The sequence below is a fragment of the Salminus brasiliensis genome, chromosome 6 (genome assembly GCF_030463535.1).
Source record: "Salminus brasiliensis chromosome 6, fSalBra1.hap2, whole genome shotgun sequence".
NCBI classification, from domain to species: domain Eukaryota; kingdom Metazoa; phylum Chordata; class Actinopteri; order Characiformes; family Bryconidae; genus Salminus; species Salminus brasiliensis.
In genome coordinates, this window is record NC_132883.1 from 15,652,221 (window position 1) to 15,796,399 (window position 144,179).

Sequence of the window (144,179 nt, forward strand, 5' to 3'; positions counted from 1 at the left end):
ACTAATACCAACCAACATGCAACATACTCTAAGGATAGCACTGGATGCTCTAAAGCTGGGCCTAGCAGATGCTTTTGCCAACCAGCTCCACACTGAACTTGTGGGGATAGAGAGCCATCTATCCCCCCTGGAGATAGCAAGTTTGATAACCTCAAATGTGTAACTCTTTTTTTTTATGTTATTATTATGTATAATGTTAATGCATTGCTATCAGCCTAGTAATTATGCTCTTATTAGAAGTGAAAAATGGGCATTTCATTTCCCCTTGTTCATTTACTGTACTGCAGCTCGCTTTATGCATCTTCCTGCAGGATTTTATGGCTACACTGAGGAGGCGAGAGGTATTGGCAGCTCTGCAGCCCACTAAAGATGATTTATGTTTTTTTCCTGTTGTGGAATTGAACCAGGAAACGGTTTAGCTTGATGTATGATGCATTTCATCTTTGTCATCTTTGAACTGTTCATGGTCACCACCAATCACAGCCCGAATGTAAGAACTGAGCAAAAATTTTTAAGTAAAGTATAGTCTGCTGCAAAGAATTCATGCACACTCACAAACACACACACACACACACACACACACACACACACACACCTACAAACACAGGCTTCTTAGTTCTTCTCAGGAATCACACATACACAACAAAACTATTCACTTGTATGGTTCTACTCACTAACCTCTCATTATATCTTAAAATCAAACCTGATCATTTGTTACCACACATTGAAGATTATTATTGATTATTAATTTAAATGCACTCATTTTTGTGATATTATTCAAAGACAAGAATATATATATATATATATATTCTTCATTAACAACATTTCATTAACAACATTTAACCACATGATAATGATCCAAAACATTCCCCACATTGATCCACATTGAAATACCTGAAAGGACTGAAAAACTGCAGCTTTGTGAATGGCCCTTACAGTCATGCACTCTGTTGCTTGGCTGTGTGAGTGCACAATTCTGTTTAAAGAATGCTTCCCTGGACAGCCTCATTCGACCCAGGAATGTTTGGAGTGGACAGGCTCACAGATCTCCAGGTGGACATCGCAAGGCATGAGTCTTATTTGTGCTTATTTGAGTTTCTTTTTTTTTTAAACCCTTAAGGTTCTTCACCTTGCTGGCTGGATACATGACCGCCAGCTTATTCTCCCTGACTTGCCCTCTCTCACCCCCTTCTGCTGTGGCATGTCCAGCACAGACCCCTACCTGCACACCACAAGGCAGCGTTCAGCCCTAATGCATATAAGCAGCAGTGAGTCAGCAAACCAGCCAGCCGTTACCCTGATCCAGTCATAAACGCAGCATGTGGTGCGCTCTAACACAACAAGCAATGCCAAAGATATTGACTGCCTTTCACCGATGATTGCTTTCACTGAGAGACGGTGGAGCTGTGTGGGTGTGGTCTGTTTGGTCTGGGTGTAGCTGGATCATATGGAAAAGAAGTAGCTTGGCAGCATTTCCCCAGAAACACACGCACCACCTCAATGTGAGGACAACTGTGAATGTGTGAGGGAAATGAAAGTAACACTATTTCTTGTTCTCAGACTCGAGAGGCAGATTCAGTGCCACCTTGGTTGGTTAAGGATGTTAAGCATTTTCAGCCATAATGTGTTGTAAGGCTCATTTATTTGTAATAACATTCCATTTGAAATAGCTCAATTTTGGGAGGAGGAACATGCCTGAAGCCTTTACTCCCAACCTAACGCCCTAGAAATAACATCCCTCCTCCATCCCGTCTCCTCCCTTTAGCTGCGATATCTCCCATTCCTGTCTCCACATATCAGAGTTGGACACTGGCTTCCAACCACCAAGCAGAGGCCACCTTGAACTCCAGCCCAAAGTTCTCGGAGTTCTTGTCCCTCTCTTACTGTCTCCTTCAAGTCATCCTACTGAAGGCATGGTCCGAACTAGCAAGTCTAAGATCAGATCAAATTGAAGCACTGCTGTAATTTGGAACGACCAATAATGGATGGATCACAAGCAAAAGGCAATTCTTAGCCAAAGCACCTTCAGCATTTCACATCAAGCTCACAAAAGGGCTGTTTACATGTGCAGCAAAGATCAGAACAATCTGAAGAGACTGAGGTGAAAGATACGCTCACTCATTCATTGGCCATCTTCTTGGCTCTGGTTAGGGCCATTGTGAGTCCGGTGCCCACCTGAAAAAAAAAAACACTGGCAGGAATACACCCTGTACAGGACATCAGTCCGTCGCAGGGCAACACACGCATGCTCACACCAAGCATAGCCAATCCACCCACCAGCATGTTTTTGGAAGCTGGGAGGAGTACCTGGAAGATACCCACACAGACACTGTGAGAACCAAACGCTTCACACCAAACTCTTAACCAACAGTGAGTGGAGGGAGGATCGAGCTGTGTGGTACACCCATTACCTGTGTGGCACCAGCATGCCGGCCTGGAAGATTTATTCCTTTAGGATATTGTCCCTATGTGTAAGGTCACAGCCTGGTACCCATTATCTGCTGGTTACTTCCAGCATGATAACGTACCATGTCACAAAGCACGAGTCGTCTCAAACTGACAGGACAATAATTTCACTGGATCAGAATCCAATACTGTAGTGTTTGGGATGTGGTAGAACGAGACATTCACAGCATTAAAATGTGCCTGAACTCTGTGATGCAATCATCTCCACATGGACCAAAACCTCAAAGGATTTGTTTCCAGCATCTTGTGGAAACTGAGTCTGGGTTGAGAGCAAAGGGAGGCCCTACCCAGTGCTCAGGGAGCAAATACGCATGTACTAGTGGTGTACAACCTCCTGTCCAACCTCTGCCTGCATCACTCTAAGCTGATTCCTATTCACCCTGTGTGTGTGTGTGTGTGTGTGTGTGTGCTCATGACTACACTGTTTATGCCTCATGCCTGTGCTCCCTCTATGCGCCAGGAGAGGGCGCGCCGCGCAGATGCCATTAGAGCGCTGTCACATGGTAACGTCTCCCAAGCAAGAGCGAGACACCGGGCAGGGGAAGCGAGAAGGAGGAGCGGTCAGTGGAGGGGCGGCTGGCACGAATCCGCACGATTCTACAGTAACGTGGAGCAGCTCGAGCAGTCCGTCCTCAGTCGTCTCCGCTTTGCCCCGAAAAGCCTAACACAATGGGAACGCGCCGAGCCCGTGATGTCAAATGGCACGCCGCGCGCGCGTTCCCCGCCACGCACGATCCCGAGCCCGTCGCGGACAACTGATGGTGATGGTGACGGAGGGCCACGGGGAACCAGAGCGATTTTCAGCCACAGAGATAGAAAGAGCGAAAGAGAGAGAGAGAGAGAGAGAGGGGCCAGCAGGGCGGACACCCCCACCAGTCTCTAACCTGAGTGAGTACATATGCGTGAATGTAAGCGGAGCGCGCGCGTTCGAGGACGCCTCTTTCCCTTTCCCCTCATTGCCACCTGCACAATACGGCTCGGAATAATCAATTCAGCGGTGTTTTGCAGACCAGTATACTGATGCACCCCCAAAGCAGCGCCTAAATGAACGTAATGCATTAGCAACACTGAGCCCAGTCGCTGCCTTAAAGCCAAACGACACGTGTGCAGCAGCCGTATGGATCTGCATTGCCCTTTGTGGTTGCACGAGCAGTGAAACGGTTTCCCCCCAAGGACCCGTAGTGTCAAATCCAAGGTAGAGGCGTTTTTCCCCCCCTCTTGCCATACCGGCGTTATCATTTAGCCCAGCAGCGATAGAGCTGATTCACTCAGCCACTCATCCTCTAGCTACCTTGGTATGCTTTTGTTGCCAGTTATTTCTTTTTTCTGTTGCGGCGGTTGCAGGCGCTGCTTTGCTTATTTCAGCTGGGCGCGTCGTGATTGGTGGGGCTGAAGCCGAGCGAGCGAGGAATGGCGCGCGCCGCAGAAACGCCACATAGTCCAAGGCGTGAGAAGACAATGGTGTGGAGCTTGGGCTCTCCTGCACTGATGCATGCTCTGCTCTGGCGTTTATCAGCATTCTGGCAGGCAGACATTCTGGCTGCTGCTGCTAGTGGTAGTGCATCCACAGAGCATGCAGGGGTTTGGCTGCTGTGCTCACACGCCGCCCTGCTTTAGCCATTAACCTGTTGGTGGGTGTAGGTGACAGGAAGCACTGCAGTCCATATAGTCTGCCAGAGCTGATGCTGGTGTGGAAGGTCCAGAGGAAGGCCAGAGCTGAAAATAAGACACAGCTGCTGGTGGTGTGAATGGCTCTGTGCACACACAGACATGCCGTACGCTCTTTTCTTTTGACTGTGGTATTACAGTAGGTAACTAACTACTGCTTCATACATTAAGAGGGTATTTTTTTATGGTAATATCTTTCTGCGGTGGCTTTTAGAGGCCAGCAGCTGGTCCCTACCTCCACTTCCTCGATAAATTGTAACTTGGGCAGTGTTCCGTATCTACAATTGTATACAATCTTTTTTTATAACCTTCACATTTGTTTCAGGACCAACAGCAATCCCTCAGCTATGCCAAAATGTCAGTCTTGGCAAATTTGGACCCTGCTAAGAGATAACACCTTGGCCATACACATACACACTCGCTCACCGTGAGCTCTGAGGGTGTGTTTGAAATGACTCAGACTCAGGGGCCAGGCTGCTCAATCATATAACCTTCCGGTTGACTGGTGGGGACAGAAGGAAACATGCTACCTCTGTCCATGAGTAAAAGAGATCACAAGGGGAGTAGCTCGACCTGGACAACGGGAGAGTTTTTTTCTTTTTGCACTTGAATGTATTTCAGTGCGAGGTCAAAAGTCAGATGCTCACACCGAGGAAAACGAGTCACCCTTCTCAGGTTCTAGAAAGCTTCAACAAACTCTTTGCTAATAGTAAACATGCCTAGAAGAAGGGGTTTCTTGAGGAAGCTAAAAGCTAAAACAAACAGCCCCTATTATGTGAAAGGGTACGGAAAATGATGACCTCAGCTAGATCAGGTGCTTGAGTAAGAGAAATACGAGCAGGTTGGTAAACTAGCATATGTTTACAGTTAATATAAGCAAGCCCAAAGTTGCGTCCATGAATGTGTTCTTTTGCAGCGACCGTTGTGAGGTTATATATGCTTCACAAGGTTAGACTAAAGGGAAGCTGTAGGGAGTGCATGACTGTTTTTTTTAACATTAATATGGCAAATGTGTTGTGTTTTCCAGCCTGACTGGATTTGATTAGCTACAACAACACAGTGGAACAGTGGAAAAATTAAAGTTATATCGTGAACCTAAACTCCAATCTAAATTCATTAGGTTGAATGGGATTTCTGGCTATGAAAGAATGTGTGTTGACTACAATTTATTCTTGGTTAATTTTAACTATATGAACATTCTGTATGTACTATTAGTGTACTATTTTTATTTTGTATGTGTATAATGATTAATAAAATTCATCATTTTATTCAGTATGATAGAGTTTCAATACACTTCTCAGTACAGCAAATACGAGGAGTGGCTGAAAATTATTTTATATTTTCGGTTAATTTGGAAATGCACAGAAGCTGTGCTTTATAGTGTCCTGATCTAATGCTCTACTCGCAAGCTGTTATATTAGCCTTAAGCTAACACGCAAGTCACAAAACAGTGATGCAATACAATACAAATTGATATAATGCGATATTCATAGCACTCATACATTGTTCTACTGTCTCCCAGAGGGGAAACCAGCAGCTTTCCTTTTTTCTGCTTATTCAGGGGTATTCCCACATTCCCAAATTCATGAATGGACTCTTGCTTTCAGCACTGGAAGTCAGTTTAACGCCAGGTTAAGGCAGGTAGCTCTCGCTCCTTATGATGCAACTGTGGTTAGCAACAGTCAAGGCGTCGAAAAACCCTGGCCATTTGAGCCATGTAAAAATTCCACATATGGGAGCAGCCAAGCATGTACACATCATAAGAGAGTCATAAGAGAGTACCTGCAAGGCTCATTGGAGGCAGGGGAACACGTTTAATCTTTCTGGGCTGCAATATATAAAAGGAAGAAATCTCCCTGCACTGCAGTGCCGCTGACCTGTTGCCATATCAGTGATGCACTAATGTGTAAATATGAGCGCCTGATCTTACCATGAGATTGGAGAGAGCCTGTGTATGCCTGTACCTGGGTGATAAGCAGCGAGGCCCACTTCGGTCATACAGGCAATTCTACACTGGTGAAATTGGTTTCTAATAGAACAGAACAAATGCTTTCTGTAAGAGTCCCTTCATATTTACAGGGATACTCCAGCTTTCTCTGAACCTAATATCTATGTCTTTTGATCTGTATCATGTGGCCGATTACTCCAGACAATAGTTTTGTTGTTTTCCTGGATGTGGAGAAGAACAAAAAATGTTGACTCAACCCACACACATAATGGGAGCCAATAGGCAATTCCTTCAACTGCTATGATGCAGACAAACATAGCGCAAGTGCCGGTCACGGTGCCGACCACACTGCGCCATAACAGTTCTTCTATGCCAAGTATGGATTTGTCTGCCTTGCAGACACAGCTGCATCTTGAATCCAAGTTTGCCATTTGATGTAACATTTTATGTCTTCTTAACTATTTTCTTTCTGTGCTTGTTTTGGTCGGGTTTTCTGGACTCTGGACTATTAGAGAGAAAGAGAGAGAGAGAGAGAGAGAGAGAGAGAGAGAGAATCAAAGGCAATGACTTGTTTTGAAGTTCTGGTTTGCAAGCAGTATTAGAGGCTTTATGTAAGACTATGTGTGTGTGTATATGTGTGTGTCTGTTGTAGACAGAGATGTTCCACAAATCTGACAGCCATTACAGGAAGGTCAGTGCTCCCCGACTGCCATGTGTTTAGGTCAGTGTTAAAGGGCACGGAAAGAGGACTCTCTGAGGAATCCATCCTGCATAAACACAGATTTTCACTGCTGCCCACACGTGTCCCTGACGCTTGGTGTTCATTTCATAGTCCAGACACGTCCACCAAGCTTCTTAGGTTGGACGTCTATAACATTTGCACAGTATACACATATATTTATATACAGTAATCTAGGAATGGCCCAATCCAATCCAGTGAATCAGGATCAGGGCCGATCCAGGTTTTTTTAATATTGGATCAGGTATCGGCTTTTAAAGTTCCGACCCAGTTCCGATTCTTAGTTGGGTTGTAGCAGTGTGCCATCTGGCGTCAAGGCGCCATTAACAGACATGATTGTCAGCTTCTACAGTGAGGAACAAAACAAAAAAAGAGTTTTTTGACTGATGAGTGTCGTAACATTACCAGTTAGCAGCCAAAGCAAGGCTGAAGTTGGCTTTCAATTCTGACTCTCCATTCCACCTTAAATAGTACTGCAGTTACATTGTGTACATCTCAACAGCAGAACATAACTGCTGCAGCGTTTAAGGTGGACCAGAAAGTTCAAATAAGAGGATAGTTGCTAGTTAATATGTAAGGAAAGGGTGATTTATATCACTCTTTCATCAAATATTTGTCTATTTTGCAATGAAAAAGATAGTCTACTCCATTTTATTCATTGAACTACGCCTGGTTAGGAATGAAACTACTGTGGAAACGCTCTGTTCTACCAGTAGAGTGTAGTATAGATAAAAGTGTCAACACTCAAATATTAGAGATACATACTCAGAATGGTTTTTGAGTCTGGTTACGATGTACAGTATTATCCCACAAATCAAAGCAAAACAGACAGGGAGCAGCTACTCACTTCTGGAAGCCTTAGGAAAGCAGGAAATGGGCTGTTATGCGACTGACTGTACAAAACTAAACGTGCCTTACAATAGTCAAAAACCATCTTAAGGCCATTCACTCGACTTGAGAGGTTTTATCCTCTAAACGTGTTTGATTTGAGCCTTAGAAGTAGCCCTAGAAGTTCCTGGCTACATATTGATGTACATGGGCCATTAGTTTGTTGGTAATTTGGTTGGATGGCTCCAAAAAACCAACTGCCTTTAACTTAAGCAAACAGAGTTGTTTCACTGTCAGTTTGGCCGTTTTCCCTAATAAACGCAGCCATGTTGCAGAATGGTTTGCGTCTCAGTCCAACTAAAGGGGGCGTGTTCCAGCAGAAATGTGAGGTCAATAAATACCCTCTATTGACTGAAAATAAAGTGATTTTACTAATGTTTACTGGTGTTTATTAACAGTACATTTTAGTTGTGGGTCTGTATTAATTACAGAAACACAAGGATCGGATCAATATCAAACAGCAGTCAGCTTTAAGGTATGCGGATCAAATCAGGGGTACATCCCTACAGTAATGTGGAACCGTGGAGACTAGTGCTTTACGCCATAGGCAGAAATACCATATTGTGATTATTTTGCCACATATTTCAGATGTTCTGTGTGAAAGATGGATAAAGAGAGGCCTACATAAAGTTTTTATATGAAACTCATGTAAAATATCTGAGGTAGGTGAGGATGTTTACTGTAGGAATGTGCAGGGGTACTTGAGTGTTTAAGGTTCCATTATTAGAAACATATTTATTACATTTAATCACAGGAAGAAGATATGCATGCTAACAATTCAGTAAAATGACACAGTTTTATATTCATCCATTGAAGACAAACAAATATGTGACCACATCCCAATAGCTAAGATAGACCATATACTAAGCTTCATAGTGCGGGTTTAACAGGTTAGTATGAGAGAATATTACTGTACTTATTGCACTGTGGGATAATAATGTCCATTGTGCACATGCATCTAGAATATCTTAGTATACTAAACCTTGACACTTATATCTATATTACATACTACATGCTTAAAAGCTAGTAAGTGTTACTAATTAGTACACAATTGGGACACACCACGTGATGGGTTTCTGCTTTCTAGTGATTGAATGAGGTCTGCAGGGTCCTGTGACCTCACATAGAGCTGCTGGAACTTTCAAAATCATATGATCTGACCAGCTCTCAGGATCGGCTAAATTATTGTACGATCGCTGGTTGCATATTAGGGCTGAAAATCAGATTGATCACTTCTGTCTCCACAAAATACATTTCACTGACAAACGAACACACTGGCACATTTGTCCACTGAGGCTAAAAGACATTGTTTAGAGAACAAGAAGTCTCATTTATCCTGATCAGCCTAGTTTTAGCTTATTAGTTAATCTGAAGTGGCAGCCTCCATTACTTAACATGAAAACCTGTCAATATCCCTTGACAGTGGGCTGTATTTTTTGTGTAATATTGAAACATGGACTTTAGCTTACATCATTACTTTTTTGCACCCTTAACCACAGTTAACAAAACATCCATTCACTTAAAGACACTCAAATATCAAAATGAGTCATGCATATTGTAACCACCTGCAGTATCGATGTAAAGGCCATTAATGCGATAATATGATAATATGATTTCCAAGAAATAGATTTTGCATGACTAATTTAACTAGAAAAAAAAGAAAGTAAAGCTAAGAAACCCAGTTATGACTCTGGAGTTTTTAGATGTCTCAGAAAATGTTATTAGGCATATCAATGAAAATATAACTGGAGCGAGAACTGTGCAAAATAATCAGTAAATCCTATGGAACCCCTTATCTCCAGAAGAGCTGTCCACATAGCAGATAATGCCTTTACGATTTTTGTCCTAAAAGATCTGTCAGATCTACTGGATGACTGTTCTCTGTCACTGCGATTCATCACAGCGCAATACAAAGATTCGAACAGTCCGTTATTAATGTCATGCAGCGAGGGCAGCACAAGCATGACGAGCCAGGCTTGGACATGGTTGACCCCGACCAAGGACAGCCACAACGCCGGCATGTCAGACTTGCTGCCATCGTCTCAGCACAGGAATAGCGTTCTTTATTCGGGAGCTAAATTACCCTGCTTCTGTTGTTTTGCTTTCGCTTGCGCTCAGAAATCAAGATCATCGAGCCAGTTTTGCACTGCTCTGTGGTTCACTCAATTTGGTCCTGACTGTTACAGTGGGATGCAAAGGGCATGGGCACCCCTGGTTTAACTCTGTTGCTGTGAATAGCTGAGGAAGTAAAAGATGACCTGATTTACAAAAGGCATTAAGTTCGTTTTTGTTCTTTGCATATTGCATCTAGTTCTGAGGTTCTGCGAGGCTCTGTTCACATGACATTAACACCCAGTCCTGGGCGATCCACATTATTCTTGAAGTGTAAATGCCAAAGCATCTTAATGCATATCTGACAGCAAAGCCCTGCCCGCGTCAGACCACGTCACTGCCCCAGACGGAACATACACATTAACCACATGACCACACCGTCCGCTGAACACAGAAGTAAGCTGACGATGCTGCAATAACTAACTAACTAACTAACTAACTTACCATGCTCCTCCAAAATGATGCAAAGATGAAATGATGTGAGAATTCTGATAACAAGCTGTCACAGGAGATGCATTTAAAATGCCAGGTGTGAATGCTATGTGTTTTGGCATTCATTTGTGATTGATTACGTGAGGTGCATGTTAATACCAGTTAAATGGGGTTTGAGATTCCTGGGTCGTTCTGCATGCACTGTTCTTTTCTATCCACAGATTTTTGATGATGTTTAAGTGGGATGACTGTGAGGTCCCCCTGAAATAGCTTTAACGTTACACCTCTTGAGGCAGTCCATTGTTGGTTTGAGGTGTAAGGGTCATTACCTTTGCTGATATCGCCGATATCCTCCTGTCACCTAGGCCTAGTACCATCACAACATGAATGTTTTTGGAACTGTTTTGTTGCCCTGAAAAGACACAGAAACCAGAAACAGAGCACAGATCTGCACCAGCCCTGTTAAATCACTGCCCTCCTAGAAGTTCATGCTGAAGTAAACTGAGTTTTACCACCTCCTTTAACCAGCAGATCCTTTGTAAGCACCTGCTTTGGAGTTGTGTTGAGGGCTCAGACCCACTGCTGTCTGTTTTAATTAAGTTTTTTCGTCCATTATGGCTGCTTACTTATTCTTTTTGTTTCCCTTCAGATGAAAGAGAAATCTGTGTCCCCCCACTCGTTGCCTCTGATGCTGGAGGGACTCATTCAGAGAGTGGGAGAGTGGAAGAAGGGGAACGAAAAAGAGAGAGGCTGAGAGAAATAGAGAGGAAAAAGGGGGAGAGGAAAGAGAGAGAGAGAGAGAGAGCGAGAGAGAGCAAGGGGAGAAAGTCGTGTCTCGGGGGTTTGGGGGGGCGTGCCAGTTTCTTTCTTTCTCTCTCTGAAATCTAGGGCTTCACAGTAATTAAAACATGCCGTTGCCCCAACTCTCTCTCCCTCGCTCCCTCTCCCTCCCCCTCCCTCTCATTCTCTCTCAGTACGTGTCTCTCTGTCTAGGGCAGTAATTGGCAGGGAAACGGTAGCTGGTGTCTGACTCTGGGATGAAGCTTCTGCCATTGTTACGTGATCTGATTTTTCACTCTCGAAAAAGGATTCGAAGCGGAGACAAATCAGCGGCCAAATGAGCAACATTATTCATGCGCTAGTGACCTTATTTGCGGAAGTTTGGACGTGTTGATGGTCCTGGGAGGTTTGTGTGTGGGGCTCATTTGATGTTTTGATGTTTGATGGCTGTGCAGTTTCAGGCAACGACCAACAGGGAGCAGCGTTTTTGCAGCGCCGCATTAGGAAAATCGGAAGCCAGGCAGATCCATCAGAGATCAATTAGCCTAAAAGCAGGAAAGTAGTGGCTTAGAGTTCATTCTTTGCGAAGGAAGGAGATTACGATGATTTCAAAGCATCTTCCCTTCAATTATGAAGATCCTAATGACAGTCTGTCGAAATACAACCACTCCTTTATGACTGTGAGTCATTAGTGCAGCGTTTGCATGTGTTTTATGCTCACAGTTGTGTTTCAGTCTAATGTGTTATTTGTGTTTTTTTATTATACGCAATGCTTTCTCATTTGCCTCTAAGGCAGTGGCGCTTCTTCACAGGATCTGAATCAGCTGTCTCCAGTTATGCCGCGTCATCACATGAATTAAACATAACGTGATTATAATTTGAGAGGAATGCTCTGTGTTGCTTAAATAATTGCTCATATTTTGCTGTTTTTTTTACTAATTAAACATGAAAATGTCCTGTCTCGCTTGAATGCGTGAGTCCCTCCTTTTTTTTGTTTTTAGAACTGCAAATGAAGCCTGAAAGTGAAGACGGAGACAGCACAGCGGGGACAAGACTCTAGTCCGTTCCCCAACCGTGACCATGCAATTAAGCTGTAGGAGGAGGTGGCTATTTGCTGGTTAATTAGGCTATCAGGCAGTACAGTGGGCCTACTCCAGTCAGCTTCCAGAAGGGAACTGAGGAACTAATGAAGTTCCACCTGCCAACGGCTGATGATCTGGTGACCACAGGCACCAAGCCTGACCTTCCTTTGCATTCTTTATCCTCATCTCCAAGGGCGTATTTGAACCCCGTTCTGATATAGTGGAAGTGTGAGCTGGAGGATTAGAGCATTATAACAGAGCCTCAGGTATATATGTGGTATGGCTGCTGAAAGAGGCTCTGTTAGTGCTGTTAGGGGAGGACAGTGGGGTAGGTGTGTGTGAGTGTGTGTATGGAGGTGTTATCACAGTTCTATGCACACTGCGTAAGATTGGCAGGCTTTAAAGCGATACACCCTGGGCCTGGAGATTGCACTGCTGTGCCAAGGTGTCACTCCTATTAGAGAAGGAAAGAGAAAGTGAGAGAGAATGAGTGAGAGTCCTAGGGTTAGAGACGGACTAAGCGAGGGAGCAGGAACGGCAAAGGAATAGGAGGAATTGGTCAGGTGGGGGGCAAGAGAGGCAGTCTGGCAATTTTGTCTGCCTGAGCGAAAGAGTGAGAGCCAGAGATTATAGGGATTGGCAGGGCTATAGAGGAGGTGGCAATTGGATACATCTGCACTTGCGGCCGACTTCCACAGCCTGCTCGAGCACCACTCCGAAAGCTGTCTCTGACTGACATTTTAAGAAGTATGTAGCGGCACCTTTACCCTGTCCCTTGCCGACTGAAGCTCAGTAGACGTTCCACCGTTGGAATTCGAAATAACTGGCCACACGTGTCAAGTGGCCAGCTGATGAGCTCTATTCACCTTTCCAAGCTCAGTCCACAAATGCACAGATGTGGTTTTCTGATTCAGCTGTTTTCTGTCTTTGCCTTGCTTTTTATTTGTCCAAACATGAAGCCACATCTCGCTGGTTATAGCAATGCTTACTCCTGTGACAGCTTTACAGTAATGCTAGCACATGAAGCAGCCAACTGCATCTTCTGGAACTGCTGCACATGCAAAGTCATTGGACAACTGAGTGGGCTTGTAGGAGAATGGGAACTATCATTTCAGGTTACAACGCTATCAGACTACCACGTTAGCTTTGCAAATGTGCATGGCCATCTTAACCACCCATGGCATCACTGGGATCACCTCCTGATGACATAATGACTGAATAAAGAACAAAGAACATCTGTAGATGCTTTTAGGATCAAGGTTGCAAGGTTATTAATATTACAGAAGTGGGTCAATATAGTGTTAGGAGTCTTGCCTAAGGACTGTTATTGATATTGATGCAGTGCAGCGTAGTCACCCAGACTGGGAATCGAACCCCCATCTCCCACATGGTGTAATAGCTTACTGGCAGGTAGTGGTGTTATCTGTTGCACCACACCAACCATTTTAGATGCACGCGGGCGATTTTTTTCGCTACTTTGTGATGCATCGACGCACGTTATGCAAATCAGCGTAATTTTGTAATCGGTTAGGTTGATTATGCCAACACAGCGCCCCAGCCCTACAAGTGATGCTGTGGTGTTTGAAGCCATTCAGCTCAATCTAGCTGAGAGATGACCAAGAGCCCTACGATGTGTGAAACCTGAGGGTGTGAGGATGAGCTCATTAGCATGGCCATTTTCATTGCAGTTACTGGGGTAACTGAGGACGTTTTTTAATAGGAAAAAAAATGTTTCTGGGCAACTTCTTGGCTCTGGTTTTAAATTTCTGCCATTTTGCAATAAGTTGACTGGAATTTTTGCTGATAGTGTGATCAACCTCTCAACACTTGCTGTGAAAGAATGCATTTATGGGGAAAGCATTAGTAGGCCAATTGGAGAAGAAAGTTAAGAACTACAGTTACATCTAATGGGACTGATTTAATTCTGAGGCCTTTTGTATTTATTGAAGCTGAGGAAATGTTTGCCCTTGGAGAACAGTTGTTTTTATGCCATATTTCTAGCAAACTGTACTCACAGACATCCTGCAAATCTCTATCTTTCCCAAAATATTAAACATCTGACATTTTCAGAGTCAGACTGTGTCCTTACACACAACACTCTGGCTTTCAAATGGGTGCCACTTCCTAGCAAATGTTCTGCCAAAGTAGAACACCTAACAGAGAGGGAGGCTGGTCATTGCTCGCTCTGTAACTGTTTGAGGTTGATGCATCAGCTTTTCTTAAAATGTAATCCTGACCTTAATTCTCTGAACTAAGACATACTACCACTGCCCTGAAGACATGGCTTAAGGCGTCCCACACCTGCTGTAATCTTACAGAATGTTTACATTCTGCGTCCTAGATCCATTAACAGAGCGTTTGCAGTTTAGGTTCAGTGCTGGAATTGCCTAGGCTGCATGGCCAAAAGCGGAACACAAAGCAGCAGTGATGGTTTGCAGAAATTGGATTCCTGTCTACAAAAACTGACTTCAGCTTCCATCTGATCAAGCTAATGGCATAGTGGAGTGTCTCCTAATGGAGCTCATGAGCACACTTGTAGACATACACACATTCACAAGATCTTGTGATCTCATTCATTTTCTATGTGTGGTTCGATGTGTTCGGTGCTCTAGAATGGAAAACTGTATTTTTTGGCATAGTTGAATAATTGAAGTTTGGTATGTGGAAGTGACATACCGTGACCCTCAATCACTGCTTAAATGTTTACTTAATAAAATCTAATTTGATAGCTTTTGACACTCATATGTGGGCAATCAAAAGGGTTCAATTCACAGTTGTTGCCTAGGCCCAGTTAAAACCATGCACTAGAATCAAAAATTGTATTTTTGCTATTCTTGACATACCGTGGGCTGTAAAATGGGGCATTTCCAAAACCCCAAAAATGTTTATATGTTAATAGTCTTTACTTGTCCCCGAATTTAACACCCATCCAGTCAACTAGCAAAAGCCCTGCTAGCCCTAGTAAAATTTGCCCACTTTGGGAGAATATGATGCTTATGATCATTTTACTCAGTTTTCTGAGACTGAAAATGCACATTACTGGCTGATCATGCTAGAAAATGAATTGCTTAAGCCAGGGTAGTGAGGGAGTACTGTGCTAAAAGTTAGTGCTAGGCTAAAAGCCAGCCACACATCAGAAGCATCAGAATGTTGTGTGAGCCATTACTGTGTAAGGCTAAAAGCTACCACTGGCTGACCAGCTTTAATCTCTTGTGCAACACTATATGGTAAGACTCTGGAAGAATTCGGTGAGCCATGACAGTGCCATGAACCAGCCAGTGAAAGCAGAGAAAGAATTGCATGTATGATTAAAGGTAAAATAACAGCATTGTATATGGATGTATAAAAACACATCAGCCAAAGTTACATATTTAAAATACTCCATAAATGCATTCTATGCCACCTTTAACGTTAAGTTCAACGCTCAAAAGAGTGTTCACTGTGATGCACATTTGGCCATTTAGGAATCATCTTTGTGCTATCGGTGAAAACCCAGCCCCACTTAGATCACTGTAGCCAGTATGTTCTGCAATGGCTTGTATTCAGCCAGACCTTACAGCTTAACCTGCTGCTGCACAGCAATAGTATCCGAAATGGGAATATCCAGCCACTCCTTATCCACTACTGTGTCATCTAGAGGGGTGTAAAGTCCCCAAGAAAAGGGTTGTGGAGCAGTGGAACTGTGTTCTATGAGTGATGGAGTGTAATGGAACCATTGTTTGTAATGGAGGCACGCACAGTCGCGCCGGCACAGTGCATCAACGCTCACAGGTGCTTCATGCCTCCAGGCACTTTTCGGACCAAGGAAAGCCACAGTAGATCACATGTAGCTAAACAAACAAATGCTAAGGCCAGGTTGCCTCAGCTAACGTTACTATCCTAGACCGGTACAGCTCGTATCTTCCAGCGTGAAAATGGCCAGTTCACAGTTGGTGAAAGATGCTGTATGTATAAATGCACTCTAATTTCACTGTATTTCATCTCTAATGGGGGGAGGGGTCATTCTGCTGCCACTAATAATCCTAAAAACGCAATGCAGAACAAATCTTCTAACATCAGTACCTGACTTCACTGATGCTCTTATGGCTTAATGCAATCAAATCCCCACAGCAGTGTTCTATGATCTAGTGTAACGCCATTCCCAGAAGAGAATAGGCTGAGACTGCTGCAAACTCCTGTTAACACCTTGATTTCAGAAGAAACGTTAGATAAACTGATGTCTGCAGGTTTTTAAAGTTGTATACACAGAATTCTGGATCAGTGAGAGTGTATTGCTCACCCATAAGAGCACATCTTAAGATCTACTGGACGAGTTAGTCAGAGAGAGATTTTTCATGTGTTCCTGATAGTGGAACCACTTAGCCTCAGTGGAAATGCAACAACACTATAGTAGAACGTAAAAGATAGGAAGCGTTAAACGACTGCATGGTGTGGATTGAAGGACCCTGAAAAGGAGTGGGAGAGTGTTTCATGCTTGTGAGAGAAACACAGGTGGCAGGAGGCATTTGGGTGATATTTACGACAGCAGGTCCAGGATCACAGTGCACAGTAAATTGTGGCGAGATTTCAAGGCAGCGGCCTGTTCTTGTGAGGTGTTTTCTGGCTTTTTTTTATAACGCATGTGGACCGAAGCTGAATGTTGAATGAATCAGCATTCATTCTGTCCTCTGGCTGTACCTATTTTTTATACTTTTTTGTGGCCTGCGCGATTTATCGGCCTCTGTCTACCTCATTTGTCACTGGACAGTTCCTAACCACTGGACAGACCATCATTGACCATAATTTATTTGGGTTGTTATTAACAATACAGTAGTGACACTGGCATGATTGTTCCATGGTGCCATGTGTGTGTGTGTAGTGCTGGCACTACTATATCCGCCACTACAAGACCTGTGCCACCAAGTCCCTAAAATACACTTTCAAGAGACATTAAAGACTGATAGTCAGGGACATAAGTATTTGGACAGTGGCTTAGTTTTTGTAATTGTGCCTCTGTACTGTCTTTTTCCCTGTGTCTGTGTGGGCTTTCTCTGGGTACTGTCCCACCTCCCAAAATACTCATGATTTGACCATACTGAATTGTCATCTAGATGCGAATGGGTGTATGTGGTACCCTGTGATGGACTGGCGCTGTGTCCAGAGGGCATTGCTGGGTATTTCCTTGCATCCAGTAATTCCAGGTAAGCTATGGGCCCACTGGGACCTAAGTGAATGAGATGCTGAATGAATATCGTAGGCCTGTCACAATACATTTTTTGGATGATACTATTGTTCTAGAAATAATTACGATAACCGATACTATTGAAAACTATGAATAGTTTGACAGATGTATTTTTGGCTGTCAAACTATTTAACTGTGCTGTTTTTTAACTGTGTTTAATAGCAGCACCTCTTTGGATATATAGCGAGCTTATCTCCCACTGGTTTTAAATAAAGTCGACATACTGGCCCATTGCGCGTACTGCACTCTTTTCCTACACTTTAGATGTTCACAGACTCATCCTCGCCAATGACAAAGGAACGCAGATGTTCATTCTAATGTAAACAAACACGCAAGTAAACACAATGAGCAATATCATAGACAGCAAAAATGATCGAGGTCATGTCCATGTATTGTAAGACTTATTGTGTAAATCATGTAGAATATGTAGAATATCTAGAATTTTGTGTGCGTATTGATGAGTAACAAAATCTCATTTCAGAGCTTAGTTTTGTTTGTTTTTCAACCCTCAAGGTTAGCATTCAAGAGACACACCTATTTGTCCATAGGAGAACAGGCCACTGGTCCACTGAGGATCAGTGTGTTAACAATCTGGTGTGTTGAAGCTCCGATTTAAATTCTTTCAGAGTTTAGCGGTAGGTGCCGACGGCGCCTGCAGCGTTTGAGATGGAATCCAAGTCTTGGGTGTGTTTACTCGCCTGCGAAAACCACATCAAACTAACAAGGGCTTCTTTTCCCCCCGAGAACCAGGGAGAGACAAAAAGAGGCTGCCGAGGGAGGGAGCACTACAACGTTTCCTTGCATCCCCTCTCTTTCCCGCCACGTTTTTCTGACATCTAGCTGTGCCGGAGCTTGCCTGTACGCCAACATATTTTTAGCCTTTGTCATGACTCACGGCTCCCTTTGATACTACGCCGATCATGAGCCAAATGATTAAAACGCGCTCGTTTTTGATTTCGCCATCCATGCGCTGCCAAATTAGACCATGATGAATAAACAAACAAGCAGACAGAGACACAAAGCACCCCCCCCCCCCCGTTCCTCCCACACACACAGATACACACACTCCATATCATTCTCAGGAAAGGGCTGTCATATGATGTTTCCTAATGCTCATATTACTATTACTGCTCCTTCCACTGAGGGCAATGTGGAGGTTCTGAATAAAAAGCCAGCCTGTACATGGAAGTGGGAAGCAAATGACCCATTCAGGGCTGGAATCTCATTCAGAAGTGTTCATTCACATCTCCCGCTGGCATGTGAAGGACAGGGAATGCTCTGTAGGCTAACAGGAGAAAAGGAGGACAGCAGTGCTTACAGTGATCGGGCAACAGTACACTAGACATTTGTTCCTATGTGAGCTTATTTCAGTGAGCCTCTCTTTATCCTGTCAGCGGCCCTGCGATGTCCCCTATTGAGAAGGTGGTTCTTGTGGAGTCAGGGAGTGGTCATGGGGGCAGAGGCGGGGGTCTGGATGGGAGGAGGGGGGGTGGTATTGTGGGTGGAGAGATGGGGGTTGCGTGTCTGGGTCACAGCTACCCCAGAGGCATTGGAGTCTACACAACTGTAAATGAGGGGAAAGGAGGGGGAGGAAGGGGCACTATGAGTGGATTGCACATCTTTTTCACAGATAGAGGCAACATCCCAGTCTTTCACATATTCACATGGTTTTTCTGTATGTGTGCTGAATAACTGTGTCTCACAGGGTTTGTTTAGGAAAGTACTCTTGTATGATTTATTCATTTTGATGGTCTTAAAAATTGATATGTAATAATGTAGAAACACTCACTGGTACTGTTGCCAGGCAATGTAGGTGAGCCGTTTATCCATTCCTAGTCCCTGCCTCTTCCTGCTCACCTGGCTGTTTAGCTTTTATCATTAATGTTTTATGTTAAAGCTGTTTTAAATGTTTTTTATTAATCATTACTTTAATTCAATTTTTAACGCATCCCTGAAAACATTTTAAGTATGCATACAAATGGCAACAAATGACTATTTTAATATTTGAATAATTTATTGATGATTGAAATGAATAGTTGATTAAGTAGATTATGAATTGCTCAGTTATCAAATAACTCTAATGTTGCTGTCAGCTTTTAAAATTTAGCTTGAGGTTGTTTTATACGTTAGCATGACAGTGATCCACATCCATTGTGAAAAGCGCGATATAAATAAAATTTGAAGACAATAAAGATGAATTATGTATTTACAAAATTATTTAGAAGTTTTAATGAACTTTCCTGCAAATATATTAAAGATAAATACTTTACAAATAGAAAACAACTTTTTGTTGTAAAATTTCTTTTTAAAAAAAGGGTAAACATCAATGTGCAACAGTAATGTTAGCTTCCATTCTGAAAGTGTTTCCTGTTACGTTTGTATTGGTTGGCTTTTTTTGACAAAGGGTGGGGCTTATGACTTCAATGCTCGTTTTTATGTCTCTTTCTCTCACTGTTCTCACCTTTGGATTTAAAAATGCTGAAAGTGTTTTGCTGAAATTCAGGCTTTTAGCATCTTATTTTGATGCATGAAATTAAGGATGGAAAAGGGTAATGTTTCTGCATTGTAGGGTGTGTGTGGGGGGAACACTGAACATACTAACGTTTACACTTACTGCTTAATAAACACACTACAGGCTGTGTCTTCTTTTTATTTATTTATTTATTTATTTCCCATGTGGTACCATGCTCCTGCCGAACTGTGAGGTCCAAACCGTAGTGTGAACTGAACCGGGACTTTTGCGTACCATTACACTTCTGTTGCTTACTTCATGTTGAATCACCCAAGCCTTGTATAGGGGGATGACATGAATGACATGAATGGTCCCAGTGGCCCCATTGTCCTATGAATGACATGAATGGTCTCAGTACTGTAACCATTCAGCCTGCCTGAATTAGCAAAGACTTTACAGTATCAGGTTCTGATCTTCCCTAGCAACAATAATTCCTCTGTTATGCTACCCAAGGAACGGGCTCAGTGTATGATCTGAAAAAAATGCATTTAGGCGTGCATGCCACTGCCTTTGCTCAATCCCAGCAGGAGAAGCACTTCTAGCTATGGCCAGGTTTAGTGCCTGATGCTTGTGAATCTGTCAGCGTGAAAAGATCAAAAATGCCCCCCGAACGGAGGCAGCCGAGGATAATAGTGCGAGTCGGGGGCTGAGTGACAGTCAATGGGGCGAAAATGACAGAGGGAAAGTGAGAGAAATGGAGATAGATGGAGCTGGGGCTTCCTCTTCTCTCATACGCTCTTGCGTTTCATTCACACAGCGCAACACAGGGCTTCAGGGAACAAGAGTGTGAGTAAGGCAGAGAGAGAAAGGGAAGGAGAGAGAGAGGCCCGCAGGGAATCTTCATTTATTCGTGTGTGAGTTGACATTTGGCCTAACTCACTCTCAGCAAAAAGGGTTCTAGCCAACTGTTTTTGGTACTATACTATTTGAGACAAGGTTTTGTGAAAGTGCTACATTTAAAAAGTTCTCCATGATGAAGTATTGGGACACCTACTCATTGTTTTTTTCCCCTAACATCAAGGGTATTAAAAAGGTAATCCTACTTTTGTTGGTGTAACTGTCTTTACTGTTCAGGGAAGGCGTTGTACTAGATTTTGGAGCATTGCTTTGAGGATTTGATTTCATTTAGTGACAAAAGTATGTTCAGGATGTTGGATGATCATCATCCCACACCATCCCCAACTTATACCAAAAGTATTGGATGGAGCACCATCATTCCAGAGAACACAGTTTCACTGCTTCACAGTGTGTCAGGACCAGTGAAGGTTAAATGAGTCCTAGTCAGAGATGCTGTTCTTTTATCCTTACTGGATTGTTATCTTTACACAAGTATTCACAAGGTCTAACCAGCCAATCCAAAGTGCCCACATGTTGCAACCCCCCGAACTGATCTCCTCTCGGATCTCCTCCATATGAGGTATTATGTAAACCGTCTTAAGGTGGGGGTTAGACAGAGCATAAAGGCAGGATGCATTAGGTGCCAATAGGGTTATGTTTATCTGCTTCAGAGAGTCCTATTCTATTGGCAGTACTTCTCTATTTCTCTTTAATGAATTGATTAATAATGAAGCATTTAACTGCTTAAAGAATGCAATCATTAGAAAGGGTGTCCACAAACATTTAGTGTATCAAGGCAGATCATTCCAAACGAGCTCTCCCATTGATAAGGACATCAGGAGACTAACAGACTACTAGAAAACCAAACCCAAATAATAAGAATTGCAATAATAATTGATACAAAGCAGTATTTAATAACTGACTCTCATACCATTAACTGTAACCTTTCTCCACTTTCTGTCCTTCAGATCCTGTGGAGAGTGTGTTTTAAAGTGTGTGTGTGTGTGAGAGAGAGATAGCCGGTGGGAGTGAACGAGCCAGCGTATGTGAACACTCTCACATGGCCTCGATGCAGGACGGGGTAAACTTCACTGCTCCCCCCTACGGCAAGGTGTTGCTGCTCGGGGCCATCGCCGCCGCCTCGGCTTTTGTTGTCACCATCCTCATCGTTGTGCTGTGTGTGGGCTGCCAGAGGTGAGTGGAAGTTCTTAACACACGGAACTCCTACGGATTCAGACCGACACCGGAACAGACACTCTCCCACAGACCATAAACACTGACACACTTAGTAGTGCTACAGTACTCTGTAGCTGTAGTAGGGATCCTTAAACACCTATATTTTGTAAATATGAGTCTCGTGTCTTTCAGCCGTCACCAGTGTGGGATACAGAGAAATATATTGCATAGCAATATCAAGGGTTTCGTCTCAGAACCTGTTAGCATGATATGTGGGGAAAAAAGATACTTCTCCAGTAATATTTTTGAGCCCTCAGTGATCGTTTTTCCCTCTCTTTCGGAAGTAAACCTGTAATGATATCTACTCATTTAAAGTACAGTGAAGTAGATCATAAAGCTGCTTCTCTATACGTTGAGGTATAATGTTTGAACACAGCACAACTTCTGGAGTTCATCAAACTGTACCATCAAATGAAATATGAATGTGTATGTGTGCCCACAGTCAGTCGTCTGAGCAGAGGAGTCTTTTCATGTCTAGACTTTAAAATCTGGAGCTTTCTCTGCACGTCCCGCGGTCTTATCTAATCAGTGCGGGGGAACTCAGAGGTGACAGCTGACTGATGTTTTTCCGATGAGAGTAAACACAGTTCTGCTCAAAGACACTAAAAAAAAGTACTTCACCACAACACAGTAGGCAAAAAAACGAAGCTCCGCAAAGTTCCGGAGAGTATGAGGAAAAGGTGGGTGGGCAGTTAGCATGAGGGCAGAGCATGAGTCCGTTTTCTGAGCTGCTGGAATTCCCATGATGACATGAGGCGCTTTTCACTTGTCTGAATGAGCCTTGCCCTGGTGTACTGAATATAATCTGTAATTGCTTTCAAATAATCATGACATATTAGCTCTCTTCGCTAATGGCCTTGCTGAAGCCGATTCGATTACGCTACGTGATTGAGCAGAAGACTTGGCCCAGATCCCGTTTTTGTCTAGGGAGTCAGAGGCCTCATGATCCTCCTTGCTAATATATCCACCCTCTAAAAGCCTGCAGCCATCTCAGACATCAGCCTATTTGTTTGGGGACTGATAATATTGGATGGGTGCTCTGAGTGATTAGTGTATTTTGTGCTCAACAGGAAGGGGAAGAGTCACAATGGTTCGGGTGAAGAGAGAAAGCACAGACTCATGGACATGGTGACCATCTCTTTCATTCTTTCACGTTATATTGAAGCTTGTTGGCTTTTGTTGTTTGTCTTTAGACTGGGAAAATTGCTGTCTGGACACTGTATGAAGAAAAGCTGCAGTCAAGCAGATAGTCCACTAACAAATTGAAAAAAAGTTCCATGTTTTGACTCTTTTGGAATTGTATGTTCTTTAACAGTGCCAAAATGGGTTCTTTGGAGTGACCGTATAGGAGAACCACTTCTGGCTCGTAAAAAAAACCTTAACATTGATGGCTTTGAAAAGCACCATTTGTCAAAATGAAGCACATAATGTAAACGTTCTTTACCAACTAAATGTTTTTTTCTTAGAAATGTATATCTGAAAAAATTACCATTCAGGAACCTTGACTTTTAGGAAGAGAAGTTTTCTTTCTTGTCAGGTACCTCCCATTTAAACCTACCGTGAACATGTGTGCCAAAATGTGGTCCTGCATCTCAGTTAGGGCTATACAATAAATCACTTTTTTTTTTTATCAAATACTGTTACTTAGTGATTAAGTTATCTTCTAATTACAACATCCATGCATGTGCTCCTTGAAGGAAGGATTTGAACCCCAGTATATTGCATGGAGATCCTTCTACATCTTGTAAAAATATATGATGACTATTTTCATCAAGAGCTGTGTGTTTTCTTAAGTCTACTCTAAAAAAACATATTCGAGCATCTGCATTTTCATATCATGCAGCCCTAACATCAGTCATCAGCTAATTGCATTGTTGTATTGCAAATGTATTTTGGTTTGTTTAATAGCTTAACACAATTTTTACCTAAATCCTGTAGTAAGAATACCTTCTACTTTCTCATTATAATCATGTACCCCAATACTGCATACTGTAACACGTTTTCACAAGTATTAGACCAGAAACCGACTTAATGCAAGTACAGAAACGCTACACTGTGTCACTATGCAATTCATAATGCAACATAAGCACAAGCTGTATCCTGAGACTTCGTCCACATGTATCCAGATGTTTCCCGAAATTCCACACAGAACACAAAAAGGCCCTAAAACACTGACATGAGAATGGAGGGGGGCGTTAACATGCAACAACAACCATACACAAATTTACTACATGATGTTAGCATTGCATTTTGCCAGTCCGCACGAAAACACTGAAAAACAGTCTCTGATTAAGTGCTTTTGTGGACGGGAGGCCAAAACCCAGAGAAAAAGCTACCTTTAAAAATACAGTGATACATGTGGATAGGGCCTCAGTGTAGTTTAATGACTTGTCTATCTTGTACCGCCAGTGTGTTTTTTTTTCCGGTCAGTTGTCATGACAGACCAGTAGTTTGTCCTGTATCCACCATAGAAACACAAGCGCATACTTGCACTGAGTGCCTTAAACTGTGTAATCAGTACATTATACTGATACTGCTCTCTGTCTTTTTAGAGTATATTGCGGCAGTCCAAGCTGCGCTCCATCAGTAAGTCAGACACCAAGCTCCATGAGATGAACAGACTCAACTGCAATGGCAAAAGTATGTACATTCATTTCTTGCACTGCTTGATAGCGTTACTGAGGTCGCCAAGCTGCCTTGAATTCGGATGTAGAGTCTGGGCATGCTGGGGATGGGATAAGATTCACTTTCTCCATTCTTCTGGAGTAGGGCCACCCGTAGATGTCCCACTGTGTGAGGGTTGGCGCTGTCTGTGCCGCCTTTGCCTCTGCAGTTTAGCCCACAATATTTTGTCCTTTTTTTTTAAATACTATATATTCAAAACCCTGCTTGCTCTGGTATAGGTATTAAATCTGTGTCCTCTCTTCAGAATCTTCTAAGAAGAACCGTCCCGCCAGCATGGACCTACTCCTCCTTCCCAGCCGCCGCTCGAACTCGGACCTTCGCTCACAGGGCCGCCAGCTGCCCCAGATACCATCTGGGGAAGACGGGGAACACACATATGCGGAGGTGGGCCGCCGCTCCTCCCCCACACGATGTCCCGAAGACTCACTAAGAGGTCGAGCGGGGGAGACAGACACGCCCGCACCCCCGGCCGTCCCTGCTAACACCCCGGCCCCACCTGACCCAGATGGCGAAGGTTTAGAAGGCGGCATCCCAGAACCAGAGACCCTCCCCCAGGTGGTGAACCAGCCTCCGCAGCCTCAGGAGACGGCAGAGTATGCATGCATCAGGAAAGTCCGCAAAGTGGACAAAGCTGCCCAGAAGAGGGACAACGGGACGGAGACGGAGGAGGGCCTTGGGCAGCAGCAGCGGCACAGCAGTGGGGAGCTTCGACATGCCCCGCCTTCTCATCCAGCCCCGCCCCCACCACATCCACATAGCCAGAAGATTCCACGCAAAAATGTGGAGGCCTTTAACCTGCCATCCTTCCCTAAGGTAGGTGGCGGAGAGTTAGCACAAGAACCACAACCAGCAACAATATGACCTTTGAGTGAACTTGAAGATTATCTCTTGATTATTTGAAAATTTGTAAAGTGGCAATATGTAAAAGTATGTGAAATGGATGTGCATATTTATTATTAAGGATGTCCCAATCCGAATCTGGATTGGGGCCGGATACAGGCATTTTTTACAGGCATAAATTTCCAATCCTTGGTTTTGTTGTGGCACAAGGTTCTGTAGGTATCACTAACATACATGATTCTCAGCTGCCTACTGCCAGAGCGAGGAACTCGAAAACTAGCCTAACAGTGTTCATTTCGGACCTTTTTTCAGTGAACAAAACAAAAATTAGCTTTATTTGAACTGATGTTACCAGTTAGTGGGCAAAACAAGGATGAAGTTGTTCTTTTACTCAAACTTTCCAGTCCACCTTAAATAATGCAGCAGTTATGTTCTGCTGTTGAAATGTACACAATGTAACTACTCCACTATTTAAGGTGGAACAGAGGGTTAGAAGTAGAACTTCAGCCTTGTTTTGGCTAACTACGTAAAGTAACCTCAATGATCAGTTAAAATAAAGCTCTTTTTTGTTTTGTTCATCGAAAAAAGGTCACTAATGAACAGCACACGGCAAGATGGAGCTGAAAGTTCGGGTAAGACTTCAGCTTAGTTTAGTTTAGCCTCATTGTAAACGTAACGCAGTAACAACAGACAGTACACAGTTAAAAGTGTTTGTTAGTTATTGTGTCAGAAAAGGATGACTTAAACCACTGTTCTGAAAAATGTTTGTCTATTTTCTGCTGTTTTTGTCATTTAATGCACACACACTAGCTCATTCATTCTTACACATGAGTAATTAAAAAACAGCAACCGCTGAGTGCAAAAATAGGTTGACAATCACTGATTGAAGGAACTAATTTGGAAATGTTAGTGGTGGGGCACTACAGATCCACTTGTAGTTATACTGAGTTAGATGAGCTAGAATGAACCAAAATAGCCATTTTTGCTAAGTTTGATTGGCTGAGAACTGCAATGTGAATGGGCGTGGCTGAACTGCAGTAGGTAGATACATAAATACACATACAAAAATATAAGGCATAACATTATGTCAGGTACAGATAAGTCCTAGCACTCAATTATAAAAGAGGCGGGGTTACGCTGCAGTAGGCAGAGATATGTAAATACACATACAGAAACATAAGGCACAGCATGTATGTCAATTACATACTGCCTTGCATGCATTATGCATGACACATAAGGCTACATTGGCCATTCCTCTGAATGGGAAGCACAAGAGCAGAGGGAATGGAAAGTGTGTCACACAAATGCTCCCTAATTATGTGCTTCTGTGAGAAAACAATTCCAAATCCTGACACTAGCAAGAGTTCTGTCCACTTAGCATTTCTACTGAGGCATACCCAGCAGCCCTCTGCCATCAGGATGACGCAACAAACAGAAACTCGCAGCCCGAGTGAAATACCTGCATACCCATCAGTCAAACGCAAGTCGTAGGCACACAGGCGTTCAGCGTGGAGACAAGCGAAATGCGTCGTAGATGAAAGCCACTATGCCTCAACACTGAACACTGCCTTAAATGGTCAGACCAGGGTTCTATGCAGTAAACTGCAGCTTTTCACATTTGAGCCCTTTACGTTGCTTACCAGTAAAAGATGGCAGAGGGGAAATAGCAGTATAGCGAAATCTGAATTATGAAAATGATCTTAGAAGAAAATGCACACCCTTGTGCTCAGATTCCCTTTTCCCTGCGTGGGAATGAGCAGAAACTGCATCGCAAGCAGAAGGCTATTGTTCCCTCCCCACTGGCAGGTGGAGAGAAGGCATTAGGCTTCATGTCATTAGATCCACTGAGCGGTTATAGATGAGCTAGTCAATCAGCAGTGCAAAAACCACCTGCATTACGCTGACCTTAATGCTCCATTAGAGGACACGCTTTGCAAACCACTGGCTTCTAGGTCTTGAATCAGGACTGTTTAATAAATCATTTTCATTGTGTTAAACTTAATTGTGGTCTGGTTGAATTTAAATGGAAATTGATCATGTTTAAATTGGAGATTAATCTTTTCACGACCCTTAATCACCAGTAGAGAAGAAAGGGCTTTTTGCTTGCTTGGGTAAAAGACACACGCTCAAATCTACACCTGTCTTGGTTTTTATGAGACGTGACGATGACTCCCGCATTGCCTTTCCACTAACGTTCCGCTAAAGGCTAAACAGCCTTTGTTTTTCAATGACAGCAAGACTATATATCTTACACATCAAATCACCACCAGTAGAACATTCTGACCATACAATGATTTTAACAGCCTTATTTGTGGTTACTGAGGTTATTTGAGGATACTGAAAAAATGGTGCCTTGGAGTCACATGATTCAAAAGTGTCACCTAGTCACACATTAATGTCATGTGTTACATCAACACAATTCTTGCCAAAACAAGTCAACGTAAAGGGTTTTATTTGTGTGTAATTTGAATCGATTTCAGCAACTGAGGAAGAGCAACAGTCTAACACTGACTTGCGCAGCCCTTGTTTTTATTGTTGTTCACCTTTGTCCATGGGGGTGGAATCTATTTGCTACTACAGGTTCGGCCAGGCACAATTTATTCTAACATTTCTAAGCAGCTCTCTTGACTTTAGAAAGTCAAACAAGTATCCACAAGTAAAGAAAAACACGTTACTGGTCGAGGAAAAAATGCAGACTGGCTTTACAACATCCAGTGCACGTGACTTAGATGCACAGATGATGGCATGTCAGAATTCTGGACCAGCACTATAAAGGGGGCACAAGAGAGAGTCTTTCCATGTACTCCCTCAAGATTTTCTATCCTCAGTTTTGGATATGTTCATCCTGAACATTTCAGCTTACACCATAACAAATAGCTAGGTTAGATCTCCCAAATATATCTGATCTCCCAAATCTGACAATTAGAGGGTTTCTGTTGACCCATTCATCACAACATTTGGTAACAATGCAATTGCAATTGCAATTGCTCCTAATTTCACATCAAATCTGACCCACAGTCTGCTGTCATGTTGTCAGCTGTGGGTTTCCCCAGTGTTTGAGTAGTTTGAGTGTGATAGTCTACTTGTAATGCTCAGCCTTAGTCACTTTCTTCAGGTAAAAACAGTGTATTAGGTCAGTGTCGGCTGATGCTAAACGTTTCGATATTGTTAACGTTCCAAAATCAAGGTAGTTGAGTCATCAAATCAGTATCAGTAAATCAATTTTATACCCTGCATACTCTCTGTCTAAATTCCTGTAATAATACAATGATGTGTAATCGTTTCTCTTCATGTAATAACTATGTATCACGGGTGTATAAAAATCATCACGCTGCAGTGTACATTGTAATTCAGCCTGGCTGCACTCTTAGAAGCTTTGTCCCGCCTGTTTCTTGTCTTTGCCCATATTTGGGAAAAGGCATTGATGGAGACCTTTTAGTGAGCATGACTGCATCGTTTTGATCCATGTGTTGGAAATCAGAAACATACTGTACATTTATGAAGCTGCCTGAAAGCATATTTAGACAGCTTGTTCTTTGTATCGCTTAATCAGGAGGCGGTGTTTATTGGAAACGGAGAAGAGTACATATGGAAGCCCCCGGAAGACGATGACATCATGTTCCAGCACAAGCACATAGGCCCTCTGAGCCCTCATATGGGAGACAGCATGGCTGCTTCTGCGGCTGGGGTGCGTGAGTTTTTCTAATTTCAGTCTTTCTCCCCCTAAAAAAAATCTCTTTAATGATCCATCACAGATCACAATGTTGCTCAATTGCTTTTACTCAGCATGCCAATGTAACATGGATATTGATAATAGGGGTGTTACAATACACAACATTTGATTCGATACAGAAGGTGTCTTGACACGGTACATTTTTTAATACCTTGGAAAAAAGCAGTGCTTCAATGTGTGTCTAGTATTCATGTGTTAATTTGAATATGGTATGTAGTCTTCATATTTAAAGCATGCATGTGCACTAGGGGCACAATAATGCACATATGTCCAATTCTAAATGCTAATGAATGCAGCACATTAGCTACTCCCCATTCCTGCCCATTTTATTTTGATAGGCTGACTAATCTAGGCTAAATCATTGCAACTGGTTTCCAAAAGACCATCTGAAGGGGCTGAGGGGTATAGTGAGATGCAGTTAAAATGTTTTCAAGACATACTGAAATCGTTTTAGTTTTCATTGTGTACAGTAGATAGCGTGTACAAATTTTAGGGTTGTATCTTCATTGGATTGTGAAATATACAGGGTTTAGCATATGATGTATGATAAAAAAAAAGGTATGCTACATGAAAAAAATATTTTAAAATGTACAAGAATCTTACAATGTGTTCTTGAATGTAAATAATCTAACTTAAATGAATAGTTCAGTGAAAAATCAAATGAGTATGATTGATACACCACTCCACATGCAGGCAATCAGCCAAGACATGTTTGGTTTCTGAAGTTTGTTTCTTTGGTTTAAAAAAGGAGATGCTAGGCTATCATTGCTAACAAACACTGGACTTGGACTGTCACTAATCTCACAGCCCCAAAAATATTCCTTGGCCCACTCAAAACTTCATTCTTGGGCTTCATTTGTTTGGTGCAGACAAAGGTATGTGGTCTCAAACACAGTATGACTTACTTTAGTGTATGAAACAAAACAGAACCTCTCTGCATAGCTGAACGATGGGGAAACCATATTGATAAACCAGGATCACTTTTATCTCAACGCAATATATGGTATCACTCTGTGCATTGCGGTTAATTTTAAAAGCAAAAAAGATTAAATTATTGACAGTTTGCTAGAATGTATGTTCCACGCTCAAAACTCAGAGGGCTTTGGGGCGGAGGTTCAGTGCATCTCCCTTTCTAAACTAAAGCTTTGGGTACACTACATGGCTTTGAAAGTCGTAGCAGATTTTCAAAAACATGCATGCCTACCAAACAAAAGGAAGGTTAGAAAGACAGGGTCCGCAGGGTCTGTACAGACTGCAGAGGCAGTTGGATGCAAGTAGCACAGCACATATTGGAGGCTGCTCTACTTCCAAGGCAGGTGTTGGCTTCTTATGCAAATTTTTGTTCCACCTGAAATGATGCTGCATTATCAAAAGACTATCACCAGAATGTAGCTTCTACATCATTTAAGATGGAATGTAAAATTTACATAAGTTTTCATTGGCTGTTGACAGGACCCGTTCAAAAAAATAAAAACGTTTGATATGCTGTCCTGGTCTGAAAGGTGATCAGTAGGCCAAAACTCTGAGTGTGTGCCCCTTACACACTACTTGATTCGCTCTCCAGTTGACAATAGAGCCAACCAAAATCAAGGTAAAAATCACATAGTGTAAAGAAACATACATCATTATACATCAATATGGCTAATTGACTGTGTCTGGGGTTAGTGATGAATCATGTTTTTCACCGAACCATTCCTAAAAGATAGTTAATATGGCAAACTACTATTAACCAATGAAGTGTGCTGTCCTTCAGATCTCAGAAATGTACTCTAAAGTGTGTAAACCGAATAAGAAGAAGCGAGGCATGCCCGGCTCCCCCACGGCTCCCAGAGACATCACTGGCTATCGGACCTTGGCTCGTGGTGACCGCGGGGAGCGCGATGGGGGCTTCAATGTGGTGGTCAAGCCACAGACTTGGGCACCGCAGGAGAGCAAAAGTTTGCGAGCACCCCCTGGCTCGATGGAGGACCACTGCTACGAGGCCATCAGCACGGAGGAGAGCGAGATGGCCTACGACGCCATGGAGGGCGGAGGGGGCTGGAAGAGGGACAGGCCGCCGCCCAATGCCAGCGCCACCCTGAGGCCCAAAAAGAAGAAGCCCCAGCAGCCCTTGCAGCAGCCGCCGCCACCTCCTCCACCACCCCAGCAGACGCCCAAGCTGCAGCACTTGCCCGCCAAAGCCCTGCTGCTGCCCGGAGAGAACCTATATGAAAGTATTCCTGACCTAAAACAGGGCTCGGCCACCTCCAGCACCACCACCATCTTCACATTTAACGACGGAATGGAAATGTACGTCACTGGCCTGTAGGGGGGAGGAGGTCTAAGTGATATTTACATCTTGACAACACTTTCCCTCTTGGAGCCAAGCAGGGAAAGAGATGTGACCGGACAACTTGAAGAACATGAGGGAGCTTTCCTCTTCCTCTTGCACTCATTCACACATCTTGTTTACATTTCAGTTCCCAAGTAGCCCCACTCATTGCCTTATGGAAGCAGTCTGGGAAGGGGACTTTTCTTATCGAAGATAATGGGCTCAAGTCTTGAAGGGAGAAGCTGTTGTGTTGTACATCGCCTGGTATACACACATTGCACTACCACTGTATATCTAACATGAAGTACCAGTATGTATTGTCTGTTGATTGAGTTTTGAAAGCGTGCTGGAAAAACAACACCTGGAGATAAAATGCCTAGGTAACTCAGTTATTTCACTCAGATTCATATCTTTGCTAAGGAAAGAAACATATCACTCACCAATCACCAGATGTTTGACATATCACTTTAACTTATTGCACAGATAACTTCATTAGAAGAGGGATTCCCAATTAAGACATACCACAGAATCCTGGTTTTTGACAGCACACTCACTTACCCATTTCTTATTCATTTGGGTGACCATCGGAATTGCGGGTCAAGGTTTATTTTAACCTCTAGAAATTTCCAAAGGAGAGAGGAAAAATGAGCACAACTGTTAGGAAGAGCAATTTCTAGAAAAGGCCTAAAGCGGTTGTACTGAAATGGTAGAATATACCCACAGAGAAAAATGTGCAAGAAATTATTGGGCTGGATTCACAAAAGTGTATTAAGGTATAAGTACACCTAAAAAATATTTCTAAAGGTAATGCTCAACTAGGAAATTAAGAGAAATTCTGAGAAGAAAATTATATTTTTAAATATGTTTTTATGCATTTCCTTAACATTACAATCACCTGACACTTATCTTAGACTGTTTAGAGGTTCAGAAGATTCTAATATGATAAAATAATCAGTTCAAATAGCTGAATTACTAGAATTTATGTCAGATTTACAGGATTAAAATTAGAGATTGTTCTTAAAGTACTTTTAGTTTCTATGTGAGGAAAACTATGGCTTTCCCCTGTCACACCCACTCTGCTGTCACACACTTTCCTACGCTGTTATTTCTAATTTTGTTCACTAATAGTAAAAAAACAGAATAGTTTGATTCTGTTTTTCATTCATTTTGCACTGCACAAATTTTTACTGAATGATAGAAAATAAAAAAAGCATTGCGTTGTTTATTATAAGTTGAAAAATTCATGATTGATGAAACATGATTTACTTAGAAAAATACTGACAAAACTCTTAAGAAAACAATTAAGACTAAAACAATCTATCTTAAAGAATGTATAATATTTATATATATTTTCAAGAATTGCATTTAAGAACACTGGGCCTCCTTTGCTAACCATTAAGAAGAATTTTCTTAAAACCTACTTATGCAGTTTTCACAAAGATTCTAAAAGTGATTTAGGAAACATTTACATGTGTTCTTATTCGGGATTATTTCAATTTATGAGGACAGTGTGATCCATCATTTTAAGAGTAAAGCTGTGAACAGGTATTGGAGAATGAGGCCGATTCTTAAGAACTTCGAGTTTATCTTACAATTCTTCTTGACTTTTTTCTTAGAAAACCTTTTGTGAATCCAGCCCTTGTCCCTTATTTTAGTGAGGAAGCATTTGCAAAAGATAAGCGGTGCAGCAAGTCTAACCAAGAAAACTGTTGTCTGTGTGACAATAGTGAACAACAGTTTGACAACAGTGAACAAAGGCCTTTATCTAAATTAGAAAATACAGAAAACTCTATCCTGTTTTGGAATCCAGCTTTATCCAAAAGCTTTAGAAAAATGTGTGGCGCTATTTTTGTAATGTCAAAGTCTCTATTTCCGTAAAGAAATTATAAGTAGATATAAAAGCAGTAATTCCATTCGTTGAATCACACAGTGCAGTACTATATAACTATATAAAAATTATGCCCTATTTTATTGACAAGCACAGAATCCTATACTGCATATCTTCTCTTTTAGCACTTAATCCGTTAATCGGCCCCTTGTGTGATGGAAAGGTGATGTTAAAAAAATGATATGATAATTACAGTAGCGATTACAGAGAGCATTAAGAGAATTAGCAGAAGCTCAGGGAGAGTGAGAAATCTAATGGTAATTGAATTAGTTGCACACAAGCACTGTTTTCCTCGAAGTGAAACGAAAAAAAGTTAGGACATTTTAAGCAGAGGACCCTGACGTGCCCATTCAAAATGGGGTTTTGTTTGTTCTCATAGTATTTCCTTTTCTTCTTTTTTTTCTCGTTTGAGCTCATATCATAAACACCAGACTGGCTGTGTATGAGTCACTACTGCCATAAAGTACAGTACAATAAGTGTTTTACTTTGTCAATACTGTTAATGCACTTTGCCTGACAAAAAGATGCATGCTTAAAAAAAAAACAACGAAAAAAAAACAACCTTGCAAAGAAAAAAAAGAAGCACTGTTATGTGGTATATGAGAATGGTTTATTTCTTGCTGTTGTTGGTTGCTTATTTGATTTCAATGCTTTTTCCTCCATTAAATAGAGCGCGAGAGAAAGAGAGAGAGAGAGAGAGAGAGAGAGAGAGCACAATGTTGTTTTGCTCGGGAACCGGTAAACCTGCTATTAGGATGACGGCTCAAGGAGAACTTGATCATATGGACTTGGGATAAACGGAAGAGAAACGCCTCTATTCTGCCAGTCAGGATGACCGCGATTGGCCCCGTCCATCTTTTAGGGTGACTCTGATGTCACCCAGCTGTGCTGCAACACATTCCGTGGCAAAAAGTCTGCTATATTATAATTAGGAATTAAGTATTAATCAAATATTATTCAAACAATGGTTCAATGGTGAGCAGTGTATGATGGCCCACAGTGATTTTTAACATATGTCCACCTGCTATGCAGCACAAAAAAAGAAAAGAAAAACAGCGGACAATGTGTTATCTTTTATGTTCTTAAGAAAAAAAGAGGTAATTCCCTACTAAGAGGATTAAAAATTCCTGAAATATTGACTAAGCTAGCCTATGAGGCCTGACCCTGTAGACTACAAAACTGGAGCTCATGAGTCCAGCACATAATTACTGTCATATATATGTTGGTGCAATGTTGTAAATATGTTACAAAGAAAAGAAGAAGAAGATAAGGAGTGAACAAAACGAAGTTGCCCTAGGTGTTCTTGAGAGTATATGTTTCTATTTTCTGTTGTTCCTTTGGAATGATTTAGTTTTTCCTCTGGTGAAAACTTTGCTCTGTGAGTTTTGAGTTTTGACGTGTTTTGGGGTCTCTTGATTTCCTTTCCCTTGCCATTTCAGCTGTAATGTGTATTTCCCAGATCAACTGAGTATTAGTGTGGCAGCTGATGTTGTGCGTTTGCTTATCAGACAACAGGGTGGTGTGTATTCAAGCCGTGTAAGTACTCATGTGCAAAAGATTGTAATGTTTTTATAACAAAAATGACTATTCATAAAAATGTCGGGTCAAGTTTATACTTTTGTAATAAAGTAGCACCTAAAAAACGTTGCCAAAGTTGCAATCACATGCTGAATCCTGCAGAAAGGTTTTTTTTTGTTTGTTTTTTTTTTTGCATTTATAGTGTGTTACTTGTTTGTTTGCTTCATTCTTTATGAGAAATAATGTTTTTCTATATGCAAACATGTGAAGCAACAAAGGGGTACACAGTCTGTCCAACTCATTTCCATGGCTTATGTTGTAAAATGGCCAATCTTCCAGTCCTAACAGCAGGGAGAGGATGCATTTCCACAGAAGAAGGGTCTAGCCACAGTGTCTGTGTAACTCGAGCCACGAGATGTAAATTCTGTCTTCAACTTATATTGTGTTTGACGTTTTTGTGCACACATAAGGATGAGGCTGGAAGAGCCTTTTTCGAGGACAGCTCGAAATCTGCTGCGAATCTGGACTTGATTCGGTCCTGTTTAAACTAAACCAGCTCTGACTTGTTAACTCTCAGGTAGATTTGGGGGCGGGGGTTGATTAGGCATCTTTGCTTACATTAATTACTCATAGAAGAAGCAGGCGTTTCGCCTTCCCGTTACACGCCGTTCCCATGACAACAGCTGCTTTTCCATGTTTTTATTCCTCCCCCCCCCGAGACAAAATTCCCTACCATTTCACCATCGTTTTTTTCAATGAACGTCTTTATGTAATGTGACCATTGCAGTACGTGCTATGTGTGTGTGTATGCGTATCTGTACGTGCGTGTGTGTGGGGTTGTAGGCCCGTGTCTGACTCGCTTTGGGGAAAAAAAATAGGTCATCCTTAAAACAAAATGCGAGCAGTCAACATAGCAACCGTCTTCTGATTTTCTATTGGCTGACTTGTCTCCATAGTAACAGGTTAACCTTGAGGCTGCAGTCACAGGCCGGTTTGTTGTCTAGGAGAATCCGGCATGCATGAGAGCTCCGCCAGCGAAGAGAGATGTCAAGCGCGGCAGCGGCGGCGGAGAGACAGAGGGCCAGTCTGGCAGAGGCAGCTCTCCTAAAACATTAATGCTGCGCTGGGTTAGCCTGGTCGTGTTACGACACGGCCGCCTTCACGCTCGTTCCTCAACAGAGTGGACCTCCTCCGAAGAGAGCCGCTCACAACGCCGCCAGGATCGCCTCTGCAGATTTAGTGCAGTGGGGATTTAGTCCAGACTAGAGATGAGCAATCCGTGCACATTTCGAATCACGGCTCTAGCGTTTGCCCAATTTGTAGACACACAAGCGACTAATTTAATAGTAATGAACAGTTATTCTTTATGGATTTTTTTTTTTTAAAGAATATTTTTCAGATTTAACTTAAAAAAAAAAAAACACATTTTCAGTTTCTCCGTTTAGACAGGGATGGTTAGTTGAGACTAATGCACATTCTCAGGAATCTCACTCTTCGAAAACTAACCTAGCTGCATTATATTATATATTATATAAATGATACTATATCATGAAACTGCTTGTTTTTTCAACTCATGGAGTCGTTTGTTTTGTTCTGATATAACGTTAAGAAAGTCTAAAGGGACATCAATCGAGCTAGCTAGCCATCTAGTTAAAATAACGTTAGCCATACTGAAAGAATTACGCCTGTTAAACTGACCCCAGCATGTCTTTTGCTGCCATATAACCGCCATGGGCAATAGAGCAGTAACTGTAGTAAACAGCGTAGAGAACAACATTCATTATTATGAGCAGAGCCGGCCCAAGGCCTACTCGAGCGTCACCAGGGGGCGCCCAAGAGCACCAAGGTATCATGAATGAAAAACATATAGATTTAAATATAACATTATACAATAAAACGAAATGATATCACACAGGTAAAGCGATTTTTATATTCATTTAACTTAATAGTTGGCACACCAATACTAGATTAATCAATTTCTGCTGCCCGGGCGCTTTGGTGTACTGCACAATATCTGCAAATCACTCTAATAATAATAATAATAATAATAAAGTCAGTTCCAAGAGTTAAATTAATATGCCACACTTATACATCACTCTGTATTTAAAAGTGAAAAAATACAGCATTGTGTGAGTTTAACAAGTATTGGCATTTAACAAGCAATGCTACTGATAGTGAGTACGGTCTAGGGAATGATGAAGCATCTGGTGCTGAGGTGGTGGTATGGGGGGCCCCAAATGAAAATCTGCTTAGGGCCCCATAAAGGCTTGGGTCGGCCCTGCTTATGAGGCAGGGGTACATTTCAGGGAGTCTGTGGGAAGTAAGTCTTATATCCTCTTGTTTTTTAACTCTGTCAAGGAGCTGCAGGACTCTGCAGAACTGAGGTGCTGGACGCTGTAAGAGAGGACGTCTGTAAATCCCGCCTACAGAAAAAACTGATAGGTCTACCAAACACGAAAAGACCATTCGGTTGGAGACTCCCGGTACTTCCACAGTCAGTAGCGCAACACCTTTAGAAGTGCATTCTTAAGTGTAGTATGTAAAGCAGCCTATAGAAATATAAGGTTTGGGACAGTTTTAGCTTTTAGTTCCAGCAGAAATTCAAATGTGACAAGTACAAAAATAAAAAAGCAGCATGCAAAACCCTTCCTAGGTTTCTCTAGTTTATGTTAATAGAAATAACAATTATCCCCAAATGAATTACATTTCACCAGTAAAAATATTCTTAATGACGTCAAAATAATTTCTATATAATTTAATAAAATAGTTGCAATTGTGTAATAACTTCATTTTCACTTGAATGGCTTACCAAGCATATTATTTTAACTATGATCTCTCCATCAGCACCACTTGGACCTCGATTCCACATTTCAGCCAATTGATGTCTTGCAAAGCAATCATGTCGTGGCGTTAAGTCCAACAAATTTGTGCTGTGCCAAGTAAAGACAGTGTGAGTTGTCAAACAGACAGTTTTCCAAGTACGCTTGTGTTACTAGGAGAATTTGGCTGTTGATACCGGTTCATTTTTTGCAATAGCTGTCAGCGCCAATGAGGACACATATCCTGCTGAGTTCAAACTGCTTCCTGCTGCTTCACTTTTATCTCGACTCTCATTCTCACATCCTTTCTCTCCACTGCTGTAAGCCACTCACAGCATTAACTCCAAGACAAATGGTTCTCTTGCTCTTGCTGCATCTGTGATGTGATGTGTGAGGTCCATGTGCTCTATCCAAGGTTTTTTTCATCCTTTTATCCTGACTCCCGAAGGTCACGAGTGGGCTAAGGTCCTCTTGTGACTGCTCATCCCTGTAGATTGCACTGTAAACTGCTCCACACACAGTGATTACCTCACGTGTTTTATATGTACTGTACACACCAACCTTCAACTGGGCTTTACTCTTAACAACTTCCCATTTTTCAGTGTGTTCTATAGCTCTTTGCACAGTCAGTGGGCTCCACAGTAACTGCCTGAAACACAGAGAGATATACTGCCACCTGGTGGTAAAGGCTCCCCAGAAAAAAAGAGGCTTTCCACAGAAGCTCTCGAATGCTCCATCAATCAGGGTCTGATCAATATGCTTCATTTTCTCCTGAGGGAGACAGTTTGCCGGGTAAACATGTAAACACACCCAGTTGTGTCCGTGAAAAGTGAAGGATAAATGCTTTTAGCACTAGCTTTATCCTAAAGCTGCGGTCGCACTTTAATTTTATTAAAGAGCAAAATTACATTCATTTCAGTGTGGTTCACGGTGAGCAATTTTGTGCCAGCAAAACTTAGGATAATGACCTGGCATAATTCTGTTCACTTTTCTATTTGTTTATGGGAGCTTGCGTTGGCCAGCCTTTTCCTTAGTTAGCTCCAAGCGAAGCACAGGTTCACATGCAAATACTTCACTGTTGTTAACCAAGGCAGTTCTGCATGTTTTTTTAAATGATCAGATATAATTATGGTAAAATTGTGTTTTTACTAATGGCCAACTCAGCTAATGTTAATGATAGCGTACTACCTGCACCAAAATGGAGGACTTTATGGTGACCAGGCTTCCAATTCAGCTGTAGTCACGCCCATTCCATAAGGCAACGCTAACTGCAAATGTCTAGTCTGACCTCAATCACAACTAACCATCGCCTGTCTGTTTTCTTCACAGGCATGAAGCAAAAACATACCTACAAATGTGAGCAGTCCTGATTGTTAAAAATGTAGTCGTAGTCACTGGGCAAACAGCTTGCGGTGGCTATTTGGCTAAGTGGTTGGGCTTTTTCAACTACACTACACAGCTACATCTTGTTTTGTTTTTTTTCGAGACAGAAGTAAAGCCCTGGCCTTAAGTTACAATGCTAGATGAAGCAAAAACTGCTCCCAGCATTTTCATCAGGTGGATGTCATTCGTGAACAGTGAGACCATAGGTGGTCAGGTAGTAAGTAACTATACAAATAAATGGTTCCTGCCATTTTTACTAGAAAAAACACCAATCCATCTTTTCATGAGGTTAGTCTTGCTAATGATTTAAAAAAATCTATTTCCCTTATTTTCCACAAAAGGTGCATTCAGGTGTTCATTACTGTGGTGCTACTATGTTACATTGCTCAGAAAATCATACACCTGGAAGACTGTGCTATTGCTTTAGTGTCAGCTTCAGTGGAATGTTTGCTAATTTTACCCAAAGCTGTTTTCACACTGATCGCGGTACACGCTGCGCTCGCCCCTTGCGTCTGTGCAAGTTGGAGGCGCACTCTGTAGCGAGGGAGGATCTGCATATGTATACTGGGGAGTTGGAGACAGCACATTAAACTAGCGGAGACAAAGGTAGTCTATGAAATAAACTTGCAAGCTAAACGCTGGTAAGCACAAACCTGGAAGACCAACTTGGGCTGACACCTTTTCTTGGAAGGTCTTGATGGGTTTTCAGACTGGTATTGTACAGCTTGTGCTCAGAAACAGATAAAACCAGCTTTTCCTCCATGTCGGAGAGAGCTACCAGACACACTACTGCCCTCCTATTGACCGACTTGGCCGATACACGGTGCTCAAAAGTTAAAAACTGCGTCTGTGCCGCGCATCCCATTAAAAAATATGTCTGAAGTGCAGCTGTGAATTTTCCGCGTTCAATGTGAAAGCAGACATTCATTGTGTTTGTCCAAACAGTGCTTGGACTGCCCATGAGAGACTCCTCATGATCATGAGTGCTGAATATACAGTCCCATTCTGGTTAAATTCGCATACATACTGCGCAACGTCCCTTGACCATCAACTACAAGGGTGTCAGGGAAGTAGTCACATGGGATTTGGAACAGCAATACCGAATTTACAGTCCTTAACAAATGACTCTTCATCAGCAACTAGGCAGTTCTTGGTCCTCTTCATCACTCCATGAAGAAGGGGCATCTGTCCCAAAGTAGCGATCTCCAAAGTCCCCTTTAGGGACAGAAAACAAACATAACATATAGGGCAGGTGTATAAAATAAGTGCCCAATATGTGCTCTTTTAAAAAACCCAGTGCATTAACACCAACACAAGCACAGTACTCAAAGCCTACCATTCAAATAATTTCTGATCAGCAGTGGTCATATAGTGGTCCCTTTCCACTGATAAATGGGTTATATGGATACAACCGGTCAAACCTAATGTAGCAATTTTTTATATCTTCACTTTAAAAAAAGCAATATACACAGGTTTCAGTCTGTTGTGTTGTTCAGTTCAGGCATGTTATGTGTGGGACATAATTCACTTTAAATTTTTGTTGTACTGAATATCATTACCAGTGAATTTGTATGTATTATAGACCAGAGTCAATTACAAAGGATCAAGTGGGAAATCATCCACTGCAATCATCCTCTATCCTAATAGGTGGCTAGAAAAGGGAGTGTGATGTTACTGGATTGGAGGCTGAATGGAGCAGAGGCAGAAGAGAGAGATTTACCACCCACCTATTCCTGGAATGACATGGAGAAAGTCATCCAGACTCTTGTCCACTGCGGTGGTGATGATTTTGACGCGAGGGAAAGCGTAGGCCACAGAGTGCACCCCTAGCTCGGCCATCAGCAGAGACACCAAGAGGATATTCTCCTCTTGAACATCGTGGTCCTAGACACAAAGTAAGAAGAATAGTAAGCTTACTGACTGACAGTTTATTACATGTTATACATTAATATATTGTACATATATTTGTTGGCTATTTTGTCAAGTACAGTTACCATATCAGTGCACTTTGTAGGTTTACAATTTACTGACTGTTCAGTTAACCAGTCCTCTTAGAATCGTGTTCATAATCAATACAAGCACAGGGCCACTAGCACAGTGCATAGAAAAACTACAGTATAGCTGTACTGTACACCTACGAAATATAAAATGGTGGGCATTGGCAAAATGGTGGGCATTGGGTATTGGGCCATCTGCTCATATATTGTTTCTTACTTTTGTTGGAGTAACTGACTCTACTGTCCAGGGTTTTCTACTAGATTTTGGAGCATTGCTGTGAGAGTTTCATTGTATTCAGAGCCTTAGGGAGGTCAGGATGTTAGAAGATCACCACCCAACCTCATCCCTAACTCATCAACTTATCCCAAAAGTACTGGATGGAGCAACCTCCATCGTTGCAGAGAATTCCACTGCTCCACAGCAAAATGCTAGTGGGGTTTACACCCCTGTAGTCCACACCAGGCATTAGGCATGGTGCCAATAGGTGGATGTTTATCTGATTTCTATTCTATTGGCAATACCTAGACAAGCTATGTGTGTGATTTTGCACATTTCTGTCAGCAGTGGGTGCAACGTAAAATTCATTAGAAGGAGTGTCCACAAACATTTGGACATATAGTGTATGTTGGTTTTCATGACATCCCAAAAGCAATGATACATACTCTTTCAAATTGGCGCTTTTCATTCATTGACGTATGATGTGCAGCACATCCTTCAAAAAATAACTACACATAATCTTCTTATGTTAAGGACAGAATCAAATAATCTGCATCACATAGTCATATGCCAAATCAGAAAAGCAGCAAACACTACTGCACTGGTTTGCTATCATTTGGCTGTAGTGCTGTTACTGACCAGGGCTGCTGGTCACCCCTACATACCAATAGAACTCTGATTGCCATCATGGCCGCAGCTCCCGTGGACACCGTGCTGTCCATCAGAATCACGTGGTCCTCGCTGATGTCTCTGGGCAGTCGCAGGTAGTGCAGCTGAATAGGGCAAAAGGGGGGCAGAGGATGTCAGAGGAAGAGGAGCAAACACAGATGCCGTTACCAAGGAAACAAAATGAGGAAGAGGCGAGCCACAGCCACCAAAAAGAACACAAACCGAGGAGTCAGGAGGCTCCTGTTGCCATGGAGACTGAGTCATGCCGACAGACAAAGAGGACAGGAAAGGTGTGAGAGGTGAAGAGAAATCAACAAAAAAATGGAGACACCACTTTTCTATCTCATTAACTTTACCCAGCAGGGTTCACTCTCCAGATATTAAACCAGAAGCAGGGCAGGCAAATGCTAATAAAAAGATCAAATAAGGCAGCAATCTAATCTCCTGTCCCTGAATTTAAGGGTCAGTTTGTTAGGCCAAGTGCAAGACTTAAGAAGAACCGACATTCCGCACTGGAAAAACGATATTGGGTCAGGACAGATATCACGCACAACTCCAGATTTACCATTCAGTTCATAATCCTGACACCCATCATTCAGGAGCTACTGAACTACAGCAACACTACAGGAACAACTGTAACACTAATATGTAAGCTCAATATCTATGAGAGAAATGAACTGAACAATAAGCCTATATTCATATCCATATACCCTTATCCTACAGTTTTGTCTTCTCCTGGAGGTCCAGTAATGACATTAGTCCGGGTTTAAGTACCAGAAACACTCTCATTATCTATTTTTAAAATTATCTATTTTCATTTAAACAGACTGTTTTGTTCCTCTGCCATCAAGACCTGCATCCCCTGCACTTTGTGTCATTCAAAAACCAGTTCATGCTGAAACACCACCAAGTTCAACATGAACGGAAGGAGCCAAGGCCGAATAGATAATATATGCAAATGTACCTCTGGCTCTCCTGAGTCCAGGTTGGTTTGGATGAGGATCTTGCCAATGCGGACATCCTTACACACAGCTCTGAGAGCAGGTTCCATAGTCTCACCTGCCCGCAGGATGGACACACCTGTGATCTGACAGAGAAACACACAGAAATAGGCACACTGCACAAAGCTTTGGAGGACAGAGATAGGTTCTAAAGCATGGGTGTCAAACATACAGCCCATGGGTCAGAACCGGCCTGATAAAGGTTGTAATCCAGGTTGCCAAGTAAATTGCAGCATCCATGTATTAATAAAGAAGGAGGGAAAACTTGGAAAAGTCAGTAATGAGACAAGTTGAGCCAATCATGTTGTTGAACATGGGACACAGCACTGGGAACATACGAACTTCAAAAAATGTCCTAAGTAGGGTCACACACACACACACACACACACACAAACACACACACACACACACACACACACACACACACACACACACACACACACACCTCTATGCTCACTCTTACCCCTTTCCCACTGAAACTGCGTCCTTCATACTCCTGACCTTGCGGGGTCTGCACCATACATTTCTGTAGGGTGAAGAACCATCGTGCACTGTGATCATCACACACATACATACGAGCAGTAAAGAACTCTACTGTATATTAATTAGATTATGAAAAATTAATGAATCCAGGTCAGCAGAACAGTGAAGAGGAGATGCAGCAGAAGAATACAAAGCTATAATTAGTATTGTGCGCTGCAGAGATGGCTTTGATCTCACAAACACCAGCACTGTTTGCCAAAGGGTACTGAATCTGTGAGCTGCTGGAACTCCTTAACACTCACACACGCACACACGCACAAACACAAACACACAAACACACCTTGGAAGGCAAGAACGTCAGAGCGTGTTCAATCAGTAAGCGCATCAGTCTCTTTGAGTAGAAGATGAATTCATCCCGACTGGTGTCTTTATTCCTGAGAATTGACAGGAAGCAGGAGTTGGTATAAAAGAGAAAAATAAGGTGGACCGTGAGGGATAAAAGCTCACAGTTCCAGTGTTTTTATATTCACAGGCTTTATGAATGGCTATACTGTAAGGCTTTTTGAATGGCTCATAGATGGCCAGGTGCATGACTCAGTAGACAGATGCCGACCTGATGATGGTATGGAGACCTCGGACTTGCGGAGTGCTTTCCAACACACTGAGAGTCTGAGGGAGAGGCTGAGACTGGTGAGCCGAGGCCAGAAGAGCCCTGAGAAAAATAAACACAGAGAGGAAAAAAGTGATGCATGAGCATGAGCATGAGCTGAGTGAAAGAAACTGATTAATGGTTTAAAGGAATACTCCATCATTTTTCACCTAATCTCCAGCGCATGCTTAATTACCATGAACAGTCAGGGTTGAGAGGGTTACTTTAAAAATATATATATTAAAAAATGTAACTGTAACATAATCCAGAGGATTTAATATATTAATGTTATCTGATTACCTTTTGTAACATTTTTAAAGCCATATATAGAAATCTCCCGTAGGTCACTCTCTTTACAGAGCCTAGTCACGTATTAGCGTTTTTATTTAGTAATGTAAACACAGCATCACTACTGTTGAGCTCAGAGGGTAGATTGCACTTTATCTATGCTGAAATATGGATAAAATCTCATTCTCTCATTCTCCTACCCTTCCCTCATCTCTCTCTCTCTCTCTCTCTCTCTCTCTCTCTCACACACACGCACACACACACACACACAGCTGCTCCTCGGTAAGCTCGCTTAATCCAGCCCAATGACTAATCATGCATTCATCTCCTAAAAAGTTGTTAATGCATTTTCTCTAATTTGTTCTCCCGCCCAAATTTCAAGGATGTGCTATCTAGCACTTTACTTGTGATTCATCAGAACAATTATAATTAATCACAGAATGTATTTGCGATTAACGCGATTCAACTTTTTAATCGACTGACACCACTATTAAAACGTTTGTGTAAAAAGACTGACTGATACTAATACTGGTCCGTTCATCCTTAAATGTTTGAACATGCGGCACTGAAACAAGCATGATTCCATGTTTATCGAAAATGGTCTGAGCTGGTTTATGCTGGTCTGGTTTAATGGTGTATGCTGGTTATTCTAGCAGGACAGTGTAACGAGCTGCTGGCTTTTTTAGATTATGTAAGAGACTAAAAAGTACATGATTTCAATAATGATTTTCTTCAATTCAAATGTTGCCTTGAATTCAAGTCTTTTGAGGCTGAGATTAATATTTACTGCTGAATATTCTTTTTCTTTTCCCTTTTACAAATGAAGCTCTTTTAAAATGTGGCGCCTGCAAGCTTGATGATTCACCATCAGGGGGCACTGTTACATGAATTTAGCTCTGCGTAAGTCATTAAAAAGAAAGAAAAAGTCATAACGAAAATCAACAGTAGCAGCATCTCACAAACACACACTCGATTAGAAACACACATGGTGAGAGTAGTGATCACTTTAAGCTGTAATGTAATCCTGCTTGTAATAACGCTATTTTTAAATCTAACTGTAATCTAATTACTTACTATTTCAGTGTAAGGATTACATTGCTTTTACGCAACACCGTTACATTAGAGGAATGTCCCTTCACTTTTATCCACAGGTGACGCAAACCGCCGTGGATAGCTAAGAGAGGGACAGTGCGTACACAACATATTTGGGGAGAAAGTTTGTATAGGAGGACATTACAGGTTTGTTTTATGCTTGTATTTTAGCGGCAGCATGACTCCATAACAGACAGAAACAATGCAAATAATAATAATAAATAAAAAGGTTGTCCTCATTTTTAAAGCAGACCACTTCGTTTTTACAGTGCAGAGAAAAACTCCTGTATAGTAACAGGCTTTTAGTACTAGGTGGGGCTTAGGGAGTTTTTTTTGGCTGTGGGACTGTGAGACCGTTGTTGTTAGGGGACGGTTTGCCATATGACGTCCAAACTGCACAGGATAACGTAAACACAGGTGGGGAACTCCAGTGCTGGCGTTTTGTGGTTTGCTTGCTCAAGCACACATGGTACAACAAATCTCTTAATTGCCAGGCTTAGCTGGAGTGTTACAGCATTGAAATCGCTCTGATCCACCCTTGAGCTATGCCAACTAGAGACTAAAAATAATAAAATGACAGACCATCAGTCATAACATTAATACTGCCTGCCTAATATTGAGAAGGCCCCCCTTTGTGCGGTCACAACAGATCTGACCATTCAAGGCATGGATTTCACAAGGCCTCTGAAGACGTCCTGTGGTATCTGGCACCAAGACGTTAGCAGCAGATTCTACTAAGTTGTGTACGTTTTGAAATGGGGTCTCTATGGATCGCATCAATGAATACCAAAAAAAATTATATCTCTTGTATAAGCGGCTCAGGTTCTTATGCTTGCCCATTTGTCCTGCCTTTAACACATCACCTTCAAAAATAGACTATTCACTTGCTGCCTAATATATCCCCCCCTTGACAGATGCCACTGTAGATGAAAATGACCAATGTTTTTCACTTCACCCGTCAGTAGTACTAATGTCATGGCTGCTATAGCAAAGTAAATTAAAAATAGTAAATAGCAAAGCACTTTTGTAAGTCGCTCTGGATATGAGCGTCTGCTAAATGGCATAAATGAAATTAAATGAAAATGAAATAGTTGGAGTATGGATGGATGAACTCGCTACTAGCTGGAGTATCCCTTTAAAACCTTAAAAGAACAATTATGGTATACAGCAGCGATGAGGGAGTCAGTGAAGGATGTGAGAAATTGAAAAGTGGACAGAACTCTACACAGCTACAGGATCTGTGCAGCTCCCCTCAGGAGGGCCTGTTTGAGCAGCTTGCTTTCATGTGGAAACACACACACACACACACACACACACACACACACACACACACACACACACACACACACACACACACACACACACAGCTCTGTTGCTGTCTGCAGCCTTGGCTCTAGGGAGAGCAGTTGACAGCTCATCTGAGGCACTGTGACAGCGTTACTAAATGCTTTACAGCTGTGCGGCTGACCTCTGTCTTAACAGCTACAGGTAGAGAGAAGATCAAAAAGCTCGCTCCATGGCTCTCCATGTAGCGCTAACAGGCAATAATAATGGGACAATCACAGTGACATCCTCCGGGACCACAGGATCACAAAAAAAAACAAAAAAAAAAACACAACACTTAAATGGAGAACATCAGGGACACACAGAGACAGGATAACATGAAGCCATGATAAATGGGGATCCATTAAAGAAGTAAAACTGGGAGGGTAAATACTCTACCTGACACTGAGCTCACGCTGCTCAGTTAAGAAGAGAGAGCGATGACAGACAGCGAAGAAAGAAGAAACAGTGAGTGAATACACACACACGCACAGAGGCAGAGGCAGTAAGTGACAGTGCTCAGACTGCTCGTCATCTTTGTAAGCTGACAGTAAGGTAACGGAGAACAAATGTTGAATTTCAAACTTTTTGAATTTCGGTTCTGAAATCAGCATTATCAGTACTAACCAGGAAAGAAGGTTAGCTAATATGACACAATATGTTAGCATTAACACTATATATTATATTTGGGGTTTGAGTCCTCTCACAGGCAAGACCACCAATCTATTCCACCATTCTAGTCCTTGAGCAAGACTCCTAATGCTACATTCACCTACCCCTGTAACATTACTACATTTTAAATCGCTGGATAAAAGAAACTGGCTAATATCATAATTGTACTACTGTTTATTTATGAGTACTGTATATAAGAGTGGACTGGATGACAGCGGTTGAAAAGTGAAGCCCCCTGGTGGCTGGCTACAGTACGACTTTTAACCCCGCCCAATCCCACGTAGATAAACAGAGCAGAAAGGAAACTTTAATATAAATATCACACATCCAGTATTTTTTTTTGCCAGTTGTGTGTTCTGTCAATTTTGCTAGCTCCTCCCACTGTAACACCCCCCCCCCCAACGTTTCATTCGAGTCATTCAATGATATTCAAAGGGGTTTGGAGATGAGGTGATTGCCAGCTGTGGGCAAGCTGATAGACAGCTAATGCTGACCATCTGTTGTGCAACCTGCCCGATGGACTTTGAGTAGTTAGCCATGACTGTTTGTCTGCCTCAAAAAAAAAAGCCTTTTTTCCACTGTATTCAGTTTTTCACATTTTTTCGTTTCAACATGTTCTCAAAGCTCAAAAACATAACTCTTTATAATTCTTCAGTTATCACAATATTAAATTTCCATGATCTTAGCTATCAAAGAAAACTGAATTGTTACCTGTGCCATCGCCTTAGTACTATGTTGCCATTCACCCCCTAACACTGATTTAATGCCAAAATGTCCAAAATGCTAAGATATTTTTGGAGCAAAGCTATAAAAAACATCTGTCTCAGATACAGTAACTCTGTCCCAGATAAGGCCAACATGGAGTATTTTGCCATGTAATTTATTACCTGGTTCCCTTACCTTTTCTAATCCCAACATTGAAACCATGCACTTTACCTTGTAGAAGGCAGAGGGTGCTGTTTCTGGATGTAACTAGCTTCCAGCTTCTAGTTGTTAAATGTGCCCCATAGGAATGTGTGTAAGACATACCCCCTCCAGCTGGCTGTGAACATGCTGAACGATCAGGTCAATGGCAACCATGTTTCCCCCGCCTGTAAGAGGGGATTGTGTGTGTAAGAATGAGAAAAGACAGAAAGAGTCAAAATTAGGGTAACAGCTCAAAGGCATTCAAAGGCATTTAGTATTTGCTGCCTGAACAGTTAGTATATTATATGTGGTCTTGTGGGTTGCACCATTAGAACATATTAGATACCCCTGTGTGTACTTGATACATTTACATACTGTTGCTGTCATGCAAAAACCTTGTATTTTCTCGAAAAGATAACTTTACAGGAGAAGCCTTCTTAACTTCTAATTGAAACCAATGTAAAAAAGATCTCATTCCAGGTCCTTTTGGAGCATTTCTACTTCTACAGTTTTGACTTCCATGTAAAGAGCGAAAAACAGCTGAAATTGAGGTAAAAGTTTTGAGTGACAGCAACAATACATTAAAGGTTTCCTTTTTGGAGAGATTTCCATTTCAGAGATACAAGGTTCTGTTAGAACAGTGATGACAATATAATTCACCCCGTGGCACCACGATGTCTGCCAGTCTCATGGTGGGCTCGATGTACTGCTCGAAGGCCGGCTTCACAAATTTATTATACTGCTTGATGACACCTTCAATGTCCCTTCCACGCTCTGTAATGTCCCTTTGCAGCCTCCGCACAAGCCGGATATCGGAGTCTGTGTCCACAAAGATTTTCATGTCCAAGAGCTGACGGATAATAACGCAACACAACAGGAGTGGAAAAATAACCATTAGAAGCTTGTGCTTTAAGTAGATGCAGTACAACATTAGCATGATGTGAACTGTAGTCAGGCCTCAATCAGTTAAATAAGATTTGATGATGGTGAAACACAAATATGTAGAGCAGCTAGACTCCCAAAAACAGGTATGATATAGATCTAAGGCATATTACAAAACATTATAACACTGGGCTGTTTATTTTCAGGCGTACAGCAAGTATGTAACATGCCTTTTTTGACAGAAATGAATAATTATAGAAATATTCTATTCTATTCTAAGTCTAAATCACACCATGAGAGATTACTACAGAATACTGCTACTTACATGCAGATCACCTCTGTAAGGAAATGCAGTGTCCCATAACTATGTAAACAGCGCAACACAGCAATAACATCCTGCTGCTTTTCTTTCTCTATTTGGACAGTTATAGCAGCTTTACCTATCCTCTTAATCTTTCCTTATGTTTTTCAATTCAAAAACAACCTGAAAACGCCATACCTGCAAAAGCTCTTTATCTGCAAAAGACATAATCCCTTCGAAGATGATGACACTGGCACCATAGACATTTTTCTAGAGAAGATTAGGAGCAAGGAGACAGTCTGCCATCATCCAGATAAGGTTTCTGTCATTACATAATGAGCATCACCAAAATACGAACTCTTTAAAATATCGCCTGGTTAAAAGCATAGTTTGTATGTAAGAATTTCAGAAAAGAATAATCAGTGGTTTATCCACTTTATTGGTTAAAAGAAAGCTCTAAAATAGTGGTTCTCAAACCAGATCCCAAAGATTTTTGCTCCAATCCAGCTCACAACCCTTAATCTGGTTAATCTGGAGGTCCCCAAAACCCTGCTGCTCCAGAACGCTTGACAAACAGTCAATAATCCTGTGTAGATTGTGAAGAACAGAAAGCTCAGCCTCCCTACAAATAAAAGTGGTTCTTTATGCGATTCCATAGAAGAAACATGCTTGTAATAGAGATGTGTGAGTGTGAAGAACACTTCCTCATCCCCATTACAAACATGGTTTTATGAACCAAAAAGTGGTTCTTCTATGGCATCCCTCAAAGAACCATCTGAATGTAGTTGTTTCACATTAGCAGTGCAAGCAAATAATGGCATCATGGATTGATTGGCTGATGAAGAAGAACATTTCTCTGATCATGATCTGATGTGTTCATATGATAAACAGAACAATAATGAGAGCACTTAGAGAGTCACGGCCTACACAATGAATTTGATTCTTAAAGGTCTGATTTCTGTGGTTTATCTGTCTCACTCACACTCACCCATTCCTTCTGTCTCCCATGTGTAGTGAAGTCATACACTGGGATCTTCACACTCTTGCCCTGTTTGAGCTTCCTCAGCGTGGTCACAAGGAGCTGGAAGTCGAAAGCTCCAGGGTGGTCAAAATTATAGTCATTACTAGCAGCTAGAGCCTGTTCTTCTGGAGAGAGAACCTGGAGACAACAAGGCAGGAGATAATCAGACTTCAAAGCTTCAAAGTCCTGACAGACAAGACAACAGTGACATGTGGACAATATATGTCTTCTATTTTGATATGTCTCAAAAACATAATTCTGAACGCATATTTGTTGTTTTTATGGAATTAAATGCCCAAATTAATTACAAATATAGCCAGAAGCGGCTTAATATTTTTGGAAGTTGGAGTGTTTTTTTTTTGTTTTTTTTAGATTTGGCTATCTTAGGAGGATATCTGTTTGTGCAGGTAACTATTACTGTGCAGAATTATTAGGCAACTTAATAAAAAACAAATATATACCCATCTCACTTGTTTATTTTCACCAGGTAAACCAATATAATACAAAATTTCGAAATAAACATTTCTGACATTCAAAAACAAAACCAAAAACAAATTAGTGACCAATATAGCCACCTTTCTTTACGATGACACTCAAAAGCCTTCCAACCATAGATTCTGTCAGTTGCTTGATCTGTTTACGATCAACATTGCGTGCAGCAGACACCACAGCCTCCCAGATACTGTTCAGAGAGGTGTACTGTTTTCCCTCCCTGTAGATCTCACATTTTATGAGGGACCACAGGTTCTCTATGGGGTTCAGATCAGGTGAACAAGGGGGCCTCATCATTTTTTCTTCTTTTAGACCCTTACTGGCCAGCCACGCTGTGGCGTATTTGGATGCATGTGATGGAGCATTGTCCTGCATGAAAATCATGTTTTTCTTGAACGATACCGACTTCTTTCTGTACCACTGCTTGAAGAAGGTGTCTTCCAGAAACTGGCAGTAGGTCTGGGAGTTGAGCTTCACTCCATCCTCAACCCGAAAAGGTCCCACAAGTTCATCTTTGATGATACCAGCCCATACCAGTACCCCACCTCCCTCCTCTGCCCTTTACTGATCCAGCCTCGGGCCCATCCATCTGGCCCATCAAAAGTCACTCGCATTTCATCAGTCCATAAAACCTTAGAAAAATCAGTCTTAAGATATTTCTTGGCCAAATGGCATCTTGGCAGCTTCACGCTTGATTTTCCTCAATTCATGGGCAGTTATTTTGCGCCTTTTTTCCAACACGTTTCTTGCGACCCTGTTGGCTATTTGCCATGAAACGCTTGATTGTTCGGTGATCACACTTCAAAAGTGACCCATTTTGCCAAAGGAAAGGAAGTTGCCTAATAATTAAGCACACCTTATATAGGATGTTGATGTCATTAGACCACACCCCTTCTCATTACAGAGATGCACATCACCTGATTTACTTGATTGGTAGTTGGCTTTCAAGCCTATAGAGCTTAGAGTAGGAGAACATGTATAAAAAGAATGATGTGATCAAAATACTCATTTGCCTAATAATTCTGCACACCGTGTATAATGTATGGGTTTGTAGAGACAGTTGCTCCAACAAAAGCGGGATCAAAAATGCAAGCTCTTTTTGACACCCTTTGATACCTGCAGAAGAAACGATGAATAAGCAGATGTCCAGATACCTTTGTCCATTTAGTGTATATACACTGGGTTTCAACAAACAAAGCATTTGAAATGGGTTGCTTTAGCAACTTAGTTTCATTATGTGGACTGTATGCACTGAGTAGTGCCAATGTTCACATACTACATCATACTTTTCTAATTCGTAAAGCAAGGGAAAATGTGTTCTGCATATTATGGGCTCTGTAATGCAGTGATTCATTACAACACCCACAAAACACTCATCTAGAACCATCTGTTAATGTGTAGGATGATAACAGCATGCAGTGAACAGTTTTAGGAGTGGATAGGTAGCATATTTGCATAATGTACAATCTTCCATAACCTGCTATATCAGTCTTGCACATCCCAATACTACAGTAACAATTAATATGTGATATAATCTGCAGCCCTGTAAGACATCATAAGAGAATATTGTATATTTCAAATATAGGCCAGGAGTTCATGTTTACAGTAACAGAATTGGGTTCTTAACATGTCCGCTGACATCATATTTAAGGGTGGAGCAAAGAAGTCAATAGAATATTTCATAGAAAACTTGCAACCACACAAAAAGGACATTGTGTACTTACCTGGAAATAGTACAGTGTAACCAGTGTGTGTAGTGTGGGAGGATAGGCTGATACAGAGATAAAGGAGGAAAGGAGAAGGATTATGAGGCCTTTTTTCAGATGCACTTGACCTGTGGGATTAACACTGAAGAAAGGAAAGGAGTAGGAGGGCTCTTTCAGAACAAACACACACACACACACACACACACACACACACACACACACACCTCACCTTGTAAAAAGAGTCCATGGACAACAGAACCACCCAGGGGACATCCAGAGCCTCGATGATCTTATTGGCCACTGTGGTCTTTCCAGATGCACTGCCTCCACACAGGCCTAAACAATGAAAAGAATATGATGGTATTATCCACATCGAAAAAATTCTGTCTGTCATCTTGCATTAAAACTCAACATCTTTCCCACTGGCTTCTTCTATTTGCACAGTAAGACTTGTTTTACTCTGCCTCCTCATGCCGTCCTTCCCCCTGGACTACTTTCTCGTGTGTGCAGCTCACTTTTACTCTTTGGTTAACTGTCTGACTGTTGTTAGCAGTAAGAGCAAATGGCTGAGTACTCTTCTGCTGCATGTCAACAGTTCCTACAAGTTTTTTGATAATGGATCTTAAACCTGTAACTTGTGCTGCCTCTTATGCTTCTTTATTAACTGAACCATATTAATTATTTTAATTATTTATGAAATGACCATATTAAGCTGAATGTCTAGAGTAAGCAAATTAAGTAAGTAAATTGAGCACATTTAACGGAATCCTTTAATAGGCTATAGTACTTTAATAGGACACCATGTTTAAGTACATTTAACACATAATTCTTTAGAGTGGAAGGTCTCACGCTGACTGTGTGCAGCATCGGCTATACTGGCTTCAAAAGAAGCAGATTAATGCACAATAATGCAAAAACTATTTCTCATTTATGTAGATCATGTAGATCATTGCAGGGAAACCTTGGGGCCTGTCACACCTACCTAATCATTGCTGCAAATGCAGTACACCTCTTCATGAAAACGGTATTCCCTTCTGCAGGAGGCCAAGAGGTTGGTTTGTAGGACATGACAAAGAGTTTATGTAAACACTAAAGATGTAGACTTGGCCTCCAAGCATCTGCAGGATGCGCTGGGCAAAGTTGTCCAAATCAAGGAGGTCCATCTCACAACTTACAGGACTTAAAAGATCTGCTGCTGACATCTTGGTGCCAGATACCACAGTACACTTTTAGAGGACTTGCTAAGTCCATGCCTTGACGGGTCAGTTCTGTTTTGGTGGCACAAAGAGAACCTACACAATATTAGGCAGGCGGCTTTAATCTCAGAAGCTCATCTGAGATTGATGAGAATATAGAACACATTGAATATTAACTAGTGATTAATTAGAGGGCTCATTATTATGCTGCATTCTTTCATAATATCCATATTGCAAAGGCCAATTCCATGCTAATGACTTATGAATAACATGCCATGTAGTCCTACTGCTAGCTGGTAAGCAATACGGGGTACCAGGGGTGTGTTTGCAAGTCACAACATGGGCCACCCCTAGCTGGTACTATCTAAGCATGCTTAGCTGCATATTGACATACCTATTTCTCCTGCACAAGGGTCCCAATACTATCAGATAAAAAGACTAGAAGTCTAAAAAATGGTGATAGCTGCACTTGGTCCCCACTTTCGTACCGATGACGAAGGCGTCTTTGGACTGTGTTCCGTGTTCGTTGTACCATGGTGGTCTGCCGGCAGTGTAGATGGTGCGGGTTCCTGTGCGCAGAAGCGGTGGCTCTGTTTTACCCAGAGTGGTGCTTTTCCTGCGGGGGGTGTTGACTGGGGGGAGCAGCCTGTCCAGCGAGTCCTCCCCACTGCCGCTGCAACACAAAGAGGAGCAGCCAAAGCAGCTAATCAGGGCCCAATATGTGGAAAAGAGTGTGAATGGGAGATTGGAACAGTGAATTCTAACATTTTTCTTTTTCATTTTTCACTGTCTGTGAAAAGTACATTGTTATACAGAATTACTGTAATTCTGTGAATGATTATTTGGTAAAAAAGAAATACACCAACTTCAGTTGCAACTACATTTGCAAAATACAGCATATCCAGCAAGTATAAGCGGAGGTGACGTCTAGCTGTGCACTATGTGCACTTGTGTCGATACCACCATGTCGTTATTCTTGTTTACTTCAAAATCCTTGTTTTAATTCACACCAAATGAAGGTGACTCATTATTTCAGGCTCCGTGTAGAGGAACACACACACACAATGCTATTTCAGTATCAGCTGAAATAGCTTGCAAACAGCCTCCACACCTAGTAATCAAGGCTTTAATAATTTGAATGGAGAAGCTGGAGTGCCAAGGACAGGTATGGGGTTTATAGCTTTAAAGGTGAGCATCTAAAGCATGTTATAAATAAGCCACACGCCTGAAAACAAATCAAACATTTCTGGTCAGGTCTGGAACACGTCACAGTGAAATGTAAGCACAGAGTGCAGATAATAACTCTGTCTGCCAATGGCAATGAGCTTGGTGGCACAAAATATGGGAAAAGAATAATAAAGGACATTAGGAATCATGCAAAATCGTTTAGATGCTTAATATATTTACAGAATATTGACTAGAACAAGGACAAGATATGGGCAAAGAAAAAAAAAACAGTCAAAACCACGTAGTAAATTCACAAAATAATGATTAACAAAAATATCAACCATTACATTCCCTTCATACATTACAGCTGAATTATGCAATATTCAGTACGTTTTTACATTCAGTGATGCAGCGGTAAAACTACACAACATATAACCCAGTCTGCTTTTCTGTGCACCTGTGTTGTAGGCTAAGCTTGTTTCAGTAAGTTTCAGCCTATTATTAGTAAGCACTGTCTCCTGTGGGCTACAAGCACCATCCATTAGAAGATGTGTAGCAATGAACACGTTGTCAGGTGTGATATTATTGCCAGAAAAACATAAACTTGCTTAACATGAACCAAACAAAATCACAAAGTCACTCTTTAGAATTTCAAGATCTCTGGAGGAGGTGAGAACCAAAGGTCACAGAATGTTAAAATATCACTTAATGTCAGAACCTCAAGTTTAGACATCGGCCCTGGGCTAAAAAAAATGGCCAGTAAGATTCATCACTTACCCTCCACCTGATCGCAGAGCCCAACAGCCTGATATTCTGGCCCCGGTGTAGCCAGGTAGGTTGGTCATAGCTGCCCTTGAGAACGACTGCTGCTAAACGCCCTCACTATTAACAAAAACTAATACAGTACGATCTCCAGCTACAGGAGATCTGGAGTGGCGTACACAGTTCACAGTCTATAGCATATAGAGCAGCCTGTTAGTGTCCAGATTAATGTAAAAAGAAAAATAAGAGTCGAGTTGGGTGCACTTAACTGAAGCACCCTTAATTATTTGCCATGTCCTTTTATTCATTTGTGGCAACTCTAACATCTGCTAACTCTGACTTCGAGACCTGTCAGGATCCAAAAAGCACCACTTCCACACTCACTCTGTCTCACTCTGTCAGTGGCCAGTTTAAGAGGATCACCTCTGAAGGTGACGTGTGTTCGAGGAGTAGCCTATTAATAGTCTGCAGCCAGCAAGAGACCAGCCCCCTACTGTTGATCCCAGAGAGAAAGAGAGAGAGAGAGAGAGAGAGAGAGATAGAGAGAGAGACTGTGCCAGCAGGTCACAAATGCAAGATATGACAAAGTAATGCCAGTTTATTTAATATGACATTCATTAAACAGGCCAGAAAAATAACAATATATTTTATAAATAAATAACATCTTCCACACCTTTCAAATTGGGGTCACAACTAAGTAAACTGATGTTACTAAACATATAATAAAAAAATAAAATACATAGATATCTATATCAATATAGATCTATATATATATATATATATATATATATATATATATATATATATATATATATATATCAATAAAAACACGTGTTCTCAGTCACATATGACTGTAATAAATAAGCCCAGACACACTACTGAGTCAACGTGTTCAGAAGTGACACTTAGAGACACGCTGGACTTTAACAGACCTAAACATCACTACAAATCCCACAATAATCATTATATGAATATGAATATGTTCAGCCTACAGTCTGTCAGGCATTTAATGGCACGGGGAGCACAGGTTGCTTAAACTGGACGCAACAGGAAGCGTCAGTGTCCGGGGATTTCACCACATCACTGCTAGTCCACATTATAAAGAGCACAGATGATTAACACTGCTTAATTAGTACCTGTCCGAACGGGCTGAACTTTTCTTCCCGTGCTCCATCTCCCGCACACAGCACTCTCCACACAGCCCGGTGACCGCCATGAAATCCGTCTGTCAGTCAGCTGTTACGGCTAAATAGCACGGAGAGCATTGTGGGAATTGTAGGACAGTTCTAGCGCAGTGCAGACTGTTTAAATAGGCCACCGACTGCGCGCTGGGCTTTTATACATATAGCAACAGTCTATGATATGAGCCCAGTTTCGATGCCCAGCCCGATGCTCATTTCATCTGTAGCTGCAGATTGAATACTGTTAAATATTCAGGCTATTGTTCCAGTAACCAAAACTGGGCTTTTATCGCCATTATCGTGGCGATTATTTAGGAAAACTGTCTATTTTTCCTTTCGTCATTTTTTTTTTTTTGTGTTTTTATAAAAGGCCAGCAGAGGGCAGGGTAAAACAGCAGCTGAATGCATAATCCTGTTACAGCACAGTCAACCGGTTTTCAGATCCAGCCAAAGGACCATGTGTACTTTTTAAACCCTATTTTACTTTGTTAATACATTTTCCTTGTAATTTCTATAAGTGTATAAATAGTAGATTTTTCACCCACCCCTAACACGTTGCCTTGATTTCAGAGCATATATCAGTCTGCTGGCTTGATAACATCGGCACCCCACTGACCAGTTGACACTGCTGGACTCCAGATAATTGTCATGCATACAAGACCTAACTAGTTTTTAAGTTTCTCAAACAGATTTTAAATACACAGAGACTTTTATTTTAGAAAAAAAAAAAAAAGCCAAATATTACAACTGAGAGAAAAATAATAATGACTAGGTCTGTTGAAAATGTTACTGAATCTGAGAATGTACTAGACTCATTTATAAAGATAACAAAAGGAAGAAATAAAGGGAAAATAAGTCAATTGGGCCGCCCAGAAAACACTGAGTACGTTGCCAGTAGACCACCAGCTTTGCTGTTACTGGGCCATCAGTGGTCCGCTGTCAGGGAGCTCACACCAGCTATGCTCTAATAAACATCATTCACCAGCTAGCTATGACTGAGCGATGTCAGGTCTTTCACAGAAGAAAAATAAAGGATAAATAAAAAAAATAATAAAGGCTCTTTCTGTAGAAAGGCATGGAAGTCCAGCACCACTTCTTGTGATCCAGTTAATCTGAAGAGTTTATAGTTCCAAACCTAATCTAAAACACCTGTTCCACCCACACAAAGGAACGGGAACGGGCAAAGGAACGCTAGAAAGTGGACTGTTTAGTTTGAGCTAAAGACCTTTTAAAAGGATTGATCTCTATCTGGAGAACGCTGAACTGAAATGGACACATGGATCATAATCTAGCAGTGATGAACTTTTCATTATGAAAATAAATACATACAGTCCCTAGTACCTCAGAATCACAACCAACAGTGAAGTAACATTGCACATATTACATAACTTACTCATAGTAGTCCAACCCATCAAAGCACTGGGTTAAACAGCATTAGAATGGAGTGAAATCATCAGTATTCAGTTCTTTGTACATTTCTGTAAGCGTACTATTTAATAGTAATGCACTTTATTTACATTTTGAATGCATCATATGAAAGGAACGAACATACACAATACAAAACAAATTAAGTAGAGGGGTGGGGACACGTCCTCAAGGTGGAAGAAGTTGAAAAGCAAGTCAGAAGAAGATTTCTGAAGGTATCTAACAAGTGAAATGCCTGAGATGTACTTCAAGACAGTTCTAGGCATTGGTCTTGTTTCATTAACACATTACATTCCTTATTTCTTACATTAGAAACACTTGCTTGTATTGACAGCCATTACACATTGAGAGTTTTACAGCTCTAGTTTCACTCATCATTTGTTTCACTTTGATTTTTGAAGGAGCTTAAAAAGCTTAATCTTTTAAAAAGCCATTATGAAGCACTGAATGTTTGGTATGCATGGCGTGAATGTATCCATTTTGTAAAGTGGCATTCCAACAATGCTGTGAACGGCAATACATCACAACAGTGAAAATGGCCTGTATGTACAATATGGTGGCTCCAAACCGGTTCCTAAGTTTGTGATTCTAGGAAAATCATGGTGGGATCGAAACCATAACATTATATGGAGGTTCTTTACACGTTTAAAAAGCTTCTTTACATTAATACACATACAAAAATGTTTTAAAAGAACAATTCACAACTAAAAGTGGTTCTTCTATGGCATCTTTCCAAAGAACCCTTTTTTGCACCTTTATTTTTTTTTTAAGTGTGTCTTAAACCCCTGCACCCTGTCCAGTAAACTCAATCAGCTCCATCAGATCCTCTTTCTCCAAGGACCTTCGAAAACCAACGCACTCATTCAGCATTAAATGGACAACTAACTTTGAACAATGGAAGCCCTGATGAGCTTGTTTGCACTGCCTCCTTCTCCCATTGTGCTCTGATACAGTATCAACCTGACATTATCTGGTCGGATGTGGAGTCTTCGCGAGGCAAGCCTGGGCTTGTGCTTCATTTTTGGGCAATTGCGCTGTAGCGTGTCATCTGCTTCTATCCGCCTCCCAACTGACACTTGTCTCACTGGGGGTTTTTATTGTACAGTGAGTTATTGTGTGAAGTGTCAAAACACATACAGACACAGTTCTTTGTGGCCAAAAAAGAGTACGTGTTGACGTGGCACGGAAAACAACAGTCATTATTTCTTAAAAGGAAGCCGGCTTGAACTGGCTAGCATGAAAACATCTGCTTCCCAGCACTTCTAGTTAGAGTACTGTAGCCTTGGGCTCGCAGGGAGACTACATTATACATTATAGAATAGGGCACAACACAGAGAGCGAGGGGAGATTCAGGTTAGAGTCTTTGTTATTCTCCCTGCTGTTACAGATTCAGTTTTCTTTTCTTGGCTGTTGGTTTGAGATGGAGATGGAGGTCGAGCGGGTAAAGCTGAAAGCTTATGCCCCTGCCTTCCTCTGTGGCCTGTGACAGTCTAAATTCAGAGGTCTCTCATCGCAGCCTCTTCGCCTCTTCCCCCATGCCTCGATGCCCTCTCACAGCGCGCTGAGCCTGGGAGAGGTGCCCACGCATGGCTGGGGCTATGACAGGTTCCTGAAAGAGCCTGCAAGCAGAGAATAGAAAGAGAAGAATGAATGAATACAGAGTACAGCCAGGGAGAGGAAGCCCTGTTCATGTGGAATCGCAAAACAAGCTCCCTGCCTCCGCCTTCTTCCCACTATTTTTTTTTTCTTTATGCTTCGCCCTCTCTCTCTCTCTTTCTCTCTCTTAATCAGAGTGAGTCTCCTCTCACCTCGGCTAAGCAGCTGGAGGTTGCGGCCCTCCTCCTGCACTTGAAGCTGCAGCACCTGCTGAAGAAGCTCCTGTCGGAGAGTCTCCTGCACCAGGCCCATTCTCTCCAGCTTCTCGCCGTTCAGTCTCAGCAGAGCTCGGCCTGTAAGAGAAGGAGTAAGAAGAGAGAGTGAGAGAGAGAGAGAAATGTAAATGTAAATGATAGTTTTAGACATCTTCTTTGAGTCCTTCAGGTCAGTGTCTCAGTTTCTGTTCTCAGAGCCACTGTTGGCTGGATATGTTTGCTACCGTTCACCCAGAAATTATATTATGGAGTTAAAACATAGTGAAACATAGGCCGGCTTACAAAATGCTCATGCATGGGCTTTAGTCAGTATACATCAATCAGCCATAACATTAATACCACTAATACTGAGTAGGTCCCTCTTGCGCCGCCACAGCAGACCTAAGCAATTGAGGCATGGGCTCCACAACACCTCCGAATGTCCTATAAACTGTAAAGTGGCGTCTCCATGGATTGCATTAATGAGCATTAATGTTCCTTTCTTGAACCACTGCATACTAGAAAAAAACCCACAAGATCTGCCTCATGCTTTGCAGAAGCTCTGACCTCGTAATTTGGACATCACAATTTGGCCCTTGTCAAAGTGGCTGACATCCTTACCCTTGTCCATTTTACGATCACCTTCAAGAACTGACTGTTCACTTGGTGCCTAAGATATCCAACCCATTGACAAATGCCACTGTAGACGAAGATGATCAGTGATTTTCACTTCACCTGTCAGTGAGGGTAATGTTATGGATGATAAGTGTATAGTAAGCACACTTAATTAAATGGCCAATAACTAAAGGAACAAGCTTACCAACCAGCCTATTTTGGTAACGTTATTCATAACCACTACATGTATCATCTGCAACACGGCATATCTTCCCTGGCTATGATACACCAGTTACATCACTACTCTTCCTTAAGCTTGGAGAAGACTTCGCTGTTCATCATGATCTCTCATCCAAATGGCTGCTGGGAGAGTTCTGAGAGGGACTATGGCAGCCTGCTGGGGACGCTTGCGCCTCAGGGAGAACTGAGCCTGCAGTCACTCTCACGGCCCTGAACCCCACCAAGCTGCTCTCGCTGCTTCTCTAAACGCTCTAGCCCACAGCTCTGCAAGACAACCGTTTTGTCATCTTTCTCTGCATTCCTTGCTTTCTTTCCTAGATGAAAAGCAGAGTCATAGCTAATGACTCTCTTTCTCTCCCTCTCTTTAGCTCTCTCTCTCCCTCTAGTTATCTCTCCCTCTCCCTCTCTCTCCCTTGCAGCAGGTCTGAGCCCTTGATTCTTTGTGTCCAATTAGAGAGAGAGAGGAGAGGAATAGGGAGCCAGACGGGTCCCGCTGGAGCAGGAGGGGGCGGGAACAGCCTGAGGACAGAAATGGCGGTTCTGTCCAAGCACACAGTACATGCACCAAGGGATGCACACACACACACACACAAGAACACCCACACTTGCACTCAAACTGTGCTAATTATACAGCTGGTTACACTGCAAGCGCACACTCATCAAAAGAAACTTTTTTCAGTCTAAGATATGTTCACACATGCACACACACACATACGCTGCGTTCTAGTGTTGTCGGAAGGCACCATGTGCGTACACTTTGTAGTCTGGTGCGCTGACGTCTACAGTAATTCGATTATAGTCGAGAAGTGGTACATAACTATACAGTAATGGTTAATTACCTGTTCATTTTATTTCTGCACTGTATTCAAACTGCCTGTAAAACAAGTGCAAATCAACAAATGGCAGCTGGTTGCTAGCTGATAAACTACAGCAACCTTTTTTTTACAACCCATGGTTGTCTTCTGACAGTCAAGTCAGGCGAATGTGTTCCTCTTGACAGAGAACTACCATCTGCTCTCTGAGGCAGTAGTACTCTTCTGGCTGTGGTTTGTATGGACTATATTAGAAGTAACCAGTGGTGGCTGTGGTATAAATAGGCTACTGATCCTAAACCCACCCTCTCTTTTAAACTCGTATGCTCTGTGATTTTTTATGACACCCTAAGGACTGCTAATTGGTAACTACAGACAAAGCAATGCAAACTGGACGTGGTGTTGCTAAGTTATAACAGTGAGAAAAAAAAAACAGGAACCGCCGGTGATTCAAAGAAGTAACAAGCGGATCGATGTAGGGTGCCTACAATACTGTGTACGGCGATGATAAGCCTGATTTACATCTAGGCCAAAATGTAGATCTGAAATTTTGTGTTTAGTGTGCTGTGACGGAATACACACAACAACAATGCCCCATAGATTGTTATACATTTGTTCTCTAAGATAACAATCCACAGCCCACCGATCTGCAGTAGTTGAAAAAAAAAAAAAAACGGTAACCCCTATTGCCAGAAAATAATTGCTTCTTTTTTTACAGGCCTTTTATGGCAACCCATTTATATATATATATAACACCCATAGTAAAAGTTAAAACATCTAAGAAATGTCAGTTTACGGGATTCATCTTTTGTTCAAAAGTGGCCACCAGCATATAAGAACACATGGATAGCCATAATCTTAGTATGTAGTTATTTGATTGGCTTAAAATCACAGCAAATAGTCTTTGGAGCTCAAAGATAGTAGTGTGCTTAATGGGCATGTAAGTTTAATAGGTATGTTTACTCTATATGCAACCAGTTGCTAACTAGACAGCTCATTTCTAGTTTTATTACTGTAGCTGGAAAGGGACTTGTGATAAAGGGGACTGTGATACCACAGTTGGTAAAGTTATGGGATAGGTGTTTTATACCCTTCCTCTCAATACTATGACTAGTCATCTCTGGGAGTAACAGAATATTCTCGCTCAGACTAACAAAGGAATCAGGGCTTCTGAGCTTCCCTGAACCCTGCCAGAATGACCTCTCTAACCCTGTAGGCCCCGGAATCACCTGCCACTTCAGGTGCACTGAAATGCTTTCTCCTCTCTGAATACCAGGGCAAGCCAGCAACCCTGTTGGAGTATTAACTCCAAGGTTACTGCATAAATTGAGCACAGATCAGAAAAAATACATTACCATGAGTATGCTGACTCCAACTGCATGCATAAGCAGGATCATTTGGGAGGTAAATGAAAGCCTCTTAAACAGGGGAAAACTTTTTAGGATGCATATCACACAGTGAATGTAATTTAGAGCCCTGGGTAGGATTAACATGCGCTTGGATCAAGGTCTGATGCTATAGCTATTGCACACGTCCTGACATACACTAGCAAAAACTGCAGAGAGCTTGTTTTTTTCTGCTGAGCCAATGTGACTGATTTAATAAAACATAAAACTTCCTTCAACAACAAGGCCCAGCTGTGACAGCATATGTACGTATATTAGTGCAATGAAGGTTGGTCAGACTCCAAGGTACTCTGGTTACATCACTCTCAGAAAGTGTTCTTGGAAAAGTGGCAGAGCCACAAGCCAATGACCTTTAGCTCAGAAGGTGAACCCTCCTGTCAGGCTGTATAAAATACATAAAACAGATGTGTCAGAGCAAATCGGAAGCTGGCCTGAGCCCACATGTCTTTTAAAAGCATATTTGTAGATTCATAATTACATAAATTCAGTATCTGTGATTTTGTTTGTTTTGTTCCATATTACAATTAACAAAACATAAATATATTATAATACATGATACCACATCATTTGTCCTATTATGATGTCATTTTTAGTGCCTTTGAGAAAAAAAAAAAACTATACAAAGCTTTTTTATCTCATTATGATATCATAAAGACATTTCCAGGATAAGCTTTGTATTAATTGTGTCACCACTGTAAAAGTAAATACATTTTATCCCATTATGATGTCATAAAGACATTTTTATAGCATAAGCTTTGTGCTATTTATAGCATTTCACCATTGTAAAAATAAATACATTCGATCCTATTATGATATGATAAAAACATTTTCGGGACACTATTTTTAGTGTTTCACCGTTGCATTTTATCACATTGTAGTACAAATCTTAATGACATCATAATGGAAAAATGTCTTAATGACATCATAATGGGATAAAATGTAATTTTACAATTTTACAACAAACACTAAAACTACTTTCAGTGTTTTGTCATTGTATATAATTGTAAATGTAAAAGAAATAAATTTTTATCCTTTATGATTACATAAAGACTGAACTAAAGCAAAACATTATTTTCTTTATGATGTCGCTATTTAAGTATTTAACACTTATATAATAATTTGGACAAAGTCTAAATTTGATTTCATGAAGCTTAAATTTTTTCAGCTTTTTTACCTCACAGATCAACAAAACAAAGCTCCCCAGAGCATGCTGGCCCTGGCAGGAAACTCAACATCCAAACAATGTACCTGTAATGGCGTGGTGGGAAAAGGCCTCCACATAGGTCAAGTAGTTGTGAGGACAGTGTTTCTTTAACCACCTGCAGACATCCTGCTGAGACCACAGAACCACTGGTCTGGACAAGCTAGGAAGAGTCGGACTGGTGTGGTAAACAGAGTATGAGTCTCCTGTGCGAAGCTGACAGAAAGAGAGATAGATAGAGAGAGAGAGAGAGATAGAGAGAGGTCAGAACATGTAAATTGAATGGCAAAACATAAGCGAAGAGCAACTGCATTCTGAGACGTGGCTTTGGAATTGCAGAGTGTGCATATGGTGCCTCATGTATCAAAGCTTGTTAGGAATGCATTTCCTTGGCACAGCAACAAGGACACACACACACACATACACACACATGCGTGTGTGTGCGCAAACACACAGCTTCTCCTCTTTTGACTGGGCAAGCGATGCCCTGTGACGGTGATAACATTCACATTGCTGTGAGTTCTGGGAAATAAAGTTTTTTTCCCCTTGTAATACCAATGTTCCGCTCTACACTCTGTGCGTAATTAAGATGGATCATTTCATCACAGGCAGCCACGTGATTGGCTAACACTTGGACACGCACGTTTTGCTATAAACAGAGCTCATTAAGCGGTAGCCATTTAGAAGTGTTTAATATCCTTTACCACTGTGCCAACACAGATTTCGACAAAGGTATCACTGTAACACATGCAGTACAGTGCCCTTTAAAACATTTTGTTGAAATCTTTTTAGATCTCTTTCTAGAATCAAATGCATCTAGAACTTTCTTTCTGAAGGCCTCAGAAAGCTCTTAGGATCTGGCCATGGTGATAATGCCTGAGATTTAAACAATACTGGCCCCTCTAAAATCCTCTGTAACCATGTTCTAATCATCTGCAGCTAAAGTGGTGACGCTAATATTCTAATATTAGGGAATTTAAAGCAGCGTTATATGAAAATTTGCCTTTCTAGCTCCTGGGCTCCTCTACAGCCGTTTTGAGCCACCCAGAAAGGGCACGCTTTACACGTGCATTTTACAAGCTGGGGGATACAGAACTAAAAAAGGTGCAAGTATTTCACAGTGTACACGGTACAGCGAAATGTGTCCTCCGCATTTAACCCATCTGTGGTAGTGAACACACACACACACAGCGGTGGGGAGCCAACTCCAGCGCCCGGGGAGCAGATAGGGTAAAGTGCCCAACAGTGGCAGCTTGCCGAGCCCGGGAATCAAACCCACAACCCTGTTATTGATAACCCGGCGCTCTAACCGCTGAGCCACCACTGCCCCTAGCACAGTAGTCCACAAGTGAAAGAAGCGTGTGGACTGATGCTGTAGAGCAATTACAGAATTATACTTAAATTTGATGTGATGCACTTCCTGCCTGCTTTGAGAGAGCACATTACAGTTATGCATATTGCTGCTGTCAGGCAAATGCTTTTGACTTATGTTATTTCAATTTTGTTAAATAAAATAAAAATGCTCCAAAATGACTTGAAATAGAATCGTATTACAGCAAAAAAAAAAAAAATTCCTTCTCCAGTAAAGTTGCCATTTTGGAATTATAAGGTTTCTGTGTGACAGCCACAATTTATTAAAGCCAATATAAGACTTTTCATCTGTTGTATTGTTCACTCCCACAAAGTCTTTTTCATTACTCACTTTTTTTTATTATACTTTTTTCTATTTGGTTTGCTTTTCTAACCCATTAGCTACCATCTGTGTCTGTTTTTGTTATGGCCCAGTCCCATTCATCTCCAATTTCCTTTCTCCTTCACACTTTTTGCTCTGTGCTCGCTCTCTCCCTCGCTCCATCTTTCTCAGACACCCTATTTTAACCGCACTGTTCGCCCTTGAGTGGCCCTAGGGAGATCACATCTTACACACGCACACACACACACGCACACATACACACACAAGCTGAATCAGAGGATGGTACGCCCTGTGGGAACTGGACTGGATACACATGTCCTTCTCCATCCCATTCATTCTCTCTCCAATGCTCTGGCTGGAACCATAAGGGACACTCCCACTAGGAAGCAGGCATGCGCACAAACAACACCAAAACCATCGATCAAAGACAAAGCTATTAGAGAGGACAACACCAGAATACTGGGCATGTCGGTCACTGCACATCCATCTGTAATGTCGGTTCCAGTCAAAGAGGCTGCTTTCCCCTCTGTTTTCCATTTGTCTGTTACTGTTATACTGTTAGCTATGTGCTGAAATGACTCTGACTGTTTAAATACTCCATTTGTCCCTCATGTAGGATCTAGAGACGGTTCCCCCAAAGTACAATTATAGAACATGGTTATGCGGAAGCCGACAGAATGCTTCTCATCCTGCTCAACCTGTTATGTTCCTGGAGAGGGAGAGGGAGAGAGAGAGAGAGAGAGAGAGAGAGAGAGAGAGAGGCTGTGTGGTGCAAGGAAGGTGAAGACGGAAATGCACTTTTCTCCTTTATTGTGAAAAATACAAATATATTCAACATAAACACTTTCCTAATATCAGAGATGGGATGCTGAGGGTCAGTGAACTCCCTAATACAGAAAAGAAATTAGTGAATTAGTAAAATTAGTGTTAGAAGAGGGATGTGATGCTGCTCTGGCTGGCAGACGTGCAGGAACTCCAGTGGATTAGCAGAGCGATAACAACATGATGCCAATAGTGGCACTGGTTTGCAATGTAATGTAGACAAGCTACACAGTTACAACTATAGTGTTTATAGAAATCCACATCTACAGTGGCATCTGTCAAGGGGTAGATATATTAGGCAGCAAGTGAACAGTCAGTTCCTGAAGGCAATGTGTTAAAAGCAGAAAAAATGGGCAAGCATAAGAACCTACATCACAAGGCTTTTAACAAGGGCCAAATTGTGATTGCTAGGCAACTGGGTCAGAGCATCTCCAAAACATCATGCAGGTCTTGTGGATTTTTTCTGGTATGCGGTGGTCAGTACCAAAGGTGATTCTAGGTGTATATTGAACACTTTTATTATTATTATTATTATAATTATTATTAGCTACTTGGTATATTTAAAGATGTTGGCAACATAGTGCTAATGAAGTTACAGTGTCCAAATGTTAGTGAATGCATTCAGCCATGCATCACCCATTTCTGACACAGATGTGCAAATGCACGCACACACACACACACACACACACACACACACACACACACACACACACACACACACACACACACACTTGTCTAGACGGGTAGAGGGGTATAAAACCCCCAGCATTGAGCAGTAGAGCAGTGGAACTGTGTTCTCTGGAATTATGGCGCTCATTACAATACTTCTGGGAAGAGTTGGTAAATTTGTTTGGTAAAGTTGGGAATGAGGTGGTGTGGTGATCATCTAACATCCTGACCTCACTAATGCTCTTGTTGCTGAATGCAATCAGATCCTCAAGTCAATGTTCCAACATCTATTAGAAAGCCTTTCTAAAAGAAAGGTAGAGACAGTTATTCCAACAAAACCAGAATAAACTATCTTTGAAACCTTTGATTTCAGAAGAAACAATAATTAAGCAGATGTCCCAATACTTTTGTCCATCTAGTGTATCTTGAACTGCGCTCAACTGAGCAAGAGAGAGTGAGAAAGACAGATATAGAGAGACTTACATTAATCATTCATAACTTCACTTTTCATTCTCACACAACCCAGTGCAAACCACTGCGCTTTGACACAATAAGGATGCCATTGCTATACCAACATTTATTACTCACATCACCACACAGCCACCCACCTTAAACCCTTTTATGCACAGCCTTCCCCTCTCCCTCTCTCTCTTTGTTTTGGACTTAAGCCAGAGTTTTGTCTTGTCCCTAATTGGTGCCTTGGCCTTCATGTCGTCTGAAGAAAAGACTCCTTAAGTGCAGTGGAATTCTGCTGCTTCTGCTAAGATATTAGGACGTGGCATTAGAAGCACTAATGGTGTCTATCCAGCTTGCACGCCCTGCTCTGTCTGGAGGAAGCTAAAGGAAGGTTTCAGTGTTCAAATTATAATTTCCCATTAAGGCCTTAAAAATGTACAAAAACAATCCAGGATACCAGCAGTTCCAGTTTGGCATCTTTACAAGAAGTAAATTAACATGGATGACTAATGAATGGGGGCTTTTGATCACAGATTCACTTTCAAGGAAATCAAAGGCGAGATATCCTGCTCTGATCGCCTCCTGCACCCATTCAACCCAAAAAAAAAAAAAGGTTTGCAGCTAGCAGCCTGGAGTTCATGGCCTAACTTCACTGATAAAGCACTCTTTCCAAGGCTTACAAGGACAAACCTGCAACACAAAAAGCCTTTCCTAAGATCCTTTAGTTTTTAAAGTAGACATTTGACCTCTCAGGAGGGTAAACATCTCATTTTATGAAGCTTATTCTGGCTGTAACCCCTTTAACTGAGAGGCAACATGATGGAAGAACAGACCAAAACACCCCTGAAGGAATGTACATACAAAATACTTTGAGACATAAATGGCTCCAGTCTATAAAAATTCATAGCCCATGCCTCTGTCTGAAGAGGAGTCTGGAAAAATGAAATGAGAAAATCCACATAATTAGCACTTACTGAACACAAAACAGATCTCCGAATGGATGGTACCTCAGGTAATTTCATGGAAGAGATAAAAAAAAACCTCAATTTAGACCTTGAACAAAAGAAATGAAGGATCTTTAACCCAGGCGGATGTACTTGCTTCTAATAATTACTTCCGAATAAAGTCAATTAAGGGCATTCCGCATACCCATTAAGATAACTCGCTTAGCTTAGCGCCATCAATTTAGCTCTTATTAACGAGCACAAATGTACGAATCTGAAAAAGAAAACAAAGGTGTGCTATAGGTAAGGGCAGGATGTGACTTGTGGGTCAGGGAAGTGGGTCCACAGGGGGATCCTTTGTTAATATGGAAATGTAAAGGATCAGCTGGAGTTCAGCACAGACATTAAGGCCCATATCTCTGCCCATAGTGTTCAATCATCCATCTCCAGCACTCAGGAGCCAAGAGGCTCTGCAGTCTATTTAAAGCCATTCTGGAGCAAGAGCCTTCGCTTTGCTCTGCCTTGCGGCTCAACTGCATCTTCCCCATTCTCTGCAAACAAAGTCCTGATTTGGATGGATGGCTGGACAGAGCACAGGAGAGAGTGTGAGTATGTGGGGGGGAGAAAAGGATACAGAGAATGTCCTTCTTTCTGTCCTGCGACCTTACGGCCCAAGCCTTTGTAAGCGCATGTCAGCAAGGGCGAAGAGATGCACGCAACATATCGGTCGCTTCAATAATGCAAAAGTCAGCCACAGATTGGCTTGAAATAAAGACACCCTCTCTCTTGTGGCACTGTTTTATGGATAAAGTGTGAACCGGAGCCATAAAGAGAATGGCTTATTAAAAGCATGAAGCTGTAGCATGAAAGCAGCATGGTGATAATAGATGGGGCACTTAAAAGTGATGGGTGATCTCTCACAGCTATAAAGAGGTCTTCAGTAACAGTTCTTCTTCTGCGGCACGTCTTCTCTAGTGTGATGAAAGATAAAGGGAATCCAAACGTGCCTGCATAACTATGGGATTTCGGAAAACTGTGGTATTTTACGATACAAAAATCTTACTACTGTTTTTTCAGTACCAATTCCCAGGGCCATATATAAATCAAAGGCAAAAATTCAAAAATACAAAAAATCAACGACATCTTGATACAATAAGTAAGTGTCCCTTTCTCACCATGAAATGTTATTTTTGCTCTGTAATTTTATTCATGTTAATTTTGTTTAATGTTAGGGCTCCCTGTTAACACAACAGTCCAAACACTGCCCCCATCTTCAAAAGATCGCACAGTACAATCAAACCTTATTGGTAAAGGTAGCTTTGGGTGATTGGGGGATCCTAACTAGTGGGTAAAAATTAGAAACAGACTAAAATGGGGAGAAAATAGTAAATCATAAAACAAAAAAACATGGTTTTGTCGCCGTTGGCTTGCTCACTAGGGATCTTACATTTTCCCTGTCGTTTTATGTTATTGTTTTTCTTTTCTGTCCTTTACTAATTACTGATTGTGTAAAGCTGCTTTGTGATAACAACAGTTAAAAGTGCTATACAAATAAATTTAATTTGATCTGATGTTGTATTTGAAGCCCAATGCTGCAGGGCTGAACGATATTGCTGGATGAATTACATTGTCATATTCCAGGGTTTTACTGTATATACTGAAATATTTCAAAATACAAAAGCAGACGCTAGACAAAAAGAGTGTTCAGAGAGTCAGCAGAGGTTCTGTATTTTGATTAAGACTGCACATATGGAGTTAATTGCATGTCAAACAAAATAATAAAATCTGCAAGCCAAATATTGAGAATCAAAACTGTATAGTATTTGTTGCAAATGCAAAATATCAGATGTTTACATTTTAAAGATGCATGACTGCTTAATTACTCTTTGCAGTTGTTTGATACTGATTTTGGTTTGTATTGTGTCAGTCTGTGCTTTCATTCATTCTCTTTTTGAGGATTTTGCTGATCGAAGCCTTTTGGCTTCTGGAATCTCTTGATTGCTTCTGCTTCGTTCTTTTGAATCTGAGTTTTTGCACAGAAGCCTAGCCATGCCCATGCGCCCATTTATGAAGCGTTTTCTAAGTACTCTTAAGTACACAGCAGCAGATAAACTGAATTTCTGCATTTAAAATGTGACAGCAATATAATATAACTGTTTGTAGATGCTTTCACTCATATCGCTTGCCTACATAAGTGTTTCACTCCAGTTGAAGTTCAAACAGCTCAGCTTAGATAGGTGTGTTTTTGATCGGGGCCACATTAATAAACATATTTGTAGCCAGAAGACTGGTTTCATCTGCAGCCCCCCTCAGTAAACTAGGAAATGAGCAGGTTTAAAGATTTCTGTTTAAGTGTATTTATGCATTTATAATGCTACATATTGTGACTACATCACACTTCCCAGTATGCTGGGCTCACATTAATGACCAAGATGTAATTAAATATTGGCCAGCTTTATTTTAGACCAAAATGATTTATGTTTACTGTCTCATGTGAATGTGCTGATTCATCCAAACACCCAAAGAACATCTGTGATTGTTTAGTATGCTTGCACCACACAGTAAAATACTGAGTGACTGGTTACAGGCTTAACTGGATTCTGCATACTTCTGTAATATTGGATAATTGTTAGAAAGAATTTGTTTAGTACAGCACTACCTAGTAGATACCTTGTGGATCTCACAGAAAGTCAAAATACAATGGGTTTCAATACTATTTTTAAAGCATCATTAGTAATAAAAATAAATAAATAAATAAAAATAAAAATAGTAAGGCAACAAGGTAAAACAGTAATGGAGAGAATTATGTGCACTATGCGCTACACACAGCACAACTGTTATATTGTTAAACTGTCATATTGTAATGCAATATAATGTTACATTATATTACACAACACAATATAATGTCATAATATAATGATGTTTATCATGTGTTTATGACAATGATCCTGCTGTATAAGCCATTCCTCTTCATTTTTAGTCTTTTTTACAGACAGAACTTTATAGTGTTTATTCAAATATATTCTTATCTCTACCAGTGAAATATGCTTCGTGCCACTGGCTGCAACAAAGCATGATCGACCCACCCCATTACTTCCATGAACTTCTACATCCTTGTTTCCAAAATGCATCTGGCTTGTTTAAATGTTCCTCTAAAAACTTCTGATGCTAAATTTTTTTATGTGGGTGCAGGTTCTGATGACTACTCTATAAAAGTCATATTTGTGCAGGTTTTGCCGTCTGTTGCAGTAAAATGGGTGTTGGGACAGGTTTTGAGGAATCAAAAGTATTTCAAACTATTTCAAAAAGGAGTAAAGCTTTTAAACTGGCTTCTCCAGGTGTCAAGCTATTGCTCATTAAGCTTTTGCATGCTGCTCCTTTTCCACTCTTGGAAAAAAGTACAATGAAAACAAATACACTGGTCTTGCTTTAAATGTAAAATAAAAATTTATGTTTAACTTCGTGCATTTTGGAGATAAATTTACTATTCTAATGTTAATATAATATTATAATCTGTATATTTGTGTCAATAATTACAGTCTGACTGTATAGTTTTTACCTGTTTTTTGGGGTTTTTTTTTACAAATTTTGTTTGAATGGGCTCCTACAGCAAGCTATTATATAAAAAATACATTCTAAAACCATACTTGCCAAAAATGATGGGGATATAATTGGGCAATTCAAAAATGGTGAGCACATGTTCCCAGTGTCCTCAGCATTCCAAGTGTAAATTACATTGACTCCTAGGGAGTTAACAATATTATTAACATTACTTTCATCAGATTACTGGCTTCTGGCTTTATGCATTTTTTATCTATGCGTTAAATGGGTCAGCACATCAGCATATTGCTTCATCAGTAAAGGAAAATTGAAGCAGCTGGGTCACCACAATGTGTTCTGAAATCACAGGCTGTACCTCTGAAAAGTTCAGAACAGCTTTGTGTAGTTACCTGCACGCCTTCAGTTCCGGGCTGCTGCAGCAGCTTGACAGTGCGGCCTCCTGCTGTCTTGTGCCCGCGGCCCTCGTGCCAGGTGAGATTTCCACCGGTGCAGCGGCTCAACTGGTACTTAAAATCCTCTGGAAGAGCCTTATACTCCACAGCAGGACGGCAAAAACTAAAGCTGGAGGCAGCTAAAGAACAGGGAGAGACAGTAAGAGCTTAGGAATTTGACTTCACTGCACATTGAGGTAGCTAAATGAAAGATTTTTTTGTTATAGCTGAAGCTCAGTTCCAGTTTATATCTTCATGTACGGTTAAGGAGACCTGGATGGTGTGAATTCTTTGGAGTACATACAAGTTGCTTAGTTTTTCTGGACACAGCAACACAGTTCGACATGTAAGAGGGCTGTAAAACAGCAGTGGTGCTGTGAACTATAGGTTAATGAAATTAATAGCATATGGATCTGCACATGTGGGATACGTAATGGAAAATGTGAGGTGTTGTTAAATGAAAAGCTGCTGACAGAACAAAAAACTTCACAAAACAGCATACACATGTAGCCATGACTGAAGGAGAGGTTTGAGGTCATTCATACTGACATCCTACCAAACTACTGATCCCACCTTCATTTCTGATTTATAGTAAGGTCCATAAGTATTTGGACATAATTCTGTAAATGTGCTTCTTATTAATTATTCTTATCAGCGACTGAAATGTAGACTCAGTGAAGGGATTTAACAAAAATACTGGATTAACTATTCAGAGATTACAGTTGTTTTTTACGCCGCTCCTTAATTTTCACAGGCCCAAAAGTTGTTGGACAAACGAACTTATAACTGATCAGTTATACACATGTCTTTAACATAATTAATAATATTTTTTTTTTTATTATCCTAGCAGTCTATTCTGGCCTTTGTGTTCTTAAGTGTTACCAGTGGACTACATATTAAAGTACACCTTGACTAGATGTTGTTAATGGGGTTTTCTTCATCAAGGAAAGAATTCTGCTCTTTGGTATTTCAGGTGTCTCTCTGTCTGATTGTTTTTCTTCATTTTTTAGCCTAATGATGGCCTCTTTCATTTGCATTGCACCACCCTTTGGACTGCATATGGACAGTTCCCTTAAACGTCTAAAAAACACAAACTAAAAACTTGGAATCAACTCCAGACTTTTCATGTCCTTCGTTTGTAATGAAATGAAGAGGAAACCGGCCACACCTGGTCATGAAACTGCTTATGGTTAATATATTGGTTAATAAATGTGTAATAATGTCTAGAGATTTGCTATTATTTGCTACTTTTTATGGAATCTGGTGTCCAGGGCACCATTAACAGACATTACTGCTGCTGTAACTATTTTACAGTGCAACATGAAAACATCATAGCACATTCACCCACCATAAACCAGTTATTTCACATCAGTAGTCGACAAACAGCAACTAAAATTAGTCCAGAGTGTGTACCACTACCCCCTAACACACACAGTGATTTGCCTGCAGTGTTTTAAAGGAACTGGGAGCTGAATGGTCAGGGAGGTGAGTCAGACTGGATTAGAAGATATTAAACACACTATGAAACAGTCATTTGAAGAAATGCCTACTAAAGTAAAGAAATCAGTCAAACTATGTCTGTATTATTTATACAAAAAACAAAGATTGGTTTGGAACAGTATCAGCTTATAAAAAAATCATCTGATAAAGCATTAAACACTTAGATTCGATTGGGGGAGGGGGCAAAATAACTGGATTGTTGGGGGGAAAACATTATATTAAGACTTATTCATACTCTTCACACTCATGCGTCACATATCAATTGAATGTTTCTTTAAAGAAGAGTGTTTATGACAGTTTCTGACAGATTTTTGGGAACTCTGAAAGAAGACATATTATTGCTCTGTGTTGCTGTTGCAGCTTCTGCTGTCTTGTTTCCTCACATCCACGAATGGATTTTGACAGCCGTGTTGCTCTCAGCACAAGACAAAGGCTCTCCCTTTGACTCCAGTGCCAAACAATAGCATGTCCATAATGGCATAATGGTTTCACTTGTTTCAGCTGCCACGCATTTACATTTTCTATGATCAGGGAGCCAGAAGGCAAGTGTGTGTGTGTGTGTGTGTATCCTGGCTTGCTCGCCATGCATATTCCAGGAGTAGCAGTGGCGTTACTGATTCAGGAGGCAGGCAGTCGGTGTGTGTTTTGTAGACGAGGGGCGAACGGCCACTGTGTTTACAGGGAGAGCACACTCGCTCATTAAAATCTCACTGACACTGTTGTCATAGCACAAACGAGGACAACCAGTCAACTGTGATAGTACAAGGTGTGTGTGTGTGTGTGTGTGGCAGGAGGCATGGGGATTGGCTGTGGTAAAAGGGATCTATTTTGCTCTCTTGTTTGTTTCTTTCTTTCTTTTTCTCTCTCTCTCTCTCTGCCACCCCCTCTGGCTCCACAGACCTACAAAGGCGGTTCTCATCAAGGCCAGATCCCCGCATGTGAGTTGTGAACGCAATTCACTTTGGGATAGAGTTGCGCACTAACAAAGTGTCTTTCATCACTGGTCCTCTGAAGTGGACACAGCAGTGTGTATGCGTGTGGGGGTGGGAGTTGTGGGAATGTGTGGTTGGGGGAAGTCAAAGAAAATCATGGTTTATTGTTGGCTCTATATGAGGGATACAACCTCCACCACTGCCAGCCATGATACTCAAGCTGACAACAAAGAAAAGTTCTATATATTCCCTTCTTAACTTTTCCATGTGAGGAGATAAATGGTCATTTCATGCAGAAGCCGGGTTTGTAGGAGTTACGCTGGGCATTCGCTGTTTCTCTTATGAGTGCTGTGAAAGTGATTAGTGATGTAGATTATAAATTAACCTGAGCTGGAAAGCTACGCCACGTTTACAGGACGTGTTCGTGTCACAAAAACCAATTCAATTTGCGCAGATCTGTCTATTCAGTATACAGCAGTTTAGCTCCTGCCATGCATGTTATAAAGTTATAAAGTGTGATTCAGCCTGTACTGCTTTTTTTAATTAAAGACAATACTGGACAGCCAATAAGAAAAGCTTTAAGTTATCTTAAACCCATCTTAAAACCTTCTTAAAAAAAAACGGTATAATTTTAAGAGATAAAGAGAAGTTGGCAAACGGTCAAGTCAAAATGAAAAATGAGTGTTTTCGGTGCATAAGATCAAACTGTGATAAGTGAATCTAAATGAAAAAAATAAACCACAAGAAATATGGGCCCTTCGAAAGATAGGCTTTAGACCCTGCTAGAGCAAAATCACCATTAAGCAAAAACCTTGAAAAATGAAAACTTTCCAAAACAAAAAAAGATTTACAATGTAAAGAATGTGAAATAATTTCTATTATGGACCATTTCATATCTCATCAGAGATTCAAGCTTGGACTAAAGGTTCGAGAAGTGGGCTTAGGACTGAATGGTTGCTGGTTCAATCCCCTAGACCAGCAGGAACTGGAACTGTGGGGGGAGTCAAGGGGGAAGTGACCAAATTGTCATTAGGATGAATGCTACTGGTGTTGTTAACTATGCAAGTGACAGAATGTGCAAGCATGTTAGTCATACAGTGTCTGAAATGACACAAACCTTTCTGATATTACCATCTAAACACAGCGAAGTAGAAAAACATTGATTATCAAGGGGTTGGATATAGTATGAAGCAAGTGAAAAGTCTATCTATCCACATGGCTATAAACTCGGTAAACATAGAAATACTTGCAGCAAAAGTGAAGTACATCTGGTACCTGATATAGCTTAGATCAACTGGTGCAAGTTAATCATGCAGTCTCTTGTAAGAGCCATGGAAACTAGTGCTGGCAGCAGCATGCACGGCTTTGAACTTCACAGGGTGAGTGACATGCAACATCTGTGCAGCGTAATGAGCTGGAGGGAGAGGCTGAGGCAGTTCTACAGCCAGCCCCACCAGCTCACTCGCTCTTAATTATCGATGCAGATGAATGCCAGGATGAATATGTGTGTCACTATTAAAGCAGTGGAGTGCCTCTCAGCAGGTATGTTGATTTGCTGTTTAAAACAGCGGTGATCAAAGCTGGAGCTCAGTGCCTGGGCTTACACATTTGACTCTTGTTTACTTGTGTGAATATAGGCTTTGTGTGTACGTGTGTGTGTGAGTGTGTGTATGCATGGTTCTGTATGCGTATATGAATATATGAGTCCTTGGGTGGATAATAGATTTGTGTATGAATGTGTAAGAATGGATCCTTGGAAGCCTAGTGTTATTTACAGTTAGTAAATCTAGTACCCGCATTGTTTAAGCAGTGCTTGTTCACATTTATACAGGTTTTTTTGGTTAAGGTTAAAGGCATTACTCAGTACTGAGTTCTGTCATCAACAATACTTCCCACTACATCATTTAGAACACAATGTGCTAAAAACACTAACATCGTGCAGCAAATATTCTTGTAAAGCAGGCAATTAAATACATGTAATTATTTGAAATAGGGATTTATCGATCCAATCTAGTGAATTGGGATCGGGACAGTCTATAAATATTTTTCATATTTTTAATGGATACCGGCTTGAACGATCACTGTTTAGAAGGTGAACTATCCTTTTTTGTTTTTGAGTACTGTTTTACCAGCAGGTATATAGTGTTTCATGTAGCAGGGTGGCAAGTGACCATTAGTGGAGGAACTGGATCCCTAATTGAAAAGATTTTCCTTTACAAGGTTCCAAAAACAACTAAAATCCATAGTAACTCCAGTAATGTAATGAATCCAATTTTTATGTATTAATTTTAAAAAATCTTTTTTTTTATAGTATTACTAAATAACTGAATTGTTTTGGCAACACTTTATATGCATAGGACGCATTAGACGCTTTGTAGATATTTCATTTACATTGAACTTACATTCAATGTAACAAGCCTCAACATAACCCTCCCCCCCCGAGTCTTAAGCCTAGCTTTGGCCCTAATCCTAACCTGAACACAAACACCGTTGAGAGTTTTACCAGACAGTTTGTTAACAATTTTAACTAGGACTGGGCAATTCATTGAAAACTGATACTGGAACTGACATTCAGAACCACTAATGGACATAATCTTGCCCTGTCCAGTCTCTGACATGGAAACAACATGGAAATGAACGCAAACAATGAGCCAAGTGAGCAACCTGAGTAACTTATACAATTGTTCATTAATCATAATAATAGATTTGATGTCAATATTGTAAATAGAGAGTATGTATAGTGGGTGTATATGTATAGTATACATTAATAATAAATACTTAGTATTTCTATTTTCTAAATATTCAGTATTTATATTTTGGAAATATGTGATCTTTTTGACATCCGTGAGGGACGATGCAAGTTCTTTACACCTGTCACAATAAACTTGATTTGATCTGATGTGATTGTGTTGTGAAGTGTGTAAATGTGTAAATGTGTCATCAATGTGAATCAATGAGGTATGTTAATGCTGGAGTTTTGAAAAAGTACTCAGCACTCAGAAATGTATCTAACTAGCTGTAAAAAATAAAATAAAATAAAATAAAATAAAATAGGTTGATTGAAAGGTTCTGCTGCTGCTGGGTTTTAACCAATGGCTGAGAGTATCAAGAAGGAAGGAGGAACCAACCCTTTGTTCTTTTAGCTGTCTCAAAAGATATCTACTTGTGACTCGTTTTTAATGTATGTTTATTTATATTTAATCTATGGTGTTCAAAAGCTTACAATTACGGCCTAGATAAATGATTTTACACATTTTGCAAGTGTGGTTTGCTCTTAAGGCTTCTTACAATACTGCATATATACACACCCATCAGCCATAATGTTAAAACTATTGACCTAATAATGTGTTGGTACCCCTTGTGCCATCAAAACAGCTTTGACACATTGGCCTCAATGTCCTCCACAAGACCTCTGAAGGCATCCTGTTGAATCTGCCTCCAAAATGTTAGCAGCATTTGCAGTCCTGTAAGTTGTGAGATGGGGCCTCCATGGATCACATCAATGAGCCTTTGAGACCCCATTACCCTGTCCTTCCTTGGAGCACTTCTGGTAGGTATGGACCACTGCATACCAGAAACACCCCACAAGACCTGCTGCTTTGGAGAAGCTCTGACCCTGTCGTCTAGCCATCACAATTTGGCCCTTGATAGATCACTAAGATTATTTTGCTTGCTCATTGTCCTGCTTCCAACACATCAACACATAAACTGCCTAATAAATATATCCCACATCTTGACAGGTGCCATTGTAACCAGGGTGTTATTCACCTCACCTGTCAGTGGTTTCGTTATGGGTGATCAGTGTGTGTGTGTGTGTGTGTGTGTGTGTGTGAGGGGATGTTTGTTAGGACAACCTGTGATGATAGATCACAACATTATCATTTCCAGAATATTTGAACACGGTATCCTCTCATCTATCTTCTAATGAACACCTCCAAACTATGAACGAGTCACGTCAATAAAACGACTCTTTCAGAACAAGACTCAACCCTGTAACTCTCAACACACACAGCAAGGAACCGAGTGACATTCCTGAGCTACCTGAATCGCTGCTTTCTCACACACACACACACACACACACACACTTACTGAGGAGAAGAACACACTTTTCCAGTCCCATCGCATCTGGTGAAAAGCAGTTCGTCCAGTTTTAAATGAGTTGTTTATACAGGAAATTCCCACCACCAAGGTCTTATTCCCAGTGGAGGTCCGTTTACAGCCCATTCAGCCTTACACTACACTACAGAGTACAAACCAGACCGAATTAAAAACTAAACTCTGTGTGAGCTGGGCGCTCAGAGAAGCTTAATTTCAGCCACTGTCTGAAACACATCCATATCAAAGGCATGTAAAGTAGCCTAATTAGACTACTGGGTCAAAGTAGTCATTTTTCTCACACATCCACTGATATCATCACAGCCGCACTAGCAGCCAGGCTAAGAGCGAGTGTAGCCGGCTGACAGGCTTCAAATGAAGCCCGTCTCCTCCAACTGTTCAGAGCCGTTTGAACCACCTAAACAGAAACACGGCATTCTGTCCACAGTAAACACACAAACCAACCTTACCGTCCACGGCCATGTCAACGGGTCAGCCTCGGCTTTCCTCTCAAAGGAAAAGTTGTGAGCTGAGACATCCCATGTTGGTCGGTTGGGACCTGACAGTCCGTGTGCAGGTTTGTTTGGCAGGTCTGATCTGCCGCGCGGTGACAACTCCCCTCACCCTGCAGTAGAAACGGTGAGAGCGCTTTAAGGAGCAGCCAATCAAATCCCGAAGGGGGCGGGCCTACACGAGATGATCTGAATAACCCCGCCCCCTTAAGCACAGGTGACAGAACCGTCGGTTAAAATACGAACAGAGCACATTTTAGACATTTTTTTTTTGTTTAATGGCATTAAAAAAAATAGATTTAATTATAAATAAAATTAAATAAAATATAAACAGGTCTTGGTCACTAAAAAAGAAAAAAAAAATATCAGAACATTTAAATCAATTTAAACCATTTACACAGCATTTAAACAGCTCGTTCAGTAGGAATGGTGATGCAGCCTCTCTTCCTCTTCAGCAGTTGTTTACAGTGCAGTGTTTCTGCGCTGCAGATGTTCGTAACCAAGCGGAAACTCCAGGCTCGCGCATTAGTCTTCACTCTCTTTGTTGTTATTTTCTCCGGGGCGGTGTGGCGCTCAGACCTCCGCCTCTCTCCTCTCTTCTCCTCTGCTCTCTTCATCGACATCACGTCTTCTGTCCCCTCCCCACTCTTCCTCTCCACTCTTCTCCTCTCCTCATTTTCATTCACCCTTCACATTTCTGCTTTCCTCTCTAGCCCTCTCCCTACTGTCCCTTATTCTCTTCTCCTTTTCTCACATCTGTTCTTCTGTCCTGTCCTAATGTAAACTCTCTTCTTATCTTCTTAATTTCTCCCCTTCTTTGCTCCTCCCCATTTCTCCTCTTCCATCATATCCTCTTTGTTTCTCATTTGTCATCACATTACTACCACTATTTATCTTTTCCTTGTCCTCTTTTAAAATCCTCTTTCAATTTCTCACCTACTCTCTTCTCTTTTCCCCATTACTTCTCCTTTTTTCTATTCCCATTACTCGTTTGTCCTCCTCTATCAACGTCTCCTCTCATCTCCAATGCTCCTCTCCTCTCAATTTTTTCCTCTCACGTCCTCTCCTCTCCATGCATCCTCTCCCCTCTCCTCTCTCCATCTCTTCTCTGCAGTTCTCCTACCACCTTTTCTCCTCTCCATTTCTCCCCTCATCTCCTATGCTCCTCTCCTCTCACATTGTTTTCTCCCCATTTCTCATCTCAATTTCTCCTCTCACCTCCTCTTCCCTCTCATCCCACCTCCTCTCCCCTCTCATCTCACATTCTCTCCTCTCCATTTCTTCTCTCAGCTCCTCTCCTCTGACATTATCTTCTCCCCATTTCTCCTCTCCTCTTCACTCCCCTCTCATCTCACCTTCTCTCCTCTCCATTTCTCCTCTCATCTCCAATGCTCCTCTCCTCTTAATTTTTCTTCACACCTCCTCTCCTCTCCCCATTTCTCCTCTCCATTTCTCCTCTCTCATTCTCTCCTCTCCATATCTCATTTTAGCTCCTCTCCTCTCACATTCTCCTCTTCCCATTTCTCCTCTCCTCTCACATCCTCTTCTTCCCATTTCTCCTCTCCATTTCTATTTTTAGCTCCTCTCCTCTCACATCCTCTTCTTCCCATTTCTCCTCTCAGCTCGTCTCCTCTCACATCCTCTTCTTCCCATTTCTCCTCTCCATTTCTCCTCTCAGCTCGTCTCCTCTCACATCCTCTTCTTCCCATTTCTCCTCTCCATTTCTCCTCTCAGCTCGTCTCCTCTCACATCTTCTTCCCATTTCTCCTCTCCATTTCTCCTCTCAGCTCGTCTCCTCTCACATTCTCTTCTCCCTATTTCTCATCTCCATTTCTCCTCTCAGCTCGTCTCCTCTCACATTCTCTTCTCCCTATTTCTCATCTCCATTTCTCCTCACATTCTCCTCTCTCCATTTCTCCTCTCCATTTCTATTTTTAGCTCCTCTCCTCTCACATCCTCTTCTTTCCATTTCTCCTCTTAGCTCGTCTCCTCTCACATCCTCTTCTTCCCATTTCTCCTCTCCATTTCTCCTCTCAGCTCGTCTCCTCTCACATCCTCTTCTTCCCATTTCTCCTCTCCATTTCTCCTCTCAGCTCGTCTCCTCTCACATCCTCTTCTTCCCATTTCTCATCTCCATTTCTCCTCTCAGCTCGTCTCCTCTCACATCCTCTTCTTCCCATTTCTCCTCTCTATTTCTCATCTCAGCTCCTCTCCTCTCACATTCTCTTCTCCCTATTTCTCATCTCCATTTCTCCTCACATTCTCCTCTCTCCATTTCTCATATCGATTTCTCCTCTCACCTTCTCTCCCCTCTCATCTCACCTTCTCTCCTCTCATCTCCAATGCTCCTCTCCTCTTAATTTATTTTTTCACCTCCTCTCCTCTCACTCTCTCTCCTCTCCATTTTTCTTATCACCTACTCTCCTCCCCACTTATTTTCTCCTTTTACCTCCTCTCCCTTCTCCTCTCACCTTCTCCCCTCTTCATTTCTCCCATCACCTTCTCTCCTCTCTATTTCTCCTCTCCCCTTCTTTCCTCTCCATTTCTCCTCTCCTCTGAGTTCTTCTGGAGTCTCGTGAGAACTGGGCGTCCTGTAGTGTCCCACGCTGCCTACCGATCAGGCTGCGCGCGGAGCCTCTAATTAGTGGGAGCTTTGAGAAAGAAAAAAAAACAGACACACAAAAAACGTGGGTTCACGAGCCTGAAAAAATAACCAGGGAAATGAATTTATGGAACTGCTTTATTATTAGATATCCTTCCGTAGAGCTTTTTATATTCCATATTTTTCATAGTCACTGCAGTTAATCATTACTATGGCATCCTCAGCAGCAACAACAACAACAATAACAATATCCTAAAAATAATATGCTCAAAATGAAATGCTTGTAACAGCGACTTAATGTAACGAGCAGTACACTCGATCTGCTAACGCTGAAGAGAAAATAGGAACAACGGCTTGCTTATCTTCCCTCTTAACCATCAACTCTTGTGTCAAGTCCTAAGTGGCACTTCTTGAAAAAACCTGAAAGGAAAGGCAGCGTTCGGTTTAAGCAGCATTGTGCAGTAAAAGCTCCATCTGTGTGTATATTGCTTTAGCATACTGTATATGGGTTCCCTCTGAAAGCCCGGCCATGTGTGAAGGGTGCGGTGAAGAGCTGAGGCTGCAGCTGCTACTGTAGTGCCGGCTGGCTGACGATACAGTCGCTGAACACTAGAGGGCAGCACTTCACTGGCTCGTTTCAGTTGTTGAGCAATACTACGAACAGTACTGTCAAGAACAGGTATCACGCTTTTACATTCTTTAGCATAGCTTTGAGGATACCTAAAATAGATGGCATTATTAAACAGAAATATCACTGTTTGACAAATATTTAAGAGCCATTGTTCTATTTTAATATTTCTTAAAGTGACATTCACTTTTAGTTGCTGTGAACTCTGTACTGTTTGAACTCATGGTTGTGATTTCACACATCTGCATATGGCTTCCCAATCAGTCTATGGTTAGGAGGAGTGGTTCAGCTCAGCCTGCTCTTTGTATTTAATGAAGAAATGGCAGTTAACAGAAATTAGGTGTGTGTGTGGGGGGGGGTCAAGTTGGAGATCAACACTTTCCAAGAGCTCATAGGATTACTAAAGGCATATCAAAATGCATATTTGGCTGCAAAATACCTTCAGATGAGCGTTACCTTTAAAGCAACCGTTGTTCTGACTAGGGGTGCCATGCCACTGTGTTGCAGGCTACAGTTATGAGTGGTTCAGCCCAGCACTTACACTTCCGCACAGTGAAATAGGGCAAATATGCGGCTAACCCTGCTGAGATTTGTGACTGCAGCACCGCTTTTTCACACTACAACTGTATCACTCCGCTGACAATTGAAAGGCAAGTCTGTGCACTCGGTGGCCGGTTTCGCAACAGCTCCGTCCAGTCACACAAGACCAGGCTCCCATCTTTTGGAGTGGGGAGAGACCAAAATACTGTAAACTTAAGTCCAATTACTTCAAAACCATATTTTGAAAATCTGGCAAGAAACTAATGAGTAAACTGTAGCGTTTGAGTACTGTTCCTGCACACATCTCCACATCGCGGAGGAGCACACAGACCTTCTTCCGCTCGTGGCGTAATCAGCAAGCTGAAGGGCGGGACTTTAGGAGACCTCCCCTTCATATTTCAATTAGAGGCCAGTGTCCACATTCATGACTTCGACCGTTCTGTCCGTACCACAAAAGATGAACCTTATAGTATAAGCAGCTATCTTGGACTAGGCTCTCGTACTGGGCTCAACATGCTTAACGTAGCTAGCTTAACGAACCTCCACTCAGTCGGGTCTGGCGTTTTGAGGTTGTTTCCGGTTGCATAGCAAAACTCATGTGTTGTGGAACTACTTTATGGCGGAAGGAACGGGCAGTTTGAAGTGCAATTCAGAGCTTCTGTGATATATTTGGTTTCTTTAGTTTGGTGAAAACTGTTGTATAACATGTCTTAACCACTCAAGGTCATGTGAGAGTCACCAGTAACATCACATCGGCTGTGATGGTCTACGGCACGAGCCTCCCCCTCGTGTTCTACTGCTTACATAAACATTCCACTGTGATTGTGAGTGTGTAGCCTAACTATCTTCCAGTACTGTTTTAGAGGAAGGTCAGCATCTACAGTTACCATCCAATAGCAAAAATGTTTAATTTAACTTCTTATAACCAACATATCAGTGGACAATAGCGTGTGGTGATTCTACTTATATAGAATTGTATTTTTTTCTAATGTTGTATTATTTGTAATGGCGTAAGACTATCTGTCAGTCTGAAATAGCCCAACAACAGTCTGTTTAATTCTAGGGGATAAAGAGGAGTTGTAAAATGAATGCAGAAGTCAAATGAATTAAGACACAAATGCCTCAGAAGAAGAGGGTCCGTTAGTTGCAGCTGGCTGCCATTCACCATGAGTAAGGGCTAAGGGCTGAAAAACAGTGTTACCTTTTTATCATTTCACTGCAAGATTTAGCTTGATCTTTTAGTCAAATGAGTCACTGTTTTATTATAAATGTCAGAATGTTGCAACTTGGCGACACTTCCAGTAGAGTAACAGTTCCCACACTTTAGGGAGACAAGTAATGAGGAGCAGCTGGAACACTCTTAATACACCCAATCAGAAAAATCTGGAAGAGCGATAACACTTTCTACCCATATTCATATTGAGGTTTTCCCTCTGAGCCTGCTTCTGATTTCAGACACAGACATCAGCTTAATTACTGTTTACAGTACGGGGCTAAAAATTCATGAGTTTGTAGCTCGCAGTAAGAAAAAGAACAGTGTCAGGGGAACGGAGACGGCAAGTAAAAGTGCCTCATTTCTCAGTACAATAATACAATATTAATTCCGCTGAAAGATTTATCATTAGAATGAAATGGTTACACAACAAGAAAGCTTTGTTCACAGCTCTTCCAGGTAAGACTGAGAGAAATGGTTCTACTAAATGGTAACATTACACAAAAGAACTAAATCCGCTGGACATGTTGTGACAGGGTCTTTTCTGTTGACATTTATGCTGATCTAAGAGACAGTACAAACTAAGCTATCACACTTTTAGAAACACTTACTGGGGCACTTACAGGGCTCAAAGTGGCTCAGTGTGCATGACTTAGAACTAGGAGCCATGCTGCTTTGCCATCAGTGGACGGAGCCTGGGAGAGCACAGTTGGCAGGATGGGTAGTTGGGGCTCTTTCCCCTAGTCACTCTTAAAGCGATGTTGGCCGGCACAGGCGTCTGTTAGCTTCCCTCCGAGCTTGTCGGCCTCCCGGCAATGTCGCATCAGTGTATTTCACGTATCAAAGGAGGCGCGTCCTTGGCCTCCTAGTGTTGGGAGCATTGCCAGTGCCTAGGGGGAGCTACAAACAGGTGGGTCAAGCAGTACCAGTGTATCTACACTCAGTGGCCATTTTATCAGAAACACTTGCCACATACAGTGCATGCAAAAGTTACTGTGAATAGTTAAGTGAGTAGATCAGTCCCTCTTTACCTCAGTATTTCTATTTTGTAAATATATATGTTCTTTTTTACCACTGTGAGGAACGATGCACTTAAGTTTCTCACTCACCTTACAGCTATATAATGTGATGTGACAGTAAACGTGATTTGATTTGATTACCCTGTCCATCAGAAGTAAAGGACTATTACAGAGCCACAGCTGATAAGATGTTGTTTGAGTGGTGGATCATTCAGAACACAGCAGTGATACCAATGTGGTAGTGGTATGGTATTGTGATTTGCGCTGGTCTTTCTCCATATTCTCCATTGATGAATTAGCTACAGGGTTGTCGAAGGATTGTGTAGTAACAGAATAACTATGATCAGTAATAGGAAACCTACAAAGAACATCAGTATGGTACCTACAAGTGTTTCTGAAGGTAGGTATACCAAATTCTGACAACTTGATTTATAGTCCAAGTCAGGATTCCAAGCTCTATATGGTCTATTCAGTTCATTTGAGAACATTGGTCAGGATTTATTAAATATTAAATAGCTACACATTGGCACTATTATCAGATAATACAGTTGACAAAATACACTGTGACACCCCTTCTAAAGAATGCATTCAGTTGCACCCATTGTATGCAAATGTACACACACAGCTTGTCTAATACCTGTAGAAAAGAAGTTTCAGATAAACATGAACATATTGCCATATCTAATGTCAGGCCTGGGCTAGAGGGTTTAAAGCCCCCCACCCCCCCACCCCCACCCCCCCCCCCCCAGCATTGAGCTGTGAAGCATTGGAACATTACAGGAACTGTGTTCTCTGGGATGACAGAGGGTGCTCCAGCAAGTATTTTTGGAATGAATTGGGGAGTTAGGAATGAGGTGGGGTGGTGATCATCCAACACCCTGACCTTACTAATGTTAATGTCGCTGAATGCAATCAAATTCTCACAGCAAGGCTCCAAACTCACCTTTTTTAATACGCTTGATTTTGGAATAACAATTAATGATCAGGTGTCCCAATACTTTTCTTCATGTAGTGTATTAATCCATGGTGTGCACCTGTGGATAACCAACATATCTAGATCAAGATAACATGAACAAAAGCTGATGATGACAAACAAATATGTGATATTTGTGATAAGTAATTTATATTACTTTATATTTATTACTATAATACACACACTTTTGTGAGTAAGAATTAATATTCTTGAATTGAATAATATTTGCCCATTAGTGTTAAGGGCGATTAATTGCATGCACATGCACAGGTTGTGTAATCTCACGGAAAGCATTGGCAATTGAATTTGACTCACTACACAGGGGCCTAAGGTCACCATGCCCAATACTAAGCTTTAGCTATAAGGATATACATCCCTAGCATTGGGCTATGAAACATTGGAACTGTGTTCTTTGCAAAGATTGAGCTCCAATTCAATACCTTTGGGATGAAATGGGATGGAGTATCACCTTACATCAGTACTGACCACGTTAACATTCCTGTGGCTTAAAGCAAATGAACTGAGCTTGGCAAACTCAGTACAACATTTTAATCAACAATAGTGACCAGTGGAGTCAGTTGTCAGTAGTCAGCTGTGCCTAATGTATCTTTATTGCAGTAAAGGCCACAGCAGAAGAAATAGATATAGTCAAAACATGGCTGTTTTGTCTCTAACCTTTTAAAAAGCCTTGTTTCCGGATCATTCTTCTCGCAACACTGTGTCGTGTGCAGTGTGCGGCCCTGAGCCACACTCCAAACACATCAGCTCTGTCTGGACAAACACAGAGCTGACTTTACAGTCAGGGGTTGAATGTGGACGCTTGGTGCTATCTATAAACAGGGAGGAAAACACTCACCAGAAGAGGCGAATACAGGCTAAAGAAAGGAGAAAGAAAAGAGCAATTATGCCCTTTTAGACTGACAGGCTTCAGTCAAGTTGCTAGTTCTCAGGCGTGTACACACCCTTTGCTCACTTTCCATGTTCTGCACCCTCTAAATCACTTCCCAGCTACAGGTTCCACAAGGTACAAATTGTAGTCAGAGGGGAAAGAAGGAACCCCACCTCGTTTAGACACTGAGTTATTTGATGGCCATGGGTGGTGCCTAGTATTAGAATAAAGGCTGGCTTTCTTCTGGGCAGGTGATTCTGGCTGTGAACAGCCGCTCCATTGTAACGCCACTTCTGACACATTTCCTGGGTGGGGGTGGCTGTGTGGAAAGGAAAGTGTGCTGTGTGGCACTGATCTGGTGAATGGTCAGTACTTATAAACCATACAAATAAACCAACAGACCTTCTCCTTTGGTTAATCTGAAAGTGGACTTGACCTGTGCAGATACTTAATCATTGGGCTCTACGCTCTTATGAAGTATATACTAGAAAGGGTTCTTTAGAGCAATGGCATAGAAGAACATTATTCAGTTCCCCAAAGAAATATGTGTATGAGTGTGAGGAACCCTTTTGAAGTTTAATGATATTCTGTGCAAAGAAAATGTATTTTATTCAGTAATTCAATAATGGGCAGAGCTACATTTCACAACATTAGATTATATAAAAGATTAAAAAAGGAATGGGTGAGGCAGCTTGTATTGTTTCAAGCCATGCTTTATTTGGATGTCTGCCTTTTCATCAGCTGTAAAAGCAGCAAATAAAAACATATCTTTATGACTTTATTTTACTTTTTTTTTTCAAGTGTAAGACATGCTTTGAATTGACCAACTGAACTTCATTAAATCAATAACTTCATAATAATTTCAGAAAAATTTGCCTGTATGCCTATACTTAAGTGAAAGAATGGGTACTCTCAAACTCTCAAAAATGACAAACAGATAGAACAATGTTAATCAAACATATCAAATGTCCCTTTCTTCTTAAAACATTCTAAGCATTTTTAATTTTGTCAGATAATCAAGATAATTCAATAATCAAGGTTCCCTACAAGAAAAAGACCCATACATTTAGTTGTAGAGTCAGAGAACTAACAGATTGCAAAAAGTAAGAAGGAGTATAAGGCTTCATCAGGTCACATGTCACACATGTAACAATAATTGATTACATTTATTAGATGTAAGAATAGACGATCAGTTAAATAATCAGCTGAAGAATATTCGGCCGCGTCCAATACTTTGACAGTCAGAAACTGAAATAATATTACTGTTGTACGTTTGTTGGGCTGATGCTGATATGATCAGCATAAGAATGCAAACACAACCCAGATTTTGTAAAGAGATGTCCAACAGGTACAGAGTAAACAATGATGGCCCAGGAACTGATCCTTGTGGGACACCTTGGCATGCAATTTTGTTACTGTCTAACAAACTGAGAATGATCTGAGAGGTGAGATTTGCACAAAGTAAGATCAGTTCCAGATATATCCCAGACATATTTCCAACTGGTCTTGCAGAAGAGTGTGATAGATCATTAGGACATATCATTAGGATGAAGCCACATTTCTTTTAATGAAAAGTCGCTTAAGCTCATCATCACTAATAGCCATTTCAAGAGTGCACTTTTGTTCATTAAAGAACTCAATTAAATGGAGCAAGTCTTAAATCATGGAAAAACAAAACCAGGAGCCAGTTTTGTTTACACCAGAGTGGCTCTTTATATTATAGTAACTGTAACTTTGAGCTTATCACATTCTACAGCTATGTCTGAAACATGCTAGTTTGCTCTGTCACTATATTTAGTAAGTATTCAAATGCAGTGACTCCTGCTCCTCATACTTCTCACTAACACACTGCACTCCCACTCTTCCTCCTCTTCCCCAGCACTATGTGGTATTGTACAAGTGTGGTATTGAGACTACTGGATGGTACTGCGTAGTATTGAGGCTGTTACACCAGCAAGCAAAAAGGTTCTGTGTAGTACTTTAAAAAGGGTTCTTTGACTCATGCTGAATGCTTTTCGGTGCTACACTTACATAGCTCTTTATTATTTAGTTTTTTGTTCTAAAACAGCCTCAATTCGTTGTGGTATGGATTTCACAAGATGTTGGAAGAATTTTATTAAGATCATGGTTCATGTTGACACGATGGCATCATTCCATTCTTGCACATTTTTCAGGAGCACTTTCTGTGGTGAATCTTTCGTTGTACCACACCCCAAAGCTGGGGAGATTTGATTCAGATTTAGTGACTAGGAATATCCTATTTTACCACAGATTAACTGCAAACAGACGAGGCTATGGTTTTCCAGTCTTCAACTGGTGAGCCTGTGCCCACTGCAGCCTTAGATTTCTGTTCTTGGCTGACAGAAGTGCAATCTGACATGGTCTTCTGCTGTTGTAGCACATCAAGGTTCAATGTGTTGTCCATTCTGAGATTTTGTATAGAGTGGTTATCTGGGGCAGATTTTAGTGAAATCGCTGAGCTCACGTTTTTCTCCATTCTAATGGTGGCTGCTGGCCTACATCTGAACGATCAATCTGAACAACCCATTAACCAGGCAAAAAACTTTTTGTTTGATTGTGTCATTGTTATTAAATCTTCCAGTTTTAATAACAATATAAAAATAACTTCCCCTATACTCCCCTATACTGTGCTCTCCTAAAATGCTGGTTCTTCACATGCAGAGCGCATATGCAGAGGTTTCTTTCTATTTACATTATAGTTATATAATTATATAGATATAGATTTGACTAGAAGATTTAATAAAAATTGTCATATCATATTAACATTTTAAAAATATATATATATATTTTGATTGACTAAAAAAATGAAAAAATGCAAATACAAAACAACAAATCTTTCAAAATAATACCCATGTACAGTACAGAGGTTCTGTACAGGGATTTGGAATTGCTCACATGATGTGTTTATCCCATCTGCTCACATAAAGCAGATTCTCTATCCCTTGTAGATGCTCTACACTTGAAGGCCACACACCCTTTTATCATACTTTCCTAAGTTTTAAAAATGAATGAAAGGGCCTGCACATGTTCTGCACTGCTGTCTGCAGACCACAGACGACAGTGGTTGGATTTTTTTCCTCAGAGGAGTTCCCAACACATTTTCACAAGTTGTCTGTATTTCACTTAGTGAATCTTGTGGTATTGTGCATCATCTTGTTGGAATAACCGTCACTCTTGCAGTTTTCCTCCCTTCATTCACATCAAACAACAGCTGCTACACAGTTTAGGTTTGTGCAACGTGATCTGTCAGATTTTTTTTTTTTTTTGCGCTCAAAAGAAATTCTGAATGAAAGTGGCAGAATGTTTTTTTTCTTCAAGTTGCAGAAAGGAGTCAGAATGGAGGCCTGGCTAGAGAGCTGTCCGAGCCGCTGCTTCAGAACAGTGCAGCTTTCGGAAACAAGGTAAACACTGTCGGCTTATTAACCACTGCGGCTAAACAAAGGCATGTGTTGTTTTTAAGGTTTGAGGTGGGGTGGGTGTTTGCCCACTGTGTGAGTGTGTGTGCGTGGGCTGATTTACTGAGCTAGAGAGGGTGTTTTGTTTTCTCACTTTCTCCCAGATGTGGTCCAAGTGTTTGAAATTGGGTTTCAGCCACATCTGCAAGACCGCAAAACCATAACTAAGGGTACGTCTAAAATCACATGCTGTGTGCTCAGTTAACTAACTAATAAATTCCTCTCTGCATTACAGCACACACAACATAACTGGACTGAATCCTACGAATGTTATGTTTTCTTTATCTTACATCCAGTAATCTTTCCTCTCCTGTGTGGGCATGCCTTTCCCCCCATTATGGCTATTTTGGTCCTATCAGGTAATTGTCGTAATTTACATTTAAAGTAGTTGTGTTTATCTGAGTTAAAGTGTGTTTACTCCTCACGTATGTGTCAGTGTGGCTGTTTGTGTGAGGCTGCAAGGCCATATGTTGTCTTTACTGTGATAAAGGTTATAGACCCTAAACACCCTAGTTAGAGTCCATTGCACTGTATGGTGTCACCAAGTAACAAATAATACAGTCCATCATTTCTTCCATCATTTGAAAACTTCCCAGTATGTAAGCATTTCCTGAAAGTTGTTTTGCATCAATAAATGTTCTATAGTATAGATATACACTTTTTTGAGAAAAGTATTGGGACATCTGCTCATTCATTGTTTCTTTTAAAATCAAGTGCATTAAATATAGCTTATCTGGCTTTTGTTAAACTGTCTCTACTGTCGAGGGAAGAGTGTTGGTGAGGTCAGAATGTTGGATGATCACCACCCTACCTCATCCCCAACTCATCCCAGAAGTAACGGATGAAGCACCATCATTGCAGGGAACACAGTTCCATGCCTGGCATTAATGATTATGGTGCCAATAGGTTCCTGTTTATCTGCTCCAAAGAGTCCTATTCCATTAGTGATACTTATCCACAGGGACGAGACTGGACTAAGCTGTGTGTGTGTGCATTTGCTTATCTGTGTCAGCAATGGCACAAATGGCTAAATGCATTCATTAAAAGGAGTGTCTACAAACATTTGCACAATCCATGATAATGGACATTATACATGTAGTCTAACTGTGCTGCCTTTTTTCCATACACTGAAAAATATTTTAATATTCTGTCCGAGTTCAGTCTTTCGATTAAATGAAAAAGATTTGGACGAATGCTTCTTTTCAGGCTCTTATCCTATCCTCTCATCTCATCACAGCAATTTCCCGAACCACTGAGCCTTACATGATCACTGTGCTATTAGGGCCAGATCCCAAACTGCCACACTTCTGTCCATTTAGTGGCACAGGGGGCGGGTCTATGTAAATAGGGTCACTCAGGGCTTTATTAGGTAGGTGGCTGTGGGCACTAGTGGCCAGACCTCAGCAGCCTACAGAACATCACCACAACACAGGAACACTTAACTTACTGCCTGCACTGTTGGAGGGATCTCACACTTTCTTTGGTTCTTCTCCAGCATACAATCTTTTCTTCGTCTTCTTTTTTACCAAGGCAGACTAACCGGAAATGTGTAATGGGCAGAGTCCATTTTAAAGACTTTTTCCTCAGTGCTGACCGTACGTTTTGATTATTTTGTTGCTTGGTGTCAAACCTTTCGTTTGTCCAAGGAGGCTTAAGCTTCTTCTGTTTGCTTACTTTCACTTTTGATGACCACCTCACTCCAGTGAAGATGCTCTTGCCATGTTTCCTCAGCCCACTCCTTTTTCTGAGTGCTAGTTTAGCTGTCGTCAAAGCTTTTGGGTCTTTCAATCCTAATGACAACCGTTTCAGCCTCTACAAGTCAGGGCCCAGTCCCCACTACAGCTCTGGGAAACCCACCGCAAGACACAAGTGAGTATCAGCAGTTTTTCCTATGTTAACATATTTAATCTAAAGAGTTCTTTGGAGGGGTGCCATTGATGAGTGCTCATTAACCCTCCTGTTGGAGCTCCGCCTTCCTGCAGACTGTCCCTCCAACCCTAACCAACCACAATCTGATTGTAAACTATCGGAAGTCCTTGATAAGCTGGACAGGGCCTTGGTTTGAGTCGGAGGTGATACCTGCTGCATCTCCAGCTTTCATGGAAGAACCTTTTATTGGATGCTTCTTTAAAGAACCATGTTTATAAATAAGATGTGTGAATGTCAATCATCTTTTTAAAGGTTATGGTAAAGGTAGACAATGTAAATGAATAAATGCCAACATTTATTTTTAAGAATGCAAGAATTTAAGCTGCACTGATTAATGTGATCCTGGTGTCTTAATCAGTAAACACAGCTGGCAATCAGTTTAGCTGTTTGTGTTCTCAGAAAGGAGGCTGCTATTTCAGAATTGATGTCACATACCCGTATAAAAAAAACCCATAATAATGTTTTTCTTACTCGTTGGCTATTGTGCTTTGGCTGTTTACCTGTATGCCATTATTCAAACATTTACTTCAGGTACCTTTAAATGAAAATGCTTCAACACAAACAGTTTCAACACATAACAAAGCCTTTAGTTGTCATTGTAAACATTGCAATTTAAGCATTTCTGAGGAATGCCATTTGATTACTTTCTTTGTAAAGTTTTGCACTATTTTCTTTGTTTACTTTGATGTAAAAGTTTCTAAAAAGAAACAAAAGCCTTTCCGATATGATGATTAGAGCTGGAGACATGTTAAATATAAATGTAATATGTTAAAATATAAATAGATTGCGAAGTGATCATCCTTTATTCCCAAATAAGCATCTTTTTAACATTTTTCTTTCCTCTTCTCTCTGCTTAGAAACCACTGCGCATATGTAGTAGAAAAAAGCGTATCCTATACTATTCAGGACGGGGTTGCTCCTTTTGTAAAGGCGGAGTACAACAAGTGTACCTGGGGGAAGAAATGTCCAACAGTAAAGTAAGTACTACTGTGTTAAACTGGGGCTGCTCTCTTGAGATTTTTGTATATATATATTTTAACAATAAAAATTACATTTTAAATTATGTTTTTTTTTTTTTTTTAATTAAAAACTTAAATTAAAACAGCATTACTTACATTTTTGCATTTTTAGGTACCGGATGTTGTACAGGCCGATGTATAAAGTGATACACAAGACCATGACTGAGTTAGAGTGGCGTTGTTGTCCTGGATTCACTGGTGTTGGTTGTAATGCTGGACCTGCAGCCTATGGAATGAAGGCAATGCCCCCATTCAAAGGTCCTATGCCTACCCACAAGGGTCCTATGCCCTCTGGTAAAGGTCCTCAACCATCTATTAAAGGACCTATGCCACCCTTCAAGGGTCCAATGCCTGCTTTCAAAGGAAACACACCTTCTTATAAGGGTCCAGCCATTCCTTATAAGGGGCCAATGCCTTCATACAAAGGCCCAATGCGCCAACCAGTCTATAAAGGAAACCCCTGGGATCAACCCTACACAACATCTGATAGAGTGGGTGGCTACCCTGGAAATAACATTGCACCGTCCTATTCAGAAACTTCATTTGAGTCTAATCCTGATCACCTGGAACCGGAGATGGGTCCACTTGACACATTGCCAGAAGAGCACAATCCTCTAACCGATGATCAAGATCCCATACCTGATACACTGATTCCAGATGATCATGAGCCAATAACAGATTACCAAGATCCCTTGCCAGATCACCAGAGTTCGAATGAACAACACCCAGAGAGAGAGCTAATTCCTGAGGCACAGGCGCCCTCTGGTGACAGTGAGCTAAACCCTGGTGAGTCTACTAGTTTTTTCTCAACCTTATAAAATAAAATCTGTAGTTCTTTTCAGGTAAATGATTGTTTATGCACTGTACACATATGTTTATTCATTGCTGTAAAAGAAAATATAATATATAATTGTAATCCTACTTTTGCTGATTCTAATCCACTGACTGATTTAATCATTCATCATAATTTGACAAACATTGCCTAATTCCCATCTCCTAATCTCACTATAGACCCTAAAGAGGACAGCGTCACAGTCGACCGTTTGAACCGAATGGAGGAGGATGTGCAGCGACTCTCACTGGGTCTGGAAACTCTTCGTGGTAAGGTCACTGGCTTAGAGGACCACTTACGCACCTCGCTCCGGGAGGACGCCAATCGCATGCTCTCTGCCCTCCTGTCTGCAGCTCCAGCCCCAGCTACATCTCAGCACTCCACTGTTGGTTTTGGAGACCTGCCTGGTGGGGCCCCTGATATTGAGGGCATGGAAATGGTGGGGCAGTTCCCACAGTTGAGTGAGCTGGCTGAAAAAGTGGAAAAGCTGCGCACAGAGCTACTGTCTAAGAGCACAGAGCTGGCAGAGTTAAGAGGAACAGTCCTGAGCCACAATGGAACACTGCAGAAACTAAATGTTGGGGCAGTGAATCTCACAGGCTCTCAACAAGCCCTAGAGACACTTGTGGAGTCAAAACTCGGTGACACAAGGGTAGCTATCCTAGAGGGCTTTGAGAGGCGTGTAGAGAGTGTGGAGGAACGTTTCATGGGTCGGGCCACAGAAGTGCGTCTGCAGTGCAGGAAGGACCTGATGGAGGGACAAGAGCAGCTGGAGCAGGTCCTAAATAGTAGCATGGCAGGCTTGAGGAACGAGTTTAGAAAGTTCCATGGCCAGCTGCAAGATCTTGAACCTGAGGACGTCTGCTGCACTGCAGTGTCAGGTATGACCGACAGGCTGGTTCTGCTGGAGAGGTCAATGGATGGTTTGAACCAGTCCCAAGTGCACCTAAAAGATGAACTAGGAAGCCACAAAGACCATGTGGAGGGCATGGTGGAGGGTAGACTGGTCTACGTGGAAGAAAAGCTGACCAAGACAGAGAAGCAACTGGGAGATGTTGATAGCGGAACATCAGTTAAGCTTGAGGCTTGTCTGGAGGAAAAGATGAAGGCTCTTGAAAATCGTCTCTTTGCAGCAGTAGAGGAACTTGGTAATGCCACAGCTCCAGCTCTGTTGGAAGGCCAGGCAGTGCCCACATTAGAAACAGAAGTTGAGTCCCTCAGGAAAAGGGTAGAGGTGGACGTAGACCGCTTTCAAAAGCAGCTCAGCTCTTTGGAGCTTCTCTGCAGTTCTTCTTGTGCCCCACAACCAGTTCTAACAGGGTTTGTTGCCCCACTGCTAACCCCGGAAGAAGAAATCAAGGACAACCATGAAAACCTTAATGGACAGCTTGATGCACAGACAGAACGTATGGACCGTCTGAATGCTACTCTGAACTCCCTGCTTATTCAGTTATCTGAGCGAAAGGAGGAGACGGGTCTTGAGGGTGAGGTCACCCTTCTGAAGGTAAATGTGCACTCTGTCAACCGCACCCTTTGTGGGCTGAAGGACACATTCGGGAAAGTAATGGAAGAAATGGGACACACCAACCTCACCTGGCAGGACCGCGAGGACAGGCTGGCACAGCAAGTTAAAGGTGTGGTGCAGCTGGTCGGACGGCAGGCCTCTATGTTGGGAACAGGAGAAAGGAGACTGACCCGCCTGAAGGGCGAGCTGCAGGACCTACGCCGTAGGCTGGCTGCCGAGCTTCAAGGCTGCCGCTCCACTGCCCTTGGTGTCCAGAAAGAGGTGACCGAGGTTGGTGGACGCGTAGCTCGTGTAGAAGGTCAGTGTGGTGGCCTGGCACGGCTGGCTGAAGACTTGGAGCTTATCCGAGGAGAACTGGACAAACATTCAGATGGGTACTTGTCCCAGGTCAACAGCACCCTCATCAACCATTCGCTCCAGCTATCTGAGCTTAAAAATGGCCTTAAAAACTGCACCGGGTCTTCAGGGCTCCCAAAGTCAACTGATGACCATATCATGACAACAAGTCGACCATGGCAAGAACCTCACACAGTTGAACCAATCTATCCAAGAGGAGACCAGTTCACAGACCCAACACAGTTGAGAGATGGTCTAGAACTCAGACAAGCTCCATAATGTGAAGAGCTTTACCTTAGAGTGACTTAGTCGTTGACCAGCCGAGCAATGTGTCTGATGCAAGACAGTGTTTACTGAAATGGTGCTAAACTGTTTAAAGGGACACATTGATTAAATGTGATTTTTTTTCTTTTGGTATGTTTTTTAGTATATTTTTTGTACTGATTGAAACTGTATGAGGGTGTATGTTGCTAGTTCTGTGTGAAATGTGTTTGTTGAGGAACATTGCAGGCACATGTGTCTATAAACAGACTGTCTGTTGAACTTTTTTACTTTCTGAATGTGTATGAATTGTGTCTTACAATGGCAGTGTTTTTTGATTACATGTTTCTATTAAAAAGTCAAATGTCATCATGAACATACATTTTCTTACATTAAAAACCACATGTATGAGGATCACAACATCCTTACATGACATAAGAAATCACAAAGTGAGAATAACAAATAACTGATATTTTAATTTTATTTTATTTTTGGTGACTAAACCATATCTTTAACCTGAGTACAAAAACAAAACAAGACAATGACAATTAGTTCTTCAAAACACATGAACTAATAATACTGCAGTTAAATTTAGGGGTCCTCTATTGTGGGGTTTTCTGAGACAGGGGTTTGAAGCTGTCCTGCTGTCCTGTGCCCCTTCATTTCAGGGCTCTTAACGTCAACGGATGACCACTTCATGACAACAAATCAACCATGGCAAGAAGGGTTCGAAGCTGTTCTGCTACCACATACTATCCTATGTCTGTGTCATTGAAGTTTCCACTCTTGTGCTGAACATCATCAGACAGATACAACTAGTGAGAGGAAGGAGAACCATTAGTTGTGGACAAAAGCACCACTTACTGCTGAACAGAGAAGAGCGAGGCACAAACAGACATGGACTAAAAAGTAACATGAATCTAGCTAATTTAACACACTCTTCAAAATAATGGCGCTACTTTATTCTTTGAGACTTCCATAGAGGAACCCATTTTGCTGTCATAAAGAACATTGTTTGTAAAAACATTAAAAGACTAATAAAAAGGTTCTCACATCTATCTCTTATACAAACATCTTGGGTGACATGGTTCTTAATGAAAGCAAACTGGTGGCAGCCGGTGATAGCTTCCTCTTTCTGCCATGTCCAGGTAGTGTAACCAGTGTTCCTTTAACTTTGACCTTGAGAACTTCAGCTGCATTTCTAGGAACATGCACTCCCTTTGTTACCATTCTGAATCCTTTTCCTTGTGTGTGCAAGGCTATGGTCTCTCCTCTGAACTTTTCAGACAACTCTCTTTACTTAGTCTTGCAGTTAAAGTCACAGTCAGCAAACCCTTAGCTAGTCCAGTATATGAGGTGTTTCATTTCAAGCACACCTGATGCAACTAATTAAGCACTTGTTTTGACACCTGATTTGCAAATATACACTCTTATGAGGGATTATGTTCATGGGATGAATCATTTCAACACTGCAGTAGTCTTTAAAAGTGGCATTTTATGACTGCTAAATACAACATGGATCTACCTAGTTTAATACACTTGATTCTTAATTGAAGCAAACTTTGATTTTATGGAAAGAACCATTTGATAAGCAGGCTTTGGACATCTTTTTGTGTTCCCAAAGCAACATTATTTGTGAATTATGTCTGCAATTGGGCAGATGTTTCAATTAAAGAGTTGTGTGTATAAGTCACAGAATTCACACCTACATCATTTTAATCCCCCTGATGGTACCCAAAATGTCATTTTAAAGCATGTAAATAACTTACACTAAGAGCTAGCCAGGCTAAAACATGGTGGGGTAAGGCATACAGTGTTATAAAAAGCCTTCTCAAATAAACAATAACAAACAAAATGAACTATATTTAATGTAAATATTTGCTAAATATAAAATATATCCATTTGTGGTCAATATAAATTTGCCAGCTTTGGCACAGCCTCTTTTCATTAAACAGTATTAAATTGTTTGCTTCAATATATCAGACCTTTCTCTAAATAGTGTATCATTAACACTGTTTATTACATGGTGCTTGTGCAACTGACTCTGTGACACCACCACCAATGAGGATATTGCCCTAATTTACCTCACACTGCAAGGTATTCACCAGTGGAGTCTGTGCAATTCAAATGCTTGCTCTAGCTACATCTAGTGGTTAAAATACACACATAGCTGGACAAAGCTCTGGATATTGAATACCCAACACTTGAGAGAGAGAACTAGTCAGTTTCAAGGCTGAATTTAATCATCAAGATGTTATCAGAAGGCCCACATACAGTTGCAATTAAAATGATGTAACCCAGCAAATTGGGTTTGTTAACAACATTTACAAACTCAGCTGTTCACAATAAACCAATCAAACAAGAATGATTTTACTAGCTCAACACAACTAATAGAACAAGTGCTTTCTCCACATTCAACACAAACGGACACTTTTAATGACCAAAGCAGTATGAGGACTTTTCAACCTCTTCACGACAAGCGTCTTTAATACGTCTTTAATCACCTTCTGCTGTTTTGACCTGCTGTTAACATGATGCATGGCCAGACACCAGCTTCTGGCTGCATTCCTGAGAAATCTTAGCCCATTCCTCATGGCCAATGGCCTCCAGTTCACTAATATTCATTGGCCTGCATGTTGCAATCCCACCAAAGCTTTTCTTTGCGACTGTGAAGACCATTCCAGAATTCTCCAGGACGTCTTTTGAAACTAAGCCTTGGTGGACGTTGAGGTATGCTTGGGATCACTGTCCTGTATGAAGGTCCAATTTTACCCACAGATTTCCTGATACTTGATTCAATCCATCTTGCCCTCCACACGCTGCAGGTTTCCAGTGCCACAGGGAGCAAAGCAGCCCCAGAGTGCCACTAAGCCACTGCCATGTTTCACTGTAGGCAGGGTGTTCTTCAGGATGTCCTTCAGACATACCGATGATGATGATAGGCCTGAAAAGTTCCAGAAACAGACTGGTTTTGAGCAGACTGGAGCCAACTGTTCTTGTGCTTTTGGGTCACAAGTGCCTGCTGCCACCAACTCTTGCTTCAGGTCTTTAGTTTATTAGGTTAGTCACTCGTGGGTTTTTCACCACCTGCCTTCTTAGCAATTTAATAGCAGCTGGTGATAGCTTCCTATTCTTGCTTCGTCCAGGTAGTGTAACCAGTGTTCCTTAGCCATGTTTCTAACATGCATTACAGTCAACAGACCCCTAACCAGTCCAGATATTTGATGATGTTTAGTCTCAAGCACACCTGATGCAACTAATTAAGCCCTTGTTTTGCCACCTGATTTTCAAATCTATGCTTATATGAGGGATTCTGTTCAGGGGTGAATAATTCTGAGACTGCAGAAGTCAATAAAAGTGGCATTGTGTGAATTTGGAGAATGCAGTTGTTATATTAGTTGTGTTGAGATATTTGCAATGGGGGTTAAATCATTTCAATTGCAACTCACTGTTAAAATATAAAATCCTTGAGGAATTTGTGGAGGTTTTTCAATGTAAAACTGTGGGGGTATCTCTTAAGGTGCTTTAAAGAACATTCAAGAAAAGTTTTTAGAAGAAAAAGGTTCCTTAAAGTACCTCCACAGTTTTAAATTGAAGAACTTCCAGAAATTCCTCATAGATCTTATATTTTTCACAGTGCCATATAGTCACTGTCCAAATAAATAAACAAATTAGAGCAGCAACACTTTCAATTATGTGAACATTTCATTATGAACGGACCAACAGAAATTCTCCAAAATGTACTATGGTAATGAAAATGACTGTGGAGAATGAAATGACACTAAAACCCTTATACCAAGGTTTAATCCTTTTTACTGCTATTTTACGTGAAAAATTACATAGCTTGATTTGATTGGACTACCTTGATTAAAGGTATCACTCGTGTTCACTTTACGTATCCATTCCCTTTAATGCCTTTAATTTGTATCTCTTGATGTGAGTATATTTCTTAAGTATGTATTTCTTTGGTATGTGCCTTTATGACAGGGCTTCTGAACCAGGGAGTCCTTCCTGTATGAAACCACACCGGGACCCTGTGTTTCTGTGGTTTCATAAGGTATGTCTGTGTGCCATTTGTTTTCTTTATAGATAAAGACAATACAAAGACAATCATATTAATCATTTTGTGTTGGACACAGATAGAATTTGGCCTCCATCTTTAACCCCTCTATGCAGTGAACACACACAGTGGACACTGCGGCGCATGGGGAGCAGAGAGGGTTGATGGTCTAGCTGCCAAGCCCATGTATCAAACCCACAACCCTGTCATTGTCAGGCCTGCGTTGTCTGGTTCTCCCCCGGGGTGTTCCCCAGACCCCGTCCCGATGCCCAAATAAGGAATCAGGGATTCCCTCGTTAAGCAGACAAGCAATACCTGGGACTGGAAATTCATAAGCCAATGCTATTCAAGCTTCCGTTGCTGCGAATTAGCTCTGTTGCAACCTCTGTACCACAGTGTTCAAAGGGGAAGTACATTGCTCTAGATATTTTATGTTTGGTCTGACTACTGTTGTTCATGTTTTCTTGGTTGCCCTGTTATTTAAGCCCTGTTTGTTTGCCACTATTCCTAGCTGTAGTTCTTAGTTCATCGTTTGGTTTGTTTTGATCCAAAGCCCTGCTTCGCTGTTTAAGTTCCTGTTCGTGCCTGCTCAGTTCATGTATCTCCTGTTATACCGTTCAGAGCCCTCCCAGTCCCAGGTGTCTGACGTTGCCCAGACTAAGTTGTCAAGTTCTGTTCGTTGTTTTCATGTTATGACCCTTAGATTGCTGTTTCTCTGCTTAGGCTTTTCTTGTTACTTTGTCTCCCTGTGTTCCATTGTTCATTAAAATCTTGCTTTGTCCAACCTTGCAAGTGTTTTCCTGTATCCTCACTGCCACGCCTGACCCAGCGCCATCAGTCATTAGTGCTCTAACCAGGGAACCACCACTGCACTCATAGATTCAGTCATTCATTGAGGGCTTGGTTATGCCCATCTCCAAACTATCCTACCTTGTAGGGAGAAGCAGCCTATGGTAGTGCAATAGAAAAGGTTACTTTGTGGAGATTATTTATGAATATTGATTTTTTTTTGTTTAATACCAGTGTTTTGAACCATGTGTAAGTCCACATTTAATAGTTTTGCTATGTAGTGATTGTTGCAATTATTTGTCTAATTTACATTTAATTTGCATAAAGTCATTACTTATTTGGCCAAGTTTAGCTGGGGGGGGGGCACCTAAGGGTTCTCTCTCTCTCTCCTTTTTTTTAACTACATTTAATATTACTCTTGCTTCGGTCAGTGATTAAAAATATGAAACCAATTGACATCAGTTATTATCATTTAGTTTTTTATGAACAACCTGGTGCACCCAGGTAAAAAACACACTATCAAGTGTTCTATCAGTACCGCTTAAGCGCAGCATTACATTTAACCAGTACCAATGTATCTGCCCAGCACTAGTTCTATTTTTGGTTTGGGAAGATGTGCTAAATTTTAGTGGCCTAGAAGAGAAAGCACTTACCCATGACCAGTGGTCTCTCTTTACTTGTCCTAATTTCTGTGAGGGTGACGTAAGCATCATAGCCATAGAGCGGTGATGCCAGTAGACCAATGACCTGAGAGATGGATATGTTTTAGAATTTTTTAGAACATTCACACAGCTACAGGACAAGGACTTTAGCATACACAAAAGTACTGGGACACCATTGGCTCATTTATTTTTCATCCTAAATCAAGGGTGTTAAAAAAGAGAGTTTATCCTGTTTTTGTTGGAGTAACACTTTCTAGTGTCCGAAGAAACCTTTCTACTAGATTTTGGAGCATTGCTCTGAGGGTTTGTAAGGATGGGTGGCTGGATGGACGGATAGATACAATTACAAAGATTACAAATTACAGATTACAAAAACAGACACACAGGTACACATGCATGCACACACTCACCCCTCCAATAATCTGTGGATTGTCTATCCATCGACCAGCCACACATAAGAGAGAGACGATGAAGTAGATGAGACAACCAGTAATTGCTCTGAAGAAGTCCTACAGAATGCAAATGACACATATGCATTGACTTGCATGGGTAAAGCAGTGAGCGAACAGTGGCTTATGTATTACATTTACATTACATTAATGTCATTTAGCTGACGCTTTTATCCAGAGCGACTTACAAGGTAACTCGTATTACAGAGGTGGGCCAATGTAGCGTTAGGAGTCTTGCCCAAGGACTCTTATTGGTGTAGCACAGCATAGTTACCCAGACTGGGAATCGAACCCCAGTCTCCCACATGGTGTGGTAGCTCAGTGGCAGGTAGTGGTATTATCTGTTGCGCCACACCAACCACCACATATAGTGTATAGTGTATCTGGAGGCCTCGTTTTACCGTCCACGGGAAGTTTATGAATCTGAAAGTAGTCTGCAGCTCCAGGGAAAAAATCATAAAGATGATGAAGGTGGAGATCAACTCCCACACGGCAGCCATGATGTAGTATCCAAACACTGACATAGAGAAGCAAATTATGACGCTGATGGACAGCACCTACGCATACAAGTGCAAGATAATGAAATGAGTCAGAGGAAGCAGAAAGGGTTTAACACACACTCTTTCCCATCCTCCACCCATCTTCCACCCTCCCTCCTCCTCTTCTAGCCACCTACATGTTGAAAGCCACCCGTTTAGATTGTTTAGTATTCATAAATGTACACCATATGGCCAAATGTTTGTGGACACCCCTTCTAATGAATGTATTCAGCTACTTTAAGTTGCACCCATTGCTGACACAGATGTGCAAACGCACATGCACAGCTTGTTTAGTCCATGTAGAAAAGTATTGCCAATTAAATAGGAGCAGGAAACCATGAGCCTATTGGCACCATGCCTAATGCCAGGCATGGGCTAGAGGGGACACATAGGACATGCTCTGTTTAGTTCCCTAGTCTAGAGGGTGGTACCATCTGATAGATTTCTTGATTAATTGACAGAGAAGCTTAGAGCAGTTAGTTTTTGTTACATTTAATTTGCTGTACCTTTTGACCTTAAAAATAAAGATATTTTTGGTATGGTAATATATTAACTGTGGTCAGTGCTAAAGTCCACCCTTCCAGAACTCTAGGCCACAAATGGATCTGAAAATGAAGCTAATCAATGCTTACATAGCAGAAGATAGATGGTAACTGGTTACTAGTTCTCATGTTAGTTAAAGGTAAAGGGGAATCAGTGGAGTGGAAGCGTGGTGATATATCAGGAAATCCTCTTAACTGTGGGCTATATCATGTTCCATCCTTCCTGTTTATACAATGTCTGTTATAGCTAGATATAAGTAGGGTTCCTGCTTGCACTTTTTTGAACAGGGGCACCGCATAGGAGGGAAAGTTAGGACATTTCTGAGAGCCTGTGACTGAGCCTCTTAAATGTATATGATGATATATATTTTTTATTTGAACCATGAAACCATTATTCATATAATTTTTTACTTGTCTTGCACCTGCATTGTCTGTTTTGCTTCCCCTCTTCGTTTTACATAAAATTGTCCCAACCGCCTGTTTAATAATTTACTTTTAATTTATAAGTATTTGTCTGAATATTTTGGAAGAATTGCTAAGTTATCTTACATTTTTAAGGTGGTGGGGCTGGACTTCTCGAAAGGTTAAGCAACTATCACTCTGAATGTGGTCTTTATATATGTGAGAGAAAGCCATCTTGACAGCCTGTACACCCACAGAAAGCTCATGGATTGGTTCAATCCAACATCATTAAGCACTGATGAATGAATGTATGTATGAATGTTTCTTGTACTCAGTCTAAAATTAGTGTTAGAGTAAATAAACACTTACTTTGATTCATTCTTATTTTCATAGGTGCCTAAAACGTTTGCTCAGCAAATTCTGTATATATAATAAGTTACAAAATTGTTGTGTACATTTCTGCTTTCAGGTATAGATTTCTGTGTTTGGTCTATGTACAGTGTTCCGTGGATGGTAACACTGAACAGTACACTTTAAAGACAATTATGATTCACGCTCAACACTTCCACTCGCTTTTACTTCTGACGCAACTTAAGTGTAAAACCGTAAGAGTCAGTATCAAACAGTCTCTCTTGCAGTAACCACATCCTCCTTATGGGGTTATCAGATGGGCAGCTGCTTACAGTGAACTTTACCAGACCACAGTTTATGTCCCAGCATTGTGAAATAAGCTTAATGTATTGGAGTGGAGTGGCATGAGTGCTTATCACCGCTGAGGTATCTGAAACAGGAGGGCACATTCAAACCCATTAATGACTCTATTTTTTTAAACTGATCAAACTTTATGGCTTTAAGTGAGTTTGTCACCTTAATAGGTTACATGGTCTCTGACGAATAACCAATTGCATATGTGAAAATAGATCAATATGTAAATGCACATAAAACTATTCAAATAGCCACAATTATTCACAAAGAGCAAAACCACAAGTGAGCCATAAATGGTTGTGAATAGACTAACAGGTCTGTTACAGGAAACAGGTGATTTTATGTGATCAGATGCCAGAAGTACTGCAGTTTAAAATATCACAGTAGGTAGATAGATTGACACAATTTTCTACCTACCACCACCCGAATCATGAACTCTGTCCCCAGACAATATCATGAGTATGTGGTTTGATGTTTTTATTTCCAGGTAATGAGTGATGAGTGAATTATTCCATTGCTTTTGACACAAGGGGATTTTCCTCATTTTCAAGATATTTCAGTGTATTTATACCATTAACCAAACATTAACAATGTACTGTGTTTTGATGTAAAAACACCACTAGATGCTTTCGCCCTAAAATGTATTTTAAAGTCAATCCATGGCAGAGAACTATAAGGTCAAATAGTCCCCAAAGAAACCTGGATATTACTAGGGTGTTGCCAGTGATACAAGATGTAACCTGATGTTCACATGTAAAAACTGTGATTTAAGATCTCTGTATTGTGATTATTTCTACTAGAGATTCTATAAAAGTTGTACTAGTAATAATATCCGATCTGCAGATCTACAAAGCCATTCTGATTAATCTAGATCATGGATATAGATATTGATATCCTCAGTGTAATTTTAATTAGTCATATGTTACCACTGATTTACATGAATTTTCATATTTTTACTAGTAAATTTAAGATATCTACAATCATTTTTAGAAATTGTAATTTCAGATATCTACACTGTAATTCTGAACTGTAAGAAGTCAAGCTCCACACAGGCCTATCTTTAAAGTTATCTTATTTAATCTTTCTAGTTGTAATATTCAGGTGCATATTTAAAATGTCTAATAATATTAACACTATTAATATCTAAAGCTACAGATATGTAGATATCCAGAATGTCTTGCAAGTAATTCTAAATCTTTTTAATTGCACTAATTACAATTAAAAACTATGATTCACATAATTCAATGGTAACATACTCCTTATCATATTATTACGACTAGTCAGAATGGCTATTTAGATTTACATGTCTGATATTATTACTAGCAAATATTTCACATCTGTCTGAAATGTGAATTTCTACTAAGAGAAGTGCTTTTACTGGTTAAAAATTAGTTGTGGCTTGTGTTACAGAACAGAACTAATTGTGAAAAAATTGTGTGTGTTTTAGTTTCTGTTTTAGTTACTAAACTTTGTAATGGCTGTTACAGCCAACTCTTCCAGTCTGTTACAGTTAATCTGTAACCTCTTAAACAGCTTATGGTCTGTGGGCAGACTGAAAGTGTACGGTTTATACAGTTTGTAGAGAAATGTCCCTGTAGTTCCTGAATAATACACCTTAGTGTGTTAAGGGGTTAACTTTGTGTAACGTTTGCACACTTTGCTTACTGCTGATATTGTTGATAAAGAGGAGGTATACAATTTAGTATACAATTAATATAAGGTATAACATGTTTTCATATATTTTTTATCACCCTCTGTTCTGTCAACACATTTATATGAACAAGAATCATCTTATATATGATCAGGAATCATTATTACTGTGTACTTACAATCTCGGCCATTAGAATGAGCCCCTTCTTCGTAATTGTTGTGTAAATAAACGTCTTCTGCATCATGTTTTCTTGCGAGGGTGTATCAGCCATCTTTTCACACTGCTTCAAAAACAATTCAGAACTAAATTTGTTTCAGGTTGCAGCAAGCTGGACGGATGAGCGTGCTTAGCAAAAGGAGTAAAAACAGAATACTCAAGTAAAACCACAGAGTGGATGTGCGTCAACGACGGCAATGAAATGTGGTATTCTCTCTTCTACTTCATCCCCTCCCAAAATATGCGTAGATCAACCACATCTCCGCCTGCCACAGCCATTTCTCCTTCCGAAGCACCTGCCTCTTTCTCTCTCTCTCTTCCTGTGTAGCAAATCAAATAGGCTGTGGCATACTAGCAATGATTGATTGTTATAAACGAGCCCAAAGTGTGAAAACATTACACACCATTACTCCACCTCCACCACCCTGGACTGTTCACACAAGGCAGGTTGGCTACCATATGTGAGCCTCAGCAGAAATAGAGATTCTTCAGACCAGGCTACATTTTTCCAGTCTTCAACTGTCCAGCTTTGATGAGCCTGTGCTCACTGCAGCCTCAGCTTTCTGTTCTTGGCACACAGAAATGGAACCTGACGTGGTCTTTCGCAAAGTTTGAAGTGTTGTGCTTTCTGAGACGCTTTTCCGCTCACTACAATTGTCCAAAGTGGTTCTCTGATTTACCATAGCTTGTTAAAATCATCTACAGATTTTATTTTCTGTATTACACTATTCTGAGTAAACTGTGGTGCTGAAATTCCAGGAGATCAGGAGCTCTACACTCCACACTCAAACCAGCCTGTCTGCCACCAACAGTCATACTGCTGATGGTTAATGTAAACGTTATCCGAAGCGCCTAGCCCATAACAGCATGATTTTAGGCCTTATACTGCTGCCACATGATTGGCTGATTAGACAAACTGCATGATCAAGTAGGTGTACAGTAATACAGCAGCTGTTCCTAATAAAATGCTGGGTGACTGCATATTCTTGATATAAAGAGAAATGTCTGAAGACAACCATGTTCTCAAACACTCCAATTTCTCTTTTACAACTGCTGCTTTACAACTCAACCTGAGCGCTCTGAAGAAAGTGGCAGGTACTCAGCTCTGGGGGGAAAGAGAGAGAGCCATCTACCCACCCGGAGAGAGCAAGGCCAATTGTGCTCCAGTTGCTGATGGCAGGCAGCGTGACCTGGGATTAGAAGCAGCGATCCTCAGGTCTTAGTGGCAGCACCTTTGTTGAAATCAATATCAGTATTTGATTATATAGCTTATCAGAGTTTATCGACATAAATTATTGACTACAGACTTTGCAATGTAATTACACAGTATTGATTACCACATTATTCAGGGCAGCGGTAATGAGTGTTCCCCAGTCCACCTCTGTTCAAAGCTCATTTTAATGCTGATTCTATAATATCATCAGCATCGTTAGCAGAATTACATATGATATAAAAGATCATCATTCATTTTTCACATTAAGTGTGTGGAGAATAACCAGTCTCATTCTTTTAACAGGATAAGTTATTCTTTATTGAATTTTACCTTCATGGACTCCATAGAACAACACAACAGAAGTTTCTGGATAATTTTGGTGATTCTTGATTCTTCAGCATGGTCATATCCAATTTCATCAACATCATTGAACGCTAAGAATATATTATACACAATAAATACAGCACAACCCAAAGGCATTGAGAGTTTCACGAGACGTACCAAACACCACTAACAACAGAGTAGTTGAACAGCATATTCATTGTAGGGGAGTGGGAGTGGAACAGAGCAAAGAGAGAGAGAGAGCGAGCGAGAGAAACAGAGAGAAAAAGGAAGCAAGGGAAGAGGTGCGCTAATCGGGGTTCACAGGCCCACTGCCTAGTTCTATTCGGAAGCGGAAACATTTGCTTTTACACCCATGGAGGACTAAAAAGTGTGCAAATATTAGATGAGAGTCGGTCGTCAGTTTGGGCAAGCTAGACCTGAGCATCCATCTGATCATGCAGGACTACTAAGAAGCTCATCATAGCAACCGCTGCTAAAAAAAAGCCAAATAAATGCACTGGTTGAGGCTACAAGAGTATATGGTTGTGTTGTCCTCAGCCTTGATGTAGAATATAAGCATATAATCGTTTGGACGAGTGGATCACTGCTAATCTGTACAATCTCAGTGCTCCAGTGCTCATAGCATTCAGTAATGTGTTGACTATACGTGCTCATACTAGGTCCTGTACAAGCAAACCTCTGTTGGTTAAAGGAGCACTCCTGCCTTATTCATCCTCACTTCTATCTGCTGCATCTGCAGCATACAGTGATTTTCTCACGGCCAATAACTCCTGTTGACTTGATATGTTCTTTTAATAGAAGTCAGTGCCCAGTTGCCTTAACATCTGCCCTTTCACTTTATTCCAATTTTGAGTTTTGAGTTGACAGGTTTAAATGTCTCAAAGTGATTGTCCATGGTAATTGTCTGTACAGTACAAATTACAGGTCCTTCAAGTTCGGATGGGCAACTCTGATGGTGCAGGCGCGGTCCACAGTAGCTCATTTGTAACCAATTGCAGAAATAACTGTCTGTCCTGGCATGTACATGCTATGATAAAACTGTCCTCTTAAAAATAATGGAGCTACAAAAGGTTCCTTAAAGCAATGCCAGAGAGAGATATGCGTGTGAAGAACCCTCTTAAAGGTTGCTAACCAATTTAAAGGTTCTTCATACTCACAGCTCATGTACAAAAAAGGTTTTTCATCTTCCTCTATGGTGTCGCTCAAAGAACTCTTTGTAGCACCTTAATTTTTAAGGGTGTGTAGAAATATTTGCACCACTTTGTTAGTTAGCATTTATTAACTGCTCCAGTTAATGCATATATGGAGGTGGTATCTTCCATAGCTCAGCAGTTTCCCGTAGAAGATTGAGACCGCTAGGTTGCAGATTTTGCATGGCATATACGTACATATATATATATATATTTATATATACACACATATCTGAAAATATATTTCAATATAACTAGGCTAAGATAAATCAGGTTGTGCTTCAAACTTCAAACGTTTCTTTTTGTGGTTGACAAAAGTAGGTTATAAAGAGATGTGTAGTTGCGTGCGAGAAAGAGTGGGAAGGACTGAGAGACAGAGAGAGAGAGAGAAAGAAAGAGAGAGAAGTGGGGTAGGGGTGGAAAGGGAGGAAGAGGAGGATGTTGGTAAATTAGCGATGAAATTGAAACTGGCACATCTATCTAGACTACTACCAACTCAACACACAGGACTGGCTCTTCCTGTCTGGTGCCCACACTACACGAACAGAAGTTGAGTTTTAGTCATCCACTTGCATGAAAACGGCACTAACACACTCGAGCGGCATAGCAGAGGAAGCATAGTTATTAGGAGCTACTCAAACCATGCTAACGGATTAGAGACGTCCTTCTCACCAAAAAATTTGATCTGAAGGGAAAGAAAAAAAAAAAACAACAACAAAATACTGTTCCCTTAACAAAGGCTTTGCTGGTCAGCGGAATGTCTGTGGTCCCACCTCGAGTTTGGTCATGAATAGTCTATTGCTGACAGCAGAACCGGACCCACTCTCTAAGCTCAGACTCAGAAGATTCAGATCAATGCTCTATCCCACCGATACAAAATAAATAAATAAATAAATAAAAATTAAAATATGAAACAGATTTAATGAACATATAGAAAATCCTAACACAACTTCAGTGAATAGCTATGTAACTCGTACCAAACCACTATAGGTAAAAATTCTCAAGGAACCACTTCCATTGGGGGTTCAGTGATGATTGTCGACTAGTCAGCGGAATCATCAGTGAACCTCTCGAAACATAACGTAGACTACAGTGGAATAATCCCATACATATCTTTAGGAAATATTTGTATATATTTGTTCATATTAATATTTATACAGCACAGACAAATACATTCTCTCAAGTTTAGCATTACTGTTGTCAACATCATCAGTTCAAAATGTCTAGAGCAATAATTTATAGCTTGTTTTTTGCCTTTGACATATTTTGGTGTGTATTCATCTGATCATACCTAACTTTATTTATATATATATTATTTTTTTGTATTGTTTTTCGTTTTATACATCACAATAATGAACAGCACATTGAATTTCCCTTACTTTCTCCCTATGCCCTGTGACGCTCTCGTTTATTCGCTTATTGCCCCCCTCCCCCTTCCCTCCCCCCAGCTTTTCGTCCACAGACATATGCACAAACAGACAGACAGGGAAGAGTGTGGGTGTATGGGTAGGGTTCAGGCACCACACTCCATTAATCACACGATCACCCTCTTTCTGTGGAGAGAGAGGAAAAGAAAAGGTAGGAAAGAAGTGCCGATGAGATCGGAGGAGGAAGCAGTTCAAATAGATCAGTGAATGACTGACTAGTAGCAGAAGCACCCTTTATTAAAAAGCTGCCTTGATAGAGAAAAGATGTCAGAAGCAAGAAGCTCGGAAACGGCGTTCTCTCTCACCGCCTTATTAGCATTAACATTACGCTTTCGGCGCAGGCCGAGCCATAGCAACCATAGCTGTGCAAAACCACCCACAGGGCACCAGAGTGCTAATTACCACCTCCCCCTTCAGCACTCACCAGCCTCCGTCCGCCTCTTCCTCTTCCCCGTCCTCACATCTGGTTGGAGAAAGAGGTGGGCGCCCCCTGCTGGTTGTAGCCACCCTGGCCGTAGTCTCCATCCTGGTTGTAGCCCTGCTGACTGTAGTCGGGTTGGTAGCCCCCCTGAGAGCCAGCGTAGGGGTCCTGCTGGCCGTAGCCTTGCTGGCCGTAGGAGTCGGGGGCCGGCTGCTTCTCCTGGGCGGGTGGGGGGCGCATGAAAGGGGCGATGATGCCGGTCTCCTTGAACACAAACCACAGATTGCCTGCCCACAAGATCAGATTCAAGAAGCCAAAGACCTGGAAGTGCAAAAACACACAAATGGCAGATTGTGATTAGTGATGAGACACGTGCAAGTCAAAATCAGCCTTTTTTTTCATTTTAAAATGATAGCCCTGGTGTCATATGTTTATTATTTCAAATAGGCAAGAAAAGGCATTAGGTTGAATTGTTGGATGATTAATGGGGGCTGTAACTAGATGAGCTGATGAGTGAGCTGACACTAACCAACAACACTGGATGCTGTTAAGAACAGTTTATCTTCAACACAAAGCCTTTTCCTCTACTGAGTGCTTTCATGTTACGTTTATTACAAAAACAGTATATGGACAAAAGTATTAGGACACTTGCTCATTCATTGTTTCTTCCAAAACACTAAGTATTAAACATACAAACAGAACATATTTTTAAAAGTATAGTTTAACCTGCTTTTGATTGAGTAACTGTCTCTTCTGTCCAGGAAAGGCTTTTGGAGCATGACTGTGAGAAGCATTCAGTGATGGCATTCAGTGACAAGAGCGTTAGTAAAGTCATTATGTTGGATAAACACCACCTTACCTCATCCCTATAACCCCAACCTATCCCAAAAGTACTGAATGGTGCACCATTATTCCAGAAAATGCTCCACAGCAGTGGAACTCAATGCTGGGGGGGGCATAATACCACTCTAGCCCACGCCTGGCATTCGGCTCAGTGCCAATAGGTTCATGTTTATCTGCTCCAGAGAGTCCTATTCTATTGGCAGTACTTCTCTACAGAGACTGGACAGGCTGTGTGTGTATTTGCACATCTGTGTCACCAATGGCTGCAACTTAAAGTAGCTAATTGCATTCTTTAAAAGGGGTGTCCACAAACATTTGGACATATAGTGTGTATATTGGTATGTACCTCTCAGAAAACTAATGAAAAATAAAAAGAGACAACTGGAGTGTACTTTCTGCACTTTCTAAGCACATTCTTTAAGGCTCTTTGCTTACAGGAAGTTAATAAAATGTGTAAAAAGAAAAAAAGTTTGGCACTAATGAGGCTTTTCTTTCTTTGCTGCCTGATTAATTGTGGTCTGCAGCTACAAAAATCGTTTGGGGTGACAATAAATACAGTACACATAGTGTTTTTCACTTCCCCTGTCAGTGTAATTTCTTTCCCGTTTTTCTCCCAATTTAGTATTGCCAATTAATACATTATCACGGGCAGCCAACACGCTTGGAGGAAAGAGCCAGGTCCCCAGGTCTGTCGCACCAGCTTACAGACACCATAGCCCAACATCGACCAACATCGCTTTAAGAGTGATAAGGGGTGAGAGTGCCATCTACCCACCCAGAGAGCGAACGGCCAATTGCGCTCTCTCAGACTCTAGACGCTGATGGCAAAACGACATGGCTCAGAATTTGAACTCGCAACGCCTGGGCCATAGCGGCACAATTGTTAGTCTGTACACTCGCAGGCCAAAACATTATAATCACCAGCCTAATATGCTGTTGGTCCTCGGCTCACACTACAAGACCTCAAAAGGTGCCCGGTGGTATATGGGACCAAGACGTTACAGCAGATCCTTAAAGTCCTGTACTCCTATTGTTCCAGCGCATCCCAGAGGTAAAGGGTGCCCACGTATCAAGCTGTGCATGTGATGTGGCAGCCTTCTTCCACTACTCCATAGTCCACCTTTGTCACTCACATGTCCATTTTAGGTACTTTCACAAGTGTTAATATGAAAAAATTCTGTAACTTGTGCCTGTCGCCCTTCTGTCAGTTTGGCTCAGGTGGCCCTCACACACTGATAAGCCTTGGGTGCCCAACATTCTGTCAGTTCTTTGTTGAGTGTTCCTCCCTGGACCAGTTTCACCCTTGCTGAGCAGGAGTGCTCCACAAGCCTTGTCATTTCGGAGATGCTCAAGGCTCATATTGATCTAGCCCTCATCAAAGTTCATAGCTCACAATTTCCTCTGCAGTCGATACACACCAATCACATTAACTGGTGTTCAGTGACCATCTAGCATATATCCTAGACATTGACATGAGCTAATCAGATAATCAGCTTTGTTCACTTCACTGCACAAACACTGGCTCGTTGCGCAGTTAACAGAGCGCTCAAGTATGCACTTAGGTTAGGTCTAGACAAAGGCTTAATCTTGAGCTGACAAATTGGTAATTGTTGTTCAAACAGTGAAACTGAATTAGATGGCATTAATAATACGATGCAACTGATAGCTTCAATTCCCATGATGTGCACTGTGATGTAATTGTGTGACAGTAGCAAAATTAGAGAGCTATTAACCAAGGTTCATCCATTCCTGTAGGGTCTTAGTGCAGTTGGGTCATTTTCCTGCCCTTACACACCAACTGAACCTACAAACTAACTAATAAGTAAGCTCTGTTCTGAGTTAGATCTGTTAGAGCAGGGAAATCACCAAACTGTGCTGGAATGAGGAGAAGAATTGATGACCCCTTTGTTTTTAGACTTTTTCACCTCAGTAAAACTTGAATGAAGCAAAAGAGAACAAGAAGATGGTGTCTGTCACTTTCTGGACTCTATAGACTAAAAGACCAACTGAGCTAGTAATCTCTACTCACCACAGAGGTGTTAAGGCCGGACATGACAGGGTCGTGAACTTCGCGGCAACGGTTGCCTTCTTCATCGCAAGCTGGAATGAGCTTCAACACCTTCTCTGGGTCCGTGGCTGTCTTCACGTCCGACAAACCCTTCGCCCATGCTGCCGAGCTCACCAGCCACATGAAGGTAAACACGCACGTCACACCAAAATCCTAAAACGATGAACAAGACATTACAACCTTTACGCATCCAATCATGCATCATGTTTAATGTTTGATGTTCCTACTGAATTTGTTTAGAGAGTTAAGTACTCCTGGTCAAATTACGTGTTTTGATCTGTAAATTAGCGCACATGCTCTTAATACAAAGTTTATTTACTGATTTTATTCCTTCTATCTTCTTATCTGCTTTTTCTTGGGTTTTTGGTGGATCCAGAGCCTTCCCAGAATCACTGGACGTGAGGCAAAAACACCTTCTGGACAGGCGGACGGAGCCAGTCCATCACAGGTGTGCTTTCATGTTACCAAACACACCCATTCACTCAGTCACTCATTTACTGACTGTAACATATTGGGAGTCATAAAACATAAATTGTACAGATGAACTGAAAATGGCAAGAAAGCGGTTTCAGTGTCCATTTGTTGTGGGTTTGCACTCTCAGTGTACTTTTTGTTATTGGTATACAAAGAAGAAGCATGTTACATTCTTTCAGCAGTCAGTTATAGGACTAGTAAAAGTCATACTGTGCTTTGGTGGTAGGTCTGCTTTGATGTTAAAATGTTCAGTGTTCAATAAATATTTTGAAATTGTAGTTTTGTAATTGTTGTTTTTGAAAAGCTGGTCAGAAATCCACTAAGGCTATGAAATGAATGAACTGAATGTTATTCAGTCTTCGGCCAAATGTTTCATTCTGTTCAGTTTCGGCCATTTATGGTAATGTCTGTGCATTGCTAATAAATTGTTGCACATATATTTATCTAATAATTATCGCATGTTTTATATATTACATTTTATTTTTCCCAATATGTTACATTCAGTAATTTCATCAGGGCTGCCCAAACACTGCATTACAATTTTACAAATCTTCTACCCAATTTGGAAGGTCAATTACCCAATCCCTGTTCATGTGAACTCTTGGAGGGTGAAGATTAGCACGTGTCTCCTCTGACACATGGATTTCTGCCATGGATGCAGCATCGCTAGTTAGCCAGCATGCTTGGCAGAAAGCATGGCTCCCCAGCTCCAATGCAACAGCTAAGACACGCTGACCAACATCATACTAGAAATAATGTGGGAAGGAAGTATCACCAACCCACCTCTGAGAGTGCAAGGCCAATTGTGCTCTCTCTGACTTCGGCTGCTGATGGCAAGCAGCATGACCCGGGATTCGAACCAGTAATGCTTATCACCTCAGTCCACTGGACCAATTTTTGTGGACATTTGAAGTTTTACTGAATGGAGGGAACTCACGATCAATGGGCCCTTGTTGTTCTCGCGGTACTTCTCGAAGGCAAAGACGTAGATGCTAAGAGCTGCCATAGAGTACAGGAAGGCAAAGACAGCGATGGTCACGAAGAACTCGGCAGAGGAAGAGTAGTCGCCCACAAGGAACAAACGATCACTTTCACCCTTCTTGCAGGTAGGGGCATCAAAATAAACTTGGTGGAGCCTGCAGAAAGGTGAAGGAATGAGCAGTGTTAGTGTCGTTGCATTTTGTATATTATGTCAAAGATGAATTAGACTACAGTGAGTACAAGCTTACTGTTTTTAGTCACTTTATCTGGCAAAAGAGTCCATGTCACTCCCTTGCTGCATACCCTTCCTTCCTGCGTACCTTTCCTTTAGCAGCCAGCCATATCGGATATAAAATCTTGCCGCTGGCCCACAAAGCCAAGAATGGTCCAGCTCCTCCTTACCTGATGGCAGTGGCAAAACCTAATCCCTACCAAAGAGCCCTTTGTGCTTCAAATACGGCATGAGTTGACCCACCATATCTCACATGGACACATGAAAGACAAGCATCCAGATTATTCTCTGTCCTGGCAACAAGATGGTGAAGGGTCGCTGCCCAATGCAGCATGAACACAGGCCATAGGAAATGCTGTGTGTAGACGGCTTTTCACTGAAGACCTGCCTCTTTCAAGAGCATGTAACAATACACCGAAATCTATTAAAGCTTGTATTGAACTTACTATGTCTTGCTCTTGTCCACAGGTGTTTTCACAGTTCTAGGAACTGAAGAATTGTGGACTGCTTGCAAACTGCTGCAAAAGGTTTATCGTGCGTCTCCTTTCTGGCAGTGTCAGAGCTCGAAAGGCTCTTGAAAGGGTCTATTGAATTTGGATATTCCGAGTGAATGACTAAGCACTTTTGAATAAGAGCAGCAGACAAATGCTATTAATGTAAATGTAAATGTATCCTATTAGTGAATAATTTAGCTTGTTTCAAGCATTATTGTGAAACCTGCAAAATGATATTGGCTATGTATTGAAATGAACTGATCTGCCAAAAAAAAAAAATCTCTAGACAGAATAACAGAAACCGGGGCCCTGCTCAGAATGTTGTACCTGAATGGGTATTCAAACTCCACGTCTATTTTCAGGTTACTGTCTGATCTGTTTTTGCACTCCACGCTCATGCGAAACAGACCCGAGTAGCTCCCGCAGGTGGAAAACGCAAAGATGGCGAACACCTGAAAGCAGACAGAGAAGGCAGAGTGAAGCAGCTATGGAAGCTGGTATGAAGACTGTGAAGTGACAAGGCTGCAGTGTGGGCTGTCACACCCATCCACACAGTTCTACAGTGTTCTCCCCATTCTGACTGTTCTACAGTGTTCTCCCCATTCCGACTGTTCTACAGTGTTCTCCTCATTCTTACTGTTCTACAGTGTTCTCCCCATTCATACTGTTCTACAGTGTTCTCCCCATTCCGACTGTTCTACAGTGTTCTCCTCATTCTTACTGTTCTACAGTGTTCTCCCCATCCACACAGTTCTACAGTGTTCTCCCCATTCTGACTGTTCTACAGTGTTCTCCCCATTCCGACTGTTCTACAGTGTTCTCCTCATTCTTACTGTTCTACAGTGTTCTCCCCATTCATACTGTTCTACAGTGTTCTCCTCATTCATAATGTTCTACAGTGTTCTCCCAATTCTTACTGTTCTACAGTATTCTCCTCATTCTGACTGTTCTACAGTGTTCTCCTCATTCTTACTGTTTTATGACATTCTCCCCATTCTTACTGTTCTTCGATGTTCTCCCCATTCGTAATGTTCTACAGTGTTCCCCTCATTCTGACTGTTCTACAGTGTTCTCCCCATTCTTACTGTTCTACAGTGTTCTCCTCATTCATAATGTTCTACAGTGTTCTCCTCATTCATACTGTTCTACAGTGTTCTCCCCTTTCTTACTGTTCTACAGTGTTCTCCTCATTCTTACTGTTCTACAGTGTTCTCCCCATTCCGACTGTTCTACAGTGTTCTCCTCATTCTTACTGTTCTACAGTGTTCTCCCCATTCATACTGTTCTACAGTGTTCTCCTCATTCATAATGTTCTACAGTGTTCTCCCAATTCTTACTGTTCTACAGTATTCTCCTCATTCTGACTGTTCTACAGTGTTCTCCTCATTCTTACTGTTTTATGACATTCTCCCCATTCTTACTGTTCTTCGATGTTCTCCCCATTCGTAATGTTCTACAGTGTTCCCCTCATTCTGACTGTTCTACAGTGTTCTCCCCATTCTTACTGTTCTACAGTGTTCTCCTCATTCATAATGTTCTACAGTGTTCTCCTCATTCATACTGTTCTACAGTGTTCTCCCCTTTCTTACTGTTCTACAGTGTTCTCCTCATTCTTACTGTTCTACAGTGTTCTCCCCATTTATACTGTTCTACAATGTTCTCCCCATTGTGTTCTTCCCATTCTGACTGTTCTACAGTGTTCTCCCTATTCATACTTTTCTCCTCATTCATAATGTTCTACAGTGTTCTCCCCATTTATACTGTTCTACAGTGTTCTCCCCATTTATACTGTTCTACAATGTTCTCCCCATTGTGTTCTTCCCATTCTGACTGTTCTACAGTGTTCTCCCCATTCATACTGTTCTATAGTGTTCTCCTCATTCATAATGTTCTACAGTGTTCTCCCCATTTATACTGTTCTACAATGTTCTCCCCATTCTTACTGTTCTACAGTGTTCTCCCAATTCTTACTGTTCTACAGTGTTCTCCTCATTCTGATTGTTCTACAGTGTTCTCCCCATTCTGACTGTTCTACAATGTTCTCCCCATTCATACTAATTTTCAATGTTCTCCCAATTTTTACTGTTCTACAGTGTTCTCCTCATTCATACTGTTCTACAGTGTTCTCCACATTCTCACTGTTCTACAGTGTTCTCCCCATTCTTACTGTTCTACAGTGTTCTCCCAATTCATACTGTTCTACAGTGTTCTCCCCATTCTTACTGTTCTACAGTGTTCTCCCAATTCATACAACCTTGTACTGCTTACAGAAATATCAGCTACAGTGTGATCTCTATTGTCACACACAATCATTTTATTTAAAGGGGGTTAAAACACATTTGATATCATGCTATTATATCACATGCTTTATACACACACTACATGTCTAACTATGATTTAGGTATGATTAATTCCTGCTGTCATCAAGTGATATATCATAAAAGCATGAGCAATATATTGACTTCAGAGAAACAGCATTTTGGGACTGGCATGAACATGATTTTTCCTGGTTTGGCATAAATCTGAGAGATTGAGTCACTCGTCGAGATTACACGTGGGCTGGGCCTGGCTGCAGTGGAGGGATTGACTGGAGAATGGAGCTATTAAATTTCACAGAGATCCTCGGCCATCTGTCACACCGTAGAGCTGGTCAGATATGGCCTCACGCGCCACTACAGGAGATCAAAAGCGAATAACCATGCCAAAGCACTTCAAAAGTAATGAACCAAACCAGGTGAAAGCAAATTCAACTGGCCCCAAACCCCACCAACCCATAAATGAATGGAAAACAAGGCCTCAGACCTGACCATCCAAAAAGGAGGGCTATGATGATGGCGTATAATGCTCTAGTTTAAATAAAATCATTACTCATTTAATGAATAATTGAATGGATTAGTTCAGTGGGCTCATTTATTTATACTGGGAAATGCTTAGTAAACAGGAAGCCATCTGGAAGCATTTGGGGAATTGGTGAAAGCTGTTGTGTCTACCAGTAGGGATGGGCGATATGATAAGAATATTATATCATGACAATTGCACACTATGTGATATTTTGATATGCAGACAAAATGCATCAGCAGTGACAGATTCTTAAAAACTACTATTCAAATACTCTCCTATACTGAATACAGTGATTTCTCTTCAAAATCTGCTGCACCTAATGTAATAAAACAGCACTGACTACACTCTCTGTAATGAAATGTGCAGTTGGTCAGTGTTCTTTTAGCACTAATATCCAGGATATTATTGCTTGTATCAGAATAACAAAATATCGTCATATTGCCCACCCCTACCTATCAGTGGCCTCTGCTTAAATCAGTCATTTCTAGTCATTATTTATTATTAGTTGTTTTTAGTAGTTCTTTTTAATGTTTAAATCGGCGCTGTAATGCAAAAACCTTGTATCAGCATTTTGCTGTTTACATTTTGACATAGCGTGAATCTAGCGGTTGTTTTTTACCGTGTGTCATAATTTGATGATGAATGGACCAATAGAAATGCTCCAAAATGACTTTTTTCTTAATTCCACTGAATGTTAAGAAGGTTTTTTTGTTTGTACAGTTGCAGTTTTGGAGATTTTGGAGGATTTTGGAGAATTTTGCATGACAGCAACTATATGCATTTGTATAAAGTAAGATAATGGTACAGGAACAGGGAAAAATACTCCTAACATTATTATGCATTTATATGACAATGTTATTTCAGTTAAGTTTAGACCTCTTTTATTGGTTCAATTGGTTTTATTACTTTTTTAAATAAAGTAAAGGGCAAACGGTGTAAAAATGATGGATTTTCAATTAAACAGCTAACTGAATAAAGAATTTAATCAAATTCCAAAAGATCCCTGTGCTTTTTACATCACACCATTATAGTAAAATGCCATCTGATATATATATATATATATATATATAAGATAAGATAAGATAAGATCATTCTTAATTAGTCCCGCAGTGGGGAAATTCTCAGCAGCAGAAAGGGATAGCAAGACACTCAGTTACAAAAATGTAGATAAATAAATTACACTATAAACACAATATAAATAAGAATTTAAGAAGCAATAAAAATATTATTTACAGGTTATTGCAAATGACTCTTAATTGCACATGTGGGGGGGGGGTATAGCATATAGTATTTTTGCATTGAGGGATGTCTGTTCCCTGAACATGTGTGTGTAGTTAAGTGTATGTGTATGTGGTCCGCTGGGAGCAGTGCTGGCATATATAGCATTCCTCCCCCTTCACTAAATGCTTTACCTCCCTGCTTTAAGCTTCAAAATACCTTCACAGAACAAAAGATGAACTAACGCTGAACCACCACCAGATGCCACTATTAACCCAGAGATGCTGCTCCTCCCCTCTGTATTAGACCTTGATATGTCAACATACTTTTGTGGGCTGTATACTGGACTCCTATAGGTGGCACATAAACTGAAGCTGAAACCAGCTTGCTGTTGAACCTTCAGATGACAGGCCGCATTAATGCTATCCATTATTTAGACATCAACCAGTGCTTGCATAAGCAAACACCTGGCCTTTGCGTCATGAAAGATGATGTATAAGGGGATGAGTTATCTAAAATACAAGGAGATGCATTATCTAAAGCAGCTAAAGCCAAGTGCTCGTTTAGCCCTGACAGGAACCTCAGTTTTAACATGTTCAGGTTTATTAAGGAGAACTGATAGAAAAATAACTACAGTGAAGCCTGACTCTATTATTATTACAAAAACAACAAAAAAACTTACACTGGAGTGAATAAGGCTAACACAAACTCAACCAGTTAAAGAATGAGTAAAAGAAATCAGAGTTGTACCACAGGCACAAATAAACACTTACCCATTCCAAGACTTTAATGAAGCCGAGGGGCACTTTCAGCACTCTGAATTGCCCGTTGGCAACTAACTGTGAACAGAAAAAACAAACAGAATTCCAAGTATTAAATTCGTATTTATTATTTGGATCACATACAGTAAGAAAATAAACATGACCATAAATGACCATACTTGATGATATGGTAGGCTGTTTGCTAAATCCCACTTCCAATTTATTTGCGTAGGTTAGGACAGTGTGTGTTGTTACATGGCTCTTAGATTTTAGGCCAACACATAGATTACAGTCATTCAAATAGCATGAAAGGATCTTTATACTGCTGAAGTGTTCATTTTTGGCGGGGGATAAATTAGCGGTCATAATATAGAGGATGATTCTAGCACGGAGGCCTGTCCTGAGAACCTGCCACTGCCAAAGGTTTGCAAAGTAGGTCTAAAAATCTCAAATCCTCTCAAAATTGGTCTTGAATTACCTGGGAATTCTCCTTACTAGGCTGCTTCATAACCATCACAAAATAGTTTTTGACGTAGCTAAAAAATCTGACCATTATAAGCTTTCAGCGGACCTTCAGTCTACAAACAAATTTGAAAATCATAGCAAACTATTATTGACATATATATAAAATGATCATTTATTTCAGCTATAGAAATATAGCTATCTATAGAAAATGATGTATCAGATAAAAAAAAACAAAACCTAAACACACACACACACACACACACACACACACACATACACACAGACCCCTGTTCTTATACAACAATAATACTGAAAATATCACTTGGTGTTCAATCATTTCTTCTTGTTTAGTCCTTTGTTTATTTTGCCTTTCCTTTTTATAATTTCTATTATCATTATTATTTAGTATTTTCTGTCATGTTTCCTTGTCCCTTGTCCCTCCAGTTACATCTGTATGTTTGTTTATGTTTACAAAATCCAGTATAAATAAAAATATAATTTTAATAGTCTTCCGAAGATGATTATTAAAAAATCAAAAATCAAAACTTTAATCCAGACTTCTCTATTGAGCAGCTAATTGTTAAAAAAAATGACCTTTCTAAAGGAGAAAGCCTATTGGAGAATGCCTATTAACTGCTATTACACAGATTCTGAATCTGGCATCCTGGAGTATCTATGCCCTGTACACTGTAGTGTGTTCCCTGCTCTACTACCACTACCACACAGCTCAGTAGGGGCTTGTTAATTAGCTGATTAGTTGGGAGCCAGGAAATCACTAAAATGTGCAGTTCAGGAGGTGCTTCAGGATCAGGCTTAGGAATCAAAGTGGTAAAAGCTCCCCTACTGGCTCATAGTCATATAGTGATTGGCTCCCAAATATTTGCAGTTGGATATTCTGGTGTTTTTTCTTTTTGATACCCTGATATTTTTTTTGTCCTGATAAAAAGCATCAGCATCGACATCTATTAGCTCTGCTAAAATGATAGCTCTGCAGGGCAGACCAAACCATTAGAGCCTTGGTTATTTTGCTTATTCTGGTTGCCCAGATGCCTTACAATTGGAGACCAAAAGCAAACATCTTATTTCAGGATTTCTGAAGACTACCCCCAGACTGTCCCTCCACAACATTTAGGATTCATCTAGAGGAGGCCTGGGTGAAAACCTTATCTACATGCCTCATCTGCTCATCTGAGCCTGAATTACTATAGAAATATAACATCTGAAGGCTATTTCTGACTAGAAGCAGAAAAGGCTGTTCTTTATGCTGATAATGCTGGTAACTCCAATGATCAGCATTTTTAACAAACACATTCCTTGAAACCAGCCACAGATGCTAAATGGATATGCACATCTGCCATATTTTCTGCAGCTTTTCACACTGGTACTGTTGTTGTATTGTGAAAATGTATGAAGAGGCGTAGAAAGAGGGGTAGAGACGTGCACCCCTGTATTTTCTGTGTCATCCATTATTGTGATTCAGGGAACCAAACAAGTCAGATGGACACAGAGGGTGTGACATGCCCATCCTGCCATAATACATGGGTTAGGAGCTAAAATGAGCCATCCAGCTAATATTCCCAGCCCTCTACTCTGTCTATATGCTGGATGCTGCTTTGTTCGACCTTCGTTCCGATTACAGAAGTGAGCTGTTCAGGAGGTAACTTTCTACTTAATGGTAAAGAAAATAGGTCTGCCTGAGGTAGTGTTATTTCAGGATAGGGATTTTTCTCAGGGTGAATTTGTTGTATTATTCAAGGTCGTGAGCTCTTTATGGACTGAATGATAACTGAGACACAGGAGTATGAATTATACCCTATTCGTCTGATAATACGTGTCAGAATTTCTTGGGTTAATGCAAATGTATCGACACTTATTTCTTTAAAAAGAAGTGTTTATTTTTAGCAGTAAAAGAAAGTAAGTAATTTCGGTATTTTCTTTTTTAAAGACACCCCCCCCCCCCCCCCCAAAAAAAAAAAAAATTTTAATAAAAATAAAATAAAATAAAATAAAATCGAGCATCTGTAGTTAGATCGTTTTTAATTTATGTTCTAAATATTCGAATAACAAGCTATGATGTTAGCTGGACGTTTAACCTTCAGTCTTGAGTTAAATGTGACGTCAAAAGGGGTTAAACGTACATAAGCTAATCAATGAAGTTTTCCTAGTAGCTAGTTTGCATCGCTAACCCTTCCCCACTCACCATTAGCATGACATACGGGTTCCTCGCTGTCTACTGGGATTGGAAGGCAAAGCACAACGTGGATGCTCCCACAAACAGTTTTTTTTTTATGGAAAGAAGAATTAAAGACAAAGCATGTGGACTGAAAGCATCTTATTTTATATATACATATTTTTTAAACCACGGCAACAGATCCGGAACTGTACGGAATACCGAAGTGTATGGAGTCCTGTGCTCCTACGTTTCTGCATAGTGACTAGCTAGCTACCTTTCCTGCCACCTTCTCCCTTTTCCTTTTCACAGAAACCTATGGAGAGCTACGGTGTGGTCATGGTTACTATGCGGTTTTAAGACCTATTAGTATCAGACATATAAACCCTGATATTACTGTGCATCGGATCGAGAGGGAAATGAGGGTGTATCGCCCATTCCTTACGCCCTTAAGTCATCGTTCACTACCAAGGCACCAGCGGATGACACCTTCTGGAGGGTGGGCTGGTTCAGGAGAAAATCTCATCCTTCTGTCTCTCGGGGTTTAATTCGCTGCACTGTGAGGATAGCCTAGCCCACAGCCCACAGCTCGCAAAATCCAACACTAAGCAGCATCAACAAACGTGTATTTAGGTGGGAGATGTGTAATAGGCTAATTATGTATTCAGAGAGAGAATGTGACGTAGAAGGGCAGTGGAACACGACAGCCCTGCTCGTGCGCCGCTCTCCCTCCCGCCCGCCCTTTATCCTCTTTACACAATCGAAAAATACTCATACAACAGCGTAATGTGTAATATCTAATGCAAATAATAATGCAAATAATAATAATTATAATAATAATAACAACTAATATATAGATCTTACAGCACCGTTACACCACCTTTATCATCCCACTGCCGGTGCGTTGTAGCTATTAAGAGAGCATCCCAGTAAAAAGCACTCCCTTCTTGGCAGCAGCAGCAGCAACACAATCAACAGAACAAGGTTTTTAATCTGAAACTGAGCTCTATTCGGTCTCCTCGCACAGCCATCACGCCCAAACAACATGTGAATATGAATTCCTGTGTAGGATCCCTTACAGATAAGTGTGCATCCTTGATGTCTCCGAATGGAAGCAAGGACTGAGTCACAGCAGCTCGGCAAAAGTCAGCTGCCATTTTACAGAGCAAGCTCTACAGTAACTGCATCTATAGTAAAGGCCTCCTTACGATGGCTTTTAGTGCTCTCCTTTTATCGTCTGCCATCAAGCATCACTCAGTTATCCCAGAATCAGCCCTTACAAATGCTTCCCCTGGCATCCCTACAAACGGCTAAGCGTTTTGAGCGTTATGTGGTTTTTGACGCCCCTGAAATTCACCCACAATCACCACCCATCACTGAAAGCTTTAAAGGTTATAACCTATACACCAGTGCTGCGGGGCTGTAGGCTAAATAACACAATCACAGCCCCAACCTCGGTGCGTCCTCAACACCTAAGGCCTGCAACCGTGAGCCGATGCACAATATCACCAATATCACAGCCCTCAACACACGGAGAGCATCAGCAAGGCATCAGTTTCCATAATTCTGTCTGCGAGCGCGTCCGCACCGCCTATAATACCAGCTGTAATATCCTGCACAACAAAGTCAGTCATATATATTCACATCGAGTTGAGACCCATGCATTTCTTTGTACCCAAATGCCCTACCTGGTTTACAATTTCCATCTCGGCTCCTTGCTCGAGGATAAGCGAAATAGAAAATCGGGGGGGCGAACGGAGCAGGCGAAACAGCCTACACGGGAGAGGGGGGAGGCCAGTCACCGGAACAGCCTCATTGCGTCATACGTTGGGAGGAGGCGTGTGTGGTGCGCAAAGAACAGAAGGGCTCGAGTGCCGTCAGTCTGGAGAGGCAGAGAGATCCACGGTCAACATGGTAAAGTGAACGTCAGTGAACCTCTGGAGCGGTTTATTTTCCTGTGTGTAAGAAAAGGGAAAGTGGGAAGCTGTGCTTTAATTCTTTGTAACGTGTGATGTCACATCTTATTTCTATGATTGCTTAAACGTCATTCATAAACTTTGTTATGTTTAACATTTCTCATGAATGAAGTCTGATTTCCACTCACAAGCTTAGATCTCTCCCTTTGTCACTGGCCGGCTGCACAAGTCTAGCACATGCTTCTTCAATGTTCACATGAAGACATCACAGACTAGCTATAGCCATTTGTGGAGTGATGTGGAGGAGAAGGTGGGAGGCCTTGCAGAGAGAGTGAGGCCATTTATGCTCTCATAGACTCTTAGAACGCATGGCTGTGGCATCACTGGGGATCTAACCAGCAATCTTCTGGCTTGTGAAATGCATTTTTGTGATTATGCTGTTTTGTTTCCTTTGCATAAGCACACATTGTAAATGAGGGTCACCCTTAAATAAAGAATAAGGCGCCTTTATTGTCATTGTACTTCTTCAATACAACAGAATTGTTTTCTGCATGTATTCCAGCTTAGAAAGCTTAGTCAAAGCACAGGGTCCAGGTTCCAGGAGTAGAGAAGGTTAAGAGCCTTGGTTAAGGGCCCAACAGTGGCAGCTTAGCAAATATAGGTACTCGCATTCATGCTGCAGTAGTTTTCCATCTGTGTCATTCATTCTGCATGAAATTTTTATTTATTACGATTTGTAGGGCACACATCTAATTTGTACTGGTTTTGTTTGTTCTATTTCTCACATCATAGGGTTTTCACGTTGGGGAGATTGGGGAGCTGTCCCAAAAAGGCATACTTAGCCTTGCATTTCTCCACACTCTGACATCAACAACAGTGTGAGGATGTTCTAAAGCAAGAAAGAGAGAGAGTCCTTGAAGATGCTAGGTTAAAAGCATGCATTTGGGACAGACTCATCAAGTGTTATCAGCCTTATTTGTTTTTTTTCCCCAACTAATTATTTTGCTTATCTACAGTGGCTTTTTTTTTTTTTACAGTAGCTGTAAACAAAGCCATACAGACCTCACCAAAGGACTATGGATCCATAGAGGGTGCTTGTGTGTTTTTTAAAAAAACTGAGCAAAATGAGAAATGCCACACCCTACAGCCTCACAGTCCATATGTGCATGCACAGTTGAGGACTGCAGGGCTAAAAGTGTGCCAGAGATGGCTGTAGTCGGATGTCATCAGGAGCTTCTCCTGTGTTCGAACTCAGGTTGAGACCTTCAGACATGGCATATGATGAACACGTCTAGAACATGTCTAACTGTCCTCACTTGCACTAACAAAGATAGACAAGTTTGTTTGCTTGCCTATACTGTAAGACCTTTAGGACGCTATCCTGTACTCCACAGATTGGGAGACCAGCTTGGATACTCTAGTGGCGATTGGCCTGAGTTAGCACCCTCGCTGACTGACTAGGCACTAAGTTGAGAGAGTGTACTGCTGGTTGCCCAAACAGTTTGTTTTCAACCACAGATTTACCAGACAAATTGGCCTGAAGTTCTTCTCATACTGATGGTGTAAGGTACTGAATGCTACAGTGATTGCTTAAATTGCGCCATTCCTGGTTTGTCTTCCAGAATGACCAGCAATATGAGCCTGGCTCAATGTAGGCCTGGATGCCCCTACATCCTCTCAGTCTAGTGGTTCCTGGGCTGACTTTACGAGTCTGTGAGCCAGCAGACAGACTGGCAGCTCCTTTGACGCCTCCCTTGAGATTACATGGCCATGTCTGTAGCAGACATGTTTGGGATCTCAAGCTTGTGGCTTCCACCAGGTCTGGCTGAATAAAGCCAAGATATGGACTAAGAACTAAGAACGATAATTGCTCAGCGTTAAATAAATAGTGTTGCCAGTCTCCTAACCAAAACAAGGCAAGAATGTACACTGATAACTGTTTCCTCTGATATAGTGACCACTGTAAAAGACAAATGCATTGTGTAGTCTGATCCTGGCATAAAAGACGATATACAGCCACAAAAACATGAACATATTCCAATGCTCCAATTCCATGCTGTTATACATCACATTTTAATACAGAAGCCCTTTAAAGTGCTTGCATCCCAGAGGTTATGTTAGTTTAAGCAGGGAAGCGATTACGGACGATAATCACCAAGATAGTGATGTCTAATGAGGCAGCTAGTATGTAGCCACTGTGCTATCCCTGTGGTAGTAATGCTAAATTATGCCAATAGCCAGGTAGCCAAGGTAGTGATGCCGAACAAGGCCGGTAGCTGTAGGCCGATGTGCTATGCCCAAGGTGGTGATGTCGGATAAGGCCAGTAGCCATTGTGCCGTTGAGGTTGCAGTGTTGGACAAGGTCTGTAGTCCATTTGCCACAGAGGTAGCGATGTTGGAAGAGGCTGGTAGCCTAGGTACGATCACCATGGTAGCAATGATGACCTGGCATACTACTGCTACAAACTTTTGTCACATAAATGCCATGGGATGTCTTCACACCACTTTCCTTCATAATAATATTTTAAGCAAAGAAACACAACCTCAGTTAACTTAATATTACATGTCTTCAGCAGCATGTATATTTGTTAGCTTTGTGGCAAGATGTAATCCTCAGGCTGTTAGTAAGAGAAAATGCCTCTTCGTTCCTTGACAATGATGATCTCCATGTCTCCCATTCAAATACCTACCACACCTTACCCTGTTTCTGAGATCAGACAAGGGTGGTAGCTAAATATCAAGCAGTAGTGTCCTATTGTGTGGAGGTTCTCAAATACCATCAAGTCTTACCACCTGGACATCACCTTTAGAGTTGTCCATTACTTACTTTTGAAGCAGAGAGATAATAAGCAGTGCTGCTCTCTCTCTCCCAAGCTTAAAGGATCCCCACCTAGAGTAGGCGGCTAAGTGCTTCTGTCCTATAGCCAAAACAGGACATCAATGGATTGATTTCTTTGCATGTGTGGATTGGATGGGTTGTTACTGACATCTGGTAAAAACGTCCTGTCAACAGCACCTTTAAAAATATATTTACTTTGAAAATTGGTGACGTTCAATAATTATTTCACCTGCTGTAATAATTAGCACCTTTCTTTGAATATTCTTTGACTCAGGTGTACCAATTCTGATTTAATTCTCCTTAAGATGTCTTCACATACTAGACAGACTCTTTCTAACTGGCAAAAAAAGACTGTTACCTTTAAAGGAGTTTATTCTTCAGAGATGCTGTCACGATGGGGGCTGTTAACAGCTGGGCCAGAAAAGCCATCTGGGAAGGAGGGAGGGGGGAGGGGTGCTGGAGGGATGAGAAGACAAAGTCTTCTCTTCCAATTACAGCAGGACCAGCATCCAGCAAAATAACAGATATACAGAAACAGACACAATAAATAGTTTCTACTAATGCATAAAACATAGTAAATCAGTTAAAGCTAAACAATGGAGACACAGGGCTCAAAGTTTTGTTTTTTGTCAATAATGCTGATTTAATAAACTGCATAATTAAAATATGAATTAAATCAACAAATTAATTTAATTAAACAAACCAAGTGAAAAACACAAAACAAAATAACTTAAGAGAAAATTAAGAGAGGCCAGACTTAATTTTTATATTCCAGATTACAAACAATTATTTAATAAATAGACTTTCACCCACCCTCACATAGAAATGTCTTTAGATGTTTACATGTACAGCACTGGATTATAGTACAGTTATTTACATATTTATATTCAAGAAAAAGGGATAATAAAACACTGAGCCACATTGACTGTGATTTTCGTAATTAGTTTGAGGAAAAACAGATGATACTGTTGACCTACACTTTAACTGAAGTAGAAATTCATATTCACCAGAAACCCAATAAAATCTGGTTTGTTCACAGAGCAACTGCAACATTACTGAGCTGGCATCCACTATTAGATGTAAAGAAACACAACGGTAAGAGCTAAAACAAGAAAAATAAACAAAAATAACGATTTGTGCTCAGTTCAGTTGTTGTACATGAAATTTAAGTATGTGTTTAAAGCTGTCATACAATGAACATTTTTTAAAGAAAACCTGCACAATCAAGGGGTTAATGAGTCATAAAAAATTAAAAACAGTAGAAATAAGTAGGTATTTACAATGGAATCTGATCACTGTGAAAAAAGCACAATGTAAGGATTTAGGATGTCTTACTCATCAGTATTGCTACATTTGTATTTTTGTAGATCTCATGTGGCAGAATCCCTTTACAGATGTTGTGTGCTTTTTTTGTCAAATGAATGAAAAGAAGATAACATAAAAATGTATTTACAACTAAATAAACCATGTTCAACATGATGTCTGTAAAAAAGTAGTCCTTTCAGAGACGTACTGCACACTATTTGATGCAAATGTGTTACAGCAAATGAATGCTGGCCACTCACAGATTCACTGTCCATGATGTCTGTTTTTTATGCATTTTGATCTGGCCAGCATCATTCAGCTACTGGTACAGCTTGTCTGTTCTTATGCCTCTGACATATTAATGTCTATTCGATCTTGGATTCTTCTAAATACATTTCAAAACCAACCTTCAATACAGTTTCAATTTTATAACATTAATCTTGAGTCAATATTTAAAGGTCTATTAAAAATGTCTCTATTAAAAATGGCCTCTGTAATATTTAACCCAGGACTTTTATCAACCATGGTCTAACAAGTTTGTCCATGCTTGCCTCTGTAACGTGCAGCTTTGGGACACTCTATCTCTTTCTGACCCCAAGAGACATTGGCTGCTTCACTGACCAGCTTCTTCGCCCTTCCTTACACTCACTTATTAATCTGCTTTGTCCATCTGATGTCATTCAGAAGGAGGTAACGCATGTCATTTCATCAGCAAGCTCATCCTCATCTCGGCCCCTGACTGGCTCCTCGTCGCTGTACAGGGGTCCTAAGTCTGTGTGGTTGAGGAAACCCCCTCCAGAGCTCCCCGTACTCCCCCGGCTTAACAGGTCACTGGCCGCGCTCTCCATTTCGTCTATGGTCATGTGACATGCATCAGCAATCTCCCGCTTGGCGAAGGCAACAAACTTGGGGTCCTTAGCATAAAGGCCAAGGCCCTCAGAAATCAAGACCTGCAAAGGGGCCAGGATAGAGAACTTTATTAACACAAGGAACTATTAACTCTATTCATTATACAATCTACCATTTATTTAAAGCTGAAGACCTGGAGATAGGGACAATTGTCAAGGACTGAGCAAGGACAACTATAATGTTATGTCAAACACTATGCTCTCTCTATCTTCATGACATCCTCAACATTGTCAGCCCCTCGGTATCACGCCCTCCCCTGGTGCGATGCCGAGCCGCCGCCCTCGTTTGGTTCATGTTTGGTTCATACTTGCTTAGAATCCATCTCTGCGAGTGTTCATCCATCTATGTCTGGCCTAACCCGTCGTGACAGACATGCTCAGATATACTTAGTGTGATGTAATTTATCACCAGTTACGAAGACATTTCATCATACTCCCTGCACCATTCAAAACAGTAATAATTTACATCCCAGTAAACAGCTGTACAAAACAGACAGCAGAAACACCTGTAATGTTCTATATGCTTACAGCCTAATTGTCATGTTAAATCAGGGGTCAACAATCTTGTCCACTAAGGGTTTTCTTACTTGACTGATATGAAAACCAGCAGCGCCACTGACCCTTTGTTACACAAGGCTGGTGACTCCTGGGTTATTAATAAGACAATCATGCAAGCATGACAAATTTCCATGTTGTCTGTGGTATAAGGGTTTCACCCCATAACAACTAGGATAGACCCTCTTGGCTACAGCCTTAGGCTGAAATGCTGCAGAGGGTACTGATTTCCATAGACAAGAGTTGGAGAGAGGTTTACTTCTTCAGAGCAATGGAATTTTAGTACAATCTTATACCCCAAGTTGTCAATGTGGACAACAATGTGGTTTCCTACAATGTAGGTTCTGCTGCATCTGGTGTTTTGAGGCTGATGAGGTTTTGATGTAGTCAATGAAACTCCTTTGTCTTACCGCCTCCACCAGGCTGTCGGCGCTACCTCTCTTCTCGCTGTAGTGTGGACTGAGCTGGGTGGGCACTCGCAGAGTGGTGTACGCCCGATAAGGCTGGCCTGCCCGTCCACCCGAAGGCCCTGAGTACCAGCCTGGCTGCTCTCCCACAGGCACATTAGCACTTCCAGCTTTCTTATCCCAAATGCCCACGCCTCCAGCACTGGCCGTCACCTCATCCTCGACCAAGATGAGCGGTGCGTACAGTAGACGACCCCGTCGGGGGCTGGGGTTGGCCCAAGAGGCAGTGGAGCCCATGGAGGAGTGGCTGCTGCTGCGACGGGAGTCGTAACTGCCATATGGCTAAGAGAAAAGAGACATAAAGAGACAATAACAGGTATGTAGGAGGAGTTAGAGGAAAACCTTTCCATTTATACAACTGTGCAGCACAATCAACATGCAGACAAATTTTATGTATATAGTTGTGGACTAGAATAGGGAGAATTAAATAATACAAATATAATGCAGTCATCATATGAAGAGCTATAATTTCCTTTATATATAGACGTCGGACGTTCCAGTATATTATAACTTCGCAACTGCATGTTTTCTCTACTTGAAAATGGTTGCCCAATTCATTTTTATGAACATAAAACAGCAATGGTTAAAACAACTTACATTGCTGTACAATAAAGTTTAGGTTTATTTTTCTTGCCCTATTAAGTTACCATTCCAAATATGTGAGGCTATGTTACAATTTATATTAAATTAATGATATTATAATTAAGTAGGGTTACCTGTGCGCGTGCTCTGCAAGGTGGAGAATTCTGATGGTAGGTCCCAGGGATGGGGAGATCATCATTACTGCCCTGCCTCCTCAGACACTGGATGTTGAATGATGGCTTCCGCCCTGAGAGAAAAGAGGAAAGGAGGGCATACTAAAAATAGATAGATTTCTGTATTGTCATTACACAATATAACCAAACTGAGTTTGTCCATGTTGGTATACAAAAAAATCCCAATGGTTTGTTTTCATAAACTACAGTGCACAAAAGGTGGATTGACAGAAAGAGCTGATACATGTGAAACGAGAGAGTATGTGGTATTATTCATTATACCAGTGGGGGTTGCAGGCAGCAGGCGTCTCCTGGCTGTCCTCCTGGCCTCCACATAGCCATTTCCATAATGGTTATTATACGTAAGATGTGCATCATAACCATGCTCTCTATGGCCTGGATACACAGGGCCCTCATCTGGGTAGCCATGCCTGAAGAGAAAAGAAGGATTTACCATCTCGGAAAAGAGAAATAAAAACTGAATACTGCTAAATCTCTAAAACAACACAACGGGTTCAGTTAGACTTTCATTTAAAAAAAATCAAACAGTTGCGTGGCTGTTATGATACCCCTCATGTCCTGTTGCTGTTATGAGCAACATAATTCTGCAGAGATGGGACTGGATTTAACATGATAAAACAAGTGAAGGACCTGTCTCCGGGCACAGCGGCCTCCTCGTCATCCTCTCTGTAGAAATTCTGCTCTCCAGGATAGCCCTCCTCTCCATCCATTCTTCGTGACAAAGGAGAGCTGAAGCGATCCCTCGAGTCCCTCCTGAGTGGAAGAAAGGACACCCAGTATGAGGACATCAGACAAAAAGACTAATACATTTGATAAAGAGGTGACTGTGAAGGTGTGTACTTTTTTATAAGCTCACCTTGGGTGCTTGTAATATGATGCCCTAAAACACAGCAGAAAGATATCAAACAAATGATTATAGTAGACCAGTAGTGATCAGTTAGACTCAAAATATAGAGTTCCCAGTTATGCACAAATTGCATGCAGTAAATGCATATCAGCAAATGTCAAACTGTACTAGTGGAGCAGATGAGGTATTTAAATGAAGATAGAACTTGATGGGTCCAGATGTTCCAGGTTCTAGAGGCCAATCATATTCATTGCCAATCATTTGTGTTACTTAGCCATTTTTTAAAAATGTTGTTCAGTTTAGTAATTCTGAGGAAGCATCTTAACTCATTACCTCAGTTATTTTACTATGGACATTAATAACAAAAGTCTGCTGCACCTTTTTATTGAGTCTATTTGCTCATTTTGAGAACTATGCTTAGGATCTACAAATAGTATATCTGACCTCTTTGGTGGCTGGTCGATCACCCCATTCTTATTGTGATAATGAAAGGAGGAGCGCATGTTCTCTCCTCTTGTGAAATTCTCCTGCTCCAAGAGGCTGCTGCCATTAGGCGTTTTGGCTAGTGAGGCCCTGCGGGATGGACCTCCATTGGAGATGCCCTCTCCGGGGACAGAAGCAGATGTACCAGTCGGTGTGGAAGCCAGGGATGAGCGACGGTCTTTGGCTGGGTGTTCAGTGTGACCAGTGTAACCTTTCTCATTCTAGAATAGCAAAGACAGAAGAAGGGATGTACACAATATGGACCAAAGTATTGGGGCACCTGCTCATTTATAGTTTCTTCTGAAATCAAGGGCATTAAAAAGAGTTTATTTTGCTTTTGTTGGAGTAACTGTCTCTATTGTCCAGGGAAGGCTTTCTACAGGATTTTGGAGCATTGCTGTGAGGATCTGATTGCATTCTGCAACAAGAGCGTTAATGAGGTCAGGGTGTTTGGTGATCACCACGCTACCTTATTCTCAAATCCTTAACTCATCCCAAAAGCATGGAGCAACATCATTCCAGAGAACACAGCTCCACTGCTCCACAGCTCAATGATGGGGGGCTTTATACCCCTCTAGCCCACTCCTGGCAATAGGCATGGTGCCAATGTGTTTATGTGTATCTGCTCCAGAAAGTCCAATTCTATTGCCAATACTTCTTTATAGGGTCTAGACAAGCTGTGTGTATTTGCACATTCGTCTTTGCAATGGGTGCAAATGAAAGTAGCTGAATGCAATTATTAGAAGGGATGTCCACATTTGGACATACAACATTGGTCAAGAAATGTAAAGTGCAGTTCCTTAGCAACCACTGGTGAGCAGAATGATGCAGGTATGTTTAATGAAAGTGCTTAAACAATCTAACAACATGGGATAAGATTGTTTGGTCAGTACAAAATACTGTGTATATATTACAGTGCAGATAAATCTATAATGACCAACAACATGTAACAGGAGAATAGAAGCAAAATGTGTGTTTATCTAAGATTCAATGTCCACCAATCACCTCTCAGATACCTTATAGTGTGCCTCATCTTCTTCTTGCTCTTCCTCCATTCCCTCCTCTTCCTCCTCGAGGTCTGCATTCATGGCCAGTCGAATCTCTGGCCCCAGATCTTGCAGGGTACGCAGACCCGCCTGACACAGATGCACGCGGACAAAGAGAAGGGGCCACAGTATATATGCTGCACAGGACAGAGGCACAACAAAACCCCACCCTTGCACATGGAGCCAAGCTACACACACATAAAATAGGCGGATTCCACAGATGCCAACATGGCAGAATTTAGGATATCTCAAACTTGCATACTAAATGCCTTATACATAGTTATACTTCACAGTTCTGATCTAACTAAATAAATACCGATAAATATCTATCTCTCCTTTCTGCCTATATAAGCCTTTCATGACAACTCACAAAAGTCTACATAAATATTTAACAAGCCAGTTATGATAAAGACTAACAAAGAAGCAGTCACCAGGTGCTGGCTTTAGATGAATCCCTCTACTGTGGGCCTATTTAAAGGAATTCTCCAATATACACACTCCATGCAAAGAATAACTTACACCCTTCATCTACATAAAGATAAGGGGAAAAACATACAGGAAGAAATGGGTCTGTTGTATTTTTCACTTTTGCTAAAAGCCCAGTTTAGTGCTGTGTTTTGATTGGTTTTGGACACTGGGAAATATCATTTGTACCATTTGTAAATTGCACTCATTGCACAAATAGCCAATGAAGTGGTATTAACAAGTGGGAAACTCATGAGAGGTGACATAGACAGCAACCTTTGACCTTTCTGTATGTTTTTGAATTCAGTTTTTAATCATGTTTGTTATTACACTCCAATGCTTAGCGGACTAATATTAATTTAGGTCACTGTTTTGGGATGTGTTACTGATCTGTTCTATCAATACTGATGTTTTATCACTTTGGGAATAAGCTTTCGTTGCTTAATGTCCTCTAATTGCCATACTTTCAACATCATGTTATGTCCAACCAATCAGAGAGACATTAATTACCAGTACATTCTCCTAAGACTGTGTACGTTGTCCTTATTCAGTGGACCAAAATAGAACATCTGCTAATATTAAGAGGACGTCTCTTGTTAATGGGTAAGTCAGCTGTACAATCTCTGCTGCTGCGACTAGTGGAAAATAAACGCAGCAGTGCAACAGCATTTGTGTATAAGTGGCTCTAGAAACAAACACAGATGTGCAGCGGCATTTGTAATGTAAAGCTAGATTTAGCTTTATGATCTGTGTATTAGAGTTACTGTCTGTGCCTGACTAAATGGAGCAGCTGTAATTATTAATGACTGTGTAATAGACTATAGTGTCTATGTAATTAGGAAAATTAGGTCTAGGTGAAAAAAATCTGGGTTAGACATGTACCTGGAGAGCAGATGGGTTTTTGGGGTCCGGATCACCCACTGTTTCTTTTCTCTTACGGAACTTTCTGAAGTAATCCTGAATCAGGAACGTGGCATAGAACTTACCCACAGTCACCTCCTCCTCTGAAAAGAGAGAGAAAGAGAAAGAGACACAGAGAGACAGTCAGTGAGATGATCATTCCTACAAAGCAAAGAATGAGCTACATTAGTGAGCAACATTTTGGAGTAGTAACTTAAGTTATTCATTACAGAGAACCTTAACTGAGCTCCTCATTAAAGAGTAATAAGTAGATAAATAAAAAAAGGTAAAATATAAAATTTGAATGAACAGACTGACTCCTGAACATGCAGGAACCCAGCAGGAACAATTACCTATTAAACTTTTGAAAACAAATAAAGAAACAATAATTAGTGTGAATTATTACCAATAACAAAAGCTGCAAAACCTACATAATGCCACAAAAACACAAGAAAAGCTGTTGATGATAAAAATGATAATTCCACAAAACTGTTATGGAAATGTGACCCGTTAAGCTGCCTTTAAGCTAAGTGCTGAGCAAAAGCACAAAGATCCTCCTCACCACTGACAGGGGGAATAACCTCATCCAGGATTTTGGGCTTCATGCGTTTCCAGATCTTCTTAATGATATTCCTCAGCTCTTCATTTTCCTGATCTGGGTGACCTGAGAACATACCAGTGGAACTTAATACCCTGAGCCATTCTGCAACAGCATGCTACATTTTAGAGCTGGTTGATATCTACAAATAATTATCACAGATTTTCATAAGATTTTCTTTAATTAATTAATTCTTTAATTATTAATAATATCATACCCATTTGTTAATGTGGACTACTCTGTGCTCAGCTTTCACCAGCACTAACAGCTAAATTATTATTGAATCCAAAAACACTTCTGTACAAAACAAAATAACAATCACATTTGATATGACATGCAACTGGGTTGTTGTTTCCGTTGCTGTAAGGAAGCCTAAGTTTGGTATTTCACTGATGAAGCATCTGGTCATTAGCATTAGCAGTAATTTAGTTTTGAACATTGACATATTGATGAGCTGACAGCAATGCAAACTGTAAGCCTGGTTTCTGACTAAATATCTGTACTGCGGGGTCAAGGGATAAACCCAGTACAGGTAGGAGAAATGGGGTGGGAAAAGATTTTGACTACAATCATCATTACAGGAACTCTTTACCTAATTGCGAGGAGCAGCTAAGCAGAGAGGCTGATCCAGAGAAGACCCAAGCTAAAGCTAAGTAGGAACTACCTAAACTTATCTTCAGCTGTGGATTACAGATCACACCATTTATCGTGATGGAAGTGGTCTTTAAATAGACTTGCAATCACTAATTATAACCATAGCAATTTAATTATTTTCCTTTCTCTTAGTTTTAGTTTCAAACACATGCATGCACACACAACTCCAATTCTTGTGGCCAGCTCACACTTAACCATGATGACACATTTGAATACATGGTTAATATATACAGCAGCAGAATAAAATACATTTTATAAGATTCCGTAAGAATCCCTACTGTCCAGGGAAGGCATTCTAGTAGATTGCTGTGAGTATTTGTTTGCTTTCAGAGACAAGAGCGTTAGTGAGGTTAGAATGCTGGATGATCACCACCCCATCTCATCCCCAAATCCCCAATGGAGCACCATCATTCTGCAGAACACAGTTATATCCCTCTAGTCTACGCCTGGCATTAGGCTCGAGGACAACAGGTTTATGTTTATTCGCTCCAGGGAGTCCTATTCTATTGGCAATACTTCTCTACAGGGACTTGCAAAGCTGTGTGTGCTCTTGCACACCAGTGTCAGCAATGGGTGCAACCTAAAGTTGAATGCATTCATTAGAAGGGGTGTACACAAACATATGGCATTTGGACATACTGTATGTATATCATGTGTAATAATCTACTGTTTTAACAGTAAAATAGAAAAAAGATGTGCATATTATTTAATACTTCCTTATTTGGCAAGCTCATTCTTGTACTGCTAGTCAAACAATGAATTCCACTTAGAAGACCTGTAAGTCAGTCATTGATTTGATTAAATTTCCAGTCTTCAAAAGCACAACATGAGCTGACTTATTATTGTCCATGTGGATACTTAATTCAACACAGCAACCAAGAGTCCACTTTAAAATGCAGAGCAAAATCTGCATGATTCATATATGGCGATCATGTGAGTCATGGATGTTATGTGTATGTACATGTGCAAGCCTGTGGTACTAACCCTCAGTTTTAATCTTCAGGGCAGTTCTGACTAGGGCAAACAGAGTGGCGTTGAAGGTCACTGTGCCATCTGAATTTAAGGGCATGTTCATAGCAACCAGCCTCTGCAAAAGAGAGAAAGAGAGAGAATTAGAGAGTGAATTCAGTGTGTGTTTACTTATGTCTTACTTCATTACTTAAGTAATGAAGAAATATTTCTTTTTATATCCTTTTATATAGTGTGTGTCCATGTGGTCAGAAATATTACTTATATTTTTATACTTTATGTACTTTACATGTGTGTGTGTGTGTGTGTGTTGTGTGCTGTACCTTGCAGGCCACACGGTGGGGACAGAGTTTTCCAAAACCCAGAGGAGGCTGGATCCTCCTGAGTAGAGCCACCACGTCTAAGTGCTTTATGCGACCCCTTCATTAAAGAAAAACACAATTATACACAAGACACTAAAGGGTGGGGGGAGAGAAAATATAAGCATACAAATACATGATATAGGAAAACAGAAATTGGTCTTACTTGGCCTCAGGATCATACTCTGACCAGATCCTTTTGAACTCATCCAGATGATGTGGCCCCAGAATTGACCAATCACGTGTTAAGTAGTCAAAATTGTCCATAATGACAGCCACAAAGAGATTGATAATCTAGGAAAGTAGAAAAACACACAAGTAATAATGTATAAAGATGCAGATGTGCAAAAGCTGCTGGACTGAGTTGGTAATCAAGTGATCCATTACACATTCCTAATTACTACGCTCATTACTTATTATGTCCCACACATCTATTGGATTTCAGTCTGACTTACTGGAGAGGCATTTGACTACCAAGTATAAATGCATGTGAAACATTTTCAGGATTCTGTGGAAAAACTAAAATAAATGTTAGGTTAGTTTATTCTTAATTATTTTAAAAGACAACTTCTTTAATTAATTAATCAATCAAGCCCAGGGTTTTCATATTTTTTTGCGTTTATTAAATATTTATTTATAAATCATGTTTAAAAAAGATATTTTACGTTTAAAAGATTTTTGTGGAAATGCAAGAGGATTTTCCCTTATCTAATGACTATTATATACCCCTATATATTTGGACAAAGTATATAAGAGTTGGAAGTAAAAGAGTTCCGACTTACCAGAAAAGCGCAAAGCATGAAGAAGCTGATGAAGTAGACAATGGCAAAGTTGCTGCCACAGGTAAACTCCTCACCAGGCTCGTAATCTGACTCCGGGTCACAGCGTTTGCCCGGCAGACTGGCCAACATGATTTCTTGCCATGCTTCACCTGTGGCGCACCTACACACATGCACACACACAAACACAGCAGGTGGGATGGGGATGACACTCCACAGTTTATAATTAAACCCCTGCTGTGGTTTTCACTGGTTCCTCGGTTTTCCTTCGCTGTCTCTCACCTGAAGAGCAGCAGGACTGCTTGGGGAAAGGTCTGGAAGTTGTTATTGCGGTTGATTGGAGTGTAGTCCTGCATGGCAATCTTCCCAAATGTCTGAATGAAAGAAAGACAATTAGATAAGCATTCAAATCCCTGAAATGCACTAAGGGTATTTACCTCTACAATGTTTAATACATTAAACACATGCCTGTTTATGCAGACCAATATGAATTTGTAATTCCTCCACAACCCACCTGCATGCCAATTACAGCATAGATGAAGAAGATCATGGCGATGAGCAGCGCTACATAAGGAAGGGCCTTTGGGACAAACAGAACAAGACAATCCATGTGAGAAATTGTGTGAGGTAACAGAGAGGGGAACTGTATTTGTGTCAATTCCTAACCTGGAGAGATTTTACAAAGGTCCAGAGCAGCGTGCGGATGCCTTCCCCTTTGCTGAGCAGCTTAACCAGTCGCATCACGCGAAAAAGACGGAAGAATGTAATTGAAACTCGAGAACTGTCCTCTGAGCTCTGTGAACACAAAAGTTTGAAATGAAGCGAAATTTCCTACAAAAAAAGTCTGCAGATAAGATTCTGTACTAATGTCTAGGCTATTAACTGTACATTGAACAACTACATAAATAAAGCAATTGGTTTAAAAGATCAATTTAAAAGATAAACAGACCACCAATTTTCATACTATAAGAAATCATATAATTGTACTATTTGCATTGTTGTAACATAATACTGTGCCACTAATGACAGTTTGGAAACTTACACTAAACTCTGTAACCACTATGTCCACCACACTCCCCACCACAATCAGAGCATCAAAGGAGTTCCAGGCATCAATAAAATAATGCTGTAGTGAAAGAAAATGGCTAGTATTAGTTATTGAAGCACACAGTAGACAGAATGACAAATAAAGACAGCATATATAGCTACAAATGAAGGTATAAAGCAAAGTAAATATGATAAGAGAAATGATAGGAACCCTGAGTCTGAGGGCTAAGAGTTTGATGATCATTTCCACAGTGAAAAGGCCGGTGAAGACCATGTTGAGGATGTCCATTATGTAGCTGAAGAGTTTGGACTGTTCATAGTGCTGAGGAGACAGGACCAGACAAATACACTATTACAGCATTTATAAAGGAGTTCAAAAACAACTAAAGTTTGGGAAGGGGGACATGGCTTCCAGTATAAGAATTCCCGAGTTCTCTTGTTCTTTGAGTTATACTTGGAAAATGTACTATAATTGTATGCCAAACTTGATTACACTAATCACACTGAGAATAATGCAGCTATAACTAAAGCTGTTTCACCCTCTGTGGACCAAATCAGAAAGTTTTTAGACAAAACAAGACAACCACATTTACCATTTGTGTGTTTGGACTCCGCATTTAACATAACCGTGCAGTGAACACACATGTATACACTAGTAAGTGTACACACACACAGTGATATAGTAATCACACCTGCCCAGAATATTAGGCAGATAGTTAAGGGCCTTGCTCATGTGAACATAAAGGCCGGTGATGCTTTAGGTGGATAACTTTTAAAGCAAGAACATTTGCATTAAAGATAAAATCTCTTTGTTTTGGGGCTGTACTGCCACATATACTAACATCTATATTAAGGTTTGAGTTTTCCTGTTCTTCAGCTCTCAGAATAAGGGGTCAAATGGGTATAGTCAGAGGGTAAAATGGGCTAAAGTGCACCAAAGCAAAGTCCTGGCCCTTTAATTTGTGTGAACAGTGCTGAACATTGTCTCGTTTCCAATGTAAAGTCCAAGACATTCATTTAACTATATGTGCTAAACCATGCACAGAGATATTCTTTAATAAACAGATACTTACTCCCTTTGTTTTTGTTTTTTTTGCCTTTGCATGTGACATGTGTCCTTTTTGTATTGTTCTACAGATTTTCATTACTAGGCTGAGTTTTATTGCTAGGTATTACTCATTTAATTTTTTCTGTGGTTTACCTGAACTGCCAAAGTGACTGTGTTGAGGAGGATCAGCACAAACATGATGTATTCAAACCCTGTGGAGTTGATTATAGACCAGAACTTATATTGCACTGGGTTTTTAGGGATGTAGAGCTTCAATGGCTGGGCTTTCAGAGCATATTCTACACACTGTCTCTGTGGAAAAAAAGAAACAGACAGCCTTTAAAGAACATGATGGTGTCTTAATAGAAGATCATGAAAGAGAAACCGGTGCCAAAGGTTCTTCAAAGATGTCTCTACTAACCTGGTTCTTGTCAAGCTCACAGTTCTTAAATTCAGCTTCTCCCTGCTCACGGAAAGTGATGATGACAAAACCTACGAAGATGTTCATCATGAAGAAGGCAATAATAATGATGTAGACGATGAAGAAGATGGAAATCTCAACACGGTAGTTGTAGACAGGGCCATGGTTCTCCCTGTTTGCATCTATGGCTTTGTAGAGAAGCCTGAGAAAGGTCATGGACGAAATATAACACAAAACACATAACATATAACCCAGGGGAAGCAACGCTTTATATGCTGAGCCAGATTTGACCCTTGTTCTTTGGAACATGCAGGGAAGACTACTTACGCTGGCCAGCCCTCAAAGGTAGACACGGTGAACAAGGCCATCATGCCCATAAGCACGTTGTCAAAGTTAAAGTCGCTGTTGAGCCAGATGCGCTGCCGCACCATTGGATGAGTGACGTCACCGTCTTTATATACTACAAATGTACCTCTGCATCACAAACACACACAACCACTCGGTCTGAGACAAAAACTGAATGAATGCAATACAGAAACATTTACATTACAGCATTTAGCAGACGCTCTTATCCAGAGCGACTTACAAGGTTGCTTGTATTACAGAGGTGGGCCAATGTAGTGTTAGGAGTCTTGCCCAAGGACTCTTATTGGTGTAGCGCAGCATAGTCACCCAGACCGGGAATCGAACCCCAGCCTCCCACATGGTGTGGTAGCTCAGTGGCAGGTAGTGGTGTTATCTGTTGTGCCACACCAACCACATACAAACATACATTCATATTCATGGAGGAAAAATACACAGACAGGATACAGTTGCACTTCTTACTTGCACTGTTCAGGTGTGTGTTTCGCCTCATCTGTGCAGCGATAAAATTTACCCTGAAAAATAAGATTATCCTTATTAGAACTTTTCAGCACAATATGAGTACTTAAAAGGAATCTAAGCATGTATGGCATTTAATAACAATACGAGAAGGATATAGAACATGTAGTGGACAGATATAGAGCTATTGACTACCTTAAAGAGCTGGACGCCAATGCAGGCAAACATAAACTGAAGCAGTGCAGTGACAATCATAATATTCCCAATGGTCCTGATAGCCACAAACACACACTGTACAACATGCTGTA

At 41.1% G+C, this 144,179-nt stretch overlaps 7 protein-coding genes across 10 annotated transcripts in view; 2 read left to right on the top strand and 5 right to left on the bottom strand.

Moving 5' to 3' along the window:
• The first annotated feature begins 2,985 nt into the window (after positions 1 to 2,985).
• Positions 2,986 to 35,025, top strand: LOC140557420 (uncharacterized). 2 transcript variants are annotated; one of them, XM_072681827.1, is made up of 7 exons: positions 2,986 to 3,354; positions 21,654 to 21,879; positions 22,992 to 23,049; positions 24,474 to 24,561; positions 24,851 to 25,419; positions 29,000 to 29,134; positions 30,933 to 35,025. In XM_072681827.1, exons 2-7 carry the CDS (start codon positions 21,746 to 21,748, stop codon positions 31,485 to 31,487), a joined length of 1,539 nt encoding a protein of 512 aa, XP_072537928.1. In that variant the 5' UTR covers positions 2,986 to 3,354; positions 21,654 to 21,745; the 3' UTR covers positions 31,488 to 35,025. The 2 variants fall into 2 exon arrangements, with proteins under 2 accessions (XP_072537928.1, XP_072537929.1); XM_072681828.1 differs by having other exon boundaries at positions 24,474 to 24,507.
• Positions 35,026 to 38,214: 3,189 nt separating this feature from the next.
• Positions 38,215 to 57,139, bottom strand: uckl1a (uridine-cytidine kinase 1-like 1a). The gene is made up of 15 exons (XM_072680940.1): positions 57,059 to 57,139; positions 54,482 to 54,666; positions 53,027 to 53,133; positions 50,567 to 50,737; positions 49,777 to 49,848; positions 49,056 to 49,245; positions 48,519 to 48,580; positions 47,217 to 47,233; positions 44,079 to 44,177; positions 43,806 to 43,899; positions 43,446 to 43,508; positions 42,946 to 43,068; positions 41,978 to 42,085; positions 40,826 to 40,982; positions 38,215 to 40,313 (listed from the first exon to the last, which is right to left on the bottom strand). The coding sequence occupies exons 1-15, from the start codon at positions 57,136 to 57,138 to the stop codon at positions 40,231 to 40,233; spliced, it is 1,611 nt and encodes a 536-aa protein (XP_072537041.1). The 5' UTR covers position 57,139; the 3' UTR covers positions 38,215 to 40,230.
• A 1,400-nt stretch (positions 57,140 to 58,539) lies between these two features.
• samd10a (sterile alpha motif domain containing 10a) lies at positions 58,540 to 80,902 on the bottom strand. Its single transcript, XM_072680941.1, has 6 exons — positions 80,665 to 80,902; positions 80,226 to 80,380; positions 73,187 to 73,368; positions 64,700 to 64,868; positions 60,337 to 60,477; positions 58,540 to 60,147 (listed from the first exon to the last, which is right to left on the bottom strand). Exons 2-6 carry the CDS (start codon positions 80,236 to 80,238, stop codon positions 60,125 to 60,127), a joined length of 528 nt encoding a protein of 175 aa, XP_072537042.1. The 5' UTR covers positions 80,239 to 80,380; positions 80,665 to 80,902; the 3' UTR covers positions 58,540 to 60,124.
• Positions 80,903 to 93,315: 12,413 nt separating this feature from the next.
• emilin3a (elastin microfibril interfacer 3a) lies at positions 93,316 to 97,527 on the top strand. The gene is made up of 4 exons (XM_072681220.1): positions 93,316 to 93,476; positions 94,394 to 94,513; positions 94,668 to 95,341; positions 95,567 to 97,527. The coding sequence occupies exons 1-4, from the start codon at positions 93,316 to 93,318 to the stop codon at positions 97,525 to 97,527; spliced, it is 2,916 nt and encodes a 971-aa protein (XP_072537321.1).
• Positions 97,528 to 100,304: 2,777 nt separating this feature from the next.
• plp2a (proteolipid protein 2a) lies at positions 100,305 to 107,600 on the bottom strand. The gene is made up of 5 exons (XM_072681221.1): positions 107,487 to 107,600; positions 103,871 to 104,026; positions 103,431 to 103,529; positions 103,012 to 103,105; positions 100,305 to 100,453 (listed from the first exon to the last, which is right to left on the bottom strand). Exons 1-5 carry the CDS (start codon positions 107,577 to 107,579, stop codon positions 100,305 to 100,307), a joined length of 591 nt encoding a protein of 196 aa, XP_072537322.1. The 5' UTR covers positions 107,580 to 107,600.
• Positions 107,601 to 109,028: 1,428 nt separating this feature from the next.
• On the bottom strand, positions 109,029 to 126,464 carry sypa (synaptophysin a). The gene is made up of 7 exons (XM_072681829.1): positions 126,356 to 126,464; positions 122,045 to 122,110; positions 117,540 to 117,664; positions 116,443 to 116,641; positions 114,993 to 115,184; positions 112,124 to 112,441; positions 109,029 to 111,825 (listed from the first exon to the last, which is right to left on the bottom strand). The coding sequence occupies exons 1-6, from the start codon at positions 126,371 to 126,373 to the stop codon at positions 112,157 to 112,159; spliced, it is 885 nt and encodes a 294-aa protein (XP_072537930.1). The 5' UTR covers positions 126,374 to 126,464; the 3' UTR covers positions 109,029 to 111,825; positions 112,124 to 112,156.
• A 3,713-nt stretch (positions 126,465 to 130,177) lies between these two features.
• Positions 130,178 to 144,179, bottom strand: part of cacna1fb (calcium channel, voltage-dependent, L type, alpha 1F subunit) — a 46,251-nt gene continuing 32,249 nt past the window's right edge. Inside the window, exons 25-48 of one of the 3 annotated variants that reach the window (XM_072681831.1) lie at positions 144,067 to 144,174; positions 143,875 to 143,927; positions 143,377 to 143,523; positions 143,050 to 143,251; positions 142,782 to 142,940; positions 141,792 to 141,902; positions 141,576 to 141,659; positions 141,200 to 141,328; positions 141,048 to 141,113; positions 140,816 to 140,907; positions 140,537 to 140,696; positions 139,921 to 140,048; positions 139,719 to 139,815; positions 139,411 to 139,513; positions 137,737 to 137,838; positions 137,157 to 137,278; positions 135,780 to 135,899; positions 134,725 to 134,984; positions 134,290 to 134,313; positions 134,064 to 134,186; positions 133,695 to 133,843; positions 133,374 to 133,486; positions 132,601 to 132,939; positions 130,178 to 131,677 (exon numbers count right to left, since the gene is read on the bottom strand). In XM_072681831.1, coding sequence (XP_072537932.1) covers positions 131,408 to 131,677; positions 132,601 to 132,939; positions 133,374 to 133,486; positions 133,695 to 133,843; positions 134,064 to 134,186; positions 134,290 to 134,313; positions 134,725 to 134,984; positions 135,780 to 135,899; positions 137,157 to 137,278; positions 137,737 to 137,838; positions 139,411 to 139,513; positions 139,719 to 139,815; positions 139,921 to 140,048; positions 140,537 to 140,696; positions 140,816 to 140,907; positions 141,048 to 141,113; positions 141,200 to 141,328; positions 141,576 to 141,659; positions 141,792 to 141,902; positions 142,782 to 142,940; positions 143,050 to 143,251; positions 143,377 to 143,523; positions 143,875 to 143,927; positions 144,067 to 144,174 — 3,261 coding nt within the window. In that variant the 3' untranslated portion in view covers positions 130,178 to 131,407. Of the gene's footprint in view, positions 131,678 to 132,600; positions 132,940 to 133,373; positions 133,487 to 133,694; positions 133,844 to 134,063; positions 134,187 to 134,289; positions 134,314 to 134,724; positions 134,985 to 135,779; positions 135,900 to 137,156; positions 137,279 to 137,736; positions 137,839 to 139,410; positions 139,514 to 139,718; positions 139,816 to 139,920; positions 140,049 to 140,536; positions 140,697 to 140,815; positions 140,908 to 141,047; positions 141,114 to 141,199; positions 141,329 to 141,575; positions 141,903 to 142,781; positions 142,941 to 143,049; positions 143,252 to 143,376; positions 143,524 to 143,874; positions 143,928 to 144,066; positions 144,175 to 144,179 lie in introns of all 3 variants that reach the window. The other 2 variants (XM_072681832.1, XM_072681830.1) reach the window with 2 other exon arrangements.

Coding starts and splice junctions, on each gene's coding strand:
- plp2a (XM_072681221.1), bottom strand. CDS start 107,579: ATGGCTGATACACCCTCGCAAGAAAACATGATGCAGAAGACGTTTATT. Junction 103,106..103,430: donor ATCCACAGATTATTGGAGGG/GTGAGTGTGTGC, acceptor TCCATCTCTCAG/GTCATTGGTCTACTGGCATC. Junction 100,454..103,011: donor AGAGAGACCACTGGTCATGG/GTAAGTGCTTTC, acceptor GGAACTTTTCAG/GCCTATCATCATCATCGGTA.
- uckl1a (XM_072680940.1), bottom strand. CDS start 57,138: ATGGCGGTCACCGGGCTGTGTGGAGAGTGCTGTGTGCGGGAGATGGAG. Junction 43,900..44,078: donor GGTCTCCATACCATCATCAG/GTCGGCATCTGT, acceptor GTCAATTCTCAG/GAATAAAGACACCAGTCGGG. Junction 40,314..40,825: donor CCATGTCATTCCAGGAATAG/GTGGGTGGTAAA, acceptor CTGTCCCTAAAG/GGGACTTTGGAGATCGCTAC.
- emilin3a (XM_072681220.1), top strand. CDS start 93,316: ATGCTCTTGCCATGTTTCCTCAGCCCACTCCTTTTTCTGAGTGCTAGT. Junction 94,514..94,667: donor AAGAAATGTCCAACAGTAAA/GTAAGTACTACT, acceptor TTGCATTTTTAG/GTACCGGATGTTGTACAGGC. Junction 95,342..95,566: donor TGACAGTGAGCTAAACCCTG/GTGAGTCTACTA, acceptor ATCTCACTATAG/ACCCTAAAGAGGACAGCGTC.
- sypa (XM_072681829.1), bottom strand. Junction 117,665..122,044: donor TCATTAAAGTCTTGGAATGG/GTAAGTGTTTAT, acceptor GTCTGCTTTCAG/GTGTTCGCCATCTTTGCGTT. Junction 115,185..116,442: donor ACAACAAGGGCCCATTGATC/GTGAGTTCCCTC, acceptor TCATCGTTTTAG/GATTTTGGTGTGACGTGCGT.
- samd10a (XM_072680941.1), bottom strand. Junction 64,869..73,186: donor CCGGAACTGAAGGCGTGCAG/GTAACTACACAA, acceptor TCTTTCTGTCAG/CTTCGCACAGGAGACTCATA. Junction 60,478..64,699: donor TTCCCACCACGCCATTACAG/GTACATTGTTTG, acceptor CTTCTCTTACAG/GCCGAGCTCTGCTGAGACTG.
- LOC140557420 (XM_072681827.1), top strand. CDS start 21,746: ATGGCCTCGATGCAGGACGGGGTAAACTTCACTGCTCCCCCCTACGGC. Junction 23,050..24,473: donor AGCACAGACTCATGGACATG/GTGACCATCTCT, acceptor CTGTCTTTTTAG/AGTATATTGCGGCAGTCCAA. Junction 29,135..30,932: donor TGGCTGCTTCTGCGGCTGGG/GTGCGTGAGTTT, acceptor GCTGTCCTTCAG/ATCTCAGAAATGTACTCTAA.